At 27.5% G+C, this 144,179-nt stretch overlaps 5 protein-coding genes and 2 long non-coding RNA genes across 16 annotated transcripts; 3 read left to right on the top strand and 4 right to left on the bottom strand.

Annotated features, from left to right (window-relative positions):
* Nucleotides 1-5,293: 5,293 nt before the first annotated feature.
* On the bottom strand, nt 5,294-5,803 carry LOC136085235 (piggyBac transposable element-derived protein 4-like). The gene has a single exon (XM_065806524.1). The coding sequence runs from the start codon at nt 5,801-5,803 to the stop codon at nt 5,294-5,296; it is 510 nt and encodes a 169-aa protein (XP_065662596.1).
* A 12,987-nt stretch (nt 5,804-18,790) lies between these two features.
* On the top strand, nt 18,791-30,580 carry LOC100214389 (aromatic-L-amino-acid decarboxylase). 2 transcript variants are annotated; one of them, XM_065804628.1, is made up of 2 exons: nt 18,791-19,013; nt 29,023-30,580. In XM_065804628.1, the coding sequence occupies exon 2, from the start codon at nt 29,028-29,030 to the stop codon at nt 30,432-30,434; it is 1,407 nt and encodes a 468-aa protein (XP_065660700.1). In that variant the 5' UTR covers nt 18,791-19,013; nt 29,023-29,027; the 3' UTR covers nt 30,435-30,580. The 2 variants fall into 2 exon arrangements, with proteins under 2 accessions (XP_065660700.1, XP_065660701.1); XM_065804629.1 differs by lacking the exon at nt 18,791-19,013 and adding an exon at nt 19,195-19,340.
* Nucleotides 30,581-35,014: 4,434 nt separating this feature from the next.
* On the bottom strand, nt 35,015-38,056 carry LOC136084997 (uncharacterized). 3 transcript variants are annotated; one of them, XR_010640986.1, is made up of 4 exons: nt 37,820-38,056; nt 36,691-36,787; nt 35,816-35,969; nt 35,015-35,206 (listed from the first exon to the last, which is right to left on the bottom strand). It is a non-coding gene; the product is annotated as an uncharacterized LOC136084997 (long non-coding RNA). The 3 variants fall into 3 exon arrangements; XR_010640984.1 differs by having other exon boundaries at nt 36,703-36,787; XR_010640985.1 differs by having other exon boundaries at nt 36,703-36,787; nt 37,833-38,056.
* A 6,809-nt stretch (nt 38,057-44,865) lies between these two features.
* Nucleotides 44,866-47,534, bottom strand: LOC136084528 (uncharacterized). 2 transcript variants are annotated; one of them, XR_010640606.1, is made up of 3 exons: nt 46,851-47,534; nt 46,249-46,649; nt 44,866-45,061 (listed from the first exon to the last, which is right to left on the bottom strand). It is a non-coding gene; the product is annotated as an uncharacterized LOC136084528 (long non-coding RNA). The 2 variants fall into 2 exon arrangements; XR_010640605.1 differs by having other exon boundaries at nt 46,553-46,649; nt 46,851-47,517.
* Nucleotides 47,535-60,796: 13,262 nt separating this feature from the next.
* On the top strand, nt 60,797-109,000 carry LOC105847408 (Fanconi anemia group M protein). Of its 4 annotated transcripts, none has more exons than XM_065804626.1 (21): nt 60,797-62,028; nt 62,187-62,651; nt 71,727-71,899; nt 72,090-72,167; nt 73,041-73,199; nt 77,427-77,558; nt 77,670-78,248; nt 80,504-80,710; nt 81,364-81,524; nt 86,443-88,472; nt 88,569-88,612; nt 92,604-92,754; nt 97,610-97,748; nt 97,833-98,241; nt 98,693-98,794; nt 98,918-99,029; nt 99,490-99,610; nt 99,955-100,034; nt 105,912-105,967; nt 108,472-108,566; nt 108,788-109,000. In XM_065804626.1, exons 1-21 carry the CDS (start codon nt 61,833-61,835, stop codon nt 108,906-108,908), a joined length of 5,610 nt encoding a protein of 1,869 aa, XP_065660698.1. In that variant the 5' UTR covers nt 60,797-61,832; the 3' UTR covers nt 108,909-109,000. The 4 variants fall into 4 exon arrangements, 3 of the variants coding, with proteins under 3 accessions (XP_065660698.1, XP_065660697.1, XP_065660699.1); XM_065804625.1 differs by having other exon boundaries at nt 105,882-105,967; XM_065804627.1 differs by lacking the exon at nt 77,670-78,248 and having other exon boundaries at nt 61,796-62,028; nt 105,882-105,967.
* A 726-nt stretch (nt 109,001-109,726) lies between these two features.
* Nucleotides 109,727-127,944, top strand: LOC100202861 (protein arginine methyltransferase NDUFAF7, mitochondrial). 3 transcript variants are annotated; one of them, XM_065804623.1, is made up of 13 exons: nt 109,727-109,832; nt 109,959-110,038; nt 117,031-117,086; nt 117,184-117,264; nt 117,337-117,447; nt 117,914-118,027; nt 118,654-118,720; nt 118,912-118,970; nt 120,413-120,456; nt 123,207-123,417; nt 123,545-123,653; nt 127,528-127,595; nt 127,684-127,944. In XM_065804623.1, exons 3-13 carry the CDS (start codon nt 117,039-117,041, stop codon nt 127,828-127,830), a joined length of 1,059 nt encoding a protein of 352 aa, XP_065660695.1. In that variant the 5' UTR covers nt 109,727-109,832; nt 109,959-110,038; nt 117,031-117,038; the 3' UTR covers nt 127,831-127,944. The 3 variants fall into 3 exon arrangements, with proteins under 3 accessions (XP_065660695.1, XP_065660694.1, XP_065660696.1); XM_065804622.1 differs by having other exon boundaries at nt 117,027-117,086; XM_065804624.1 differs by lacking the exons at nt 109,727-109,832; nt 109,959-110,038 and adding an exon at nt 112,722-112,816 and having other exon boundaries at nt 117,027-117,086.
* Nucleotides 127,945-130,520: 2,576 nt separating this feature from the next.
* Nucleotides 130,521-131,660, bottom strand: LOC136084527 (uncharacterized). The gene is made up of 2 exons (XM_065804621.1): nt 131,603-131,660; nt 130,521-131,427 (listed from the first exon to the last, which is right to left on the bottom strand). The coding sequence occupies exon 2, from the start codon at nt 131,422-131,424 to the stop codon at nt 130,711-130,713; it is 714 nt and encodes a 237-aa protein (XP_065660693.1). The 5' UTR covers nt 131,425-131,427; nt 131,603-131,660; the 3' UTR covers nt 130,521-130,710.
* Nucleotides 131,661-144,179: the final 12,519 nt, after the last annotated feature.

Here is a 144,179-nt window from a genome sequence, read left to right as displayed (position 1 = left end):
GTTATTAAAAGAGAATCAAATGTAAACTTCCTGGGAATAATATTAGATGAAAATATATCATGGAAATCTCATATTAAATCTATTGAAAATAAAATTTCCAAAAATATTTCTGTTCTATATAGAGTTAAACCATTTCTTAATATCAAGTCTTTAAAAATTATATATTTTTCATTTATCCATAGTTATCTATCCTATTGCAATATTGCATGGGGAAGTAGCAACTATGGAAAGCTTAAAAAAATTTATAGTAAACAAAAAATTGCATGCAAAATTATTTTTGGCGTTAAGAGAACTGCTCATGGAGAGCCTTTCTTAATGGAACTTAATGCACTCAATGTTTATAAACTTAATATATATCAAGTTATGCTGTTCATGTTTAAATCTAAACATGGTTTGTCGCCTAATATATTTCACTCTTACTTTACTAAAATTTCTCATAAGTACCCCACAAATTTTTCAAATGATAATTTTGTAGTTCCAAGATTCTATTTCAAACTCAGTTCATTCCAAATTCAATATCGTGGAGCATTTCTATGGAATGAATTTTTTCAAAAAAATAATAAAAATAACATTCTTCAAAACATATCTTTTGAACAATTCAAAATAGTATGTAAACGTTTTTTTCAAAAAAAATAGTATGTAAACGTTTCTTATTAGGAAAAAATTTCGATCTAAAATATTTATTTTAAAATTTGATTATAAAATGATAAAAAATATGTAAACTGAATAGGGGTTCATCTACTTTATTTTTTTTTGTGTGAAAAAGTCATAACTTATTTTTTTTTGATCTTCTGACTTTTATTTTTCATTTAAATATTTTGTTATTGAAAACTTATGCTATTTTAATATCTTATTATAAGTTTTATAATATCTTTGTAGAAATGTGTATTTATATATATATATATATATGTGTGTGTATGTATGTGTATATATATATATGTGTATGTATATATATATGTGTGTGTATATATATATATATATATATATATATATATATATATATATATATATATATATATATATATATATATATATATATATATATATATATATATATATATATATATATATATGTGTGTGTGTGCGTATATGTGTATATAACGTCTGTTCACAAAAAATCCGGACTGATTTCAAATGTACACAAATTGTTCTAAATTTCGAATTTTCGATTCGAAATTTTTAAATTTAATCGGTCAACAACACAGTTTCATTTTGTGGCAAAATTGAGTTTAAATAATTAATTCAATTAAACATGGAGCATCTAAAAGAGAACGATGTTAGAAATGTGATTGGAAATTTTTATAAACAAAACATAAACAGTGGGAAGAAATTTACAGTGGATCATTTTAAGAAAATGGGAATCGCTAAATCTACAATTTATGACATAATTAAAAGGTCTGAAAATAATTTTCCAATGAATAGAAAAATCGGTTGCGGCAGGAAACCTTTTAAAATTACACCAGAAAAGAGAGAGTCCATGATTGCAAGAGCAGAAGAGAGAATCGGGATTTCGCAAAGAAAATTGGCACTAAAATATAAGATAAGCGTTTCATACGTAAATAGATTATTAAGTATGCATGGACTAAAGTATTCCAAAAGAAAAAATGCACCAAAAACAACAGAAAAGCAAGAAATTAAACAAAAGAAAAACTTATTAAAACTTTCAAAAACTTTTTTCAAGCCATCAAATGAGTTTGAAATCATCATGGAGGATGAATCTTATTTCTGTGTAAATGGTGCAAATTGTTCACAAAACTCTGGCTACTATACAAAGGATAGTTCTCAAACTGATCCTAACATTAAATTCAACTTCAAAAAAAAGTTTGACGAGAAAGTTCTCGTTTGGATTGCAATCATTCGTTTTGCTCATTCGTCGCCTTATTTTGCTGTAAAAAACTGTGCACTGGATGCAAAAACTTATTCTAAAGAATGTAAATGGAAAAAGACTTTTTCCATTTATAAATTCCAAGCATCAAAACATGAAAATTTTATTTTGGCCTGACGGAGCGAGATGTCATTATGCAAAACACACATTAGAAACTTACAACACTTTAGGTATTAACTTTGTCGACGCTAAAGATAACCCCCCCAAATGTACCGCAGTTAAGGCCAATTGAAAATTTTTGGGCACATTTAAAAGCAAAAGTTTATGAAATGGATTTACTGCGAATAATCTTGACCACCTTAAGAATAGAATTCGATTAAAGTTGAAAGAGTTTGATCCAGACTACTTTTTCAACCTAATGGATTCAGTCAAAACTAAAGTTCGAAAAGCCGCTGATTTAGGACCACTTTCGGTTATAAAATAGTTAACAATGTCCAGTCACTCATTTTAGTTAAAAATTTTGTCAAAAATTGATTAATTTTGTATTCAATTAAGAACAATTTTTCATTCCGGATTTTTTGTGAACAGACGTTATATATATATACTTTTATGTTTAAAGTTTTTAAATTGTAATATTAGCTGACGGCTTCTATGTTAACAGGGCTCGGTGATAAGACATTTATTATATATGTAAACGATTTTTCTCATTGTAAATAGTATTATACGGCAAAATAAAATTAAAAAAAACAAAAAAACAAAAAAAAAAACAATAATTTGAAAAAAGGCATACTATTAAAATCTATTATCAGCAAAGTATCAAAATAAATGACCAAATTTAATCTTAGTATTATTAAGAATCACCAAATTAATTATATTTAAAAAAAATAATTAATTTTCAAATATTAACTACTTTTAAAACTTAACTTTTTAAAATTAGTGAATTTTAAAATACAGTCACAATACAGCCTTCATTCATTCAGGGGTAAACAACGAAGGAGACAAATAGCAGGAATATTGCAAAATGTTGATATCTGAAAAATGTGACTTTGTGAATATGAACTAGTGTTGCAAACGTAAAATTTTTAGGTCTCTTTATCTTTAAGTTTACCAGTAAATTTTGACATTTTTATAATGAATATAATGGATGGTATTTTGTTTGAATAAAGATTTTGTTTATAATTTCAAAATTAACCTGTTTTAAAATAAAATTTACTGGTCAATTATCAGGTAAACTTTGATTTCAAAATTTACTTGTAAATTTACATTGCTGATGTGAACTAATTACAAAACAATTATATATATTGCAAAGCACTGAAATAATTCTTTTGCAAATTAACTATAGCATCTGTGGGTTTACGCGAGGAAGCACGGAAGGCTCGTGGTTTAAAGGCTGTGTGCGAAGGTATAACTTATAACATTTGGCTTCAAAAGATCAACCTTCATAGACGGAAGTAGCGGCAAGCATACTAAAAAAAACGGCAAACCAACTAAGTTGAGCAATGACATCGAGGATCATAGTAATGATCATATGATCATAGTAAAAATTTTAATATTTATAAGTGATAATTAGCTTTAGTTTGACTTGACTTAAATTATTTCAAGTCAAGTCCCAGCAAGCACACAACGTTGAAACACCGTTGAAATAACGTTGATCAACGTCGATCAACGTTATTTCAACGTTGTTTCAACGTTGTGTGCTTGCTGGGGTTAAATTAACCAAGTAGTTATTAACAACATACAGTATTAATACTGTATATTGTTAATAGCTACTTAGTTAATTCAAATCTGTTTTGATGGTGGCAAGGTTACAATTGCCTGGTATTACTCATTCGTCAGACGTAATTGTGATAAGCTATCGCCCAGGCACTATTGATCAAAAGTATTTATTAAAATTATGTTTACTCATAAATATATTTTATAATAAATAGTTTTTAATTAAAAAAAAGCGCATTTTTTAAAATGTAAAATTCAATTTGTTTGAAATGTTTACAAAATGTCCCATTTTTGTAAACTGCTTAAACTATGGCATTTCAATGATTTACTTTATTTTTTAATTCATTTAATCAAGTTTTGCAAAGGTTTCTGATTTGTACAGTACGCATGGGTTCGCAAATAAGCCATTCCATACTTTTAATTACGATGAATCTAAAAAATAACTAATGAAGACTTGGCTGTCGGATCAATCTTTGAGCCAAGTACCCAAGCCTTACCAATGTCTATACCAGTCATCACAATTCCAGAAATTTCTTCAGTTAAAAAAATCATAGAACTTCCAGAACACAAACTTCCTTGAGCACATTAAAACAAAGACTTTCTTAACATGCAGCACAACTTATTTTTGAGCATTTGGAGACATACTTTTTAAATGCTTTACATGCCGGCACGCCCAAAGCATCTGTATCAGAGTCGAAGCTAAATGTTTCTAATAATTACATGCATTTAATGAAAAGTTACATTATGAATTCTGAAGAAGCTTTGATAGAACTTACAAACAAGCAAATAAAAGCACAAAAAAAGAAGAACGAAATACAAGATTTCGCGTGAAAATATAAAACTGGAGTCTAATTCAGTTAAGGTGGGTCACTACTAATTTTATCAAAACTCGATTAGATTTAGATTTCTTTTATTTTATATCAATTCAACGTAGCTGTAAATGTTTTTGAAATCTACTTTGACATAACTTAACTCTATTGTTAGTTAATCTACTTTATTTAGACTTAATCAAAACATTTTACATAGACTAACTTAGGCTTATAATTGCTCTCTCTCTCTCTCTTAGCGCTAATTTAAATTTTTCATCAGGTTTTATCAGTTTAATAGGCCAGCAGGGCTATTAAACTAATGCATTTGAGATGCGTCTTTAGGATTTATACAGCGACCGAACTTATGAGGTGGTATTTGAAAGTTCGGTCACAGTATAAATCAGTAGATGTTCTCATGGTCACAGTAGATGTTCTCATTTGAAATTAAGGTGGTAGTAATTTTTTTTATCGATAACGTTTTATTCGATAATTTTCGAAAATTGGGTTTTCGAAAATAAACCCTAGTAATTTCCTAAAAAGTACCTTAACACGTTCGCTACCAACTACGAGTATACTTGTAGTAAGTTGGCGTCATTTATTTGCCAACTACGAGTATACTCTTTGTTAGCGGGACTTCGATATTTGCCAACTACGAAAATACTCGTAGTAAGCCGTGAGTTTATCATGAGTTTGCCAACTACGAGTAAACTCGTAGTTATACTAAATTATTTCAAATAATATTTGTGCATGACTGGCTTTGTCTATTCACTTTTTTTTTTCTTCTTAGCTTCACATTTGATTTTCGAAAATATTACATTCAAGTTTTTATTTTAAAAATCCAAAGAATCTAATTTAAATGCGGATAAAGACAGAAATAGCTTAAAACAGATAAAAGTAAAATATTGATAACGCTTTAATTTTATTTCATGAAAATTAAAGTGTAAACCTATTCTTTTGAGTGATACATTCTGAAACATTCGCCAATACATAACGGAGGTCTATTTTCACAAACCACATCTTCATATCGTGTTTCTTTACGTTTTATTTTAGAGCAGACTCGACATGTCTTTCTTAGGCAATCATAATATGATACCATTTGTTCCGCCCTATCTACTCCTGACATACATTGATTGTAATCTTTAATAATATTGGGTTTCATTTTCTTCTCTCCTCTCCTGTTTGTCACTTCAATCATGTGCAACGAATGCAAATTGCTAATCATTAGCACGTCTCTTTTGTCTTTCCATTTAGCAACCACTACACCCTCTCTGCTTCTGCTTATAACGTCTCCCTGTTTCAGTTTTGCTTTTGTACATTCTTTTAGATTTGACTTTCGGTCAGTTCTTAAAGTATCACAAATGTATGTTTTTTGATTTATCATGTGCTTTATTAACTCAAAGGAATTGTGAAAGTTATCGGTGTACAGGTGATAACCTTTTCGCAGAAATTTTTCCATTAAGTCTAAAAGTCTGCAACAATAGGCCCTGTTTGACCCAACAAATGTTTACCCAGAGTTGTCTCGCCAGAGTAGATTTTTACTTTTAGTACAATACCATCTGATTCTGAAAGCTCATAGAACTTGATACCATACTTATATCTTTTATTTTTCACATACTGCCTGAATACAAGACGTCCCTTCCAAAGCATCATTGACACATTGATTGATATATTTTAATTAGGACAGTAGATGTTATTCATTGTATTATTTAACTGATCGAGAAGTCCAATAATTTTACACAAGCGTCCACTATTTGAATCTTCATTGTTAATAAAATGCCAAAACCGTAACATTAGTTGGAATTTGTTTCGGAAAAGCTTATAAATACCATAGTATTTATAAGCTCTTCTGTAACAAAAATTCTAAAGAAATCTAATGGTTTCTTGCTCTCCATGTTTATCTTCAAATCAGGATTGGCAGTAAATTGAATTTGTTTTACAATACTCGGCTCATCTTTCCATTGGTTTGAATTTCTAGATGAATTTGTTTCAGAAGTTGTTTTGTCAACCAAAATATTACTTAAAGATCTACCGTTGAGCTTTGTTTTGATTTTGTCTATAAGCAAGACCACCCGTTATTCTAGCTTGTTTTGGCGGCATTAAAAAATCTTCTGGAGTGGCTGCTAGATGAACGTCTGTAAACTGATTACCGTCACTTTCTTTAGAGTTGTTATTTTCAGAACCTGATTCTGATACAGTCAAGCTCGAAGACGTAGTAGTATAAGCGAAAAATGAATCCGAATCTTCAATATCATCATCTTCACTATTCTCACAATCTTCCATAACCATATGTGATGATCCAATTGTGGAATATCTGTGTTGAGCTAATACGAGATAGATAAATTTATAAATTATCTATTTATAAAGAAGAAATTACTTATCTATAAAATACATTAATTAATATACTGTGTATAAAAATTCGAAGTGCACACTAAAATGTTTTTTAATATATTAAAAAACATTTTAATATGTTAAAAAACATTTTGTAAACGTTGTGAAAACGTTGTTTTCACATTTTTAATAACACACAGTATAATGTAGTTATTAAATATATTTTAGCTTCTAGTTTAAAAAACACAACAATTTAGAATTAAGAAAACAAAATATAAACTATCTTTTTTACTCATGATAACTCCCAATGTGCATGTACATGTGCAAAAAAATTGAAACACTATTTATAATAATATTGCATCAAATAAGCTGCATTTCTTTTCACGATGTAATTGAGAACTTGAAAGTTGTAATTAAGAAAAGAAAGATGCAATTGAGAAATACAACATGTAATTTAAAAGTCACAATATGTAATTAAGAAATTTTAAAATGTAATTGAGAAACCCAACATAAGAAATCGCAATATGTAATTGGAAAAACAAAAGTTCTAAATAAGAAATTGTAATATGGAAATGAGAATACATTATTTGTAATTGCAAATTCACAATGTGAGTTTAAAGGTCATTATAAAAAATCTTCTTGTACGTGCATTTTAATAAGTTAATAATATCAAATTTAGCATTTGTATGCACCAGCAATAGAGTAATACAGTAATGGAATTGAAAGGTCATTGTGTTATTTGTCAATACACTATAAACAGAAATTCTGTTATTAAATTGAATCCGTGCATTTATTTCACTAAATTTGTTTACATTCACTTTTGGAACAATCAGAACCACCTTGTCCAATTTGTAGACATGAAATACATACAACCAAATAAGTTGAAAGAAAACATTATGTTTTATCTTCATCGAATGAGTTATTGAATGTGCTGAGCGAAATGATAACTCAATCATCATTTTGCAACTCTGGCGCAAACTTTAGGTGTCAAATATAAGACATACAATTGGGTCTTTAGCGGAAATTTAAATTTTCTTGGAAGATATGGAGTTATCGCCAACCACAAATCCCTTTTTCATCACTTTTTTATTTTATTGATAATATATTATTATTTGTTGAAAACCAACCCATATGGCCACCTTGGCCAAATTAGGGTCAAACCTAACATTACAAGGTAAACTAAAGCAACAGAATTAAAAATGCAAATAACTTCTTTCTGATAATCTATATTATAAGCATTTCTCAATTACAACTTTTATCTTCTCAATTACATCTTACGATTTCTTATTTACAACTTTCATGTTCTAAATTACATCTTACGTTTCTCAATTACAACTTTCATCTTCTAAATTACATCTAACGTTTTTTAATTACATCTTCCATGTTCTAAATTACATTTTACGTTTCTTAATTACAACTTTCAAGTTCTCAATTACATCTTGATAAGGTGTAGCCACCGCAATGAGTTATACTCACTACGGTGTTACAAGTAAACTCGTACTTCGGCACTGGAGAAAAAAATTTCTTCTCCATTGCCAAAGTACGAGTATACTCGTAGTGCTTATTTTTTGTCAGTTATATTCAGAATAAAAAAATACTATAGAATTATTTTAGATTAAAAATATTTTATTTATTGAAATGTTGATATCTAGCCTTGGCAATGAGAATGAAACCGCGAAAAAATGCCTCGGCAAAAATTAATCATTGCAGACATTATGGCTCGGCAAAGAAACATAGCATAGTTTAAAATAGCTCGGGAGCGAACGTGTTAAACTACATTGAGTGTGACCAAAAGCAAATCTTTTTTCGCACTTTTTTGAGCAATTATTTTTGTAGAGAGCATTTGCTTTTAGCGTTTACTTTTACTCAGACCAATTGTTTTATAGTAATTGCTTTTTTTATTCACCCGGTCTAATTTTAAAAAATTTAACAATGAAAATAAAATTTAACAATAAAAATAAAAACAATAAAAAGTTTCAATACAAAAATAAATGTATTGAAACTTTTTAATATGTAATAACACTACATATTTTAACCATTACCTGCTATAACTATTTAACGCAATCTTTATTAATACAAGATAATTTAGTAGAATTACTTTTTTTCAAAATACATATTCTAGCTGCTTTGCTTGTTTTGAGCCGTGACACAAGCCGTGACACAATAAGACTACTAAAAAGTTTAAAAAAAAAATGTTAGCTAAGTTAGTGCCATTTTTAACTTTCATTTTTGAATAATTTATTAGGAGAATATAATATATTAAACTAAATATTATATATATTTAGTATTATTTAATATTTTATACTGAATATTGATATTATTATATCAAATATTATCATAGGAAACCGGTACTACTAGAGTTAAAACTCACAAAGCTAAGATTTAATTTTTGTAATATACATACACCACGTGATCAATAGACCTTTTCGCGGTTGCGAAATGCATCTTGGCAAACAAACAACAAAGTTCGTTTTTTTAAATCAAAGCTACTTCCTATTATTTTTATTGTCTAGCGCTTAGATTTATGGTTTGATTTTTTATATTGTGAATTTTTTATTATTATAGATAAATAAAATATAATTATAAAATGCCAAACTACCGTTGCTGTGTTGCTGGTTGTAATAGCGATTCTAGGTATCCGGATAGGTTACTCAAAAGAAGTCAAGTAACAGAGCTAAATTTTCCTAAAATAAAATAAAAAGACATCAGTGGGTAAATCAAGTTGGAAAAGGTTTATTAAATTTTACAGTTTCTGATAATAAAGTGGTTTGCTCTAATCATTTTGAGTTTGGAAAACCTACTTTTGCTTCACCTATTCCAACTTTGTGTTTGAATATTCGTAATGCATATAAGGAATCTCCTACAAAAAGAAAACTTAAAAAATTGGATCTTATTGTGGAATCAAACAGTTTCTCTACAAACAGTTTCTCTACAGTTTCTCTACAGTTTCTCTACAAACATTCAAACAGTTTCTCTGCAAGTTTAGCTATAGAAAGTGAAATTTGTGATAAATCTATTCAGTGTAATGAACCAATACGAGGATCAATGATATATATATATATATATATATATATATATATATATATATATATATATATTATATATATATATATATATATATATATATATATATATATATATATATATATATATATATATATATATATATATATATATATATATGTTCGCATATACATATACTTCTGTAAAAATTTTCATTTAGAAGAAAAAGTTAATGTTTTGTTTTTAATTATTTAAATCAACTTATGCTTTGTTTTCATCAAAACAAATTCTAACATTTGCAATTTTTGAGGTTTCCTGTCCATCAAATATGTCATCTGAAAATTTGTATGTTTTGATGGGGGAATAGCTATGTTACCCTGGTAAAATGCTAGAAGATCTTTAATTTTGAAACCTCTATCTGCAATAACTTGATCACTAGGTTGTAAATATTTCAAAAATCCGCAATCTTCAACTATAAAAATATCACTTGCTCTGCCACCATAACAATTAGACAAAAAAGAAACTGCACCATTGGGTGTTATTCCAACTAAATATTTTACAGTATAATGGTGTTTATAATTTGACCAACAAGCTGCAGCTATCTCCAAACTAGACGGTGTTTCAATAAAGAGTTCAGAACAATCAATTATTACAGAGCATTTTGGATAGTACTTTCTGAACATGGTTGGTAAATTTATTTTTATAATATTTCTGTTTGGAAAATGTATAATCCATTTTAACTCAAGAGAAAATAGTTTTATCCATGTTATAAATACTGAACTGACTACAGAAGTAGAAATCATAAAACGATGAGCAAGATCTTCAGTTAAAAGAGCTAAGCGTAAACGCATCATTACAAGAAGAAATTCTTGCTGCAATATTAGAGATTTTAATGATATTGTTTTAAAATCTCTTCTTGCGGCGAAAAAACCACGTGATCGTTGCGTAATTAAAAAATAAAAGTATCTACCATTATGATATGGGGACAAACAAACGCGTTGATTTCAGTACATCACTACTTAAACGCTTTGAAAATGTCTTATGATTATCAAGAAAAACTATCAAAAGAGGCTACTGAACGTTATCAAAATAAGTTAGATTTAATAGATAAGCTTTTTATACAACTAATAAAGTTTATTACAGGAAATTTTATATTAGGTTACATATTAAACACGCTAATACTATTAGTGTGTTTACTTAATTAAGTAAACACACTAATACAGTAATGATGTGTTTACTTAAACACATTAATAGTTTTTTTAAACACTTTAATAGCGTGTTTAATATGTAGCCTTTTTTTAACCTTTAAGTCGTCTGTTTAACTGCGATCCCTTTGAAAGATGTTAATTACTTTCATAGTACTTAAAAGAAAATTTTTTTTGCGTAGTCATAAATGTGTACTTAAAGCACTTGCTGCAATTGCCCTAGTGTCCACGCAACCGGTCTGAGGGAATAGATCAAATTACTTGTCTTACGTACTTTTGATCAAGTTACTATATTATAAATACTCATTATAAATAATATAAAATACCTATGTCAATAAGTAATACATAAATTACACGGGGATTGAAAACTTAAAAGTCCGAAAAAAGAACATCAAGGAGCAGGCGATGACTGTTTATTTGCTTTTAAAGATTTTTAAAGACCAGAGTTTGTTTTTGCAAGATGAATCAATTCTATATATAGCATTAAGCCACAATCTTATTCTCTTTGGATCATCAGGAAAAATACAAAAACTCAAGTTCTAATGACTTTAGACATTGGTTGAACAATAAAAAACACAGCATTCTTTCACCATTTTCGCAATGTTTGCCCCATTTCATAATGGTAGCCGGTTAGTTAGTTAATAAGACGTCACGTTCGCCGCAAGGCTTGGCGAAGATAAGTCTTTAGTTGTATTTTTCTTACCCTTCCAGTAGTGCTTTATATTTTCTTTCCTCTGCAAATAAGAAAATAACATTTCAAAGATATTTGAATTTGCTAGGCCAGTAAAAAATTGAACATCAGAATATCTAGTTAAACTAGCGAAAAGGTCTATTTATTTATATAATTGCATTAGGAACTGTCCATAAATTACGCAAAGTTAAAATGCTTCGAAACTAAGCTCGTAACCAGTTATTTTAAAAACAAACAAACACTACAGCCTCTCGCAAAAGTTTAGAATCGGTTTAGTATTTTTAGGTAAATCGATAGTTTATTAAAAATGACATACACAAAGCTAAGATTTAATTTATGTTATATACACCCATGTGTATGTATATAACATAAATTAATACTTAGCTTTATGTATGTCATTTTCAATAAATTATGGATTTACCTAAAGAATACCTATCTGATTCTAAACTTTTGCAAGAGACTATAGTATTTCTTTGTTTTTGAAATAAATGATTATGAGCTTAGCTTCGAAGCATTTTATTGTTGCATAATTTACGGACAATCCTTAACGTAATTAGATGAATAAACTGATCACGTGATTACTTGCGTCAATGTATAGCAGGTCAAACGACTAAGTTTAGTTTTGATGTAATGTTTTTTTTTGTTGTTGAAATAACTGGTTACGAGCTTAGTTTTAAAGCATTTAATGTTGCGTAATTTATGGACAATCTCTAATGTAATTATATAATTAACATAATCTCTTGGTTACTTGCGTCAATGCATAGCAGGTCAAACGACTAAGCTAAGTTTTGATGTAGCATTTGTTTATTTTTAAAATGACTGGTTACAAGCTTTGTTTCGAAGCATTTCAATGAGGTTAAACTTCCATCTTGACTATACTTGCTGATTATATGGATTAGTTCAAGATATCTTGATTCAATACGTACATATTTATAATTAAATACTCTTGAATTAAAATATATTCAGTGGGAAATTCCTTAGCGACTAGCTAGCTAAATAGCGATTGTTTTGATCTTAATCTATCATTTCATTTTTTCTTTTACGTTATAAAAAATCAACTTTTAGTATTGGATCTATTATATTAATAAAAATAATTGAAATTATAAAATTGCACTTTTATTACAAAATGTCGGTATCTGAATGTCGTAGCTTTGTAGCTATCGATATTTCTACGATGTATCGCTAGCTACTATCGTTACTATCAATATCGCTAGCTACGTATTGTAGCATTGTAGCTAGCTATAACATAACGAGAAATTTGTTACTAATAGATGGCTTAATACTGCTGCGTTATAGCTAGCGATATTATTACGATATACCGATAACTTTTTTTTTTATTTGATATTTCGTCATCTTTATAATAAATTATTTACAATATTTTTTTGAGTTAAGATGTGACGGGAGCAAGATGTGACGGGAGTAAGATGTGACGTGAGCAAGATGTGACGTAAGCAAGATGTGACGGGAGCAAGATGTGACGGGAGCAAGATCTGACGGGAGCAGGCTGGAGACAAAAGTCTTTTTATCCAGACCCGTTGTTTAATTTACAAATTAATTAAAAAATAATCAATCATATAAACAAAAATAATACAATCTTAGTAAACAATATTAAATACTTTTAAATAAAAATTGTTACCTTTTTTTTTTTTTCCGAATGCGATACAACTTAAGATAAAATAAATAAATAAAGTTTAAAGATAAGTAATGATGTAAAGGGTATTGTCGCTTTTAAATAAAAGGAAAAGTTAAAAAATAAAAGAGAATGAAATAAAAATGAAAATAAAATACTATTTGAGATACGTCATAATCAAGTAACTGTTTTTTTAAGATACTTTTAAAAGTTTGAATTGAAGTTTTTGCTATTATTTGGGAGGAATAAGTTCCACAAATGTGGCCCTCGGTAAGTTATTGAGAATTCGGATTGTTTTAAAAAAGTTTTGGGTACCTGATAATTAAGCAACAAATGCTTTGTTTGATATTTATGATCTATAATAAAAAATAGGTCTTCAAAAATATTAAGCAACATATGGTATGTTAATCTAAACATGAATAAAAGAATATTATAAATATTTAATTAATATTTCAGCACTCCAGTTACATTCAGCACTCCAGGTACATTCAGCACTCTAAGCTTTCTAAGCAGTGGATTGGTACTGGTGTATTTATTAGAATTTAATATAAGGCGTCTGGCTTGTTTTTGTTTTTTTAAATTACACGTTAGTCTTGACGGATGTGTTTGCTCATGCAATGTTATGTTAATAGCAATACGTTTGAAACTGTACAATCCACCTTCTGAAGCCAAAAATATTCAAATGCACCAAAAAAGAAAGCCAGGTCGTTAAAAAAAAAGCTCAAAAAGCCTTGCTGATTCAATAATTCCTGATGGTTATCTGTAACCCTGATCTAAATCTATTGGATGAAGTATAAAGTTTATGTGAAGTTTAGTTCGGAAAAAGTTTATGTGATTATGTGAATTATCATATATCAATCTTAAAGTCAAATAAAACTAAGTTTGGTGAAAATATTCGTTTAATGCAAAATAGATTATAGTTTCTTATGGAATTATATTCCAAAATCTATTTAACACTTGAAGTATTTTTCAAAATTTTTTTTACTGAAAAACAAAAATTTTCTACTTAGAATTTTGAATAAAAAATTATTTTTTACTGGAATTAAGTTACTAGAAAAAAATTATGTTAAAATTCTAAAATAAGAATTATGTTAATTGGGAACAATTTGTAAATTTTAATATTATTTCAATTAATTAATTCTTTTTATTAAATATATATGTTATATATTTTATAGTATAAATGTATATATTTTATTTCTTAGTAATTAAAAAGAGTATATATAATTAATAAAAAGCAACTCATTGCATATGGCTGCATTTTATATTCGTAGTAATACTGAGAGCTTAACATTTGGGCAAGGTTCTAAATTTCCACTGGCAATGATGCCTACAAAATGAGATGTTGTAAAATATTACTGTTCACAGAAATGAAGATGGTAAAAGCAAAAGTTTAAGTTTTGCTCATGAATGCTATCAATTAGTTACTAAAGAAGTTCTGCTTATGAATGTTATCGATTAGTTATCATTCATAAGCAGAATTTTAATTGTGTGAAAAACTAAATTTACGCCATATATTTTTCATATACACAGGAGTAGAAAAAGAGAAATGCAGATGTACTTATAAAACGTCAATGAAAAAATTAAATGCGTTTGTTGGACAAAAGCAACGCAAAAATCAACTTGGACCACTTGATCATACTTATACATCTACTTTAAAAAAACAAAAGCACAAAAAAAAATTTGTAATCAGTGTCAGTTTAATTATTGTGTCAGTTGCTGAGCAACTGTTGCTATTGTTAATGCTGCTCCAAAAGACATGGAAATACTAAATGAATCAAATATATATTTGATTCATTAAGTGAATCAAGTTTTAGTAATCTCCTGTCAAGCACATATTTGACAGGAAAAAAGTAGAGCGAGAAAGACTTTGTATTGAACAAAAAAATGTAAATAAGAGAAAGTGTGAAACTTAAAACATATTGAATTTGATGTAAGTTAAAGATAAACATAATAGAATAGTTAGAGAACCAAGCAGTAGCTATACAGATCATCTAACACCTAATAATGGAACTTCTCGCAGTATTGCTGATGAAATTCTCCATTTAATATTTGAAATTGGCAGCTGTGGTTTTTTAAAAGCCATCTTATGTGATGCAACTACAGTAAACACTGATAAGCTTGGAGGAGTGATAAAACTAATAGGAACAGAACTTGATAGACCAATCTAATGGCTCTATTTTCAACTACATTTAATTGAATTTCCGTTTAAACATGTGTTCAAGTTGATTGATAGAAAAACATTTGGTCTAGGGTCATTTAAAGGAGATATTCGTAAAAAAATAACAGAAGACTAATTTAGCTGTTGTTCCTATCAAAAAAATTAAAAGGCGTTTTTCATTCACTTGTTGATCCTCATTACATTAAGCTCAGATTATAAATATCTTTACTGTACTTGTTTATCTATCAGGAGACGTTTCTAATAAAATATTTAAAATTTCTTCTAGAAACATTTATCATGCTCGGTGGCTCACAAGAGAAAACCATGTTCTGCGTTTATATATTACTACAGTAAAGCCAATAAATAACTTGTTGACTTGGTTACCAGGATGGTTTCATATTAAATCACATTATTTGGCAATAGATGGTGCTCAAAATTTATGGTATCTGGCTCAATTAATAAGAAATGCAGTTATTGATGTAAATTACAAAGTTTATCACCTTGTATTTTACATCAATAACTGCAAATTTGCAAAATAAAGCAATTAAAAAAAAAACTCGTATTTTGCAAACATTGAGAATATATTATTGTCAATTGTAAATGATGAAAGAAAATAAGTTAGAGCTGCGTCGATACAAAGTACACCTAAGTCCAGAAATACTAACGAACGCAATAAATATTTAAAATTTCCTGCAACATAAAAACCTTATTGCCAAAGATTATAGTAAATTAGTAAATTGAGACATTCAGGAAGTTAATTCACCACCTTTACTGGATGCCTTTTTTAAATAAAAATATTTTGAAAGCCAATGACAGTCCATTGAGTATTTTAAATTATCCTTGTCATTGTTAAAATATGGAAAATATTGTTGGAACTGTCATATAGGCATCATAAATTCGGTATGACTATAAATAGCATCATAAAGTTTTAATAAACATATTGGAATCCAAATAAAAAAGTGTTTGACTGGTAAGCACAAATGGAAATAAAACACTTGAATAAATATATAAACAAACAAAAATTTTAAAAATCGAACCATTTTGATTATTTTCTTAAAGAAAGCGTTTTTAAAAGTATATTCCTTTTTTAAACCAATATTTTATTAGTGAATTTGTGTTGAATACATAAAACACCACAATTAAATGGTATAAAACGCAATTAAGATGAAAATTGCTAACCTTAATCCCATTTTTCTCTAAAATGCTATAAAATCTGATTTTGTGTGCGATCTCTATGGTAGTTAGCACAGTCCTTAAAATTGCTGTACATCCTTTATATATATAGGAACCCTACACAATATGCTGCTTCTTGAAAAAAAAATTGCACTACCCTACTAGATATATACATATATGTTGTTATTAATGATGTTTGTTGTTGTTATCAATGAAGTTTGTTGTTGTTATCCATGAAGTTTGTTGCTGTAATAATGTGAATATGTTGTTATCAATGAAAAAAAAATTTTAAACTTATTTTGAAGAAAAAAACCATAAGTATTTTACAAGATTTTTCAAAAACAACTTTGATGTACAAAAATCTTATTCAAAACTGAGTTCTTATTCAATTCAAAATCGCGGGCTATATTTGTGGAAAAGTTTTTCAATCATTGTTGCCGAGAAGAATATTTCGCTTAATCAGTTTAAAATTAAATTGAAGCGGTGTTTATTACACATAGATGTTGACTTATCTTGTTTCTTTTAAAATAGATCAATAAAATAAAATCATCTAAAACACTAGATCAACTAAAAAACAATGTAACTAATTTAAGTTAATTTTAAATTTAATGGCCCTGTAAGTTCAAGAGCTAAATAAAATAATTACTGACATGAAACATTAATCGCATGACATGAATCATTAATCGCATGACATGAATCATAATCCCAATGTTTTTGTTTTAACTTTTTAAGTCTTTCTTTTTCTTGTTTTTTGTTTGTTTGTTTGTTCATATTATCTGATTTATTTATGGTATTACCGATTAATTAAGATAATCTTATTTTAATGGTAATATTTTTGTAAACATTTATCAATTTCTTAATTTATACTTTATACTCGATAAAAAAATGTTGTAAAAAATATGTATTGTAACACGGTGTTCGGCAATAAGACAAGATTAATGTCTTCTTCTTGCTCCGGTCATTAATTTTATTTGTAAGTTATGTAGGTTATAACATTTCTTCAAGGGTAAAATATTAAAAAAAAAAATGTTAAAAAAAAAAAGTGTATTATTATAACAATATTTCTTTAACTTTTTTTTTAATTTTGTTATTTAGGTGCACCAAGAAGACCTCACGGTCATGTCACAGAGCACCACAGAAGTGCATTTAAATGGGAAGTTCACGCCTCCTTTTTACCGTGACTTGAAAATATGCCCAGAGTTCGTTTCGAACCTAGATCTCCTGCTTATCAAGAAAGCGCTATAACCACTGTGTAACTAATTTTGTTTAAAAATTTTCACGATCAAACTAAATATTCCAGTACTCGTTGAAAATGCATCAAAAAATTGGAAAGGATCAACCCACAAATGTTTTTGTGGGTTGATCCTTTCCAATTTTTCCAAGTTAAAATAGAATTTCGACAATTGGATTTATTCAAAAAAAGTTCTACTTCATCGGACATATTTATTATCTTTTTAAACGCTTCTGACAAACAAATCCACATCCACAGAACGTGTGTTTGCTGTCGCTGGATCGATTCAGAAAAAAAAAGAACATGTTTCAATTTTAACACATTTAGTTTTATACTTTTCCTAAAATACAACTTTTTAAACTTAAACTAAGCGGATAATTTATAATATAATACGTAACTAATTATTTAAAAAGTCATTTATTTTTTTTATTATTTTGTTTATTTGCTTTTATCTTTTGATCATTTTGAATGTATGTTATCATTTCTCCTCAACTTTTGCATTCTTTTCTTTCAATAGAAATTAGCCTATAATTAGAGATTAGAAAGTTTGAATTAGCGTCAGAATAATAAATTTGTGCCAGAGTAATAATTTTACAAGTCATACTAAAAATATTTTTTCATTTTATAAAGAAACTTTTTTATTTAGCAATAATTTTGTTCAACTTTCTTACCTTTATGAGTATTACCAAAATATTTTTATAATATATTTATAATTTTTGTAATTAATTTAATTGTAAAACGTCATCAAAATTGATAATAATATATAATATTGTTTTCAGCATGTGATTATATAAAAAACGTTTTTGATCTTTTTAAAGTTTTGGTCCAACTTAAAGTTGTATTTTCAAATTTTACAATACATTTTTTAAGTTCATTTATAATAAGACCAGTTAGGTCATAATATAATATTTGATAGACAATGAATTTAACCATATTTTTAGTAAAGCCATAATCACTCTGTTGTCTTTGGCTACCGTTATTTATAGTAAAACTGTTACTTGCTTCATCACGTGACTCGTTTTACAACGGATTCAGTATAAATTATAAATTGTTTTATATATTTCCGAAAACAGTTTTTCATTTTTTTCAGTATAAAACTGAATAACAATTATATTGTTAAGTAAAACCATAAAAGATAACAAAATTAATCGAGTTAAGGGAATTAAAATACTTAATTAAATTGCATAAATTTAATACTTCAATTAAAAAGTTTTAATCATTTCTTCGTATATTCGCAAGTCGCAGTGGTAAGTTACTGTTATCTAATTTTTATTTTCTAACTATTTATAACTTGGCGTATATAAATTAATAGACTTTTATGCTATAGCTCTAAAGTGGTAAATACGTCAACTAATGTTGTAAATAAATGTTCATGCTTTGAACTGTCATTAATATTTATTATTTTAAATTTTTTTCTATAAACGTTTCATTAGAAAACAAAGAAAATAATAACTACAATGATTTACATTATTAGACAAATTGTAAATAGATAGATAAAAAAATCCTTTAATAAATTAATTTGTGATTATTGAAGTCTCTAGACTCTTATCACAAAGCACAAGCAGCAAAAAAAGGTATGAATTTTTCATTCAGTTAGTCGACAAATTTGACTCTTTTAGACAAGTCGGTCGGCAAATGTAGAATTTTTAGACCAGTCAGCCGGCAAATTTCACAAAAACGAGGGTTTTAATTCATTTACTCAGCGAAAAATTTTAAGAACACATCACCCCCAACCCCTCATGTGACACCTACTCGCGCCGGCCCGGTGTAAATTAATCGATGTCTATATTGTAACTTGTATAAACAAATATAATATAACTTACAAATACAAGCTACTTTATAAGTTATAGCCACTTCAAATATAAGCTTTTAAGAAAATTATTACAATTTCACGACATTCCTGCTAATTGTTTTACTGTTTAGTGACGCGTTGCGCAAAATCCTTAAGTGACCGATGTTATAGTATTATTATAATATAATAGTTTTATATTATAATATAATTATAGTATAGTTTTAAAATAATACAAGTGGTAAATTTACCACTTGTATTATTAAAAGTCACAAATTGTATTTGTATGATCATATTATCATATTTAATTTAAAGATTTTTATGAAAGAATTCTTATTTTATATAAATGTATATATATATATATATATATATATATATAAATTAGTAAAAAACACTTATCTAACTTTTATCTTCTTTTATCTTTTATCTTCTTTTATCTTATATATATATATATATATATATATATATATATATATATATATATATATATATATATATATATATATATATATATATATATATATATATATATATATATATATATATATATATATATATATATATATACATATATATATATATATATATAAATATATACAGTTGAATTCCGTCAACTCGGATCCTGGATAAGTCGGACTTTTGCTAAGTCGGACGGAATTTCAATTCCCCTTGAACATTCTCTATCAACTTACCGTAAAATCATACTGTTAATTCCTTGCTAAATCGTACTGTTTTTTAAGGAAACTATGGCAAAAAACTTTGTTTAACTAGGACTTTTATCTTGAGTTGCATATAAGTGCATATAATAACAAAACTTCCAATACTTCAATAAAAATTCCAAGCTTCAAAGGCTCGAAAATAAAATACTTTAGCGTCAAATATATATACATAGTTAAACATTTTCACGGAGATCTTTCAATTTAGTTAAGCATCTAGTTATATAATATATCATTGATTCATCTAAGTGATAAAAGAGTCACCAATACAGTCCGCAAAATTACTTGTTCGAATTGCATGTCTCTAACAGCTATAAAAGCTTTTTTTTTTTAAACAATTTTATCGCTTTTGTCTTGACATAATGAATATGTTTCCACGTGCCGCTTTTTTTAAAGAGAAATGGCTAAGAATTATAAGTTTAAATAGCAATATATATATAAAACTAATTTAAAGTTGGAGTTTGAGAGAGTACGGTTTTGCTGGGTATCTCAGTTGTTAGAGCGTCAAATAAATTTTTAACACCCGGGCTGTTGTGCGATACGAGTTCAAGTCCAGTCACCACCAACTAAGCAAAATATAGCATGAAATTAAAATAATAAATAAACTAAAAAAGTTGGCTGGAACAAATAAATGTTCAAATAAAAATTTAGTAACGAAACTTTTTTAATTTCCTGTTGTCTATACATATATAACGAGAATTCGCGGATTGAACACATTTTTAAAAGCAAACGAAGAAATCTTTTTTGTTAACCTTTCGGATATTAGTTTAAGATTTTAAGAGCAGCCGTGGCGTAGTGGTAGCGCACTTGCTTCAGACACAAAGGGTCCCCGGATCAAACCCAACCTCTAGGCAAGTTTTGTGACATCAGTTAAGAAGGAGGCGTGAACTTCCTGTTAAACGCTCATCCCCGGTGCTCTGTGATAAGACTTCTTGGGGCATCTAAATAAAATTTAAAAAATTGAAAAAAATTAAATAAAAAAGTTTTATTCACATTATAATATAATTGATATAAATAACTTTTTTTTCTATTGAAAAAAAAACTTATATTTATAATTGGATAGAGTTAACATTGTATTTGCACCAATCATAATACTTAGAAGATATGAAGCATTACGTCATTAAATGAGAAAAGAAGAAATTATATATGAATCAGTTTTTTTTAAAAAGGCGAATTTGCTCAAAACTTCTTAAGGAAATTCGCCCTTTTAAAAAACACTGATTCATATGTAATATATCTTCATTGTAAATATATAAAATGGCATAAAAAAAAAATTATCGAAGTAATAATTATTTTTTTGAAGTATATTACTTATTTTAAAGTTTTTCCATAGTATATTTATAATTAATAATAAGTAAATATGAATAAGAAATGACTTAATTCTATAAAAATAGAATTTATTTTTGAATTTTTTTTCTGCGAAGTTTATATGAAGTTTCCACAATTAATATTCATCAAAATTGACGTCGATAAAATTACCAAATGATTTGCAAAGTATTTCAAAGCAAATTTCAAAGTAAAACTAGTAAATAAAAACAAAGAAAAAATTATTCAAAGTATTTTATATTTGTATTTTTAAAAAGGAGAAGACTAATTGCAGAAAACTTAATTTATTGCATGCATAAGTTTTTTTATCCTAACTACCGAAACTAATTTAAAATTATTAATTTATTGTAACTATTGTAAATAAAGTTTGGCATGTTGGTCTTTTTCGTAAGCTCTCTTCTTAAGGTGTATCCCAGTGAAAAAGCGCAGATGGGATACGCGTGGATTTTTTCCATATGTAACCCATGTGGGGATTATTATTTTGTCCCATGTGGGTTTCATATGGTAAATCCCACATGGATTCCATATGGTAAATCCCATATGGGATACGCGTGGGTTTTTACCATATGTAACCCATATGGGGATTATGATTTTGTCCCATGTGGGTTTCGTATCTTAAATCCCACATGGGTTTTAGGTGGAAAATTCTACATGGGATATAGGTGGAAAATACTACATGTTATAGATCTTAAATGCCACATCTTTTAATCCAAATGGTATAAAAGTAGTCAATACTAGACAAATGAAAGTCCGAATGCTTCTATGATTTAAAAATTACTTAAATAGTTATTTAAAATTAATCATCGAAGCTTTCAGAGAGGCTTAACTTAATCTGGTATTTGCTACTTTATCCCATTTGGTATTCAAAATGTGTAGCATTTTTGATCTTTTACATGTGATGTTTTCCACCTATAACCAATGTGGGATTTACCTTAAACTATTATAACGAAATTTTATAAAATTAAAAAACGTGTTGCAAAATGAATTTATTTTAAAATAAATGCTATTAATTAATACATCTAAAATGAATATTAAAAATATTATTTTTTCTTTTGCGATTTACACGCCGTTTTTTGTCGATTGAATTAATTAAATCGCTTCGGCTTGCATAATACCAAGGTTTTTAGTATCTTCTAACTTTCTTCAAACATTTAAAAAAATATATATATATAAATACAAATATATATAAATATAAATATATATATATATATATATATATATATATATATATATATATATATATATATATATATATATATATATATATATATATATATATAGAGAGAGAGAGAGAGAGAGAGAGAGAGAGAGAGAGAGAGAGAGACAGAGAGACAGAGAGAGAGACAGAGAGAGAGAGAGACAGAGAGAGAGACAGAGAGAGAGACAGAGAGAGACAGAGAGAGAGAGAGACAGAGACAGAGAGAGAGACAGAGAGAGAGAAAGAGAGCAATTTTAATAAGGAACCTTATTAGTCGAGCAATTTCAATTATTAGCCAGGTTGAAATCATTAATGACTACAATATTTCACAAATAATTATTTCCTAATTTATTACTTACAATGACTAACGTATTATGGGTAATTGAACACATATTATGCGTAATGAGCTTGAACCCATGAGGTTCAAGCTCATTACGCATGAGGTTCAAGCTGAAAAAAAGTGATCAATTAGGATAAGTAGTTAAACAAAAAAACAAAAACAAAAATGTAAAAACCTACTTTTTCAATGATGTAGACGTTGGGTGCAATAGCCACTGGATGCAAAAGTATCTTTACTTTTTCGTCATACACACGGCCTTCTATAATAACAGGCCTTGACATCGCGCAAAATGCCGTAAAAACTGAAGGCCAATTAAACTTTCACTTTTACTTCTATTTATATATTTTTATATTAGATAGGGTGTAATGGCAGTCTATGTTTTCTAATAATAATCTCTAGTAAAGACGGAAATATAAAAAGAAAACCAAAAAATTGTTAAAAGATAATCATATTTCAATTTTCATAATCGTATTTCAAATTTCATTGAGAATATTTATGTAATATTAAATAGTATCAATAACAAGCAGAACCATAACAAAGTATATATCTATATATTAAAAAGATAACTGTATTTTTAATTTTTTTTGCTAAAAATGGTAACAATAAAAATCACCAACAATAAAAAACACCAACAAAAGTTGATTCAAGCAAAGAAAAAGTTTTATCAATATATCTCAACAGGGTAAATATTTACAAATCCAAACATATTGAGAGACATATAGGCTAATGAGAAAATAAAAACATAACAAGTAAATAGCATAATAAATTACAAAACTAATTTTCACATAAATTATGATAGCTTTAGTATTTTGGGAGTGGTAATTAGTGAGTAATTCTTTAGCAGAATATTAGAATATACTCTGCATTGTTTTTTTGTGATTTTAAATTTATATTTAGCAGCTATGAACTGAAACTGAGTAACACAAAATGTTCTGCATAAAGGGTCAGTAGCACCTTAAAAAAAAAAAGCAAAATAATGACCATTAGACAAGAGTATCAGAAGGAATTTCAAGTCCGCCTCTGTTTAGGCTATACAGATAACTTCCATATTTATAATAATAATTGGTTGAATCATTATAAATTTTTATTTCGTTTTTTTGCACATAGCCAGCTATGTAAACTATAGCCACTAATGTAGATTTATTAACTAAGCTTTCAAGATCATGTATATTATCCAGAAGTTCTTTTTCATCAGTAGAAATATCTCTAAAACATATGTCACAAGTATGACCATCGACACCACCAACAGGAATGTCAAGTTGTAATACCAATTTAGTATGTTGAATATTATTTTTTTCAATTACAGATTTAGCCTTTATAAAGTAAGTACCTCCATATCCCTGTCGAAGCTTAGAAAAAGCTTTTTCAAGTGGATCTGTTGAAAACCAACCTAATAAGACATACTTTGCTCCATTACTCAACAAAGTTTCTACGAGATCAATAAAGCCATAACATGAATGCGCTATTGCATTGCTAGTATCTTGCGTAAGCTGTTTTACACGCTTACCAGTAGGTTTCATAAAATTTGACAGTTCAGCAATATCTCGTAGCAGTTATAACTGTTGATCACTAACTGAGTGGATTTCTCCGCATAATTCATTTCTAAACCGAATGCCAGCACCAGGTGCTTTGACATTAACAACATTCGAAAAAATTTATTTTTTCAATAAATACAGCAGTACCTTCAAATGCTTTATTTTCAATCTCTGGATGCGTTCTTAATGCAGCTACTGTTTCTTCGCAAAAAATAGACAAACAAAACTTTACAGATTGTCTCTCTACTGGTTTTGGATAAACTGATTTAGCTGTAAGTTTAGAGAGTTTAAAAAGAATATTGCACTCAATTTTATATAAAGTTTCTAAATCACTCCACTTAGCCAAAGCCAGTTCTTTATTGTTCAAAAATTGAAGTTCGTCAGTCTTTTCTGTCAACCAATTGTTTCGTGTAGATTTTAAGAGATGCACATAATCATACAAAAAAGTTATACCTGATGTTGTTAACCATGGTTTACTATCAACTGTTTTAAACATTCCAAAAAATCTTTGATTTACACGGTTACCATCAGTAATTATTACCAGTGTCTTACTATTTTCAATATTATTTATCATATCAACAATTTGTTGACATTGAGCAAACTGAAATTCAGAGGAAAGATTTGCAACAGGTTGAACTCTACATATAAATTCTGGACCTCCAAAAAGACATTTAATCATAAATGATAAAATTGTTTTAGCTAACTTTTTAGGGTAGTTTACTGCTTGACCAAACAAAGCACCTCTTTGGTAAAGTAATGAAGCTTTGACATAGACCTCATCAATTAGTAGTATGAAAGTTCTTTTCAATGGATTTAAATTCATAAAAATACTATTTATGAAACTTAGGTCCTCCATTGAGCTTATTTTTGAAGTCAATCGTTTTAAAGTCCTTATACTTGGCAACTTGTAGTCAATACACAAACAATCATATAAACTTCGTCGCATAGCAAAATACTCATATGCTCTACATATAATATCTGAAGTATATAAAACTTCACCAACATTAGCTTTTCTCATAGCATTAAGGTGTTCGAATAGAATATTTGACTGAAGCGAACTTTCTTTATTTTTTAAAAATCTAACTGCTTCAAATAAAGCTGATTTTGTTTTTATTAACTTTAATTTGTTTACAGCTAAAGATGAAATATTACAAGTTGTGCCATTATGGTTAGCTACAAATGAATAATCATTGAAAATTACTAAAATAAATAATTGAACACCAAGTTTGTACATATTTGATTGTATGTGTAAACTTTTTTTATTAAGCTGGAAAACAATAACATCGTTATTATCACTTAACAAAGATTGAATATCGTCAAATATAAGTTCATCCTCTTTTAGAAAATCATTTAACTCATCTGGTAAAATGCTTCGAAAACCGCTTGAAGTTACAGTTTTTCTAACTTTACTTGCGGTGTGGCTAAACAACTAGGCGGAATATTTTTAAAAACAGATGGTGGGTTTAAAGGTCGTTGCTTCCCATATTTGCTTTCAAAAGGTGCTTCATTTGGCCAATGAAGTTAACATACTGCTGTATAGTCTGTAACACTATATCACCATATCACCTCGTATTTACACGTAAATCCCATCAATCCCACACGGAACCCACGCGGAACCCATGTGGGACGCGGTTTTATTTTTCACTGGGATCAGGTAACATATCTAAGATTATTAAGTCATTCCTTATCATTTTTGTATAAAAGTTATCCTTGATGAACATCACTCAACATCATTTCCTGTAACTTCAGGGGTTCCTCAAGGTTCTATCCTTAGCCCTATACTTTTTTAAATTTACATTAACGATGTTCCAGAAATTCTCACATCGAAGGTGGCATTGTTTGCTGATAATTTTTCCTCGAACATCACTCCTTCGGAATTCGCTTCCTTTATCTCTTTTTCCTGATTAATAAAATTTGCAATCTTTTAAGTCGTCTTTTAATCGTTGTTTTGCTCCATAAATTTCTCTTTCAGTAATTTCCAACTCTAATAGCGGTTGCTTTCAGCCTTGTTGGATGTGAAGATGTTGAAATATGTATATATATATATATATATATATATATATATATATATATATATATATATATATATATATTTATATATATATTTATATATATATATATATATATATATATATATATATATATATATATATATATATATATATATATATATATATATATATATATATATATATATATATGCAACCAACTTTCAACCATTATCACATCCTTGTAATGTTGCTTCTCTTTCTCTTTTCTATAAATACTATAATAGAAATTGCTCTAAAGATGTAGCGTTTCTTGTGCAATCTACTAAAATTCATTCTCGTGTTAATCAATTAAATTTGGTCCTTTTACTGTGACTGTTGCTAAGTGCTCCGAACATTTTTTTTTACTAGTTTTTTTTTCCCTGAACATCAGTCCTTTGGTATTTGCTCCCTTCCTGATTCATATAATTTGAAATCTTTTAAGTTATCTTTTAATTGTTATCTTACTTTATAAACTTCATCTTTTCTTTTTCAGTGACACCCAACTCTAATAGTGGTTGCATGCAGCCTTGTTTCAAGTAAAGCTGTTAAAAAAAATCTTTTATTAAAATAGAATATTGGTACATTAAAAATGCACCTTAAATGAACTATAATTAAAATTTTTTAATGATATGAAGAAACTTGTCGAAAAAAAAGTAATACTAGAACTTAAATCTTTTCAATAGCACCTTAATAATCAAAAAGGAACAAAAATAAATCGAAAAAACACAATGTTTTTAAATTAGTCGATGAAAATTCGATGTTCAGACATTATGTAACATATATAATCTATATATATTACGTAATCTCCTTGTTAATGGTGACATTTGTAAGGAATATTTTTGTGTATTGGCCACAAGTACAGATGGCATGTTGTTCCATCCTTTTTTTCAAATATACTTAGATGTTTATACTTAAATTTGTTTGGCTATTCTAGATCAATCCTTTCATATTAGCATTACATAATTGTAAGCGTGGTAATTGGCTCACATCAGTTTTTACGGGTACTTTATCATCCATTAAAATGCATTCTTTAAATTTGTTTAAATACAGTCAATACTTTATAAGGATTCGCCCCCCCCCCTTCTCAACTTATCCCTTAAAACGCCCCTGAGTATACGGTGGCGTGCAAAAGTATTCGACTCGTGATATTTTTTGCTCTAACTAATTTTAAAAATGTTTTTTAATCAATATAAGATATTAGGATGAGATATAGGAAACAAAATAATATAGAAAAAAAACATTACTTAAGTTTAATTTTATATTATAATTAACCTAATTTAATTTAACTTATAATTATGAATTTATTTATTACTATAATAGTTATATTTACACGTGCAAAAAACTCCGCCCAACTTGTGTTATTAGAAAAATGATTGGTTTACATGTTCTATAATATAATTCAATTATACTTTTATATTGATATTTTGCAGCCACACCCTTTCCAGTAATACCAGCTGCACAACATTGTGGCGTACCAGCTGCACATCATTAGTCAACTAAAACAAACAGGGGGAATTTTATCTTATTCTTCCTTCAATAATTTGAATAATGCGGCTTTATTTGAATATGAATGCTTTTCAACTTGACGATCTAGCGTTTCCCATTAGTGTCCGTTGGGTTCGAGTCCGGTACAAAAAATTACAAAACTCGCTTCAAGCCTAACCACTAACAATAATTTTTTTTAAATTTTATACATCTCTAAGCTTACTAACAAGTTATTCGCATATACAGCTCAAGTAATATGTTATATTACTCATATTTTATATTTTTATAATTTTTTTTTTCATATATAAATAACGCAAGTAGATTATTATATTACTTGGATTTTTTAAACAAACATTAAAATACACAACTATTTCACAACTATTAACAAAAACTAGATAAAAAACGCATTGTTTTTTATTAACCATTAACCCATTGTTTTTTATTAAACATTAACCCTAATTACTAAACAACTTCCGCCTAAAACAATCTAAAACAAATGCATAATTTGTAACTTCTATCAAAAGTAAGGTTTTATTACATGGTTGTGGAATTATATGAAACTTTGAGTAGAAATATTATAATAATAGTTTTAGCATATATATATATATATATATATATATATATATATATATATATATATATATATATATATATATATATATATATATATATATATATATATATATATATATATATAATAGTTATTATAATAATCATAATATAATAATAATAATACTACTACTAATAAATTTGAGTATACAGATACTAATTTGTTCTCTGGCCGGAGCCTCATAGTTAAATATTAAATAAATTCTTATCAAAAATCTTTTTTTTTAGTAAAAATGTCAGATATTGAGGAGTTCAAAAAGTTTTCAAAACAAATGATTGATTATGTAGCAAATTATTTCGTTACAATTGAAAACAGAAACGTTCTTCCGAAAGTTCAACCAGGTTATTTAACATCTCTTATACCGCCAAAAGCTCCCATTGAGCCAGAGAAATGGGAAACTATTATGGAAGACATTGAAAAAGTTATTATGCCTGGTGTTACTCATTGGAGGCATCCTCATTTTCATGCATTTTATCCAACTGCAAACAGTTTTCCTTCATTAGTAGCTGACATTTTAGTTAACGCCTTATCGGCTCCAGGGTTTTCGTGGATGTCTATGCCTGTCAGTACTGAGTTAGAGATGATAATGATGAATTGGATTGCGGATCTTATAGGGTTGCCTGAACAATTTAAATTTTCAGCAAACAGCTCAGGAGGTGGTGTTATTCAAGGATTTGCCAGTGATGCTACTTATTTCACACTGTTACTTGCTCGCGCCAGAGTAACAGAAAATAATTTATGTCAAAACATTTTATCAAAGCTGGTCATGTATACTTCAGATCAGGCTAATTCTTCAGTAATAAAAGCTGCTTTGTTAGCTGGAGTGAAACTTCATTACGTAGATACAGATGAAATGTTTGCGCTAAATGGAGAAAGTTTAGAAAAAATTATTAAACAAGACAGAGAAAATGGACTAATTCCGTTTTATCTTTGCGCAACTCTTGGCACAACAGCGTCATGTGCTTTTGATAACCTTCAAAAATTAGGACCAATATGCAATAAAGAAAAAATTTGGTTGCACGTAGATGCAGCTTATGCTGGTAGTTCGTTTGTATGCGAGGAGAACCGTCATTTTATGGCTGGTGTCGAACTTGCGGACTCATTTAATTTTAACTTACATAAATGGATGCTTGTAAACATGGATTGCTCTGCATTATGGATGAAAGACAAAAATGAAGTGAATAATGCTTTCAATGTCGATCCTATTTATTTAAAAGTATCTAGCGGAACTGAAATGCCCCAATATCGACAATGGCAGATTCCATTAGGTCGTCGTTTTCGGTCTCTCAAAATATGGTTTACACTTCGTCTTTATGGCCAAAATGGAATACAAAATCATATTCGAAACCACCAGTACCTTGCGCGAGAATTTGAAAAAATGGTTCTAGCAGATGATAGATTTGAGATTTGCTATCCTGTAACAATGGGTTTGGTGTGCTTTCGTATGAAAGGAAGCAACGAAATAAACGAAAAATTGAATATTTCAATCAGTGCTGAAGGTTCAATTTATATTATTCCAGCTAAACTTGGAGACAAATATATTTTAAGATTTGTCATAACCTACGAAAACACAAATATAGAGCATTTAACATTTGCATGGGATAATATTAAAAAGCACGCCCAACTGATACAAACTTGAGTACATGTAAAAATAAACCTTTTGTAGCGTTTTTTTTTATTATTTTAAAGAATTGACTCCAAGTACTTTATATTAAACTGTAACTTCTGTAAAGTACACGTTCGTTTATAAAGTGTTTATTATTGAAAAAAAAAAAATATAAACTCTTTTGAGATTTTTTCTTTAAATGTTTTAAATTTTGTTTTAAATGATTTTTAGACTTTAATTTGTTTTTTAAATTGCCGCAACTGCTTTATTGCAAGATTTTTAAACTGCAAACAACCGTTGAATGAAGTAAAAGTATATATAGAATCCTGTTTTAACACGATGAGTGTTAAACGTGCGAATTAGACAAACTGCATTATATTCTTATAACATAAAGAATAATCATTTCACATTTACAGAATAAATCATACCACTGTTAATATTAACACTTAATATTAACAGTGGTATGATTTATTCTGTGGGGCAACATCGACAGTATCTTTTCCCGTTTTAATTACTCTGTTTTTAAAAAAATTATTTCTTGAAGCAGATGTGAAATGGGAATTTGACGCCACCCCCAAGATGTCCTCTCTATGGTCTCCCTTATGCAGACAAAAAAATTTTTTAGCACCGCTTAAAAACTTTTTTGGCACCCACAAATTTATAACAAGTTTTGCATCACCTTTAAAGATGTCTCTCCAAGAGCCTCTTTTAAAACCTTTTATGAAAACATTTTGGTACCCACCGGAAAAACTTTTCCCTCCATGATTAAATACTATCAATGGGTCAGGGCAATAACATCCGTTTTTGCCATGTATAATAACATCCGTGAAACAACATCCGAAATTTCATCGATGTATAATAACATCCGAGAAATAATATCCCAAATTTCATTGATGTATAATAACATCCGAGAAATAACATCCCAAATTTCATTGATGTATAATAACATCCGTGCAACTACATCTGTAGATTTTTCGGATGTAACTACATCCGAATTTTTTTTTTAATAATGCATTATTTTAACCAGATGTAGTTATACATATGATTTTTTTCGGATGTAACTACATCCGGAAAATTATTTATTTAATAATACATTATTTTAACTGAATGCGGTTACACATCTGATTTTTTTTTGAGTAACTACATCCGGCCAGGGTTAGTTACGATCCCTAAGCTATATGTGGGAGAAAAAATAATTAAATAATGCAATATTTTAAATAGATGTAATTACACATTACAGATTTTTTCAGATGTAACTACACCCGGATTTTTTTAAATCATGCATTATTTTAACTAGATGTAGTTACACATCTGATTTTTTTCGGATGTAACTACATCCGGGAAAAAAGTAATTTAAAAATGCATTATTTTACCCAGATGTAATTACACATCTGATTTTTTTCGGATGTTACTACGTCCGGAAACTTATTTTATTTTATTTTTTATTTTATTTTTAATAATGGATTATTTTAGGCGGATATAGTTACACATCGTGAAAAAATCCCGGATGTAATTACATCTTTTTAAAGATGTTATTATGCATCGATGAAATTTGGCATGTTATTTCTCGGATGTTAATTCAGTAAAGAAAAAAAGCGGATGTTCTTACTCAAAAATGCGCGGATGTTATTTCACTACTCCCCGGATGTTGTTGGACAGATGTAGTAATCTTTTCCCCTATCAATGGCCATTCCACGCCCATTAATTATAACATCAACTCTGGTAACTCATCATCAACATCAATTCATTGAGTTTGATTTTTCTGGTTGTCTATTAAAAGAGGTAAATTGGGAAGCATACATTAAAATGTACTTTAATGAGTTGCATGCAATGAAAAGCCATGAAGTTTAGGTTGAATTTTGTTGCACACGTCTAAGACAAACAATCCGCTAAAAAAAATGATCAAAACGTGGAAAGCTTCCGTAAACAATTTTTTTTGCAAGCAGCTTGTTTTCAACAACCTCATACTGCAGAGCATTTTTTTGCAAAGTAAATTATTTAATGCATAATTGGAAGTAGCTGAAGTATTAGTACTAGTTATTACCATTGACCGATCAGTTTCACATTTGAGTTGATCTAAAAACGATGAAGTGAGAAACGGTCCACTTCTATTAAACATTTCAAAATAAAGAGGCGTGCAATACTTTGAACCAGCAGGGGCTAGAACTTTTCCAAATGCAAGCCATATTGCTGTACTACCGGTGCTACTTTCCGAGCGCAACAGAGTTACATTACCTAGATCAGCCTGATCATCAATACCTTGCATTAATTGGTCTAGAAGAGGTTGTACTGATGAGGTTAAGAACAAATCTTTAACACTCCAATAATCCCATGGTCAAAAGAAATTTGAATTTTCTGAACTTGCATTCTTATAGTGAGTTTATTAAGAACACTTGACCCTAGATTTGCTACAAACCTTGCTGTAATGTCTGTACCTCTAGTGAGAAAACATCGTAAAGCAAACGAACTGACCCCGGCACAACTATCATGGATCGTGACAAAGTTAGAAAACGAATTAAAAACGGATTTGCCAGTGTTGCTTGATTTAAACTAACGGTAATGATTTGTCTTTCACCTCGGACTACATGCACTGTAGTAAGGTTGCGTCAAGGGTCTAATAAAGTTCCATAACTAGGTTAAAGACTAGATTAAAGTTATTTTTATTTTATTTAGAGGTGAGATCACTATTTAACATATTGATGTCTAAAAGATGGCAGAAGCAATAATACCAGAGGATATACCATTGGTGGATCTTATTGATCCGGATGAAACAATTCCAGATGTTGATACACCCAAATTAAGCTTGATGGTTTATTACCAGAAGAAAGATTTATTTACGTAAAGAAGTTGACAAATTGTATCCAAATAGAATTTGGGCGAAAAAGACTGTGAATGGATTGCGTGAGATAGATCAGTATTTAGTAATCAATACAACAACTCGTTTATATGAAAAACTTAAAGCTCTTAGAAAGACACAAAATTTTACAGTTGATAAAACTAAAAGTGGGTCACTTTACGTAAATAAAAGTTTTTTTTTTATATTAACAAAAATTGATTTATTAGAAACAGTGCAACATAGTGCAATTCGATTCATGCCATCACTTAAAAAAATCATCTATGAGAATCGTTTAAAAGCCCTCGATTTGACTACCTTGACAAAAAGGAGAAAAAGAGGAGACATGATTCAACTTTTTAAATTCTTCAACAGTTTTAACGATTTGGAAACAATCAAAAAAATTAGTATTCAACAAACTCAAACGAGAGGTTACAGCTTTAAATATGTCAAAAAAATAATTAAGCAAGCGTGTCGTGAAATTTTTTTTATTTAATAGATTTTAATTAATAGCTCGCCAAATGAGTTGGTTAATGCGCAATCAGTTAACAGTTTTAAAGCAGGTCTTGATTGCTGGATGAGCAGCAATCAAGCGAATTGGCTGTCATAGTCAGGGGCGGGTTTTGTTACTTGCCAATGGAGAAAGAAAAAAAGGTCTGCATATTTTCATTTATAAGTGACTTTCTTTTTTAATTTTTTGTACTTTACTGTAATAATCAAGTTCATATACATATAATTACGTATATTAGTCAATTTCACTCGTTCGTATAATAGTCCGATTCTGTATAATATTTACAAAAGCATATTCCTGAAAAAAAGTCCCAAGGTTAGGGGGGGGAGGGGGCTACTACCCCATGGCACCCCCCTAAAACCCGCCACTCGTCATAGTGTAATACTACACTCACTGGCTCAGACCAGTTACAACAATTACTAATACTAATATATATTTCGCTGCTTATATAAACAAAAAATAAAAATACTGTGAAACGTTCTTAAATGCAAAGAAAGATTTTCATAAAATTAAAAAAAAACGATTTATATAAACAGACAGGGACTCAAAGAAGTTATGGATGATCAAAGTCATCACAATTATTTCATAGAACCCCTATTAGGGCTTTTAACAAGTATAATGTAAAATAAAATTGTTAAAAAAATTATTTAATACTCCGTTAAAATATGAAAAATACTCAGTAAACATTGAACAGTTGGTAAGTAGTTGGCCCGATCCTAATAACCAACTATTAGCTACAGTTAGGCCAGCAGTCGGCTATTTAGTTGACACCGTGACAAAATAGGAAACGCTTTCACCAACACTTAGCCAACTGTTTTATAAACTGTTGGTACCATTAACGGCCCAACAGTAATAAAACAATTGGCTAACTGTTGGTACCATTACCGGTCCAACTATATGAGTTTTTTTCGCGATTTTTTAAATTCGCTTTTGCACTTTAATTAAAAGTGCAATTTTTATAAATGTTTACAACTATCTTTTCAACTTGACGTGATGTTGAAAAATGAGTTGCATATTTGAAATGAAAATGAGAAATGCTATACAAAAAACAAATTGTTTGCTTGAAACCAGAAAATTTGTTGTTGTTGTTGTTGACTTGTATAATAATACAGTAATAATCATTGTAATAATAACAGTAGTAATAACAATAACAACTACAATTATAGTAATAACAGTAGAAATTTACAACAGTAACAATAATCAAAAACTAGCAGTAAGCAACCCCTAATACGGGTTAGGAGTAATTAAATCATTAATAACAAAAACACATTAATAACTCGATATATTATCTAAAAAATTAAATACAAACTTATCTATGAATAATATTTTAACTTTGACTCCCTATCAGCATTGCTTATAGTTATACGACATAAAAACCGCATTAACATCAGTTAAGTTTTTTTTAAAATCTGTCAAAACACAGGTACCAGAAAAAAAAAGTCAAGTAAAGCCTGCAAATACCTAAAAAAAGAAATGAAAAAAAAAATTACAATTTTTAATTAAAAAAGTATTATTTGCATTTTATTGTTAGTAGAATTAGGACAATAATATTAAAGAAAATATAAAGAATAAAAAAATAGCTATAACAGCCTCAACACAAAACACAGTAACAATAGCGCATAGCATAAAATATTTGTAAGCACACATTACTGTGTCTCCAGAGTAATTAAAAAAGAAAAGATTATAAAAAGGCTAGACAACACAATGTAGTAACAATGTAGTAATATAACACCACGACTTAATAAGATATTTTTGGGCTAAAAAGATTTTATTTATTACAATATTTGAACAATCGAGGACAATTATAATTAAATAATTTGAACATTTATACCATAAAATAGCAAGCAACTCATAAATATTTCTTATAAATGGTCATTATGAATTGTAGTATTAAGATATAGGTAAGAGCTCACCAATTACATAAGTTTTATTAATTCTCCCTCTCATCTAAGAGGGAGAGGGAGAGAAAGAAAGTGTTTCCAAAACAGCATGTTAAAAAAAGTAAAAAAACATGCAATAAATAGTAGTAACTGGTTTTATTATGTTACCAGTAAACAAAATTATTTTTACCTTGATTTAATTTCCAGCATTTCTTAATTAAGCTCCAGCTTCTCTCTAACTGTTGACTAATGATTGATAGAGTAAATTTCACATCATATTAAATTTACAAAATTAAAACCATGTTTCAACAGTAGGCTAACTAATCAAGTGATGATAAAGGCAACTGAAAAAAAAAAGAACATAATTATGTTTGAAATTATAAAAAAATTTAAAACTCTTATTAATTGTTACTACAAATAGTAAAACTCATACTTTGCTTTGTTCAAATTTGTCTAAAGTAAAATCAAATTAACAGACATTAACACTGCTTGGCACTGAATTCTGGCAAGTAAGTTTTCTGCTAACTGAGCAGCATTTCTTAGATTTCAACAACAATTAATTTCATCTTGCCTAGATCTATCTCTTTCACTTGACAACAACTATTTTCAAGTTGCCTATTAGCATTTACATTATTAACTTCTTTGAGCCTAATACTATCCATTTCAATTTCACTATTATCATTAAACATATTACCAGTAATATTACTATTATTACAACTGAATAATAAAAAAATGTAAAAGAATCTTACAAAGTATGATCTTTTCTAATCAAAGACTATATTGAAACTTTATTGAAATCCATATCTTTTTTATGTTTATATACATAACTCGTTTATCAAAAATATTAAACAACATTTATTTATATCAATTATTTTTAATTTAACAAAAAATCTAGATAACAATGCACAAAATTATTTAAGTAAATGATCAACAAATTACTGACTGTAATTTGTTGATTACTTTCGTGTCAACAAATTACAGTCAGTTTTCCATGTTAAATACATAAAATATATATCTAATATAAAATAAATCCAATATAAAATTTAAAAAAATTAGAAAATTTACTCAGATTTGTACCAGTTATACTGTGTGAAGTGACTAAAAGACACTTCTGTTCTTTCCAATTGCACTCAAAAATAGCTTTCAGCTCTTTCCAATTGCACTAAATAATAAAACAAAACTTGATTAGCTTAGTTGCCTAGTTTTTATATATTGTTATGTGCATCATGTAGATAGGTTAAATTTGAAATTTCAGATTTCCAAGTACAACGGTTCGGAAATTATAGCCTTACAAACATGACACAGTGGCCCCCCTCAATTTACACATGGTCAAAACAGACTACTTTAGAGCTGTATAACCTTTTTCTCACTTTCAACAAGTGTCTCATTTTTTCTAGAACTATTTTCTGGATAGCTCTCTCTTTAAAATAGTGGTTTTTATTAACTTGTGTTAACTTAGAAAAAAATTATGACCTCCTCGACTTTGGAAAAAATCCTAAAATTGCTAAAATATGTTAAAATGAAACTAACTGTAGCATTATTCTATTCATCTACAAGTCTTTACAGATAGGTTTTCTGATTAGCTACTACTGTCTGCAATAAACGGGCAAAATATAGGCAGCTTGTTGCAGTTTAGAACTTAAATGTATCTAAGAGCAAAATGTCCACTCGCCTTAAAAGTCCAATTTTCAGCCATTTTGAGATGCTTGTAAATTTTTCTAACACTTTGTTTTGATCTAAGATTAACAGCATATAAGACCATTAGACCCAACTATCTGAAAATGCAAACATTATAAACTTGTCAAATCCACACAAAAAATGCCAGCATTTTTAAATAACCCTATTTTTCAATCATCAACAGTTGTTGATGATTGAAAAATAGGGTTATTTAAAAATGCTGAAAATTTAACCACACGATGCACACTAAAAATGCTTGAAATTTAACCTATCTACATGATGCACATAATAATATGTAAAAATCAGGAAAATAGGAGATGGTGCCCCATAAAGTTTTCTTTAAATTGGTTGAAATATAATGATTTGACCCATTTATGGAATAAATGGGTCAAATCATTATATAATGATTTGACCCCATTATTATTAATTTAATGTTGCATATTAACCCATATGCAACATTTAAAGTTTAGACATTGACTGGACTAATTATTAGTAGATTTTTTAAAAAAATTCATACAAATTTACAATACTTTGTTCTTCTATATCGCATAAATCCACCATATGACAAATCTGAAATAAAAAAATGTAACAAATAATACAAAGAAAAATATATATGAATTGAAAATCAATGTATCGATAGATTATTGTCAATAACAATAAGGGCATTGAAGTAGTCATTTAGGGAAGTGCTAAAAATAATATCATATAAGCTATACCTACATATATATATATTATGTCACTCTCAAACACAAAATGCATACATATAAATTATTACATTATAACATATAATATATATATATATATATATATATATATATATATATATATATAATATATAGGGTGTATATATATATATATATATATATATATATATATATATATATAATATATAGGGTGTATATATATATATATATATATATATATATATATATATATATATATATAATATATATATATATATATATATATATATATATATATATATATAGGGTGTATATATATATATATATATATATATATATATATATATATATATATATATATATATATATATATATATACCCTATATATATATATATATATATATATATACCCTATATATATATATATATATATATATATATATATATATATATATATATATATATATATAGGGTAAAACGGGGCATTAAGCCCCATGTTTTCAAAAACTTTCATTTCTTCTATTTTAAATAAGTAAATAAATATTAAATTCAAACTGAAAATGTTTTTAAGTAATAGACAGCACTTATTTCTTCAAGTACAAAAGCTTTAATCAGAAAAATTTAGTCTTACAGTGAAAAAGCTAAAAAGTTAAACTAACAATGACTCAAAATTTAAAAAATGGGGGTGATAAGCTCCAGATGTTAAACAAATATTTTCACATTGTTTGTAGGCTAATCTCACAGATCCATTCCATTACTTCAATATCAGCCCCATCTGGAATTTCTGTGCATTTAATATGGTACCAACCATTATATAAGTCACAGAAGACCCATTGTTCTGGGTCTTCTGTGACTTATAAAGTTTCTACTTTTTAAATTGTATATTATTTATAAAAAGAGCTGATAATTTAAGTGGCAGGTTTTTTTCTTGTGTTCTTTATAAAATAATTTATATTGAGTTTTATCTGTGTTTATTGAGAGCTTGTTAGTTCTAAACCATTTATCTACTTTCATCAATTCAATATTCATATCTCCGTATAGCCGATTAATATCATTATTGGACATAAATAAATTAGTCTCATCCACAAACATAACTGAACATAATTTTACAGATACATTACAGAAGTCGTTCATATAAATTAGAAATAGGAGAGGGCCGAGGATTGAACCTTGTGGAACTCCACGCAAAATGTTTACTGTACCAGAATCCGGATTGACTACATATTGTTTTTGGTTAGTAAAACAACTTTTAATTCAACTAAATGTTTTGTTGTTAATTTAACTTTTCTAAAAGTATGAAATGATCTACTGTGTCAAATGCTTTGAAAACAGATCTATAAGTATCCCAAGTGTGAACTGACTTTTTACAAACCCATTGGTTATTTCGTCAACTAAATCAATAATTGCATGCTCAGTTGAAGTATTTTTCTGGAAACCAAGCTGTTTGTGGTGAAAGAATTTATTTTCTGCAAAATGGCCATAAATTCTATTATACATAACGCGTTCAAGTATTTTTGAGAAAACGATATCGGCCTATAATTTGAGATCTGAACTATTATTGCCTTTATAAATAGGGTAAAATTTAGCTACTTTTAATATATCAGAAAAATGCCTTCATTTATTAAAAGATTTTAAATGAATTTTTTTTTTTTGTTATTCACCTCCTCAAGGCCGAGAAGGCCACTACAGATGAGGAGGCTACTTAATAGTGGTTATAACCCTCTCTCAACTCTATAACTCCGAAACACGAACCTTAAAGAACAAAGCCGCTGCGCGGAGAAACAAGTTGATTGAAATTAATCGGAGGTACGATTTTACAAGCTAAATTTAGACCAACGTTAGTAAAGTAATTGTTAAATTATTTTAAGATTTGCACAGAGCAGTAAATATTAACATCATTAATAGTAATATTGAATGGAAGTGATGAACTACTTTTAATACGACCCATTATATTCTTAATTACATTCCATCATAGTTTTTTTTATATTAAACTTACATTCAGTAATTTTTTTACTATAAAATTATTTTTTTGCATTTTTGAGTAAGCATTGATGAAAGTATTTATAGTTTTTGTATATGCTTTCGTTTTCAATACTCTATTTGAGAAATTTTTCTCAGAGTTTTTGATTTCTTTTCGAACATTTTGCCAGAGTTTTGTTCATCCGAGGGTAAGCAATTGTTTTTGTTTCATTTTAACTATTTCATATGGAAATATTTCATTACATATATTAAAAAACTTTTTGAAAAAAGTATTACATACTTCATTAGTATTATGACATTCTTAGACTTTTTCCCATTTCTTTTCATGTAGTTTTACAAGAAGTTATTAGTATTTAATCGTTAAATACTAATAACCTTTTTCTATAAGTTTTAAAAAAACGCAATCTACGAACGTTAAATTAACGTTGATAGATTGGGTAATTTTATCTTATATCATCTTCGGAGGAGTAGTCGAAGTTATTTTAAGGTTATTAATTTTAATGTAGATAAGAAAGAGGTCACTAACGTCTGTCTTAAAAATCCCCGTTTCAAATGACGCTTCTTAAAAGTAGTTTAAAAAAATCTTGCCTATCGCAGTTGCTGAACCTTTAGTTACCCGACATATATTATATTTAAATAGAATATCATAAAAAGAATTCGTTTTTGAAATTTTTTTATGAGTTAAGGAATTTAAATCTATATCGCAGATTAAGCCAAATTTTTAACTGTTACTGTTAACTATTATGTTACTAATAAAATGTTGGAAAATTTTTACAATACCATTCGAAGCCATGTCATTGAAACCGGCTTTCATGATAAAAATTATTACTGAAAAATTTTTATTGTTAAAAAGTCATAATCATTTTTGTTTATGCATAGTTGGTTTTTAATCTCGAATAAATAATTATCTAAAATGTAAAACAAAGTCCTCAGCTTTTTTTTACCACTTTCTCGTGGTTGACTAATTATGCGGTTATTTGGTAGGTTGGAATTTGAATTGGGTTCAATAAAATTTTCTGAGTCGTGTCATGTCTCTGTAAAAGCTATAACATCAAAACTGTAATTTAGAATATTTAAAAATTCTTTAAATTTTTGAAATTATTTTGCATGCTTTGTATATTGATGTGCAATATTGGAATTGAGTTAAATTGATTTATCATTTTGAAATCATATGGGTCAGTATAAGGTGCATTCAGTAAATTCATTTGAGTTTCATAAAAAGTATTTTAATTTTTCTCAGAAAAATTATTTAAGTGAAAAAGATCAAACAACAGTTTTTCAAAGTCTTAGTTGTTTGAAGCATCAATGAAAAAATAAATAAATATTGGAAAAAAATACATATTAAGAAAAACAGTTTCTAACATTAAAATAATCAAACATAAAATGACCTCAAATTTTTACTTATCTCGATGATCTGTTTTTTTTTTTTGTTTAATTTTTTTTTTTTGCCGTTTAATAATATAAGTATATTATTACCTAAACAGTTTCGAAGCATAGAAATAAAAATAAACATTGGCGGGACAAGAAGAAGACTTATTCTGTCGATTGTTTATCACCGAGCCCCATTCTCACGTATTTACAAAAACCGTAATATTTGAATATCTATAGTTAACAAACTATTTATTAAAAATAATATAAAAGTAAAATAGATAACAATTCGTTGTCATTTAAAGAAAAATTTAAAGAATCAAAATTTAAGGAAAGAGTAAGATCAAGTAAATAAAAAAAATAATAATAATTTTAACTCCTCCAACATAGTTTTCCTCTTTGTTTTTTTGTGCGATTAATTAGTTTATCATAGGAGATAAATTTAAAATGAATCTTTTTAAGTTTTACTATAGTCCGCAAGGATATTGGCGTGGTCTTGCTGCTATTAAAAAAGCTCGCAGCGGCTGGTGAATGACTTAAAAAGCGAGCAATATAGCAAATTTGTTGCCTGCCCCTACCTATATATTAAGAGTAATGGTTAACAAAACCTATCCTAATAAAGTTTACAAAGCTGATTTGCTTTACCTACTTCATGTCAAAGTCGGTCAACATACTTAAAAATATGCATTAACGGTTGTTGACGTGGCTAGCCGCTATAAAGACGCTGAATCTATCACCAACAAAACGGCTGCTACTGTTTCAGAGATTCTCGCTTAAATATACAAGCGTGACCCTCTCACCTGGCTCAATCTTATCCAAGTCAACTGCGTAAGTCAATTGCGTAAGTCAATTGCGTAAGTCAATTGCGTAAGTGAATATAAAGGAGCTACTACAAAAATTCTTGAAAAAAATAAAGTTCAGATTAGGAGAGCTGCAGCTGAGAATCATCGAGAAGAGTCACACGTTGAACGTTGTAATTGTATTGCTCAGGAGTTGCTAATGACTGAAAGATCAGTTGCATGGATAAAAGGTTTATTTGATGTTGTAAAATCGGTTAATAGCCAAACTAAATTTATGGATTGCCGCTGAAGCCATAACAACCTTTATTTTCTTTCATATCTTTGTAAATATCTTTTTATAAGAAGAAAATAAGAAACAAACCGAAACAAAAATAAGCGAATAATGATGACTCGCGCATGTGTGAATCATGAAAATACTATAGTGAATGATGAAACGGTCAATTAGGAAGGTTCTGTGTAATTTTTGTCACTTTCTGATGAAGGACTCTGAAGATGAACGCAGTGCGTCAACTTACCCCTGCGGTCAACTAGCCCCGGTTTATGTTAAGTTTATAAACATTGAGTGCATTAAGTTCCATTAAAAGAGATTCGTCATTAACAGTTCTGTTAACACCAAAAATAATACTACTTGCATGTTTTTGTTGGCTATAGATTCTTTTAAGCTTCCTATAATTGGTACTTCCCCATGCATTATTGCAATAGAAAAGATAACTATGAATAAATGAAAAATATATAAATTTAAGGACTCAAATTAAGAAATGGTTTAACTTTATATAACATTGAGATGTTTTTGGAGATTTTGTTTTCAATAGATTTAATATGATATTTCCATGATATATTTTTATCTATAATCACTCCATGAAAATTAACCGTTGACTCACTTTTAATAACTGTTTATTCATGAAGAAATTAGGTAAATTTAAAGAAAGGTTATCTCTCCTACTATGTTTGTAGAATAAAATAAATTTAGTTTTCCCTACATTTACTGAAAGTTTATTATTTGTAATCCAGTCATTTATTTTTGATAATTCTTCGTTAGATATAACAGGTCTTTTATATTACTGTTTGAATAAAAAAAATTCGAATCATCAGCAAATAAAATAACATTAAAAATTTTGGATTCTAAATATAAATCATTTATATAGAGTAGAAAAATAGCGGGCCTAAGATTGATCCTTGGGAAACACCACAAGTTATAATTTGTTTTTCTGTTTCATTTGCTGCATATATTATGCAATGTTTTCTGTTTGACAGGTAACTTTTAAACCATAGAAAATTATTGTTTAGTATTCCATACAGTTCTAGTTTTATAAGAACGTCATGGTTAACAGTTTCAAATGCTTTTGACAAACCAATAAAAATCAATAAATACATGAGATTTTTGCTAAGATCAAAGCTGTCTTTGACCTTAGCAAAAATCTTTGTCCAACATAAATCAGTCAATTTTTGTAATGTGAATAGCGGCAAGGTTGCCATCAAATATTTTATGTGATAGGTAAGCTGGGTCATCAACAAACTTCCTTAATCGATCTTCTTCGCTTCCGCGGACAAGGTCAATGCGCATGCGTTTTCTCATATTTTTCATCGTTTTGCAAAAGACTACATTGTTAATAAGCTTAAAGATAACCTTTTTAAAGCCTGATTTAGCTTTAACTCATAAATCAGTTCTCATCTAAATTTAGGGAGCCATTCATCGTTCTTGTCTAAATTTGATAGCTCTTTGGTTTTTAGTAGCTCGCATCCAATCCAAGTTGGGCAAGAGCTTTTTACATTCGGTAAATTTTACTTCAAATTTTTCCACCATTTTTTGCTAATATTTGCAAAGCTATTCTTCCCTGACCATCATTGTTTCTGGAGCAAGAGAATAGTTGTTATGGGTGTCCTTTATGATACTTAATGTTAGCCTCCAAAACAAAACCTTTAAGAGTATTATAAAGAGTTCCGAGGACTTCTTCACTTAATGGGTAACACCATTTGAAACCCTGGCCTGGTAGTGGCTGCATCATTGCCTAAACTTACAAACTGTTTGCGTCTTTGTATGATATATAACTTTTTTGTTTGCTTTCGTTATAATCTGGACAGCCCAGATTGTTAGTTTATGCAAAACCTTTACTCACCATTGAGATACCACCGCGGAGTAGTATCTTAATGGTATTCATTTTCAATAAAGTTATGCATGTTGATATCAATTAGTAACTGCCCAGTCGGCAAATTTAGTTGTAAATGCGCATTAGAAACTCGTTTAAATACGTATCGATGTGGTATGCATGTTAGCCATTTTATCGTGTCGAATACGCATTAGAAATACGCATTAGATGCGTATAAAGACAGGTATACAATACGACGCCTTCTGAGTATCAAACACGCATTTGAAACTCTTGTAAACACGTATAAAACACGATAACCAGAGAATATTCAATACGATATTTTCCTAGTATTACATGCGCATTTAAAACTTTCCAGAATACGCATTATTTACGAATATTTGTTAGCCATTTTATCGTGTCAAACGCGCATTAAAAATAGACATCAGATGCGTATAAAGACAGGTATACAATACGACGCCTACTAAGTATCAAACTCGCATTTAAACACGTATAAAACACGATAACCAGAGAATATTCAATACAATTTTATTAACTAATATGAATTCATAACATAATGGTAATGACTAGCAGTAAGCAACCCGTAATACGGGTTATGAGTTATTAAATCATTAATAACAATAAAAACACATTAACAACTTGATATATTATCTAAAAAATTAAATACAAATTTATCTATAAATATTTTAATTTTGCCTCCCTATCAGCAACGTCATTGCTTATAGTGAACGACGAAGACCGCATTAACATCAGTTGAGTTCTTTTTAAAATCTGTCACAACACAGGTACCAGAAACGCTAAGTCAAGTAAAGCCTGCAAATACCTAAAAAAAATTACAATTTTTAATTACAAAAGTACAATTTGCATTTTATTGTTAGTAGAATTAGGATAATAATAACAGAAAATATATATTCCGTGACTACAGAATAATTAAAAAAGATTATAAAAAGGCTAGGCAACACAATGTAGTAACACTGGCAAATAACACCACAACTTAATAAAATATTTTATCAACTTAAATACTTGGACTGAAAAGATTTTATTAATTACAATATTTGAACAATCGTGAGACAATTATAGTTAAACAAATTAAACAATTATACCATAAAATAGCAAGCAAATCGTAAAATATTTCTTAGAAATTATCTATTTTTTTCATTTGACTACTATTTTCAAATTGCCTATAAGCATTTACATTAATAACTTCGTTGAGCCTAATACTATCTATTTCAATTTAACTATTATCATTAAACATATTACCAGTAATCTTACTATTGCTGCAACTGAATAAATGAACGTAAAAGAATCTTACAAATTGTGATCTTTTCTAATTAAAGACTTTATTTAAACTTAAGATTTATTGAAATCCATATCTTTTTATATGTTTACATACATTAGTCGTTTATCAAAAATATTAAACAACATTTATTTACATCAATTATTTTTAATTAAAAAAGAATCTAGACTACAATGCACAAAATTATTTTTACCTTAATGCACAAAAATAATAAATGCACAACCTTGTATAAAAAAATGAAGCAATGTCAATCAGTATATTTTACTCTAAATTAATTATTTAAATATATATATATATATATATATATATATATATATATATATATATATATATATATATATATATATATATATATATATATATATAGGGGAACATGGGGTAAAATGACAAATGGGGCAAGATGACGACCTACAGTTATCTCTTTAACAAAACTAAATATAACAGTTGACTTTAGCTGAAAGAGAAGTAGATTAATTTTACTAGATTTATCAATGGTTTCTTTTTAAATATTATTTTTGTGAAGAAAGCTAAGTATTAAAAAAGTTTTTCTGACATTGAGAAAAAAACTTTTTATCCTCGTTTGACTTGATTTATTACATCGCTACATCACCAGCTAAAGGTAAGTTTTAATTTTTGGGACAGACTAAGATACAGGCGTTTTTCGAAACAGTTGTCATCTTGCCCCATGTTCCCCTATATATCTATTCACATACCTTTAAAAAGTGGTATTACACTTTACACAATGAAATATGGAAAAACATCATCATTTTTTCAACTACTTTCAAAAGGAATTTATTTATTTTTTCTAGTCTGTTATTTTTTCTAAGAAAGAATATTTATATAGATACAGAGAAATATAAAATATACTGAAAGATTGGCAGATTTATGTTTATAAACTTTTGTGTCAACAAATTACAGTCAGTTTTCCATGTTAAATACATAAAATATATATCTAATATAACATAAACCAAATCTCAAATAAATCCAATATAAAATAAAACAAAATAGTAAACTTACTCAAATCAGGATCAGTTATACCGTGTGAAGTAACTAAACAACACTTCAGTTCTTTTCAATTGCTCTAAAAAATAACTTTCAGCTCTTTCCAATTGCACTAAAAAGAAAAAAAAAACTTACTTAGATAAGTTGCCAAGTTCTTAAGAATCTGAAAACAAATAAGTAAAAAAACAAAGAACAAACAAACATTTATTTGTTAAAACTACTATATTTAAACAAATTAAATTTAAAAAAGTGTAACACCAATTCTCCTTAAAGGCTTAAAAAAAAAATTTTCAGCTCAAATTTGCTTGCATACCTTGCTTGTAAAACCATGTGAATAAGAAACACATTTAGAAAAACCTAGAAACTACTTAAAGATGACATATGCAAAATTGAAGTTTGAACGTTGACTGGACTAATTATTAGCAGATGTTTTTAAAAAATTCATAAAGATTTACATATATTTGTTCTCTTATATTGCATAAATCCATCATATGATAAATCTGAAATGAAAAAATGTAATGGATAAGTAAATATAAAAAAAAACATCATATATGAATCGCAAATCAAAATATCAGACAGAGATAAGATGTCATGATAAGAGAGTAGTAGTTGTTAAATATTGTTATTTCATGTTAGCTTTTAGAAAACAATTCATGTTGGTACGTCATGGTTCTAAAAATTCAAATTAAGATATAAACAAAATATATATATGGCAAAATGATTTTTCTTGAGTGGCTTTTAGTGAATGATTAAAAGCAGTGACTTTCAATAATAAAACCACTTATAATTTTTAACAATAGACACCAACATAAAGGTAAGCCAAATGTAACAACATTAGTAACATAAATAACAACTTTATGCAAAATCTTGCTCAACACATTTGCCAAGTCACACACTTTGAAAACATGATCCATAAATATTATAAGAAGTGTTTATATATGTTATATAAATTTAAATAAATATATTGTGTTTTATAGTTAGTATATATATTTATACTATGTTGTTTCCATGTCATGGAAACAACATAATATAAACATATATACTAACTATAAAACACAATATATTTATTTAAATTTATATAACATATATAAACACTTCTTATAATATTTATATACACAATAGATACATTTTACACTATTTTAAAAATACATTTAGAAAACAATTATATAACACATATTACCACATACATATATTTATCAAAAACATTTTAATTTTGAACATAATATAAACATATATGCAAACTACAAACATATATAAATTGAATTGAGTGAACAAAAAATTTAAAAATAACATGAAAAAATCTAAAAATTCATATTAAGAGATTAAAAGATTCATATTAATTTATATATAAAGACATATATCTCGTAATAAAATATCAAATTATAATCATATTTAATTTAAATCAAATACTTATTGAATAAAGAACAAAAAAACAGATAAAAGAACTGCAATCCTAATAACAAAATTTAACGTTTAGCAACAATTAAAATGTCAGTGTTGGCTCAAAATTTTAACTTATTTTTCTAACTTTTCTAAAACAGAACAAAAAAAGGTAATAGCATAACAGAAATAATAATAATAAAATAATAATCAACAGAATAAAATAAGCAAGGTATGAAATGATAGGATTTAACGTATATTTGAATTATATTAATTTAGGACTTCATTAAACTAAATTAACAAATTTAAAAGTAGTATTAAATATTTTTATGATAAAGTTTTAGTAACTCTTTTAGTGCAATAAAGTACTGTAACTGTACTGGAGATAAGTTACTAAATTTCTCAAGAGAAACCTTTTTAATTTAAATTTTGTTTTCGCAATTTCAGTTTAAGCATGCGCTTTAAAAACAAAGATTTTCGTTTTTCAATTTTTTGTTAATATTTGATCAAAATCAGGTTCGATATCGTATCCGATTTCGATCAAATATTATAAATACGTATTTTTGATAAATAAGTGGTATTGAACTCGAATTCGAAACTTAAAACTAAATGCGTATTTTTCTGGTATCAATGGCGGTATGTTATACGTGATCAATACTCCAAGTATTTACAATACTAGATATGCCGACTGGGTGGACTCTGGTCTTCTTTAGAAAAGCATCTCATGACATCCCAAGAGCGCTAAAGTAGTTGAATCAAGACCGTTATGAGTCATACTAGCATTTCTGAATTATTTCAAAAACGTCAGCTAATAGTTTCACATCAGTTTTTAAGTAAATATCATAATAATTGTCAAACTTTTTTCAATCAAAAGTATCTCATACGTTTTGTGCGTGTTGATAGTCTTCAACAGCAGTTTCACTCCTTATTAATTTACTGTGAAAAGCTTTTTGAGGTGGTAAGCGTTGCTAATTAAATCTGTCAAAGCTATCAACATATGGGTAAAAGCCCTTGAGTTTCAGCAATAATAGCTAATTTTCCATAAATCCAACTTGGGTTATCTTTAAGTCTACCAGTTCAAGGTTGTGGCAAACTGTTGCTTCCGCAAATAAGGTTTGTCAACATCAGTCATAACCATGTCTTCCTGATTTCTAAAAACCTCTCTAATTTTTTCTAAATCAGATTAAAGGCTTGTTAGAAAGTGCTCCACTGCGTTTTCACCACAATACAAAGTGAAAGCTTCAGTAAACCATCGCTTCAAACTTTTGCTTAGTAACAACTGCAAAGTAGTTGCTTTGCAATTAATTGAGTAGAGCTTTTAGTTGGATCATTAGTAGCACCTTCTACAGGTGTATTAATGCTTCAAAGTCAGCGTAGATACGGCACTCGCATCTGCTTGTGATAATTTGAAAGTTTTTTATATATAATCTTTGCCCTTCACCGGCTTCACTGTGAGCTGCGCCTTTTTTCTGATTACGAGGCGATCCTCACAATGAGTTTCCAACAAGTCAGCGGTACTAAATACATGAAGTCATTGACTGCATGAGTACTTATAGTCAAGTATTTCAGGCAAATTCTTAATCCATACATAACGTGTTTTTTCATCTTAGATAACTAAAAGGTCTATTTTATTCTTATCTTTTTCATTTCGAAAGAGGATGGAAACCTTTATCCCATGCAAAGATATTATCTGAGAGAGTTGGATTTTGTTGCTCAAGCTATTTAATATGAATTGAGCATTGGTGGCGCAGTTGTTAGAGTTTTGGCTCCAAATCCAGTGGTCCGAGGTCTCTCGCACAACAAGCGACATTGGTACGGAAGGAAGCGTGAACTTCCAGTTAAATACTCTCCGCGCTGCTATAATTTATGAAGTAGCACTGTACCACTACAACACTACCTTGTATCAATTTTTTTTTCCGACTACAGCACCCTCTCTATATATGTAGAGTCATTTGAGGAAAAGCTTAAACGCAGTTTTTACTTAAAAAGTCCAAAATTTTGATAACTTATATAGCTAAAGTGGAAAACCATGAAGTGGAAAACCCCTAAGTAACATTTTTCCAGCGGATACCAAAATGTATTTCATAAAGGGTTTTAAAAAAGGCTCCCGAGGGTTGTCTTTGAAGGTGGTGCAAAACTTATTATAGATTTGTGATTGCCAAAAAGTTTTTATATGGGAGAGGACATCTTGGGGTGTCTTAAGTGGTGCTAAAAAGTTTTTTTGAATGCATAAAGGAAACCTAAGAGAGTAGCGGTGGTAGCGTCAAACTCCCAATTTACATCTACTCTTGACGAGCATTTAAATTTTCTTAAAAGTATTTGCGCGTATTTAATGAAAGATCATCGTTTGTTTGTGAGGTAATAAGTTTAGAATTTTCAAATCAACTTGCCATTTGATACTCTATAGTGGTGCATTAAAAGCTCACTAGTTCTGCAATTTTCTAAAGTTGTTAAGTTTAATTTTTTAACCTATTTTCAGAGTGTTGATTTTTTAGATCAGGAATAAGTTATGCTGCTCAGCTAAGCACCATTTTAATTTCTATAACATTGATGTTTTGAGCTGATGGTCATGACATTAAGAACCCGTTATTAAATTAAAATTCTCATAAAATTTTACATCCAGACTATTAAATTAGTTTAATGCTTGATATAGTTGAAAGAAACGCACCGAAGTCCTAAACGTTAAAACATGATAAACAATGTATTTATGTGGTATTATTTATCCAGAATATATCAATAATCATAAAGCAAAAAAAAAATAACTTTATTTTAATTGTCTGTTGAAAAATAAAATAACAATTGAAACTGTTGAGTTATTGTTGAAAAACTTAATAGCTCCAAACCCTTTTTTAGATGGTATCAAGTTTTAAAATGAGCAACTGAGTGCTGGAAATCTAAGGAACAAAGAACAATCTATTTATTCTTGAAAAAAGAGGACATTTTTGAAAAAAAATTCCAATAAAATCATGTTTCCAATGAAATCTTATGGAAAAAAATTCAAAGATGATCTATGCTTATCCTTAATGTAGCTTTATTTACCTTACATTATATTTTTTTATGTTATTCGCCTCCCCAATGCCAAGATGACGTCTACATTTGAGGAGGCTACTTTATTGTGGTCACAATCCTCTCTCGAATCATAAACTACGAAACAAAAACTTTGACGAACAAGGTTGCAACGCGAGGAAACGATTTGAGCGTAGTATCCCAAGAAAGTGGTGAATATCAGGCTCTTAGTGAATATCAGACGCTTATGAAGTTGCACTCTACCACTACAATACTACCTTGTATTAAATAGTGGCTTTTAAAAAAAATATAATAATAGTAAAAATAAAGCAAAAAATTATGTTGTAATATCATAACATTTGATGTTGAATTATTACAAATGTTGGGAAATTAAAAAAAGCAAAATTAAAAAAGTTTTTATTACCATTTATCTTTGAATAGTAAAAAAAGGAGGAAATCCCAATTTTTTTAAATTTTGACACTACGGATTTTAAATAGTTTAACTCTTAAATAATAATTAGCAGGCATATTTTGCGCTATCAGCGGAATGAGGCGTGAATTCCTAGTTAAATGTTCTTCCGCGGTGCTCTGTGACAAGGCCCTTAGGCCTTCTTGGGGCACTTCAACAACAACAAAAAAAAAAATTAAATATATTTAAGTATATTAAATAAATTTAATATATTTAAAAAAAATTAAAAATATTTAAGATTTTAATGAAATTTTAACCTTTTAAACTTTTAAGGTGATGAAAAAAACAATTGATTTTTGAAATTTTTTCTGAAAGTTGTTTTTTTAATTCATACTTTTCATAGATAGGGGAGATGGGGGCGCATTGATCGCCGGGGCAGTATGATCTTTTGGCTTTTACTCGTTCATTTTTGCCTTACTAGAAGTGAGGTTGCAATTTAATTAACCATTATGCTTCCCTAATTGATTATTCGTAATATTTTTTCATAAGGTTATCAGCGTCAAAAAAAATAAAGATAATATTGTTTTTCGTCATAAAAAGTGATTTTTTTAAATCGTACTATAATTCAAATATATTTTTATTTAGATGTCTGTATGGGTTAACATTTTATTTTAAATTTGTAAGTGTTAGGTGTATAATATAATACATAATTTTTATTTGGCTGCAATTTATACAGTAGATATTGCTATCAATATGTTACCTATACCTATTGGGGTACATTGATCTTTGACTATGCGGGGCCCATTGATCGGAGGATCAAAGTGCCCCATAGAAGACGAAGTGCCCCATGTTTTTGTTTATAAGCAATACAGTTAAACGAATGGAATTGTATTTATAATTTAAAAAAAAACTATATATTAACAAACAATAGCTTTTAGCATTTCATTTTTTAAATCTACTTATGTTATAAGCTAGTAATAATAATACTATTATTTTATAATATCAAAAGAATTATATTTAACATAATAATTAAAAAATATTTAACATAATATTATTAGGTTAAATATTAGCATTTATTAAAAACATATGTTTTTATTGATATATTTTTTTACAGATCTTAAAATGGTTAGAAATAGAATTAAAAAAACAAATAAAGTTGCTATACCAAGTGAAACAATGAAAGTAGCTGTTAATAAAGTTTTAGAAGGAACACAACTGAATGTTGTAGCACGTCAGTTTAACATAGATAGAATGACTTTAAAAAGATATTGTCGTAAAAAGAGGCTTAATCCAAATGAAGCTTTCAAGCCTAACTACAACAATAGACAAGTTTTTACAGCAGAAGATGAAAAAAGTTTATCAAGTTATTTACTAATTGCATCAAAAATCGATCAACAGCTTTTAACAAACACACTGTAAGAGAGTTTTTTCAAAATCTTAAAACGGTAAGAAATCGATATAAATATAATCCTAACTGTATATATAATGTTGATGAAACTGGTTTAACAACCGTTCAAAAGCCGGTAAAGGTTTTAGCTGGTAGAGGAAGCAAACAAGTTAGAAGAATCACATCTGCAGAACGAGGAACATTGGTAACTGCATGTTGTGCCTCTAATGCTATTGGAAATTCCATTCCTCCATTATTTATTTTTCCTAGGGTAAAGGAATCTCCAGTTTTGTTACTTCTCGACAGTCATGAAAGTCATATTTCTGTTAAAGGCTTGGAGCTTGCAATTCAACACGGAATTACAACGATAAGTTTTCCTCCCCATTGCAGCCATAAATTGCAGCCATTAGATAAAACTGTTTTTGGACCATTGAAAAGGTTTTACAATTCTGCATGTGATAATTGGATGGTTTCAAACCCAAGACCAATGACCATTTATGATATTGTTTCAATAGTTCGAGAACCGTATACAAAAGCTTTCTCACCATCTAATATACAGACAGGATTTAGAGTAGCTGGCATTGAGCCATTCAATTCTGAAATTTTCAAAGATGACGAATATTTACCATCATCAGTTACAGATAGAGCTGCTCCAGATACAGTTACTATCACTCCTGTCAACAACATGGAATCTGAAATGATACCAGCACATGTTAATCACATAGAGTCTGAAATAACTATAGTAAATATTGAAACAAGTATTTTAAACAAAGTGTCAACAAGTGTTGCTTCTATAATCTCACCTGAGGTTTTAAAACCTTACCCAAAAGCATCTGCCAGAAAAAAAAATGTTAAAAGTAGGCAGTTAAAAACAAGGATCTTGACTGATACTCCTGTCAGAAATGAAATTCGTTTGTCAAAAGAAAAGAAAATTTTGAAGCAAACCAAAAATCAACAAAAAGTCTCCACAAAAGATAAGAAAGAAACTAAGAATTACTTGCTTAGGAATAAAAAACAATGTAAACCAAAAGCTGCTTCACAACTTGACTTTCACAAATGATGAAATATTCTTAATCAAAATATTGTACTTTTAACAAGTTTTGTAAACTTAAAAGTTGTATTCTTATTTCAGTCTTTATATTTCAGTTCTTATAAATTTCAAGTTGTTGTAAAGTTTAAACGTATATAAAGCGGGTAGCTTATAGCTGCTGTGATTTATACATTTTTTAATTAAAAATTAGACTAGTGGGTTTAACTGCTATATTTAAAAAATAATTAAAAAATTTAGATGTATTATATGTTATACAATATTACCCTTTGACTAAATTATTTACAAGATTTAGTTATAGAAGTGTTAAACGTTTAGATAATATTACGCATATAAGATCAATGTGCCCCAAGTCGGAGATCATAGTACCCCATAGTTTGGGGTACATTGATCTTTTGAGAGGGTTGTTTAAAAGTTAAAATTATTCATGTTTATCATTTTTTTAAAACAAAATATTTATATATTCCAAAAGCCAGATAGTTCTACATGTGTTTCGTAGTTAATAAGTTTTTACATCTCTTTCAGGTTCTGCGCAATTTTCAAAACACTGCTACGGCGATCAATGCGCCCCCATCTCCCCTACCTTTTGATTAGTCTCTGAAAACTTTTCTGGAAGAAAACCTCTAGAAAAATCTATGTAAACTGTTTCATATATGCACCTTAAAAAAGTTTCCTTAGAAACAAACAGCAACAAGAACATTTAACTTATTTTATAACTAGTATCTTTTTCATAACTTAAAATTATTGGTAATATAATCTCGTTTCAGCCATGAGAAGCTTTTTGTCATATATTGAACGAACACGCTTTAAAAGTTGGTTTTAATCTTTCTTTACAGATATTAGTCTTTTTCTTAAAATTTGCCAAAATTAAAAATGTTTAAAATATAAAAAGTTTAGACATCGTTGAGCTTATGATCTTATTTTTTAAGTTTCTATTCAACTAAAAAGGATCCGGATGGCTTTTATAATAAAATAATGAAAGTAATTATTATTCAAGACCAAATATTTAATTTTTGTGTCAAATATTGTAACTTCTGATTGTTTATGAATACAAAAATATGCTTATATCATCTGTTATAATATACCCTAAGGAATATGTACACCTTTTTTTAACTTGATATGATAACGGTATCAATTTTTAGCTTGTAACAAATACAGTGAAGGCTCTATATAAGCAACTCATTCGAACCAATTTCAATAAAAAAGTTTGTAAAAATACTCACCGTTATTTCTTTCACCAACTAAACTTTCAGTTTAGTTAGAAAAAGAAATAAGTAAAATATTTCCACTTATTTCTTTTACTAACTAAGCTATGTAGAATAAATAAATTCAGTTTTATTTTACAAAAGAAAATATTTTATTATTATCATATAAGCGCAGTTAATAATTTTATTTAAAAAAATTAAACAATCAAATTTTAATAAATCTTTGGTTTAGTACAGGACTAATTACCAAAACAGACAGAAACAATTACATATATTTGTTCATGATAGCTTTTTATCTTATTTTTAGTAACAAATGAACCTCATTGCAGGGTAAGTAATTTTATTTTGGGCATTCTATAACTAAATTAATAGAATTTATAACACCATTGATGTTTTTATTGGAGTCATCCAACGTTTTTTCATTTTCTTCAACAGGAGTAGCTTCACTTTTACTTCAGGATTTTCTTCAAGGTTAAATCGATGGTTTGCATCGCTTGTTCCACTTGCCCACTCCATAATTTCAGTATCTGCTAAATTACAATAATTAAATATTGAATTATACAATCTTACAAAGGAAATATCATCTTCTTCTGAAAAGTGATTGAAAGGAAGATAACCAAGTAGATATTTGCGATAGTGTTGTTTTATTGATTTTATCACATTTTGATCTAGTGGTTGCACTAATGATGTGTTATTAGGGGGAAAAAACATAACTCTGAAATTCGGGTTACAAGTAAAATTATTCTCAAACCCATGGCAAGTTGCACTATCTACTAAGGGAAGGGCTTTTACGAGAAGGTTTTTAGTTTCTATGTGTCGAGCTACTGAAGGTATGAATATATCATTTAACCAGTCATTAAAAAGTGTATAAGTTTGCCAAGCGTTTTTGGATGATTTGTATTATACTGGCAAATTAATATTTTTGAAGCAGCAGGGAGATTTTGATTTACCTCTCATTATCAAATCTAATTTATGCATACCTGTAGCGTTTACGCATGGCATAATTGTTACTATTTTATTCATTGCTTTTCTTCCACCATCGGATTTTTCAAAAAATGTGTTACATTAGTTTTATTGGGCAAGCTTTTTAAGACGAGACCAGTTTTGTCGCAATTATATACCTGTTTAGGCAAAAAGCCATTATCAGCAATGTAATTTTAAAATTTATTTTTAATTGAATTAGCTAGCTCCATATTGCATGACACTCTCTTCACAAGCAGACAAAATCTGTAAACCGTGGCATTTTTTAAATTTCGTTAACCATCCATTAATTGCACAAATTGTTTCAAGTCCATTATTCAATCTATTTACTTCGGAGTAATTCCATGTCAAAACAACCAGGGCATACAACCCTATGTCTTTGGATTTTTTTTATATTTTTACCATAGTTAGTAGTTAGCCTTTAAACGTGTGAATTCTAAAATTAAGTGACTTAGTTAATCTCAAGGTGAGGAATTTAAATATATAAATAAAAAACTCATTTTATAATTAAAAAGTACCTAAATATCAATTATAAATGTTAAAATAATGGACACCTGCCACTGTAAAATTTTTAGGTGTGCGGTAAATTTTTTAAGCCTTAAATTTCAAATTAGGTCATTGTATGTTTGAAGAACATTGTGTGAAAAAATCATTTATGCCAAATACATAGTTTTGAAAATATTTTACTTTTGTACTAAAAATGTATATACAATTACAGGGGCGGACCACGATATTTTGGTGTTTGAAATAAATAACTTCCAGCTAAGTTCTATACTCCAAACCTTTGAATGTTCATACTTATGTCATTTAAGGATGTTTTGCAAAAAATTGCGCTGCGAAGAGGCTGGTAACAAAATACCCTAAAAAATAGAATCATCCGCCCAAGCGTGAAGGGAATTGATTTTTTCAAACAGAAAAATTACTTACTTTAATAAGACTAAAAATTGTGCATATTTTTAAAATTTTGTCAAAAAATCATTTGGCATTCAGAAGGTATAACCATGTAAAGTTTACAACCCCCTCAAAACGAGGGGGGTTGTTTAATTAGGTATGATTTCTAAACAAATCATTATTTTTCAATGAAATTTTATTACCTTAAAGAAATTTCTACCTAGTTTAGGATATTAGAATTCATATTTCAAAAAATTAATTTCCCCCACGTTTTAGATTTCTAATTTTTAGGGTATTTTTGTTCGCAAGTTCTTTGCAGCGCAAATTTTTGCAAAACATCTGCCTAAAAAATGACATAAGTATGAACATTCAAAGGTTTGGAATATAGAACTTACCTGGAAGTTATTTAACTCAAACACCAAAAAATCGTGGATCCGCTCCTGAATTAAACGTGCAATTTTTATTTCTTTTCCTAAGAGTAATTCCATTTCAAAACAACCAGGCGATACAACCCTAAATTCACTGATTTTTTTTTTCAATTTTCGCCAAAGTACTTTAGGAAAAAATGATAATTCCTACCTAAATCTAAATCTAGGTGGTTCTCAAGTTATGAAAGTTTTTTTAATGTAATTTTTGTTTCCTTTTTGTTTCTTGGTTCCTTGTCTTTTCCAATTATCAAAGTTTAATTGCTGAATTCAGACATATTCATCTAATTTAAATGTTGCAATTAGTTCTACATAAATAATGTAATTAATACTTGTGCATTTTTAAATTTGCAAGTATAACATTTTTTAATTCATTATCAAAATGATTTGATGTGATATTGGTAATGTTTTGAAGTCAGAATGCCATAAAACCTCATACTCTAGAAATAAAGAGATTTTTTTACTACATGACCTAGACACTGATACTCGTCAAAACATTTTATGGAGATCTGAGTTGCGTGCTTGTGAAGAACTATTCAGCATTTGTAATCACCATTTTCACTACTTTGGAAAAAGATTTGAAAAGAAAAATGGCAATTGTTGTAATGTTTATAATGTGCATAAAAAAAAAAAAAAGGTAATTTGATTTCAAATATATTTTATGTAATTATATCAAAGAAACCCTTCTTCAATTTTCAAATTGTATTACTTTTCTGATGGATGTGGAGGACAGTATAAAAATTTTCAAAATCTATGCCATCACTCAGAAGATTTTTTATTGAATCCTGAATGGATATTTTTTGCAACCAGTCATGGCAAATCTTCTTGTGATGCAATAGGTGATATAGTAAAACGAACAACAGCAAGAAAACGTCCAAAGAAAAATCAAATACTAACAATCGATGCAATGTTTGAATTTCGCTTTAAAAAAACGCTCACAATAAAATTCTTTAAAATTGATAAAGGAACTATGGTTAATGTTAGAGCTACATAAAATAAACGATTTGAGAAGGGAAAAACAATACCAGGAGGTCGAGGATTTCACCATTGCATACCAGTTTTGAAAGCATTTATGTTATTTAAAAAAACTAGTAACAATATAAATCCAAAATCTATTAATATAACTAAAAAATCAAGTTACCAAAATTTAAGTTTGATAAATTTTGAGCTAATGCAGAAATACAAATATTACACATGTACATATGACTCGTTTTGGTGAATTGCAGTAGTTGAAGAAAAAGATGAAGAATATAATGATATAAAAATAAAGTTTATGCATCCACACGGTCCATCTGAACAGTTTTTCTGGCCGAAAAGGAATGATTATTGTTGGATACCAATCACCAATAACATTTTGGTGCACTTATTAATGTAATAACATTAATAAGTGCACCAAAAATAATATCAGACAAATATAAACTTTCAAAAAAAGATTTTAACAAAATTAATAAGTATATATTTGTAAATCAATAATTTTTAATGGATATATTATAAAAAATTGTATATCAATTCAAGTATGAATCATTTTTATTTATTTTGAATACTACGATAAGCGAAATATGCTATATTTTCTTTTTTTGTAATATTTTTCATTTAATTTTTAAACTATGTATTTGGCAGAAATGATTTTTTCACACAATGTTCTTCAAACATACAATGATCTAATTTGAAATTTTAGGCTTAAAAAATTTACCACTCATCTAAAAATTTTACTGGGGCAGGTGTCCATGATTTTAACATTTATAATTGATATTTAGGTACTTTTTAATTATAAAATGTGTTTTTTATTTATATATTCAAATTCCTCACCTAGAAATTAACTAAGTAACTTATTTTTAGAACTCAAATGTTTATAGACTTGGTTTTATAAGGAGAAATGTAAATTTAAAAATGGCGGAAAATGACCAAAACAATAATAGTAGCCAAAATTAAAACAACCATTACTCACGAACCGTTGGGAGTTAGACCTTGAAATTTTGGGATTTATCTTATTTTATAATGTACTAACTATGGTAAAAGTATAAAAAAAATCCAAGGACATAGGGTTGCATTTAAAAAAAAAATTGGTTGTTTTGACGTGGAATTACTCTTCGAGTGCTTTTAAATTTTGTCATTTCATTTGGAATTAAATTGTTTGACTGTCGTTGCTCCAAGAACCAAGAAAACACTGTATCGTCAATTTCATTATATTTTATTGTCTTCATTCGCTTAATCTTACTCTGATTCACATACGTTTCGGTTGCATATTCTTCTAAATTTTATTTATTTTTGTTTACTTTTTTTATTTTTGTTTCGTGTAATTATTGTAGATTTAGCAACTTTATTTTCGTTACAAATGTCCTTTGTTTTCTCACCATTTTTAATAAATAGTTTATCTTTTAACAATATTGAACGTCTTTTTTTCTACTGATTAAAGTTTTATGGTTGAATTTAAAGCACAAAAATATTAATTAATTTATTATCTAACAGAAACTAACAGAATTCAAATAACTATTCTATTTAACAGAAATTCACATTAATACTGGCAGCAAAAAACACAAACATATACAAATAACAGAATTTTTTATAATTTGAGGTGATATTGTTGTGAACAGCTGATTTTACTTCTGAATTAGCCTAAACTTAACTCAAATATTTAGCTTTAAAAAAATAAGTTGCTTATTCAGAACAGTTGAGCTAAAAAAAGTTGCTTGTATAGAGGTTGCTTATAAAGAATGTTGATTATAGAGAGGTTGCTCATATTGAGCGTTCAATGAACTAAAAGTTTATCATTAATTTTTTTTTTTTAATTGTGTAATTAAGACTTTTTTATCCAAAAAAGAGTAGATTTTTGTAAATGGTTCATAATAGCACACTTTTTGTAAAAAACTAAAATCAATCACCCTTTGAAATTAGAAATATTTTTTTTTTAATGGACCTCCTTAAACTAATATATTCGTTCCCGAGTTTTACCGAATATTCGAATATCAATTAGTGAGTTATTCTACATACAAATTGAAAGAGAAAATCTTTTATGGAAGAAAATAAAAATAAATGAAAATAGTAAAGCGAGAGCAATATTTGTCCTTGTGTTCCCTCATTATTTCTATAAGTTAAGAAATTCGACCACAATTATTGTATTCGGATTTCCTAATAGGGGCTTAAAGACCGTGAAATCGTTTTAAAAATATATTAGTAAATGAAATTATCGGAAGAATACCTAATCAAATACTAAACAAAGACTTCAGGTTTTAATGAATATTCGTTAACAAATAGTATAAACGAAAATTCGTCCCTCAAATTATTAGAAACATAACTGAAGGTTTGCCAGGTGGTGACCAATTTCGTATTACGTAAGGTGAGGGAATAGTACGCATAGTGAAGGAATAAAAATTAAACGAAAACTTTAAAAAAGGCGCTTAAGCGGCATTGTAAATAAAAATACGTTACTTATATATATAAAAAAAAACACGTTATTTCTATAGAAAACAAATTAAAATATCCAGTATATCATTCCAACAACTATTATTGTCATCGCTTTACCAAGATTTTTTTTTCTGTGAAGCTTTGAATTTAGATATCGACATTTGATTCTTTATATTTCATTTACGTTGGAGTTAAATCTTAAATTTCTATAATCGACTAATTAGATGCTATCAAACCTGAGAAAATTTAAACATCTCAGTTAAGCACATTTTGTTCTTTCTAGGTGATCACTAAGCCATTAAAAAGCAAAAAATATCTGTTTATTTTAAATACATTAAAAAATAACTGTTATATTAAAATGCTTAAAATTTGTAATCATTAAGATATACAGTTGTTTTTTTGCTTTTAAGTAAAGAAAGTTAATGTCTCAATCTTTAGTACAAAGATTTGGATTTTTTGTTACTGTAGCACCTTTTTTTTAAAACAAAAAAACACGTCACTTTGTTGTCTGTTGTTTAAAATTATATGCTTATTTAGTTAATTTACATTCTTCTACTGTAACTGTTACTTCATGAGTAAAACATTTTTTTTAATTTGGTTTTTTCCTTAAATATTGGTGCATTTTTATGTTTTCTTGATATAATTTACGGTTTTTTAAGTCTTCTGTCTTCTTTTTATCGTTAACTCTCTTCTTTACGTTCTGTTAACTTCTAGCTGGAATAACTGAATTTATATAAAGGTTGTAAATCTTTACAAATCAACAAATAGCTGTATTTTTTTTTACAGCAAACCACTTAATCCTAATTTAAAAATGTATTTTGTTGTTAAAAAAAGATTAAACACTTAAAATATTATTTTTATTTTTGAATTAAAAAAAGTAAGTGAAATTTTAGGCCTAATGCCTTAAGTACTTTTACACTATCATGCACTTCTACAGAGTCGAAAATGTATTTTTAGTTTTGATGTTGATTTTATAAGTTGATCAAACAAATGGTTTTTAGATTAGGATTGGATTTTTTTAAGCAGAACTTCAGGCAATTTCTGTGAAAAGTGCTGCTTTTTGTATAAAAATTTTTCTTTTTTCATTCCATTTATAACTAAATTTTGATGTTATTGAATTTTTAATTAAGCTTACTTCATTATTTCAAACAAATTTAAATGAAAAAGTTTAAGCTGCCTGCTACCAATCAAGTCAACCAATCACAATCAATCAAGTCAACTAATCAAGCCACAATTCTTGACACTTGGGGCTACTTTAAGAAACAGAGCTCTGAGATTAATGAAAAAAAGGATTGTAAAAAATATAACATCGAAACACATCAAGCACAAATACAATGTGAAAAAATTACTCAAGGTATATGCTTATTAACAACTATTAAACAAAAGTTTAATCATGGTTTTTGATTTTGTTCATCTAAAAATGATCTGTAAAATCTGCTATAGTTAATTATAGGGTAAACAGATAAATTTAATTATTAAAACTGATTTTTTTATTTACACAATTTATTATAGGCTCTAATTTCTTTCCACATGAAAATGAGAATGAGGGTGTTGATGGAGAGGAAATTTTTAATTTATTTACTGATGATAATGATCTGGTAAAAGCAGTTGAAAACACAGAAAGTGTTGAACAAGAAGTGTATTTAGATACAAGATTTAAACAGGGTAGTTGTTGTGAGGTTATTCCTGGATTTGATGAAGACATTGGATCAACTTATATATATCCAATAAATTACCCAATAAGAGACTATCAATTCAACATTGTGAGAAAAGCGTTACTTGAAAATACTCTTGTTGTTCTTCCAACTGGTTTAGGAAAAACTTTCCTTGCATCTGTAGTAATGTACAACTTTTATCGATGGTATCCTAAAGGAAAGTTGATATTTATGGCTCCTACAAAACCTTTAGTTGCCCAGCAAATTGAAGCATGCTACAAAATCACAGGAATTCCTCAAGTTGATACAGTAGAAATGACAGGTATTTAAAATAAAACTTTAAACTTATATAATATAAATAAAATTACAATATTTTCAGTCTTACTTACTCAAGCTTACTTACAGCTTACTCAAGTTTACTTACAACCATATTTACTCGAGCACAGTTTTCCTGATTTTTACATAATGTTATGTGCATTATGTAGATAGGTTAAGTTTGAAATTTCAGACTTCCAAGTACAACGGTTCAGAAATTATAGCCTAAGAAACATGACACAGTGCCCCCCCCCCCCCATTTGATTTACAAATGGTCAAAACAGACTACTTTAGAGCTGTATAACTTTTTTCTCACTTTCAACAAGTGTCTCATTTTTTCTAGAACTATTTTCTGGATAGTTCTCTCTTTAAAAAAGTGGTTTTTATTAACTTGTGCTAAATTAGAAAAAAATTATGACCTCCTCAACTTTGGAAAAAATCCTAAAATTGCTAAAATATGCCAAAATGAAACTAACTGCAGCATTACTCTATTCATCCACAAGACTTTACAGATAAGTTTTCTGATTAGCTACTACTGTCTGCAATAAATGGGCAAAATATAGGCAGCTTGTTGCAGTTTAGAACTTAAATATATCTAAAAGCAAAATGTCCACTCGCCTAAAAAGTCCAATTTTTAGGCATTTTGAGATGCTTGTAAATTTTTCTAACGCATTGTTTTGATCTAAGATTAACAGCATATAAGACCATTAGACCCAACAATCTGAAAATGCAATCATCGTAAACTTGTCTAATCCACACCAAAATGCCAGCATTTTTAAATAACCCTATTTTTCAATCATCAACGGTTGAATGTGTTACTAGAAACCAGTGCCCCTCTAATCTGCCAACTGGTCTATGTGAAGGGTGCAACTAATTATAAGTCATTTCTTAATAAAATAAAAGATATAGTTGATTGTCCTCTCCTTGATCTGGTTTTTATAGTAGATAGGGGCACAAATAAAGGGGGCAGTAACTTTTTAGAGACCTTCATTACGGTTCAAATAAAGGTCTCTAAATTAATTTAGATATTTAGATACTTAATATCTAAATAAATTTCAAAATGAAACCATTTTTTCTTCAAATTCTGTTTCATTATAGGTAATCAGTGGTCTGTATTTGGTCTGGACCCCCCCTCCCTCACTCACTAAGGAGAGGGGGAGGGGGTTTGGGGTGGCACCAATCAAAGGGGGAAGGGGTGCAACCAACTTTCAGTAATAAAATTAACTTTTGTTAATTCCCTTTTAAGACCATTACATTGTATATTTGCTGGAAAATCTAGCACACTTTTTTGATAGTCACTATCAAAGTTTGAATCTTATGGTAAAAGCATGAAAAAATGCCATAAAGATCTAATGGCCTTAACTGTATATTCATTAGAAAATGAATTACGTATGTTTCATGCTAGAAAATGAATTCTTGTATCTTTGTAAGTTGGTTGCCGCCCTTCCCCCTCGATTGGTGCCACCTTAAACCCCTTCTCCCTGCCCCTCACCATTTTTTTTTTGTGGCAAATATTGTTTTTTTGCTAAAAAATACCAATGTTGGGCAATATTTCTGCTAAAATTCTTCAAGACAGAGGGAGGGAGGTTACTGCTACCCAAATGTTTTTCCTAGAATAGTCCCTGATTGTAATTCTGCATATTGTGTAATATTTCAGTTAGAGACAGCTGAAATATGATTACCCTCGAAATTTGAGAGAATTAGGATGAAGAATTGGTTGTGAATTTAATTTTTAGATTTGTAGGATTATGCAAAAAAAAACCACCTTTAAAAGCATTATATGCGAAAATTGACATTTTTAATATCTTCATATTTAAATGTTTTTTAATATTATTTGCATTGTTGAATGATTTAAATATATGAAATTATATAACAATTAAGTTTTTTAAAAAATAAACAGTTAAATTTATAATGAGTCCACAGACAGTACAGCAGGGATGCATAGTCCTAAAAAGGACTCCAGATTTAAAAGTCACAAAAATATTATTTCTTCCTAGTTTTTGGTATCCAAGAGCTCTAAAAATATAAAAAAAGCTTATAAACTACCAATGGTAAAAAAAATTAATAACAATAACAATAAAAATAACAATAAGTAAAAAAAATATCAATAAGTACCGAAGCATTAAATCTCATAAGTTTTTTTCTTATAGCAGATCATAAGTCAACTAATATGTTTAGAGCTTTTAGACACCAGAGACCTAGAAAAAAGTCATTTCTGAGAAGATAAAATCATTTTACAAGTAATGTAGCTTGGTTTGAATAAAATGTGTTTATTAGTAACAGCACGATTGTCTGCTGTAGCACAATTGATCTGGTTGAGAAATAAGATGCTTTTCATGTTTATTTGCCTTTGTTTTAAACAGATCTCCAATCAACTTAAATTTCTTAACATTCCAAATCCAAAGGAGTTTTTTACTTCAAAACCTCAACAGCTATCAACAATGTGATGATTGAGCTCTTGAATTAACTTCATACAAATTTCTTGGTTTGAATTCTTCGGTATGGGTCATTCCATGTTAAATCAACCCCAAAAAAAAACTTTCGGGACCATGCCATTTCAGATTTTGATGATTTTTGGAATACAAGCTCATATTAATGAAAGAAAACTTCACTCTAAATTTTAGTGTCTGACTCCTTACAATTTCAGAGATATCGTTACTCAGTCCCAATCTCTTTTTTGATTATATTTTTCAGCGTCGTTTTCTTTTTAAGCTAATTACATAACACAATTAGCTTTAACTTATGAAGTACTTGCTCAATAGTGTTAAAAATTTGTACCTAACTATTTTTTAGAGAGAAGAGCTAAAAAATGATACCTAAAACACTAAAAAACTTAAGCTTCTTTATGAAAATTCAATTTCAAAATGGTGTAACACTTTTTATAAGTTTTTTGATGCCCCATACAAAAAAGAGTATATCTTGAGATGCCTAAAAGATATGATTCTGAAATTTTTTCCTATGGTTCTATATATAACAAACTCATTATTACAAAAAACTGCAGAGGTTTTCTTTTTTAAATCTGATTTATTTGCATTGAAAGTTTTATAAAAAAATTTAAAAAAATAGTTTTTTAATAATGAAAAAAAAATTATATACATTCATTTTTGCATTGTTTTAAAAAGATTTTAGAATCTCAGGTACAGTATAAACTTGTTTGCATTTCACATTAAAGATATTTATACACAATGCTTAATGATTAATACTTTATGCTTGATGAAGGATTTTCTATTTTCTATTTCATTATTTTAGGAGATAATAATAGGAAAAAATTAACAAAATAACTAACAGTTGTAGAAAGATAATCGGAGGTTTGTTAATTAAAAACTCAAAAACTCAAAAGACTTTGCTAATAATAAAGAGAAGACTGATAGATAAGAGTTAGAAGAGTTGAAGTATTCTCCAGAGTTTTCAAAAAATAGAAAGATGTTATTTTCCAGAAAGCAGAAAACAAGATTTGGTTGAGATTAAGTAGATTAGAGAGAATTAAAAAGAGTTTTGCACTTTTAGAGGAACTCAAAAATGAGTGCTAAACACTAAAAAATTAAAGCTTTTATCTGAAAATTTAGTTTCAAAATAATGTAAAGTTTTTTGATGTCCCGTACAAAATATGTTTATTTTGAGATGCCTGAAAGACATGATTATAAATTTTTTTTCTAATGTTCTAAATATATAACAAAGCCATAAAACAAAAAAAACTGCAATGGTAATTTTTTTTAAATCAGATTCATTTGCATTTAAAGTTTTATATTTCTAAACCTGTAAAAATATTGAAATTCCAAAATTAATCACGGAAATAATTAAATTGTAAAAATAAAATAATTAAAATAAGGCGATAAGAGTTAACAATCTTTAACAGTTTCATAAAAAATTAATTCTCTGGTATAAAGTTTACTCAGCTTTCTTTAATACTTTGATGATCAATTTCACTGATTTTGTATTGTCTTCCTGTGACAATTGTTGGAATATTAATCATTAAGAATAAGTTTGTTGATGGAACCCAGCACACACCATCTCTAGAAGGCTGGTAATATGACCTTGAAGGGTAAAATGGATGCATAAATCTAACTTGAAAGTCTTTAATTTCAACATCAATATCCTCCACTAGTCCAATCTATGGGTTGTTTTTATAAATCAAACATGCAAACATTTCAATGCTTATATTAGGCAAGCAATCTTTAATAATCTCATCAGTTTGAAAATAAAAACGAATGAATAATCTTTTTGTTCAGAAACAACTTTAGTTCCAATTTTTGTGTTACTTGTTAGAATGAAATTGTGATAGCTGCGGGTGCTTGATAATGATTTTAAAAACCTTTAAAAAAAGTTTATATTTGAGTTATGTTTGACTTCTTAGATACGTATCAGAAACTAATTCCTATGATTTCATTTTGGTTAAAAAAAAAACATTCTAGAGGCTGTAAATATGATTTGTTGTTGCTCAATGAAGGCTAGCAATTGAAGTTAGTCTTTTAACAATCCCACCAAAACCATTATTGGGTGGTTTACCATGACTTGTTGCCAAGAAAAACCATGTACATTTCATAGCAAAATCTTGCCCATAGTGGCATATATTTATTAAGTGTTCGCAATTTTGTACTGGCCAGCACATCCTTCTGAAAAGTAATGAACAGTTTCTATTTGATGAGAAATATTGCTTTTAATATGTTCCATTGATAACTTCATCTCATGATATACCATATCTACATCATGCAACATATCATCTGAGACAAAACATATTGAATTACATTTAAGGACATTATTTACTTTATAATAAACTACTGTAGGATGCAATGTTGCTCGAATTTTGTTCCAGTGAAAAATTTGTACTTCGTCTTGTACAACAAACTCATAATTTTCACAACCACAAAGGACAATGACCTCAATACTACTTAACTTATTTTTTAATTGTTATAAAAAATCAACAATGAATGAATGTTTTGCAATGTAAGAATGAACGGTAAGTTTTTGTAACTTATTTATTAAAGTATTAATTAAGTTACTTGATTTCTGTTAGACTTACTAGCACAAATCGGTTTGTTGTCTTCCATTGTTTGTAATCTATACAATAACCATGATCTTCATCAATATCTTCTTGAGAGTAGAATTCATTTTCAAGATAATGTCTTAATATAGAATCTTCTAGACACAAAAAGGGCAACAATGTAACATGCAATTCTTGTTAGCCCTACTAGAAATAAATCAATAAGTTCATGATAAACCTTGGATAATTCAACTGGACTAATCATTTACCAGATGCTCACACTGTAATGCACCATTTTGGACAATTTGAGAAACAGTGAGAAAAACAAGTTTTTATATTAGGATAACTGATTTTAAACTTAGCATACAGTAAATGCAAATAAGTACAAATGAGATATTTCCTTTCCTTTTTTTTTTCTTCAGGAAAAGATAAAACACCATTTTTCAGCAGCAGTTTGCGTGATATCTGCACTATATAATTAGTAACACTAAATTCTTTTTCTATACAATTGTTAGACCAAGGTATTTAAACCAATTGTAATTAAATTTTCTGATTCCATTTGTAAGTTAATATTTTTTCTTTAATTTTTCCTAAAAGTATATCCATATCATTTGCTTTTCATTTAACTTCCTTATATAACTTATTGAAGGAATCTTCTTGGCTTAACTTATCAGGATCTTTATTTAAAGTCCTTGCAATACCTAACTTTACTGTTTTTTGAACAAGTAACATTACTTTTTACCCAGAGCAACTCTTGAGTGACTATTAGCAGCATGCATTTTAAGAGAACTTATGTTCATAGCTGTCAAAAAGGAATTAAGATTTAAGATGTTCATTAACTTCATCTTCATAAATCTGGCTGCTAGTTGGTTCTCCTGGTCCATCATCCTTAAATGACATCAATTTAATTATACATTTTGGACATATTTTTTCTTTATTATGCAATTTTCTTTATTTATTAATCCAATTGAACATCTTTCTTTATCATTAATATTTTTATATTATTTTTTAGTTCTGTAGGAAATATTTTTTTTTATTCGTAAATAGAAAATCCTTCATTAAACATTAAGGTTGTGCAAAGTGAAGATCTTAAATGTGAAATGCAAACAAGTTTATATATTAGAACTGTACCTGAGATTCTAAAATCTTTTTAAAACTATGCAAAAATTAATGTATATAATTTTTTTTTCATTATTAAATATCAATTTTTTTTAATAAAACTTTTAATGCAAATAAATCAGATTCAAAAAAGAAAACCTCTGCAGTTTTTTTGTAATAAGGAGTTATGTTATATATAAAACCATAGGAAAAATTTCAGAACCATATCTTTTAGGCATCTCAAGATATACTTTTTTTTGTATGGGGCATCAAAAAACTTATAAAAAGTGTTACACCATTTTGAAATTGAATTTTCATAAAGAAGCTTTAATTTTTTAGTGTTTTAGGTATCATTTTTGAGTTCTTCTCTCTAAAAAATAGTTAGGTTCAAGCTAATTGTGTTATATAATTAGCATAAAAAGTAAATGACGCTAAAAAAAAAAAAATCAAAAAAGAGATTGGGACTGAGTATTGATATCTCTGAAACTGTAAGGAGTCAGACAATAAAATTTGGAGTAAAGTTTTCTTTCATTAATATGAGCTTGTATTGTGAAAATCATCAAAATCTGAGATGACATGGTGCCGAGCATAAATTAAATTGAGCTGGAATGACCCGTATTCTAAACAATGTGATGTTGTTTGTTCAAGATTCTTTTAAAGTTACTCCTGTAAGTGGTTTTTTGTCAAATGCTAAAAAGCTACTTTCTTCAGTTGATAAAGGTTCTCTTCAGTTGGAACTTGGCTTTATTATTAAGTTTATTGAAACTCTAAGTAAAAACTTTGTATGAATTTTGTCCACAACGCTTTATGAAATAGGTGCAATCCTCCTACTTATCAGAAACGAACATTAGATCAACACACGTCTTATTCTTATGGATTTTGCAGAGAACTATATTTCTATTGTGCAAGATCTTACAACCATTCAAGTTTATTACAAAGATAAAATGATTAACTTAAATGCGGATGTTATTTTTTAATTTCTGACCATCTTTGCCATGACCAAACAGCAGTTCATTGTTTTTTCACAAAGTTACTCCATACGATCAAAATTAAACTACCCACAATCAATAAAGTTAAACACTTCAGTGATGGTGCTGTCACAGTACAAAAATTACAAATGTCTATTAAAATTAATGTAACATCTTTAAGGTCACAATATAAATATTGAGCATTTCTTCTTTGCTACATCTCATAGCAAAATTCAATGCGATGGAATAAGAGGAACTATAAAAAGAGAAGCAGCAAATGTGAGTCTACGAGTAGCAATTTTGAATCAGGTTCTCACACTACAGTTTACATAGGCTGAAAAAAACATTAAAGCTGTTAACATAATGTACATTTCAAGTGATGATTTTAATAACAAAGAAACTTATTTTAACCTCCAGAAACAATATGAAAAGACGTCCCTCACACAAGAAGCTATCATGGTCACGTCCCTCACACAAGAAGCTATCATGGTGCTTTTAAGATGATGTATGGAACAAAAGTCTCGTTTATGAGATTTGTAATGAAAACCAAGATGATAATGTGAAGTTCATGGTTAGAAACAAAAGAAATTTAAAATTAACAAATGATGCACAATCAGTGTTGGGTTCTATTCAACAAAGTATTATGTAAAATAAGTGCTTCATCCATTTAGAGTAGAAGTGCTTGTGACTACAATCTTGCTAATAATGATCCTGACAGTATTACAAGTTATGCATTTCAGAGATTAAGAAATTAGTGTAACTGTTTTATGTGTATATAAACTTCTTCTTTCAGCATTGTTTTACTTGTATTTTCATTTTTTTGCAACATAATATAACTTGTGTTGTTGTTTAGATGGCACACTCAAGATGCTAAAATTATGTCATAAGATCAAGTTTAGGTCTTTAAATATTTTTTGGTGATTGTCTATGTATAGAACCTCCCCAGTGAAAAGTTTTATAATTTATTTTAACTGTTTCCACTGTTTTCTATGCCTGCAAAATGAATGTAATTTATCATAATAAAAAAAAAATTTTTTTAGCTGCTGCAAGTGTTAAACTAACTTTTTATCATAATTAGGATTTTTACTACAATTGGTTACTATAAGTACACTAAATTGAAAAAATTTTGTACTGCCTGTATGTAGGTATTGAACTGCAGCACAGTTAGGATTCCAAAATTTTTCCTAACATTGTCTTATTTCGCAACTTTAAGGTAAAATAACATAGCATATTGAATCAATCGTAACTTTTAAATCGTTCGATTAAGTTAAAATTTTGAAAATTGTGTTTTTTTCATAAAAACTGTAGGTGGTCACAATTTAAAGCAAATCTGAGGTGGTACTATGGGGTACTTTTGAAAAACTAATTGATTTCGTATGGATTAATACGTTTGGATTTAATGGATTTTCTGCAAATCATACTTATTTGTAATTGGTATGAGTAGTAAACACAAATTTATGGGTCTCATAAAATAGCAAAAAAAGGTCTCAAAAACCAAACAAGCTTAGCATGTTTAAAAAATCTAACTGTAGCAACATTTGTTAACTTTTGAGTATAGTATAAAAGCGCATTTTGAATATAGGTGTGAACTTTAGCAAAAAGCATTTCACCCAAAGTGAAATGCTTTTAGGTCTTAATAATTACATAAATTTTTTAAAAATTTATTTCTTGGCTAGTTAAAAAGCTTATTTACATCTTTTAGTTAGCTGACTATAAGTGCGGTTTTATTTTAGGTTCTAAAAAGTCTTATTTGTTTATTTAATTTCCTTGACCATCAGTTTGGAATCGTCACTTAGGAATTCGCTTCCTTTATCTTGTTTTCCTAATTCATATAATTTGTAATATTTTAAGTTGTCTGTCAATCGTTATCTTGCTCTATAAACTTCATCTTTTCTCTTCAGTATCTTTCAACTCTAATAGTGGTTGCTCGCAGCCTTGTTGGAAGTAAAGATGTTAAATACTCGCAGCCTTGTTGGAAGTGAAGATGTTGACAGAAAAAAAAAGCTTGAAAATTTAATAAAAGATTGTATTTTAGGTATCATGGCACCTGTCAAAAGAGAACTTCTCTGGAAAACAAAACGAGTATTTTTTTTAACTCCACAAGTTTTTCAAAATGATCTGGGACGAGGGAGTTGTTTTGCACCTGATGTGGTTTGTTTGGTATTTGACGAAGCTCACAGAGCTTTAGGAAATCATGCTTACTGTCAGGTTAAGTAATTATATATTATAATTTTTAATATTATAACTTTTTTTTCTTCTGAAAACTCAGATGATGATGGTAACTATGATTATGATAATGGAGATGATGATGATGATGATTATGATGATGATGATGATTATGATGATGATTATGATGATGATGATGTTAAGGTTATTAAATGCAGTAATTTTGTTTTAGGTTGTTAAAGAAGTTATGAGGTATAGATCAAATTTTCGTGTACTCGCTTTAAGTGCAACACCTGGTTCAGATATGAAGGTAAGTTGTTAATAAAGAACTTTAGCTGTTTTTTTTTCAATTTAACTAGCAGTTGTTAAATAGTTTGTACCATTCTTTAATTTTCTTAAGTCAAAACCTAATGTGGACATTAACCTAGGAGGTATTTTTCAAAACTTAAAAGTTTTGAAAAATAGGTCCAAAATAAATTTCTTCCTCTTAAAGTTTAATTTTTAAACAGAAAAACAAGTTACGTCATTATTTTAACAATTTTCAAAATATTAGCAAATTGAATACATAAAAACCCCCAAAAATGTAGCAACCGCTTAATTTAATTTATTTTTAAAAGTATTACTCCATTTTATTTATGAAATCCTACCATTATTTCACTAGAAAATTTTTGTTGTTGAAAATATTGGGTTTTAGTTGTCAAATTGACACACCCTAATATGGATATTGACTGCAGTGGGCTAAGGGAGCCCTCTACACTCAAGGGTGCTGCTTATTTTTTACATTGTTGTTACAAACTTCTATTAACCATTTAACTTTGAAAAATGTGCTTTGACAAACAAGGTCACTGTGCAGAGAAACAATTCCTGTCTGCTAATCAATTATTAAGTATAAGTAAATGCATGATTTATGTTATAAAAAGATGTATAGAATGACTATTGTTAGATAATCTTTTAAAAATAAAAGTATTAAAAAGTGTTTTTGAATTAAAAAAAGTGTTAAAAAGTGTTGAAATTTCTTGAATCTAAGAGTTTTAAGATTTTATTAAGTTGATTTTTTGGAGAATTTTAGAACAATTCCAAACTAATCCTTGATCTGCCCTTCATTTTTTGTGTTTTTTTTTTTTGTCTTTTACATTTAACTTTTGTTTTAGTAAGATATTATTTTTGATAATTTTAAATTTAGGCAGTGCAACAAGTGATAAGTAATCTTTTGATATCCCATGTTGAGGTTCGTACAGAAGAAAGCATAGATATATGTAAATATGTGCATCACCGTAACATTGAAAAGATTGTTGTTCCTATGTCTATGCAGTTGAATAAAACTAAAGTCTTATTGTTACAGGTAGAAAAGTATTTACAGGGATTATCTTTTTCCAGATATTTCCAGAATTCCGGATATTTCTTTTTTATGAATATCCTCATAGATTTCTGGAAATACAAGTTTTTAAAACACTTTTAAATTAAGTAACAAATTACTTCTAATGATTGTTTAATAAACTAACAAATTTTATCAAGTTTATTAAAAAGTGTTGTATATAATATTTTTAAATTGTATCAACATTTACTTTTTTTAAAAAAATTGCAAAAAAAAAAAATTGTTAAAAAAAATAACTTAGTCTTTTTAAAATAGTAATTTTTAATAACTTCATGCTCTGATTAGTAAGTCTAGTTAATCGTATGAACATTACAAAATGCTTTAAAACTTTTGCATTAATCAACAAAATACATACTTATATAAATAAATAAAGTTATTTTATACTCTTGTATAATTCACATAAAATGTGTAAAAGATAGTAGTCACAAAAGGTTTTGAACTTATTCATAAAATAAAGTAACTTAAAAAAAATTCTTTCAAAAAATAATGGTTTAAAAGATTTTTAGGAAGACACAGAAAAATAGTTTAAAATGTTTAAATTTATCATAAAAAATACATGCCTACATAAAAAAAATTTATATATAGCATTTTTTATTAATTTTCACATGCATTTATGTAAACAATCATTATAATTAATTTTATGGTTTTTTTTAAAGCCTTCAGGTGAAAAAACAACTTTAGAAAAGATCAGCAGTTAAAAGTTATTCATAATGTAACACCTTTTTTATCGCATGCCATTCCTGTCCAAGCCTGAATCTGGCATTTTTTTGCATTTAATCTGGTGTTTTAAAATTTATATCAATTTTATAATGCATGTTATGAATCGCTTAACTTATTTGTAATAAAAAATCTCATGTTCTATTTAAAATTAAAATTAGATGTTTAAAAATAGTATAATCCTTTAGCATTAAGTTATATATATAATATATATATATATATATATATATATATATATATATATATATATATATATATATATATATATATATATATATATATATATATATATATATATATATATATATAAGATAAATTTTTAACGATTACAACTTTTATTCTCTATTAATGTCATTGCCTAAAAAAAGATTTGCAATGTCTCGCGTAATTTGAAAGGTCGCGTTCATTAATATGCTCATAACCATTCCTCATTTGTTCTAATAAATCGTTCCAATGGCAGCTATTTGTCCTCTTGTTGTAGTCCTAATTTTCGAGAATGCTTCTTCACAAGAATTTAGAAAAGTAAGTAAAAAATGAACATCACAGGGATAAATGTCATAAAAATCTGATTATGAATGATGAAAGTTAACGATGTCCATCACAAAGATAAATTTTCTTCCTCCCCTAAATTACTTTTAAGTGTAGTAAAGAATCTTTTAAGATATCTGCCGTCACTCCTACAACAATTATTGCTTCACAGTGGACTATGTTTAAACAACTTAAAATTAATATCATGGTTATGTTACTGCCACTTGATGGCAAGACAGGTTGATTTGGGGTTGTTAATCGGAGACTGTATCCGTGGTTTCTTATTATATGAAGATTGAATGGATTTTCATCAATACAAATGATATTTCTGTAACGTTGTTGCAATGTCAAGTTTAAATACCATAAAATATATGTTTTTCTTTCTTTTATCTCTTTTATCCATCACCATAATATAGAAACATTGACATGAGTTCCTAATTCTCCTGTAGATTATAGTTTCTGTTATCTCTAATTAACTCATGCAGTTTATCTCTTATACCCTCAGTACAGTTTGACTGTCGAAAACCACCTCTAATACCAGAATTGATATTACCTGTTGATAAATATTGATGGACCAGATGTCGTAGCAAAGTCTTACTTCAATGCAAGAGTTCTGATACTTCTTTTACACTTTTCCTTTCCTTAACTACAAGATTATTGATCAAATTTCTTACTTCATCATTAATTTCTGTGCATTGTCATTCTGTGTTATTCATTTTAGAGTTTTAAAATATTTAAGAGAAAACGGGTTTAAATTGTATATAAATTAAATTAAGTTAAATTAAGTGTATATAAGGATGTTAAAGTTAAATTAAGTGTATATAAGGATGTTACATTAGGTAAAAGTTATGATTGTTATGATAAAGATAAACCTCCAAAATAAATGCAAAAAACCGCCAGATTTGTGCAAAAAACCACCATATTAAATGTAAAAACCGGTATTTTGGTTTTAGTATTTTATCAGTAAAACTTGTATCATAATCTTTAAATTTACATATCTTATATCTATAGCACTAATATTAACTTTGTTTTTAAAATAAATCAAATACAAGTTAGACTTTTAAAGCGTTTACCTATTGAGATTATTATTTTTATTCGGTTATTATATGTTTTATAAATGTTTATACATAAAGGTATTGATCTAAATAAAAATTAGTTGTAAAAGGGAAAACCCAAACATAATTTTTATGACTCGAGTTTAAGTTATTTGAATAAGCTTTTTTGTTTGACGTCATTTATTAACTACAAAAACTTTTATCAAAAAGCACTTAGAAATCACTTTAATTATTTTGGTTATAATTCTTTTTTTATTTTAAATTAATTTACTTTTAAGTAATAAAATATATATAGAAGCCAAAAATTTACTTTATAATTTACATTATAAGGAAATAATTTTCCGGATATTTATATATATATATATATATATATATATATATATATATATATATATATATATATATATATTAGCACATCTAATTTTGGCACTCAAGTGTTATAAAATGTTTCCAAGGTATTGTTTTCTAATAAAATTTTTTATTTTTTTATTTTGGATGACTTTTTATGCTCTTGCCATTCTTTTAAAGTTTAACTTTTTTACATTTTTTGAGTTTTTAGTTGCATTTTTAAACAATGTGCACGAATAGAAATTTATAAATCATTAACTAATTACTTACGTTGTTAAAAAGAATGGAAAGTTTTTATTCTATACTGATTGTGTACTTTTTTATTATCATATTTGTTAACTAGTAAGATTTTAAAAACAAATTTGTTATGAAATTAAAAAAATGTGATTTTCAAACACAATGGCATTGAGGCCGTATACACAGCAATTTTAAGTTTGTTAGATTCTTTTGATCTCAGAGAGTTTACCTACTTAAAACACTTGCAAACATGCTACAACAAAAGATCGAAAGTCTTTTACCCACACTTTTAAGGTAATCATTTGGGATTAGGATTTGTTTGACTCAAGACTTCAATAATAGTAATTTAAAAAAATAATAATAATAGTTTGATACCAAAATGAGATGAAAATAATAAAGTTTGTCGCATGACTGGAAATGACCTCATAGATCAACAAAAAATTAATTTATAATAACCTAAGTGTTAGTTTATTGTAATCAGTGAAAGATATGTACTATATATTTCTTAAATTGAAAAGCACAGTGTTTTTTTTGTACAGGAACTTATAGTTAAAATATCGTTGAAAAAGTTATCAGTTATAAGAAATCAGATTCTATTTGCGCCAATGCTTGGAAATTTGTCTAATTTTAGTCAAAAATCACAAAAAGCGTAACTTCGAACGATTGGCGCAAATACCTCTAACAAGACATAGTAAAAAATAAACAATTTTGTCATATAAATATGACTTCTATGCCACTTATTAGGCACTCGACATAAAAATTGGTTGTGAAAAAAAAAATAATGGGATTGGCTAATATATATATATATATATATATATATATATATATATATATATATATATATATATATATATATATATATATATATATATATATATATATATATATATATATATATATATATATATATATATCTGTGTGTGTGTGTGTGTGTGTGTATATATATTTATATATTATTATAATATATTATAAGACCTCAGTAAAAAGAAAAAAATTTTTGAACAAAAAAAGTTACAAACATTTTATTTTTGAAGTATACCCCACCTCTTTTGTGATGTGTTGTGTAAGTGTCCGAGCCAACTGAAAAGATAAGAGCAAACTTAATGTAGCAACTGATAAGATAAGAGCAGACTTAATTTAGAAAGCCAATCTTTAAACTTAATGTTAAAAAACTTTGTTGTGTCTTTTTTGTCCCTTTTCCAGGTTTTGCAGTAATTGAAAATTTTTATAAGATTAAGTTTACAAACCAACCAATTTATCAGTTTATATGAGAGTTAAATGAATTTTGATTATTAAAAATGTTTTTAAGGTTTTACAAGTTGCTGTTAAAAGACTTCACTCAAAAAAAGTTATATGGCATGAAGAACCAGAAAAGTTATCGAGATTTCAATTAATAAAAGCTCGGGAACAATGGCGAAAGAATAGTGCAATATCTGATCGGGTAAGTACTGATAAAAAATGCATATATAAACTTTGAGTATATATTTGTATATTTTACATATGTTATACAAAGTATTTAAATACAAGTTTTGCATTTCAAAATATTTTATAGCAAATAGCTGGTGTAATTGAAGGGGATTTTGGATTATGTATCTCCTTATACTATGCTTATGAGCTTTTGCTGCAGCACGGACTGCTATCTTTTTATAACTTTTTAAAAGGTGTCCTTAGTGGTGTAAAAGGTACGCCTTTATGTCGAAAAGAACTTTCTCAGAATATTGCTTTTATGGATATGATGGAGGAGTTACATTCTGAAATTGAACCTGAAGATGGGGAAAGTTTAAATGAGAGTATAATGTTGGGGAAGAATATTTCAGCAAAGCAAAGACTTTTAAAGTCTATCCCAAAACCATTAAGCAGCTTTAACAGTCACCCAAAACTTTTGAAATTAGAAGAAATAGTTTTGGAACATTTTAGGCGTATTTGTCCAAACAGTTCAAAAAGTGTACAAACACCTCTAAACACTCGTGTTATGATATTTTCTCAATATCGTGATAGTGTACAAGAAATAACTGCGTTGTTAAGCAAACATGAGCCTTTAATTAAAGTCATGTCATTTATTGGGCAAGGTAATAAAGAGACAGCTGGAGGGAAAAACACGAAAGGGTTATCACAAAAAGAGCAATTCGAGGTATTTACATTTAACTTTATGTTACGCATTAATTTTAAATTTTATTATCATTTAATTATGTTTAAAAATTTTTTTATTTTATTTTAACTTTTTAAACATACTATTTGAAACTTTTTTGAAACTTTTTTGATACATCAGTTAATTTTAAATTATTTTATAAAAGTCGGGCAATAAGCAGTTAGTTGTAAATTATTTAATACTAGTGACATCCAGTAGTTAATTTGGGACACCAGGTAAAAAAAAAAGATTTATTTTAAGCAGAATTAAGTTTTTTTTATTGCAATGATGATTTTAGACATGAGTTTTAAAGAAAATAGTTTTATAGAAATTTAATGAATATGAAAAAATAAAAATAAAGTTTAAGTAAAAACTTTAAATTTTTAATTTGTTTAAATAACAATATCAGCAATTTAAATACTTAAAATTCATTTAATTCACTCATTCGATTTATAGATTAAAGATATAATTTTAAATAATTTTTTTCTCTCCTGCCTCCAGTTTTCCAATATGACTTTTTAAAAGTTTTTTTTTATTGAAAATATTTTTTTCGCAAAGGAGTTATTAAAATTGGTAATCATACATAGAAACCATTTTTTGTTACTATCTTATTTCTTGGTCATAACGATAAACTGATCCTATTTCCTAAGTCAAACTTGCATATAAAAAGAAATTAAGTCCTAACTTACTTATAAGAATAAAAACTCTGAAATAAAAACCCTCAATTGAGTAAGGGTATAAGGAGCTTTTTCAACCTTGAATGGTTTCTTGAATTCTTCCTAGTTGTAGTATCACAATAAAAATTACTCAGCCAGCTAGTTAATACCAAGAAGGGCATTAGTTTATAAATAATTGCTCCTACAATTTTATAATATTGTATTTAAATGAGAAAATGGCGTTATAAAAACCAGTTCAAACAACACAAGTGGAAAACCATGGGCATTAGGTATTAGGCAAATATAAAAGTATATCAACTGCAAAGATTGGAAACAAAGGTTGGTCAGTTTGTGGTCTTTTGAGCTTAAGGTGTCAATGTAATGAAAAAAAAACTAATCAATTGAATAAATGACATACAAACACATGCGTATGCCATTTTTTTTCTAAATTTTTTCACTGAAAATAAAATACTTTGGTTAGTTAAAAAAACTCTCATCAAAATAGTGCAAAGAAAAAAAAATGTTTACTATCTGTGTCTATAAAATGTTCTTTCAATCATTTGTCAATGTTTTTTATACTTTTATTTGCGTATGTTTTAAAATAATTTGGTTATATGTGTTTCTAAGTTTCAATGTCAGTATTGTAGAATTTATTAAGCCAAAAATTTTTTAGAGCTATGTCAGGAAAGTAGAACAGGTGGTTTTGAAACGAAACGTTTTGAATAAAATGTAGAGTTTAAATTTTAACCTTTTATAACTTATTACTTTCATCTTCAGCAGCCCAGGACTTCACCTTTGCAGGACTTCCACCTTGCTACTCTACTACAGGACTTTCACTTTCCGCTACCCAGGTAGACTTGCTAATTTCATTGGTTGTTAATTGATAAATTAATCTCAGTGCTTCAAATATATTGTATGCTGCATAAGTATTTTTTTCAATTATCTCTATTTCTTTGATATTCTCAGTTGTATACATGGCACTAAATAGAATAGCCCATCTCATAACTATACTATATTTTGTACTTGGTTGCCATAGACTAACAATGCTAATTCATTGTTATGGTTTGTGCTGAAATAGAGAGCACAGATGTTAGCATATGCTTGTGTTACAAGGGTAACAAACTATTCAGGCATAAAACAATAAATACTAAACTAATCAAGTGAAATGTTGAGATTAAATGAAGCATAAACCACCTAACATAAATGCTAGACAAACTTGTTTAAACTATTATTTAAAGACACATCTATCAACCTCCAAAAAGTATATAAAAAGGAATAAAGAAGTAGTTCAGAGGGGTGAAATAGAACAAGGGGTGAAGATGATATATAGATATTTAATTATTTGCTGTCTAATTGCATCTTTAAAGATGAAGTTCTATGAACTTTTCAACTGACCTAAGTTATTAAAATACTATACATAAAATAATATGAGCATGACATAAAGAAATATGACTTTTTCTGGATATATTTTTTATAATAGCTTTTTCGCTATGCTAAGTTTTTTTAAAAGTCTTTCTTTTATCAATTTTATAATGTTAATTTATTTCAAATGTTTTTCAAGTAATTTGTTTAAGTTAATAAAGAGTTTGTGTTCTTTTAAAGGTTCTTCAAAAATTTCGAAATGGTGGTTATAATACAATTGTTTCAACATCTGTTGGAGAAGAAGGTCTTGATATAGGTGATGTTGATTTGATAGTTTGTTTTGATGCTTCAAACTCGCCCATTCGTCTTGTACAACGTATGGGAAGAACAGGGAGAGTTAGAGATGGGAGAATTGTTATTTTAATTGGAGAAGGTAAAGAAGAAGCTGTGAGTTATAGATATTTTTTATGTTTAAATGTTTTCTATGTTACAAAAAAATATTTTGTAAAAGTATATTTTCTGTTATCAAAGTTTATGTCAAGCATTACATGTATATTTCATATTAACTTAGATGTTTAATGGATTTATAAAATTAACTTTGGAATGTTTATAAATACTTACACTAAATAAATAAAAATAAAATACAAATGTAACCATTACAACCAAAACTTTTAATGTGTTTTTATTTTTAATTTACAAATTATTTGTTTGTTATTTTTATTTACTGTTTGTTTTTTTTATTTACTATTTGTTATTTTTATTTACTGTTTGTTATTTTTATTTACTATTTGTTTTACTATTTTATTTACTATTTTTATTTACTATTTTTATTTATTGTTTGTTATTTTGTTTTACTGTTTCTTATTTTTATTTACTGTTTGTTATTTTTATTTCCTTTTTGTTATTTTTATTTGTTGTTATTTTTATTTACTGTTTGTTATTTTTATTTATTGTTATTTTTATTTACTGTTTCTCATTTTTACTTACCATTTGCAATGCTGTGATTGACAAAAAAGTTTGATAACTTAAACTTAAGTATTATTAACATTGTTTTTCAAGTTCTTTGAATTTTTTTTGTTAATTTTCAAAATTGAATTTAGACATATAAAAAATGTTTAAGTAACAAAAAGGGAATTCACAAAAATCTTTTAACTGCTGCTAAAGCACTCAACCTTTATGAAGAAAATCATCGAATGATTCCTAGACACTTAAATCCCAAATGCTGTAAAATGAATGTACATATTGAACAGTTTAAAGAGAAGTAAGTTCATTTTTTAGTTATTAAAATGAGAATAACATAGTTTTAACTACAAAATAATAACAAAAATATGGCCTACTTTAGTCATACAGCTGGATATTTAGCATTTAGGTTAGTTTTTTAAATAAACAGCTATGAAATTTTAAAGAATATAGTTAACAAATTTTGAATTATTGTTTAAATTAATTTGGTGAAGTTATATACAGTAGTGTTTTTGTTTCGGAAATATGATTAATTAAAAAAAGCTGAATTTTGTAAATGGACACAAGCGGACAAAATGAAAACAAGCTGAAACTTGTAAATGGAAAAGGATAAATATCCTTTAATTCTTCTGTTAAATGCATCAATTATTTTGAAAAAAGTATATAAAAGATATTGTTTTTTTTATATTTTTTTTGAAAAAAATGCATAAAAAAATACCCTTTAGTTCTTCTGTTATTTGCGTCAAACATTTTGAAAAAAATATATAAGAAAGATATTATCTTTCTTATATATTTTAAAATGTTTGATGGATATAACAGAAGAATTAGATTTTACTTTTAATAAGTTATTGTTTTCATTATTATCTACAAAGTTATTAAACAAATCATTCAGCAAAAAATGTCTAAATTGATCTAAAATTGGTAACTTTCTTAAAGATGAGATTTTACAAGATGTGATAAATCTTCTGTCAAATTTATGTGATTAAAAATTATTTTTTTTAATAATAGAAAAATTTAATTCGTATTATCATAGTATGAATCAAAGTTTTCAATAATATGCTCTCTAAGTTAAAATAAGCTAAAAGTTAAAACGGTTCGCTTTATTTTTGTATTTTGAATTATGTTGAGTTATGTTGCAACTATGTCATCAATCTTTGAATAATTTTTTAAGCGTTTTTTCAATGCTAATTTTAAGTGGTTTAAAATAACAAAGTTTTTAAATTCAATTAAATTTGTAGTTCTTGCATTTTTGCAATTCTTTTTTTTTTAATTATATTTTTGCTATGTTGTTGCATTTATCTCACCCTTAGTATTAACTTTTATATCAATTTTTGCATGAAGAGATGCTTTTACCAATAATATTGTTTCAAAAAAAGAAAAAAAATATAGATATTGATCTCTGAGTTGTGTAATACATTTAAAATTAGAAGGAAGATAATGTAAGACATTTGTTTGATTTTTGATTTAATGTACTTACAAAAACGTCCCATATGTGAATAAATTATGAATGCTTTAATTTAGTGAATAATGGTTTAAAGAAGAACTTTTTATGTCTTAGTATTTTAACTGAATATGATTTTATTGTTAGAGTTGTTGTTTGTGAAAAACATTACTCAAGTGTTTCTTGTTATCAAAAAATACTTTGTGTATCAAACCAACAATGATTCGTATATTTACATTTATTTACAACAGTTTGTATATTTACACTTATTTACAACTTCATTTTGATAAAAGTGCGTTTAATTGTTTATTATTGTTTATAATTGTGCGTTTAATTTAACTGTTATTACTTTTCAAGTGGTGGGTTTTTTGTATTAGGGTATTTGTATCGCAAATCTTTCTAGAGATAAAACACCTGAATTTCTTAGGGCAATACAAAATGCAGTTAAGTATCACAAAAATATCCAACTGAAAAAAATTTACTTTAATTGATTAAACAGCTGCAGCATTAATAAGAGCAATATAGACAAATGAGTGGTGAGAGATTTTATGTTGGGAGATTGCTATTTTAAAAATCATAAGTTTATTTGTAAAAATCTACTTTGATGAAATTTAAAAGTGCCACTGGAGTCAGAAAATAATTTAACAGAATTGAAAAAACTTTCTATCCAATAACAATCACTTAAAAGTAGGAAATTTAAAAAAAAAAATTTAAATAGTAGGAAATTAGGTATTTTTTATTAGAAATTACATATTTTCGGATATATAACAAAGATGCTAAAAAACACTTTAGTACAAAAGAATTTTTATTTTGTGCAAGATTGATGAAAGTAATCCTAACCATTTAACAATTCTTCTTATGGTTGGTCTTAATATTTACGGTTAATCCTTATGTGTTGGGTTATTCCTAATATTTAGGGTTAGTCTTAATATTTAGGGTTGGTCTTAGTATTTTTTTGCTATCACTTTTGGATTTGCACATCCTTTACTACAATTGAGTACTAGATCTTTTCTTGCTCCATGCAAAAGAAAACTGTTTAAAACTTTTTTTAGATTAATCATTTAGATCCTTACTTGTTCCATGCATAAGAAAACTCGGAAAAAACTTGCTGGAAGAATTATTATCAATATTTTAATAATAAAAGAATTACTATTTTAATTATAAAAGAATTATTGTTTTAATAATGAAAGAATTATTATTTTAATAAAAAAATAGTTATTATTATAATAATAAAAGAATTATTATTTTAATAATAAAAGAATTATTATTTTAATAATAAAAAAATTTCTACAGACAAAGTTTAGTAGTTGTAGTTGAGCATGTAAAACTCTTAAAAAGAGAAAACTTGGGTAAACCTATAAATATTAATAATAATAATAATAATCTAAATTAATATCTAATAAACTTTCTAAATTAATTATAGTAATATAATTATTTTTATTTTAATGGTAAAATACTTTATATGATGTTAATGTTTTTAAAAATATGTTTGTTTACTTAAGTTCTAAATTTCAAAATAAAGGTTTTGTTATTCTTTTAATTCAAAGCAAAAAATTTAATCAAGTACATCATTGCTGCTTCTTTTTTCTTTTAAAATGTTCCTTACAGAGTTAAATTTATGAATAGATACAGCTTTTGTAAACTTTTTAAATTTTTGAAAAAAATTAGTTCTGCAAATATTTGAAATGACTTAATTTTTCTAAACGTTACAATTTTGAAAACTGCACTCCTATTTTTTTTTAAAATACAAAACTGTTAAATAAAATATGCCATGTAATCTGCTAAATAAAATATGCCATGTAATATTAATAATTTAAATCTGTTTATAGAAGCAACTTTTATTAGTATTTACTATTGAGTATATATTTTATTACTATTAAATTTGTATGTATTAAGTATTGAGTTATTAGAGAGTATAAATAGGTAATGAGTGTTAAGTAAAATTTAAATAAATACAAGTTATATAGATGTATGTTATATGTATAAGTTTGGGCATTATATTCATTTTCATCACATATTCATACATCACTAGACAAAAAGCTTTTATTTTATCAAAGAATGAAATTCCATTTGCTCTTTTTTACGGTTTCATGGAACCTAGTATTGTGAAATTGTAGTTTCTTTTCTTATTATTTAGAATATTTCATCGCAGATTTTTTTTTTAATAGAATAGTCCCAGCCTTGTTATAAATAATTTTTTTTTTAGAAGGAATGTTTTTTTCAAGAATTGTTTTGCTTATTCTTTAGTTTTTTCAATTTTTTACCTAGTTTAAGTTTAGCCTTACGTTTCTTTTTTTAGCGCATTTCTGAAACGTTTAAATCATCAAAACATCTTAACAGTCGTGGTCAAGTTGTATTTATTTATAAGTATTTCTTTTGTAGAATTCAATTCCTGTCGATCAAAATGTCCTATTATTTTGTAAATTGATCAGACAATCTGAGGTTTTAGCTGGACAATATCCGATGTCTGACTGTTAAATTGAGCCCTGTATATATAGCATCATATAAAAAAGCATATATATATACTATACTATGCTAAACCCTCGGAATTAAAAAAAATGAGGTCGGAGATAATTTGCCGACCTCAATCTTTTAGAGGTCAGCAAAAAAAATTTGATATGAATGCCGACCCTAATTCCTAGGGTTGTATACTGTACTATATATACTATATATACTATACTATATATTCTATATCTACATTTTTTTATATAATGCAAGTTGTTTATATTTTTAAAAACAATTTGTTAAAATGTAAGGGTTTGTTAAAAGGTAAAATATTTATTAAATAATTAAATGGTAAAATATATTATTCAATTTATATATTTTGTTCTGTGTATTAGTATGAGGCTTTTTATATTAAAATTTTTTAGTTTTTAAAAGATGCAACATTATATTAAATTTCTTTTCCCTGGCTTAATTTATCTTTCTGTTTCTACCTTGTCAATATGATATATTTGATAACCTAACTTTACTTCAACCTTTTCTCTTTGAGATCTGAGCCATATTAAATCAAGTTGTGGCACATTAATATCTCCAGAGCAAATGCATAAAATGTGAACTCAAGCAGGGCAATTCTTAACCACCTTACACGAAGCATTTTCACTTGCACAAAGTAATGTTGCACCTACATTTTTAATATCTAACAATTTGTCCAAGTAACAACGTAACAACTGTAACAACTTTTCCAGCTTTATCACAATTTTTTATCTTTTGTTTTTATAAAATTTATTCACAAAGAATAACCACAGCACATAAAAAATAAGTTATGATTTATATATATACAAGTATATTTATATATATATATATATATATATATATATATATATATATATATATATAAATACATATATATATACATGTATATATATATATATATACATGTATATATATATACATGTATATATATATATACATATATATATATATATATATATATATATATATATATATATATATATATATATATACACACACACAGGGGCTCTTTTAGACTGAGGAAATATAGGGACTATTTTAGACTGTGACAAGTATAGGCATTTTATTTTTAAACGCCTATATTTGGCAATATTTCCGCTAAGTTTCATGGGACAGGGGGTACCCCCGCCCAAATTATTTTCCTAGAATAGCCCCTGATATATATGTATGTATATATATATATATATATATATATATATATATATATATATATATATATATATATATATATATATATATATATATATATATATATATATATTATTTTTCATACTTATCTAGAGGTCTTTATTAATTTTTTTAGGAATAATAACAAGAAATCTGTTTCAAAAAAAACTTCAGCCTCTGTCTCATGCAAAAAAGGATTGAATTTTAAATATCTTAATACCAATGAGGCTAAATATCTAACAGAGAAATTTTATGGTGATGCTGCAAGCTGTAGTAAATGCAAAAATTTGCAGTCAGTCTACTGCCATCATCTTTCTTACAAAAAGCTATCAACTTCTTCTTGGTTGCCATGGCTGTCTACTCCTCAAACAGTTTCGAATATTCTTCATTCAAAAAGTACAAATGCATTGTGCTCCATAATGCAATTTGCAAATGAATGTAGAGACAGTGATTTTTTATTGAATTACAATGCAAAAAATTTAAAATTATTGAACAATAGTAATGATGTAGTTAAAGATATAGCAAATATAAGTGTTAATAACAATTTACATAAAAAAGTTAACTTCAGTACTAATGCTCAAATGGTTGAAGTGTTTAGCATTGATGACAGTGATTTTGAAATGAGTGATATCAAGCCGATTTTATTATCAAATAAAAAAAAGAAAAAAAGTCTTAGTGACAGTGTGAACAGAAATGGAAATCCGAGCAACACTGATGTAAAAGTTATAAACAATGAGGATAGCTTTAAGCCTTGCCCTATGGAAGAGCTTCTAAAAAGTAGCGAAAAAGTTCTATCTAAAAAGAAGAAGATTAATCTGCTTAAGTTACCGAAAGTTCAAGTAAACAAAATTGATTTTGATATTAAGGACAATCAAGTTGGTTTCTGTAGTCAAGAGACAATGCCAACTCTTTATGATAGATGCAAACAAAAAAGGAATGGTACATCATTACTAAAAAATGAAAATATTGTAACTAAGTCTGTTAGTGTTAATGAGACAAATCTATGTTCAAAAACACTTAATACAGTAAACAATAAGTTTCAAGATTTCACTAATCTTAGTTCTTCTATACTCTCTACTATTCCATTAAGTCCAACATGGATCGATCATCTGAAGAGTTTTGAAACAACTAACTCTAGTGAAAGGATGGTTGTGAAAGATTTAATACCTGATGCACCCAATGATATGAATTTCGATAACTTTGATTCAGAAAAAACTAGTGATAGGATTGTTGAAAAAGACCTAATACCTGATGCACCCAATGATATGAATTTTGATAGCTTTGATTCAGAAAAAACTAGTGGCAAGATGGTTGTGAATGACTTAGTACCTGATGCACCCAATGATATAAATTTTGATAGTTTTGATTCAGGAAAAACTACTAACAGGATGGTTGTAAAAGACTTAATACCTGATGCACCCAATCATATGAATTTCGATTGCTTTTATTCTGAAAAAACTAGTGGCAGGATGGTTGCAAAAGACTTAATACCTGATGCACCCAACGATATGAATTTTGATAGTTTTGATTCTGAAAAAATGGACTTTAATGATAAGGTTATTGTGAATAATTTAGTACCTTGTGCACCTAATGATTTAAATTATGATAATACAGAATCGAAAAAACTGAATGATCAAGAAAATATCCCTCCTACTTTAATGAAAAAACTGAATGATCAAGAAAATATCCCTCCTACTTTAATGAAAAAACTGAATGATCAAGAAAATATCCCTCCTACTTTAATGAACTACACTAATGTAAAAAAAAAGACAGAAAAACGTTCATTAGTTATTACAGACAGCCTTATAGACTATATTGATGATTTTGAAGAAGATATCTGTTTTTCTCCTCCAGTTGTATCAAATATAAAGATAAAAGCAAAGGAAAATATCTCTAGTGATTCTCTATTAAACAACAATCCAGTTAATAAAAACAATGAAAAGAAATCTTTGCAATTTAGTTCCATAAATAATGAAAAAATTTTTAATGAAGATATCGATGAGTCAATTATATTTAAAAAAACACACAGAAAAAAAAAACTTCTTGAAATATCAAATTGTTATGACGAACAAAAAAATAATGGTAAACAGAAAATTTTTGCTCACAGCCAAAACAAAGAGGACGATCCTTTAAATTTGATGTCTAATAAAAAAGTCAAACAGCCAGGTGGTTTTTTTTTTTTTAATTTAGTTTAGATTTTTACATATTTTTTAAATATTTAGTTATTTTATTTTAACTTTATGTTGTGATAATTTAATTTAGTAAGAAAAAAATCCAAGTTGAATAACATGAAGTCAAAAGAAAAGGTTTTTAACTATAACTATTGATTTTCTAATTTTTTGGTTTTGTTTTGTGTTTAGTTGCTTTTTTTATACTTAATTGTATCAATTAAAAAGTTTTGGTTATCAAAACTATTACTGATTATGTCTTAAAGAAGTTTTATTTTAAAATTTTTTAAAGATTTTTTTTTGAAGCAAAAATAAGTTTACATACAATGACTGATGAGTTTGTCTATATATATATATATATATATATATATATATATATATATATAATATATATATATATATATATATATATATATATATAATATACATATATATATATATATATGTATATTTATATATATATATATATATATATGTGTATATATATATACATATATATATTTATATATATATATATACATATATATATATATGTATGTATATATATATATATATATATATATATACATATATATATATATATTTTTATATATATATTTATATATATATATGCGTATATATATACATGTATATGGGTAGAATTCAATAAATACGGCTGCGTATAAACTTTTTTTTAAAAAATATATATTTTTTAATAATAAATATATATTTAAAAAAAAAGTTTATACGCAGCCGTATTTATTGAATTCTACCCATATTTTAACATATAACAAGAAATGACTTTCAAAGATTATACATGTATATATATATATATATATATATACATATATGTATGAATATATATATGTATATATATATACATATATGTATATATATATATATATATATATATATATATATATATATATATATATATATATATGTATATATATATATATATATATATATACATACATATACAGTGCTGGACAATGAATTAGAAATTTGTAAAATTTCTGTCTATTTCAGCAAGTATATACCAAGAAGTCCCCTTAAATATACAAAATATGTTAAAGATGATTAAACCAATTGTATAGGTTTTGAAATTCAAATAAATATCTATGCAACTCGCAGTTTTGTTTGTTTACATGACGTTTTGTTTACTTAGTGACAGTTTGAATATTATATATAATTTCATGAATTTTGTAAATATAAGTATTGTACGAAATGTGTTTGATGAGTGAACATATGATGTTAGTGGTATGCAATCTTTATTTGTGTAAATGTATGATACAGTTTTATTGTTTATTTAGATTATTGTAATTAGATTAGTTTTATTGTAATAATTGTAAGTAATTGATACAATGGGAAAAGTTTCCGATCTCAGCCCTGGTAAAAAACGTGAAATTGAAGCTAATCTTTAGTGTTCTTCAATCAATAGTAAAAATGTTGCAACAAAACTTGGCATTTCACCAGCTTCTGTCAGTAGAATTAAATAAAGACTTGAATTTGATGATGATATTCTGAGTTCAAATAGGAAAAACTGTAAATGAATGAGAAAGACGACGGCTGGTGATGATCATCAACTCATATCTTTATGTAAAATGAGTCACAAATCATCCTCTGCTGAGCTGACAAGGCAATGGCAACTCTATGATGTTAATGTCAGTAGTAGAACAACAAGAAGGAGGCTTGTGGAGCAAGGATACTTGGCCTACAAACCAATTGTGAAGCCTTTTCTGAACAATGCCATGAAGAAGAAACGCATTGAATGGGCTTTGAAGTATCGTGATTGGACAGCTGAAGATTGGTCTAGGGTAAGTATTACGTTTTTACATTTCCTGATGTATTTTATTACTCTTACTGTACTTTTTACTAATTTATCGACATGTACATGTATTAAGTATGAATATTTATTGGTAAGGGTTAAATAAAAACTGAATAGCAAAATGGTTAAATAAATTTTTTGTTTTGTTTGTTAAGGTCTGCTTTTCGGACGAGTCATTGATCGAAGCCATGCTGGTAAGAGTGCTCTTTGTTCATAGATGTTTCACTGAACGTGATTTACCGGCCTGTACAGTTTCAAAAGTGAAACATGCTGTCAAAGTTATGGTGTGGAGTTGCATATCCCTGTTCGGTACAAAATGGCTTCATTTTGTCAAAGGGACTATGAGACAAGGTGAATACCAACATCATCCAAGATCGACTTTATCCACAAATGAGGAAATGGTTGGACAAGGGAGAGGAATATTTTTGCAGGATGGCGCTCCATGCCATACTGCAAAATCAGTGATGTCGCGTTTCTTTATGCTCTTGGCATAGTTGTTTTGGACTGACCTGGGAACAGTCTCGACCTCAACCCAATAGAGGGATTGTGGAACAAACTAAAGCGTGAAATTTCAAAGATGCCCTCCACTAACAAACGTGATCCGATAGAATGTTTGATACAAGCATGGCACCATGACGAACGTCTCAAACAACTTGCTGCCGAATTTATTTAGGGTATACCTAGTCGCGTTGCTCAGGTCATCAAGAACAAAGGGGGATCAACTCAATATTAAAGACTGTTTGATGATAAACACTTATCATATACTAATTATCATATATGTACATGTAGTTATATACCCTACATACTTTTGTGCAAGTATTGCTGTTATTTTGCAACAAATTTGTCCAGCGCTGTATGTATGTGTGTATATATTTATATATATATATATATATATATATATATATATATATATATATATATATATATTAGAGTGTTGACTTTTTGGTATCTCCAGTTTCCAATATAAAAAACAGATGAACTTTGGTTTGAAAGAAACTGAAAAGTCATTGGTTTTATTTAATTTTTGAAAAAGGTCACCCACCATGACCCTTGATTATACACTGGCTCTCATATATCAGTGAGTTTTTTTTTCTTCAAAAGTATATCAACCTGGGTCTCAAAAGAACCTGAATTTCACAGAGTTTTTAGAATTGATATTGGTTTTAAATGAATTAAATTTTATTTACAAAAAACAACAATTTTTAACTAAAAATTAAAAAAAGGTTGTTTTTTATGATATTTTGATTGCAATATTTTTTAAAAAAATGTTTCAGTAGAAAAAATTATGAATTTTGAAATCACTATAAAAATCTGGTTCTTTTGAGACCCAGGTTGGTATACTTTTGAAGAAAAAAAATTCACTGATATATGGGAGCAAGTGTGTAATCAAGGGTCATGCTGGGTGACCTTCTTCAAAAATTAAATAAAACTTTTCAGTTACTTTCTAACCAAAGTTCATCAAGAGATACTAAAAATTTACCAAAAAGTTAACACCCTAAAATATATATATATATATATATATATATATATATATATATATATATATATATATATATATATATATATATATATATATATATATATATATATAATATATATATAATTAAATGTAAGTAAAACAATTGAGAAATAAGACTAGCTTTTTTCCACTTATTAATAAAAACCTTTTTTTTTTTAACAAATAAAATTACAATACATGTTTCGACTATTTTATAGTCATCTACAGTTGGCAAAAGCAAAAAAATACAATAAAAAGTTATTAAATTATTTAACGAAAGGTTAATGACTAATAAAATGGTAACTTTAATGTGAAAAGTGATATTTTATAATAGAACTGTTTGTTCATATCTCAATTTTTCCATTCAATGAACAAACTTTCCTTAATCTTAAGCTCAAATTTATTGAAAGCAGAATCCGATATTGAAAAACAGTCATTATTACAATTATTAAAACAGTTATTGTTAGCATGGAGATGTTATAATATGTATTTGTATATATTTGTGTTTAATAATGTTTTAGAAATAGGGCCTAATCCTTTTTAAAAAGTAGGTGGTGTTTGATAAATGTTAAACACTGTTATAATGTTGCTTTTGTTTTCAATATTACTGTTTAAAACTTTATTACTTTCATGTAAATATTTAACAAGTTATTATGTTAAGTAAAAATATAACTAACTTTCTTTATTTATTGTTTTTCCAAATTGCCATGGCAATTTATTGCAATTTCAGTAATTGCAACAAACTAGTTTTCAAAAACCTTAAAATTTGCATCTAATTTTATGTTTGTATATAAATATATGTTTGTGTATGTGTAACTCTTTAGCGCTACAAAAATGAATACATTGCTTATGAAGCTGAAGATGACGAAGGAAGAATTATGGATCGTGAAAGTTTTATAGACGATTATATACAAGATAGCTTCATTGATGATGCAACACAATTTTCACCAGACAATATAAACAAGCAAAACAAAGGTGTTTTTTTATGATGGGTATAATCATCTCTTAAAACTTGTGTTATTTAAATAGTTGTTTTGTAAAACTGTAAAGCATCAACTTTTGTTTTATAAATAGTATTTTATGCATATAAACCATAGCAATTCATTTTTTTTATTATTATCTTTAGATTATTTTTATCTATATATAAATTTTTTTTATTTAAGTATATATATATATATATATATATATATATATATATATATATATATATATATATATATATATATATATATATATATATATATATATATATATATATATATTAGGGCGTTCTATAATTCAATGGAGAAAATTTTTTTTCGATTTTTTCTGCTCCCTGGCAATTTTCCCATTCCTATTGTTTATATAAACATATTTTTAAATTTTTTTTAAAACCTGAATTAATGTTAAGGTTGCCACCTTGGCTAGAATTAATTGAATTTATGTATTTTTATGGTTTTTTACCATATAAATGCCTATATTTAATGTAATTTTTTATACCATACATTTTAAGTTGGTAAACACTAAACAAACATACATATCAACAGAATTAATGGTAAGTTGAATATAAATATATTATATTGTTAGTGAATTGTATAGTAATTAACAGGATTGTATGTGGCAAAATCGTGTTATAACATGAATTGACATCTCAACTCAATTCCCTCGTGCTACACTATTGACAAGTTGACTGTTGTTAAGTGTGGGTGTTTTATTACATTGTTCAGGTTTTTGATGTATCCTTTTAAATTATAGTTGGCAGCCTTTTGTTAGCAAATACTTACATGTTGATGAATCCAAAATTGGGTTTAATGTTATGTTTGTTTCCTTTGGATGTGTTTAGTTTTATCTTAATATAGTTTAAACAACTACCTAATATGAATACAATTTATATGTATAGTATAAATATTATAATATAAATGAATAAAACATATATATATATATATATACCTTAACTATATTGTTAGTATATGATTGGTGATTGCTTTAGACATGGCTGAATCAACAACATCGAAAAGAAGACAACAGTCACAAAATATTTGGTTGATAGGAATTTCTATTGATGCTCTGAGTCAAACAATTATTCCTACTAATGGGGATATTGTGAAATTATTTTTTCACCTAAAGAACTGTGAATTTAAAACTGAGAAATCAATAAAATCAAATTCAATTGTTGCTGATGCAGTATGTGAAGCAGTTCTAGAAGTCTGGCATAAGACCGGTATTGAAACCCAAAGGAAAGATAAAATCAAAGAAAAAATAACTAAATTGCACGATGAATACAGGAACGTTTAAAAAAGAAAAGGCCAAAAATCAAATGAAACTAAACAAAATAATTTTGTAGCAATGCTTGAAAACTATTTTTTCATTACCCACACTAACGCTGAAGAAACCATTTGGAAAGACAGACTACAGAACGATAAACAAAAAAGTAAAGACATTAAGTTTTTAATCGCGATCAAAGATAACAAAAGAGTAAAACTGGGAACATCTGATAATCAATACGCAAAGAAACTAAAAATGAAAGATGAACGAACCAAAACAGAGCAAGAGAGGGCAACATTGATAAAAAAAGGCCTAAAGAATTCAAATATTAAACATTTAAGTTCATCAGAAAGTGAAGCAAATCAAGATTGTGATTCATCCTCAAGTGAAGCAAGCATCAGTGAATTACTTGTGAAAAAAATGCAGTGATCAAAGAAAAACCTTGAAAAATATTCAAAAAACCGATACTGAAAATAAGGTTCAGCTACTATTGCCAAAAAATCCATTCTTGAACTCAAACATTTGCCAATCCGCTGATAGGCTGAACTTGTCCTTGGGACAAAGAACAGCATTTTTGGGAGCTATTGCGAAGGAAGGAGGTGCTTCCTGTAGTAGTGTTACACTATCAAAGACAAATTCCTATAATGCCAGTAAATATAATCGCCAAGACATTGCGAAAAACATCAAACCTTACTTTAACAAGCCGGACTTTCTAGCAATTTATTGGGATGGAAAAATTATTGAAAAGGATGGGGAACGATTGGCAGTTTTAGTTGCAGGTGCACCAAATTATGTAGAAGGAAAGTTTCTGAGCATTCCAAAAATCATGAATGGGACAGGATTAGTCCAAGTAGAGACAAGCTTTGATCTCATTAAAGACTGGGAGTTGAACAAATCTATCATCGGTATGGTATTTGATACCACAGCTTCCAAATCAGGATGGACAAATGGAGCTTCTGTCATTCTAGAAAAAAAAGTTGAATTCTAAGCTGTTTTATTTACCATGTCACTACTATATTTTTGAGATTATTTTGTCGTCCGTATGGAAACACCTGTTTGGCCCAATGACAGGCCCAACCAATATAGAATTTCTAAAATTAAAGAACTCTTGGGACACAATCCCTCAAAAGAATGACAATTTTAAATTGCTGGGTGTAAATGAACGTTCGTTGAAATCCACAAAAGAAGATATGATTGATTTTCTTAAACTGTCCCTCCAAGAACATACATTTATAAGAGATGATTATAGGGAATGGATTTATGTCACGTTGTTACTCCTTGGTGAGAAAAATGTGAAAAAGGGAGAACAATGGCTTAAGCCAGGAGCTTTCCACCACACTAGATGGATGGCAAACATTCTATATGCAGCTAAAATCTATGCGTTCAGTGAGTACTTAGGTTATGATAAAAATATGATTCAGAAACTGCATTGCTTTTGCCTATTTACAAGTTTATTCTATGTAAAAGTTTGGTTGACATCTTCAAACGCCATAGATGCTCCTATCAACAAACTACAATTTTGGAAGAACATGCAAATGTTTAAAAAAATTGACCCAGGAGTAGCAGATGCAGCTTTGATAGCTCAAACAAGACACCTATTGTACCTAAGTGAAGATGTTGCACCCTTTGCCCTCTTTTCAGGATCTGTGTCTACCCACGAAAAAAAGAAAATTGCTTCAACAATTCTGAAAAAAATAAACAATGAAAATATGGAAACTGGAATGCCAGTAATGGCACAGATGAATCAAAGCATGAGCTCCCTAATTGGAAAAAATTCCAGGCTTCTTTTTGATCTTTTGAAAGTAAATACTAAGTGGCTTTCACTATACCCTGATGAATGGTCAAAAAACTATGAATTCAACTACATATCTGGGATATTGAAGGACCTAAAAGTTGTCAACAATTTAGCAGAAAGGTCAGTTAAACTAGTTACTGACTTTAATCAAAGTCTAACACGGGATGAAAATCAAAAGCAGTGCCTTTTCCATGTAGTGGAACAACATAGAAGAAACTAGTGCTGAGCACAAAACCTGGATCAATCCATATCCGAATTACCAATCCGGATTGATCCGGATTGAAACAAAAGTAACAATCCGTTTAATCCGGATTAAAATACCAAATCCGGATTATGATATAAATCCGGTTTATTCAAAAAAAAAAAATACTTGGAAAAATTAAATATAAAATTTAAAAAACTCAACACTAATATAAACATTTGGTGAAAATTTAAAGTATTTACATTGAGTTACAACCATATAAAAAAATCAAAATCAATTTTGTCGAAAACTGTTTTTGCGTAAAAATTCCCATTTTCCCTGATTTTTTTGAAAATTACTGAAATATGATATTAGATGTAGGTAAGTACTCTGCTTAGAAGTAAGTATCAGACCTTTTATTCAGTTCCTGACATCCGTAAGAGACTAGACTACTAGAAATAAATAGCTGATTATCTCAAAAACAATGAAGCCGGATTGGATTCGAAATCCGAATCAACGGATTAAATCCGAAATCCAAATCGACGGATTGGATCCGTGAATCCGGATAAAACGGATTGATCTGAAATTCGGATTAAATAATTGTAATCCGTAATCCGGATTGGTCAAAATAATGCTCAGCACTAGAAGGAACATAGCAAATTTTGATAAAGCATCAATGTTGATGAAAAAGTAGAACTCTTTTTAATAAATATGTATGTAAATGCATGAGTATAACTCTGTTGGACTTATTGGAACATCAGTTACCAACATTTTCTTTTATAATGGAAAGACAAATTTTTACAATTTATACAGTTTTTACTTTATTATAATTTTTCTTTTGTAAATTTTATCTTTTCCAAGTCGAAATAAGTTTTAGTGAGTTTGAATCTAATATAGAAACATTTTAATTTAATATCTGTAACATTGTTTTCAATTGATTAGTTATATACAAATAATAAGGACATTAAAGTTTTTTATAACTTTGTTTTGTTACTCATTTCATAAACTAGTAATTACTTGAATCTCAAACATTTATTTTTTATTTTGCATAAAGGTCTAAATCAATTAATTATATCAGTGTGTTCTAGTAGCAATTTTTATGTTTAGATTCATAGTTGTAATCAATTAAAAATATTAATTAATGTTCTGCATTATTATCCCAAATTCATGAATAAGATTAAACTTTAATAATTCATGATAACTTTCAAAGGCAATGTCAAATCAGCAGGTATTGGCCTGAAATTTGAATAATGGTTATATCTTATCAAGTCAAATAGGAAAATTACCAGGGAGCTCATATTTTCAAAAAAAAATTTTTCGGAACACCCTAATATATATATATATATATATATATATGTATATATATATATATGTATATATATATATATATATATATATATATATATATATATGTATATATATGTATATATGTTTTTTTCTTTTACATTGAAATAGTCACATTTAATTTTTTTTTTAAATTAAATTTTTCATACAGCAATGATAGCTTTTGAATTTTGTTTTTATTGACTAAATAAATTGTAAATTTATATAGTCAATAAATCAAACCTTCTTAATCCTTCTCTTCTAAACATTCTTGATTTTTTTAATAGATCATATCGATATGGACACTATTTATAAAAGATCTTTACTTAGCCCTTCGCATGCTGTTGCTAATTCTTTACGATTCACCACTCCTGCTTTTAAAGCAGGAGCTAATCGATTTCGATTGGCTGATTTAAAAGAGCTTAAGTAAATACATAATTGTTTATTTCCACAATTATTATGTGCATTCAGCATTGACCTTTTTTAAGTAAAAAAAAAATTCTTATCTAGAGATTCTGATCAAAGCTCAGAAGCAGAGGAAGTTCTAGGACTTGTTGAGTCGGATGAATACCATAGTAATAATGAACTCCAAGATGAACTAGCTGAGCAAACTTCTAGTTTTCATTTGCCTATTTTAAAACGAAAGAAGAGATGCTTCAGCTTCTTAGATTCTGATGATGAATTCAATAGTGATGCTGATACAGAAAAAAGTATTTATAATGATAATACAGAAGTTAAACCACCAGTTAGAGTACAACCAATAAATGAATCACTAATTGCCAAGCAAATTTTAAATAAAATTGATAGTCAAGTTTGTAATAGCAATATTAGATTTATCAATGAGTGTGATCTACCAACCATTACATTTAGTTTTGGAATTGACTGGCATGGTAGCAACATTGATCAGGAATTCAATAAGGTAGATATAAATCTATTTTGATATGTGTTTTTTTTCTTTCTTTTATGTTGTTTTGTTTTCAAGAAAATAGTGCTGTTACATTTATTTTCTAGTTTATCATGTTTTGTTTTGCATCTATGTTATATTAGTTTTCTAATTTTTTATGCTTTATGTTGCATCCATGTTGCATTAATTTTTATGCTTTATATTGTATCTATGTTGCATTAATTTGTTATGCTTTATATTGTATCTATGTTGCATTAATTTGTTATGCTTTATGTTGCATCTATGTTGCATTAATTTGTTATACTTTATGCTGCATCAATGTTGCATAAATTTGTTATGCTTTATGTTGCATCTATGTTGATTAATTTTTTATGATTTATATTGTATCTATATTACATTATTTTTTTATTAAAATTTTAAATTAAAAACTAAAACTCATTTTTTATTTTATTATTTTGATTTAAAGGATGTGCAAAAAATTGCAAACAAACCACAAGATAAAGATCTAACTTTAGAAAATGTATCACCATATATTCTTGTTAGTTCAAGGTGTATTGCTAATTCACAAGTATACTTTTGTTTCTTTTCATTCAACACCTCAATTATAAATTTTCATGATCAGAACTCTTTTAGTTAATAATTTTCACTGAAATACCTTTTTTATTAGATATTATCCTATTATCTTTATTAGATACCATCTTTACTAAGAAGTCGAGAAAAATGCTGTGTTGTAGTAAAGTCTCAACTTCATGCTGATTTTATTGTGAGTAGACGCATGTCGGTTAACAAAAAGTCATTATCAGGTGAAATTAAATTTTATTGTGAGTAGACGCATATCTGTTAACAAAAAGTCATTATCAGGTGAAATCAAAACTCTTAAGCAATCATTTCCAAATATTTATTGTAAATAAATCTAGAATTTGTATATTTTTTTAATTGTTTAAAACATAATATAGAAAATTTATATAAAATAAAAGAGGCAAAAATATTATTATAAACTTCTGAAATATTAGTTTTTCAATATATATCTATATAAATTCAATTCAATATATTTTTTTTGAAACATGATTACTACTCAACTATACTTAAAAAAATTTTTTTCTTTTGACATAAGTGATTTTTAGTTATATAAAATGGGTTTTGTTTAAAAAATCTCAATATTTATTAATTTAAGAGGTTGTTTATCCCCAATCCCCATAAAACCATCCTCAATGAAAGTTTTAATAATCATGTTTTTCATGGCAATGTTTTTTTCTTGTTTAGAATTGTCATGTTCAGGAAATATATCGCAGCTCTATGAAAGTGTTCAATGTGAATTATTTGAAAAACAGTATCTAATAGTGGAGAAAGATGTTGCTAAAATAAATAACAAAAATAAAATTCCGTAATATATTTTTTTAAAACTTAGTCCAAAATTTATATAGCTTTTATGTTGAGTTTTGCGATAAATGTTTTTTAAAATGTTTGTTCTATAGTTGAATGAAATATGTTTAATAAAAGTTGTTATAAAAATAAAACCTAATTGTCACCTAATAAATAACTAACAAATTCATCAGCTGGTTATTATTATTTTTTAATAATTAGGTCTTTAAAATATCATTGAGTTTTAATATTCCTTTTTTCTGGGAAATTAACCTTATTGACGAAAAAACTTCTGGGGGGTAAATTGATTTTTTTAAACCATTTTGTTTTCTGGTTTTTCAGTTGACTTTTTTAAATTTCATTTAGGGGTTACACAAAAACCTGCGCCAACTTATTGTCTAAGTTTATTGGCTGCAACATAAAGGTGTTATTTAGCTCTTCGCAAGGTTTTTTATTATTACTTTTTTAATTATAAATCATGTGTTTTATGAATTTTATTTTTCAAAAAGTCATCTTTTATAAGAATCAAGCAGGCAGTAGAAGTGATCTTCAAATATCTTGATTTTTGAAAATATTGATTAGAACACAGAAAAAACTGGTTCAGGAAAAAAAAATTTAAACTGTTTTCAATTGCTATCTGGAAATATTTTTAAAATTTTATGATTTTTTTTTCGAAAAGCAAGTAGTTGCACACAACATTTATAGTTAATACCAGATGGAATCCATCAAACCCGAGTTTCTGGTTTGATGGATTCCATCTGGTGTTAACTATAAATGTTGTGTGCATGATTAAATATCAGAGCTTAAAAGTACAAATATGGTTTTTTTTTTTTTTACTATTTGTATTATTATTAATATTTGTAAATATTCTTGGTATAGAGTCTAAAAATCTAAAAGAGTCATGTAGGACCAATGACTTTGTTCAATAGTGATTATTTAATAATCTTTAAATTAAAAAAAAAATGCTACAGTTTTCTTACATATAGCCCCATAATTGTAAAAGCTCTGCCTCAAAATATAAATACTGTTAGACATTCAAATTACTCCTGCTTTATTCTCCTGCTTTAAAATCTCTCTTTATTACTTTCTAAGCTATTCAGCAAGTGGGAATCTGAATCTAATTTTACTGCATGTTCTTCTGTTGATTTGTTAACTGTTAAAAAAAAAGGTTCTATTGTGTGTTAGATGGAAGTGGTAGAGTGGGAGGCAATGGTGAAGTGGGAGGCAAGGACTGTAGCAAGTGGTGGATGTAAGTGGGAGACAAAGGCTGTGGCAAGTGGTTGATGAAGTGGTAAAGGTAGGTCTGTTGTTCTTGACATACCAAAGGCTTTCAATAATGTCAGACATGCTGGTCATTCTTCTAAGCTTGCTTCATGTAGTGTATCTGGCAAAGTTTAAATTATTGAATCATTTCTTACTAACTACAGTATTAACTAAATATTAAGTAAACAGTATTAAGTAATAAAGTTCAGGACAACAGTATCTCCTTCATTTCCATTAACTTATGGGTTATCACTACGTTTTATCCTTGGTTTGTATTATTCCCCATCTATATTAATTACATTTTTGATAATCTTACTCCTAGAGTGGCACTTTTTGTTAATTAAGCAACTATATACTCCAGTCTTGACAAATAGTCATCACTTTCTGTTTACTTATTATTCCCCATCTATATTAATTACATTTTTGATAATCTTACTCCTAGAGTGGCACTTTTTGTTAATTAAGCAACTATATACTCCAGTCTTGACAAATAGTCATCACTTTCTGTTTACTTATTATTCCCCATCTATATTAATTACATTTTTGATAATCTTACTCCTAGAGTGGCACTTTTTGTTAATTAAGCAACTATATACTCCAGTCTTGACAAATAGTCATCACTTTCTGTTTACTTAGAACAGGTAGCCGATCTTAAATTTAATCTTTTTTCTGTGACAGCATGGAACTCGCAGTGGTGGTGAATTTTAAGTCTCAGTTATTCAAAATCAGTTATTTGCTACTAAAAATTATCACAATATTGTTGATATCCCTATATTGATGAATTTTATTTGATAAATGGCAAAATTAAAATTGATAAATGGCAACTTTCTTACTGAGTTTTCTACTGCATCTTTCTAGATTATTATTCAATGTTGACCTCTCATCCAAAGTTAACATCTGCTCCATTCAGGGATGTGAAGTCATATTCTGGAGTCCAGGAGTCCCTGCTTTTAATTGGAGTCCGAAGTCCCGCCTGACATAAAAGTTGTTGGCAGGAATTTTTTTTTTAATTTATATCTTCATATAAATGTATCCTGTGAACTTTTTTTAACTTTTATAAGTTTGTTAATTTGAATTTGTTTAGCCAGTAGTTACATAACTTTAAACCAGTAAAAGTGAAAATGCATTGAATTACACTGCTTTTTCAAGCCCTCTGACATATAAATTATTCACACACACACACACACACACACACACACACACACACACACACACACACACACACACACACACACACACACACACACACATATATATATATATATATACACATATATATATATATATATATATATATATATGCATATATGTATGTATGTATGTATGTATGTATGTATGTATGTATGTATGTATGTATGTATGTATGTATGTATGTATGTATGTATGTATGTATGTATGTATGTATGTATGTATCTATATACACGGAGAGAGAATGGACACTTAGAAATCTCCTACCCTGTTAACATTAGAGCAATGATGTCTATGGTTGATATGTTGCTAGACATACAGTCTTAGCTTTAAAATAGTTAGGTGGCTATTTCCCGATAAAAAACAGGTTTTAGGGTGAAAAAACATTTTTTTGGTTCTTTGATATAAAATTTTCTATTCCAAGTGAATCACTTAGATCCTAGTTATGAACTCTGCCAGAGTTAATGCAATTTTTTTTGAACAAACGATTACTTGCGAACAACTAATTTCAAGAAAATTCAAGTTTTTAACGATAATACATATAACCTTGATGATGATTGATTTAATGACAGCAATGCTGATAATTTTGATGCATTATGATGTATTATTTTAAGGACATGATATATTTTAAATGCAATTTGGATGAATACCAATTGCAATAGTTTATAAATGAAAAATAAGCTATCGTTGTTAAAATCGCCTATTTGTTTATTCGATGTCCATAATTTCCTTTATGCATGTCCGAAACATGAGACACTTGACTAGTTTTTAAACATTAAAAATCAAGAAATATAAATAAAGTTAAAATGATAAAATATACCTTAATTATTGTAGTTAAACAAAAAAATGTTTCTTAGAAAAGATGCAATAGTTATTGAATAAGCTCAATTAAAGTAAAAAACTGAGGTGTCTCCCCAGTATTCTCTTATATATGTGTGTGTGTGTGTATATATATATATATATATATATATATATATATATATATATATATATACGCACACTTAGGACGTCAGGAAAGTTTGTGCAACTTATTAAAAAACTCGTGTATTTAAACAAATTCTATGTCATTGTTATATATCATTTTAAAGAGCATTCTTTCCTCTATATTTTAGCTACATTTTTATTATATACTAAAAAATTATTTCAATTTTAGTAAAAGCACTTTAAAAAAAACTTTATTAAATGAATAAATTTGAATATAAAGTATTTATTAAAACTTGTGCTCTACATGGAAATCCATCAACTGAGATATCCAACAAACTCGAAAAAGTTTATGGGGACCAAGCACCAAAATATTGAACTGTTACCAAATGAGCCGCATTATTAAATGATGGAAGAGAGAGTTTAGAAGATGACCCATGCTCTGGATGCTTAATTACCGTGTTTATCTGCAAATATTGAGTTAGTTTGGCGAATAATTGAATATAATCCTCATTCAACTTTTGACGATATTATGGAGCAATCATCTATTAACCGATATACATTAGGAGAAATCATACAAGAGTCACATAGGGCTGAGAAAATTATCATCACGTTGAATACCCCATTAACTAACAGAAAAAAATCAAAAGGAGAGGGTTGAAGCTTGTTGTGAAAATTTAGCAAAATTCGAAGAAGGTAAATGGCGATTGTGTGATGTTTTTACTGGTGATGAATCGTGGTTTACTTGAGACAGATTGACACAACCTTGTTGTGGTTTACCTTGAGACAGACAACAGGGTTTACCTTGAGACAGATTGGACACAAGTCATCTAATGCCAGCTGGGTAGCCCAAGGTGAATCTCCTAGAACAGTAGTACGACAGGCCTGTTTTAAAGCAAAAAACATGTATTCTATCTTCTTCAAGACAACAGGCATTGTTCATATTGATTATTTGGAAAAAGGTAAGACTATAACATCTAATTATTACATTGAAAATTGCTTGAAGCCAATTATAGAAGAAATAAACAAGCAAAGACCTACCTCAGGTACATAAAAGCATGAAATTTCTTTGTGACAATGCTAGACCTCATGTCACAAATGCAGTGAAAACTTTCTTAGATCGAATCACATTCAATATAGTTCGCCACCCACATTACTTGCCAGACTTAGAAGCTCCATCAGAATTTTGGCTACTTGACTGCATCAAAACACTCATCTTGACAATCATACAGATGTTGAAAGTCAAAATAGACAAATTATGAAGATACTTTTAGGTATACCTATTGAAGACTATAGAAAAACGTTTGAGAGGTGGTTGGAAAAGATGCAACTATGCATAAATAGTAATAGTCAATATTTTGAACATTTACTAAAATAAAATAAAAAATACATTTATTTTTTAATATTTTTTTGGGGGGGCTGCACGAACTTTCCTGATGCCCTAAGTATATATATATATATATATATATATATAAACTTATGCCAGAAAATTATAGACCTACTTCGCTGACGTCAATTATCCGTAGATTATTTGAATCAATAATAGGCAAAGAAATTTTGAACCACTTAATAACGAATTATCTGACTAATATGCAACAACATGGATTCTTACCTATAAAAATAAGATATAAAAAATTGTTGTTTTTTAAAAATATTTTAAAGTCATATTTTCAAGTCATATAAAGGGTCTTCCATAAATTATTTAATACAATATAATATATTTGAAGATAATACATTATATAATATATTATATAATATACAATTTGCTCTAGGGAGGAGGGGGAGAGGGTTCAATGGTTTTGTGATGATTTGTGCGGATTTGTTACTAAAGAGTTATGATGTTATAATGGACCACCCCTAAGTCGTTTTCTTAGCTATTAAACTCAGTTAGAAATTAGAATTAGAAATCATTTTACAAGTGTAGCAATTGGCGTCTATTATTATGTCTTTAAGCACGCCATTAAAATAAAACTCATAATATTTTTTGAGTTGGTTTAATTTATCATTTAAATAAAATAAAATTGCACAACAACTTTGGTTTAAATACGCGTTTAGTTTACAAGCTATTTTAATACCAATTTTAATAACTATTTTTTGTTGGTTATTTAACTAATTATGTTAATTATGTAATTTGGGAATGGTTATAAAATAAGAGACAGTCAATGCGCAGAGAAACAAGTTGAGCGCGGTGATCAAACTCCAAACTTTTTACTTACAAGGCAAGCGCTCTACCACTACACCACTACCTCATGTAAACTTGAAGTTAAAAAGTTCTTCATATAAATTGTGTTAGTAGAAATACCTTCAACCTAAAAGAAAAAGTTATTTTTTTAGCAAAGAAATGAAGTCAAAAATTAATTAATTTTTAAAAGAATAATTGAACTTATATTGATACATCAATTGAACTATACTTTGTATAGCCTACTCTAGCATTAAAAGAGTATATCTAATACATCTAATCTATCTCTATAAAAGATATATAATACATCTCTAAAAGCTCTGGTATCTAATACACCTCTAAAAGTTATTGGCTTAAAAAAGTTATATAAATTAAAAAAAAAAATTTTATAACTTTTTTAACCTAATAGCTTTTAGAGATGTATTAGATGTATTATGCATATATGCATATATGCATTATGCATATGTGTATATATGCATATATGCATATATGTATATATGCATATATGTATATATGCATATATGTATATATGCATATATGTATATATGCATGTATGTATATATGCATATCTGTATATATGTATAAATGCATATATGTATATATGCATATATGTATATATGCATATATGTATATATGCATATCTGTATATATGTATAAATGCATATATGTATATATGCATATATGTATATATGCATATATGTATATATGCATATATGTATATATAATAGAAATTTAATTATAGAAGAAACATCATCATTGCTTTGTGCTTTAGCCAAGTTAGAAGTTCAAAATGGTTATGCTATTTGTGTACCACAAACACGTGATAAGGTTGTTTTTTTTATTTAAATTTTGCAGTATCAAATTTTTTGCACATGATTCCAATCAAATGACATGTATATGCTTTTATAATTCATAAAATGATTGATATAACATTGATAGAAACATGCACTATATTAATGATTGATGAAGAAATGAAACCAATTCAAGAAACATAGGTTGCAAATTGTCTGCTTTAGACTAAGATGTTTGTCTTTAAGGTTGGTTCAATATGAAATCTAGAAATTATGGTCATCTTTTCATCATCATCATCATCATCATCATCATCATCATCATCATCATCATCATCATCATCATCATCATCATCATCATCATCATCATCATTGTTTTAACATACTTGTTTCTGTGTTTGGTGGATGTTTCTTATGAATGCACAACCTTGAGCGCCTGCTTTTTTCTTAATTGGTTTTTCATACCATCTGTTACTCTCTCCAGGTTTTACAACGTGCTGTAGTATATCTTTACATACTGATACCCATTTATTTGCATTTTTAGGCTGTACATGGTTAAACCATCATCAATTTTTCTAGCACATCTTATCAGGTACATCCACCATTCCCAATATTTGTCTGACATCATTACTTTTTTCATATCATTTAGAGTCACACTATGCATCCATCAATTATGTTCTTTCAAGACACTGTAGTTGATTAACTTTGGTTGTGCATTTTTTACTGCCATGCATTCTGTTTGTCAATCTTTAATGATGCTGTTAAGAATGATAAAGTTTTTTATATGAAGGTAATTTTCTGAAAATTACCTTCAAAGTTTACTTTAATACCTTTTCTACACACTCCTACATACACTTTCTGACACAATAATTATATAATTACATGATCACTTGACCACATGATCACTTCTCAGTTCTTCATTCTTGACCTTATTTTGTTAATTTAATTTTTTAATCATGTTATTCCTTAGCTCTTTTGCTTCTATTCCATTTATTCAACACTGATATCTAAGCATTAATTCTTCTTCTGTCTTTGCAATTAAGCATAAATCATCTGCATAGAATTGCTCCCATAATAAATTGACACTAAATTTTTTAGAGAGCATCTAATACAATATTAATAAACAAGAATTTATCACTCTCTCCACCTTTTGTTTTAATTGCTCTCCACCTTTTGTTTTAATTGCTCTCCACCTTTTGTTTTAATTGCTCTCCACCTTTTGTTTTAATTGCTCTCCACCTTTTGTTTTAATTGCTGTTGGAAAATTTTTATACATAACCATGTTAACTGCTACCAGCCATTCTTCAGCCATTCTTTTCTCTGTCTTCTTTGTCCTCCAACTTTTCTCCCGATTATTTTTTGGGTTTTACTTTTGTGTACCATTGCATTGAAAAGAACTGATTCCACTGAACACCCTAATCTGTTAAAGTCTTTGATACCTCATCCTATGTAAGCGACCAGAAGCCTTGCTTAACTGAGCTTTCTGAATATCTGATTTCAAACTTTTTCCACATTTTATGTTTCCTTATTTCTTTAAAAATTTTAATCACTTTTTCATACTCATGGAAATTTGCATAGTTCATCAGGTACTTCTAGAAAACTTTTCTTTATATTTTTCATATTATTTCTAAATCAATTTTTTTTTAAACTGCTATTTCTCTATTTTTCTTCCCAACACTTTTATATACTTTAAATATTAAAATTCTGCACTTTCCGATAATGATCTTCTTTCTTTCCTTCAGATTTACTGCTAATTTCATATCACAAATAACTAATTTGAGCTGCGTAAGAAAAGCTTTGTATTACTCTTGTTTTCAATCTTGCTCCTTTGATTAAGTCATATAGTCTACTTGGGTCTTTAAGCCACCTGAATCATAAGTTACTTTTTGTTAATCTTTGTTTTTAAACCATGTATTACAATAAAGATGATGTATTACTAAAATGATGTATTACTATTGATTGTCAATTATCTGAAAGTTCTAAAAAAAAATCTGGTTTGATATTTGTCAGGCTAAACCTCTTTCAAACATGTATTTCCTCAAAACTATCTGTGGTTGATCCTGCATGCTCATTTATGTGTATATATCAGAGTTTTTTTTTCTCAAAATTATTTTTCAAAACATTTCTGAAAACAATATAGAATTTATTTTTGTGTTGTTTTACTTGCTTGAGGTTATTATACTAAAACTATATTAAGCTATAAGACTTATGACACTATTAGTTAATCTTAATGCCATTACTCTCTCATTCACTTTTCACTTTTTCACACACATTTTTCTGTTAATAAAATACCAACACTTGACTTTCCTTTGCATCTAGAAGAATTGTATCAATAATCATTGTATCCAATATTTTTAGTACTACCACCTTTCAGTATGTCTGTTGCGTATAGATTATGCTTAGCTATATGTTTAGCAGTTAAGCAGGTGATTTACATAATCATAGGTGTGAAGACTGGTAAAAGTCTATTTTTTCTTGTAAATTGAGATATAAACCATTTTTTGGTAATAATAAATAACTAGTATCTACAATTGATACATTTAGATGCTAAAGTCGTTAATGTGTATTCCTAAAATGACTTACCCATTATCTACTGAAGTGGCAAATCAATTTCGTTGCATTGCAGATCTCTCTAAATGGTTTGTCTTTTGATTAATATTAGTGATAACAATTGTTATATTATTATTATGAAATTTTAACAAATTATATGTTTAATAGTTTATTACTTAATTTGTTTTATATTTTGTTTTATAAATATTTATTTTATAATTGTATTGAATGTGTGTTGTTGATTTCTAATGTAATATCTATATTATTTAGTGAGATCTTTTCATTTAACATTGTTATTATTTTCATTTAGTAGCCTGGAATCTCTAAAGAAAATACTTTGTAACCTTCCTGGTGAACTCATCAAAGATATTTATTTTTTCTTTAAAAAGCAATTTGATATTGGAATGCTGGGGTCAAAAAAACTTTTATAAAATGTTGAACATAAATTTATAATGTGCAATTTTTGTATAAAACTTGTATATTTATTACATATTTATAAAATTAAATTTAAATGAATCTTGAATCTACTGTTTCTTTAATAAATTTTGTTAAATGCTATTGGTTCAAGGAGGGGTCTGCAAAATTAGGGAAATTAATTATTTTTTTTTGCTTACTATAGCAACTAATAGTTAACTAGTAAAATAGGTAACTTATTCAAACCAATATTTTTTTTAAACATTTAATTATGAACTGGGAGAGTTGTATGTTTTAAAGTAGTTTTATAGTAGTTTTATAGTAGTGTCAATCAAGAACATCCAACAAAAAGTTGAATATTATGCAAAAAATTATATCTGGTGTTGAATATGATTCCTAATAAGCTTTTACACTGGTGAAAAATTTAGGAAAAATTTATATAAAGAATTAGTAGTCCTTAAGTAATAATGAACTTTATATTATTTACACATTAGTCCAAGATTAAACAGTTTTTAACATATATCTCAAAGGCTACCTTTTTGCATTTAGGGCGTTCTTGTTTGGCCTAATTCAGCGCTATTCTAAACTTACATAAAAATTTTTATTCATGTATTTATAATAAAATATAATATTTGTTTATAAATTTATACACTAAAATTAAAATATTCATTTTTTTATAGATTATTTAATTATTCATAAATCTAAATATATGCATTTATATATTTATACATAAAATATTAATATATTTTGTTATTTATATTTATTTATAATATCAAATAATTGAATTTTTAAATTAAAAATATTTTATAATTATCAATAATCACTTTTATTTCTAATGAATTTTATTATTTGTTACACATGCCATAAAAAGTTTTTTAATAATTATAGAATAAATCTTTTTATGAATTTGCTTAGAGGAAGAAACTTAAATTTCTTGGCAGGTTACAAATATTTATAGTGTTTTAAGATTTTATCATTTCTAATTATTTTTTAATAAACTGACTTTATATGAGAGAAAAATAATCTCTTTTTTTTTTCTTTTATTTGAAATTTTTATATTTTTATAGATAAGATTTTGCTACAGATAAGATTACAATGTAAATCTGTGCATACTTGTTTATTTGATCATTTGAAGTCACAAATCAAGGTTAATGAGTAAATCTTTGTTTGAATTTAAATTTTTTCAAAGTGTTTGAGTTTTTAGAAAAAAATAAAATGAAAAAATGGAACAAAGTTTTGATTTGTGTATATATACACACACACACACACACACACACACACACACACACACACACACACACACACACGCACACACACATAGATGGATAGATAGATAGGTTTAGATTTCAAACCATAAAAATATATATATATACTTATATAAATATATATAGTTCTATAAATTGTTACATTTGGGAGTATGGAAGGTAAAAAATGATTATTTTGTCAACAAATACGTCACTTTTAATTACTTTTGACTTTTGTCCAACATTTTCCTGTTGTCAGAAAGTTAAAACCATTAATTTAATTACAAATAATCGTTTTTTTTAAAAAACGCAAGTTTAATTGACTGAATGTTTTTAAAAACATTCTGAATGTTTTTAATAATATAAACAATGTTTTTATTTTAATTTTTTTTAATAAAATGTTTTTATTTTTATTTTTTTTAATAAAATGTTTTTTTTTATTTTTTTTACTGTAAATTTTTTTTTTTTTTTTACTGTAAATCATGCACGGAGTGTTGCTACATCGACTATCTTATAGCCTGACTTGCAACAGAGTGCTGCTACATCGACTGACAAATAACCTGACTTGTAATGGAGTGTTGCTACATCGACTATCTTATAGCCTGACTCGCAAGGGAGTGCTGCTACTTCGACTGAGGGTTTGTTTGGGGCAGGCAGTCTATCAAGTAATAAAAAAAAATTCCGATCTTGCATTTTAATTTTTACTTTTTGTCAACAAAATGCAGAAAAACTTTCTGACAACCAGTTAGGGGGTTTTATATATATATATATTTATATATATATATATATATATATATATATATATATATATATATATATATATAACTCCTAACTGGTTGTCAGAAAGTTTTATTGACAAAAAGTAAAAATTAAAATGCAAGACTGGAATTTTTTTTTTGTTACTTGATAGACTGCCTGCCCCAACCAAACCCTCAGTCAATGTAGCAGCACTCCCTTGCAAGTCAGGCTATAAGATAGTCGATGTAGCAACACTCTATTGCGAGTCAGACTATTTGTCAGTCGATGTAGCAGTACTCCATTACGAGTCAGGCTATTTGTCAGTCGATGTAGCAGCACTTTGTTGCGTGTCAGGCTATAAGATAGTCGATGTAGCAACACTCCGTGCATGATTTACAGTAAATAAAATAAAAACAAAAACATTTTATTAAAAAAAAATTAAAATAAAAACATTCAGAATGTTTTTAAAAACATTCTGGTCAATTAAATTTGCGTTTTTGCGGTTTTTAAAAAAAATGATTAGTTTGTAAATAAATTAATGGTTTTAACTTTCTGACAACACACAAATGTTTGACGAAAGTCAAAAGTAATTAAAAGTGACATATTTGTTGGCATAAGAATCATTTTTTACCTTCCGTACTCCCAAATGCAACAACCTATTGAACTTTATATATATGTGTGTGTGTGAAGAGTTTATTTTCAAAACGCGGTAAGCGTCATATTCAAAAAAACATAGAAATATATACTAATCAAAGTATAACGTTATATTTTTCTACTTCTAAAAAACTTTTATTTTCAAAACACGATATGGCATTTTAAATTTATTTTCAAAGTGCGGTATTTAATTGTGACCAATTCGTGGCAAATGTATATTACTTCCTTACAAATCTTATAGAGTTGTGATAATGAAATGGTGGATTGTGATGGACAAAATTAATGCGTTATTTAGTCTCGTATTTCATTTAAAAAAAAAGATAAAATGCTTGAAACAAGAAAAAAGAAATTTTCATTATAGTGTTTATACTTTCATACTTTTTTTGTTTAACTGAACTGATGGAATGATGATGGAAAATATATTAAAAAAATAACTTATATTAATGAGTTTAAGTATATTTGTTATCTGTTTCTTTTTATGGAAAGCATTCATTAATAATACTTGTTTTTTATTTGTTTGTTAAACCGACAATTCCTTTATTGCAAAGAAAATGAGGCTAATTCAGTGTTTCATTTTTAAAATTTTATTTCATTAAAAAATATAACAATGATGTTTATGTTATATTAATTGTCCATTAATTTTAAACAGACTTAAAAATAGAGGCGGAAATAAAAAATTAATTGTCTATGAAGGTAAGGGAGATGTTTTAAAAAATTTGATGCATTTTCCAATGCATTAATTCTTCGTCTATTTTTATATGCCTGCTATGGATAAAGCAAGAAATAAGCATAGTGTTGATGCTCCTTTCCTTGAAAAAGTAATATTTTAAAAATCTGATCATCATTATTATGACTACACTATCACTATTTTTCAAACTTTAAAATTAAATATAAAATAAAGAAATATTATGGTTTATTGTCTCATATTTAACTCTCCTAAATAAATTTAAATACACAATTGTGAATTTTGAAACATAATAGTTTACATTACTTTAACACAACACTGTTTACATTCACATTATCATTAAAATATAATTAGTAATTATATTTTAGTTATAAGTATTTATATTTATTTAATTTAATTAATTACATTTGGTAATTATTACCAAACATTAAATGCACATAGTTTACAATATGTTAAATAAAATTAATTATTAAAAGTTATTTAGGTCTTTAAAGTTTATAAACTTAACATATAAACTTAACATATATCTTAATAAAATGGATATACCGCTACAAAATGATCGCTAATAAGCTGTAATTGGATATACAGTATTTTGAAAGTAAATGTAAGTTTATTGACAAAAAATATTTATTTTTTTATTTACTAATATTTCAATTATTAACATTATCTAATTTATTATATGTATATATACATTAGGCAATAATAATTTTTCCAAATATACGAGATATGAGTTTGTGGCAAAAAAACTCAATTATCTCAATACCACAAAAATGGATATATTACATTCTGAAAATACACTCTTTATATAAACATATATGTATATATGTTTTTTTTTTTGTTTTTTTTTCCGTTGATTTACCTCCCCAAGACCCAGAAAGCCACTACAGATGAGGAGGCTACTTTATTGTGGTTATAACCCTCTCTCAACTCTATAACTCCGAAACACGAACCTTGACAAACAAGACTGCTGCACGGAGAAACAAGTTGAGCGTGGTACTACCAGGGACAAGGTGGGGATCGAACTCGGAACCTCTTGCTTATGAAGCAAACGCTCTACCACTACACCACTACTGCATTGTATATCGTATATATATTGCATATATATATATATATATTGCATATATATATATATATATTGCATATATATATATATATATTGCATATATATATATATATTGCATATATATATATATAGATATATGTATATATATAGATATATGTATATATATAGATATATGTATATATATAGATATATGTATATATATAGATATATGTATATATATAGATATATGTATATATATAGATATATGTATATATATATATATATATATATATATATATATATATATATATATATATATATATATATATATATATATATATATATATTTAAACAACTTTAAAAAGTATTCTACACAATAGAGTGCTCAATGTTCTTAAAAGAGCAGAGCAATTATATATTAGTAGAAAATCACTTAACAAAAATTTTTTCCATTCCAAAATGGAAAAAATTTTTGTTAAGTGATTTTCTACTAATATATATATATATATATATATATATATATATATATATATATATATATATATATATATATATATATATATATATATATATATATATATATATATATATATATATATATATATATATCAACCCTCGGAATTAGGGTCGGCATTCGGCAATGCCGACCTAACTGCCGGCCTAAAAGTATTTGAGGGTCGGCAAAAAATTGCCGACCTCGTTTTTATATTTTATGGTCAGACCTTTGTATCAAATAATTTTTGCCGACCTGATGCCGACCTCTAAAAGATTGAGGTCGGCAAATTATTGCCGACCTCAATTTTTCTAATTCCGAGGGTTGATATATGTATACATATATATATATATATATATATATATATATATATATATATATATATATATATATATATATATATATATATATATATATTCCTATGGTTTGGTATCTACCGTTTATTGCAAAAAAAACTGCACTTAACGACTCTTTGTGTTTAAGTAAAGCAAAATTAAGTACAGTTTATATCAAAATCATTAAATTTAATTGAGAAAACTGATTAAATTTATTGTTTTTTAAAAACCACAAAAGCGCAAATTAAAAGACTGGAATGTTTTTAAAAACATTCACAATGTTTTTATTTTTTTCAATAAAAAGAAACACATTTAGAAATTTTTTTTTTTTTACTTTCAACATACATTGGCTGACAAATAGGTAAACATGTGAGAAGTGCTGCTAAATCAACTGAAAAATAGGTAAAACATGCAAGGAGTGTTGCTACATTGACTGACAAGTAGGTAGAATATGCGAGGAGTGCTGCTGCATTAACTGGCAAATAGGTAAGATTGCAAGGAGTGCTTCTACAACAACTGACAAATAGGTAGAACATGTGAGGAGTGTTGTTACATTGACCGAGGGTTTGGTTTTGGCAGGCAGTCTATCAATTAAAAAAAAATTTATTGCTCATTTTGTGGTTTGTGAATTGTTGAGTTTTATTGTTATTATTTAAATAGTCATATTTCTTATATATAAAATATATTTAAAATTGACTTAAATAGGGAATTACGCAGTAAAGTGTGTACATAGGCTGACTATATATATTAAAATACGCTTAGTATGTGTTAAATATATATATGCTATTTATTGCCTAAAATATATATTTAAAAAAAAACAATAAAAATTCAACACTTCACAGTATGCACTTTTCATGAAATATTCAATTTCATAATTTGTGTGTAACAAATCATGACATTAAACAAATTTTTTGAAATTTTTTACCTCTTTACCTCCTAGTTCTATTTTATATAATACCTCCTAGTTCTATATAATAAAATGAGACTGGATTTCAAAAGTTAGGTTTCGAAAAGTAATTTTATATTTAGGGGTAACTCAAAACCCTTAAACATTATAACATAATATAAAAAAATTAAATTAAAGTGGTTTCTTTTGAGACCCAGGTTGACATACTTTTAAAGAAATTTTATTTTGTAAAATGCCATAATAGGGTGCAAGTAAATATTTTCTAAAAAAGTTTTAATAACTGATATCCTTTTCATAAATTTGTGTTGCAATGATATCAAATGTCAGTTTTCACGCCAAACAGGAATTTAATTTAACTAGTGTTGAAACTCGATTGCAAAAGCTTTTTTTTGTGCCTACATTTCACCCTTTCACTTTTTTTATTTTCTTTATTGTATCTCAAAGTATGATATTTCTCATTTATGCAAAGATTACATCTTTTTGAGGATGAGTTATAGGGTTGACATTTTTTAATTATATTCCACTTGGTTATCTGTTTAATGCCTGCTTCCTTTAGTTTCCAAATTTTCTTAGAAAGTTTAGTGTCATTTTTTTACCTGACTGAAGTCAAAAGATTTTATGTGGCTTGCAATCCCAAGATTGAAGGACTTTTCTCTTATAATAATATAAGGTTTCTTAGCATGATTGAGATTAGCTGGTATTATAGCAGTCTCAATAACAATATTTTAGTCAGGCATTGATTTCTAAAGGACACGTAGCTTTATTTATACAGTTTCTAACATTATCAGTATTTTCATTACGCAAATTGTGTTGGTTGTGTGACTTGATAACAGTACTGGTATTTAACATGCAGCTGTAACTTATTTTGACAGTGCTTCTGTTAAAAATCTTGTGAAGCTTGTGGTGCACTGGAAAATGTAAGTTGATTAAATTCAAGAAAAGGTTTCCTATTTTGGTGACGTTTTTTGGTGACATTTTTTGGTGACAATGAAAGCTAAATAACTAGTAATAACATAAGTTAAAGTTTCACATCAGATTCACATCAGCGATCATCAGATTCACATCAGCGATCATCAGATTCACATCAGCGATCATCAAATTCACATCAACGATCATCAGATTCACATCAGCAATCATCAAATTCACATCAGCGATCATCAAATTCACATCAGCGATCATCAGATATTATAACAATAACAAAAAGGTAAAAGGACAAAAAATTAAATGCTATGGAGTAAAATATTAAAAATGCTATGAAGTGTTTGCTTTGATGATATAAAAGTTTTTAATTAATTTATATAAATTAATTAAAAGCTTTTTATAGTATATTTTTATGTTTATTTTTATGGTAGCATTTTCATACTCATTTTGTATATTCAGCAAGTTTAATGCTAATGTAATAATGTGGTGTTTTCTTGTTAAGTATATAAACACCACATTAATTGCAAAATTTACCACCAAGTTTAAATGGTTCTGCTTAGTCTAGAATATTCCATGTTATGATAAATTATGAAAATATAAACCCTTATTTTTATGCCATACAAATTTATTTTAGTGACATACAAATTTAGAAAGTTTAGTAGAGTTGGGTTTACTTTCATAAAGAAAAGAGTTTTTATGCTTATGCCACTTATATATAAAAGTTTTCTCTGTAAGTCCTATATTTTATATCATTCTTGGTGATTATTTCCATTGCAAATATAAATATGGTTTTTTCTAAGGCATTTTATATTGAGTGGACATAAAGTGATTTGTTGCCAATTGTGTAATTGATCGATATATTCAGTAGTATTAACATAATTAACATAACTAACATAAAAACTGTTCTCTTTAATAAAAAGGTAATATTATATTCTAGAACTTCTAAATATTTTAAATTCTTTAGTTATAACATCTAATGATTTTCTTTGTTCATAACATTTGATCATTACTGTGTAAAACTTATAGATATTAAATCTATTTAACTAAGTATTAAGATTATTTCTACAATACGTGTGTGTGTACAATATATTATACAATGTTTTTGCTTTTTTAAAGATAGTTGGACCAATGACAGTAGCAAACTACATGAAAGAGGCTCTTACTAATCCAAAATGGGTTTGGCTCTTGTATTTTGGTTCACTTATTAGTTTTTATGTATTTTTGTACTGTATATAGAATTTTGTTTGTTTTTAACTGTTATTTAATTTTGTAGGGTTATTACATGACAAATGATGTATTCGGTGCTAAAGGAGACTTTACTACATCTCCTGAGATATCCCAGATGTTTGGAGAAGTGAGCATTTTTGCATGTTTTAAAATCTATTTAAAAATGAACAAATTAGAAAAGTTAATAAATGCTTTGTAGTTGATAGGAATATGGTTTGTTGCCCAATGGATACAAATTGGTAAACCATGTGGTGTTCAGTTAGTTGAACTTGGACCTGGTAGAGGGACACTAATGGCAGATATTTTACGGGTAAACTATAGATGCACTAATTGTATTAAACTAAATATTTTTATTATTTAAATATTCTTATCAGGGATGCGGAGTCCCAAAAAGGACTCCGGATTTGAAAGTCACAAAAAGATTACTTTATACTAGTTTTTGGTATCCAGGAGCTCTAAAAATATAAATAAGTTTATGAACTACTGATAGGAAAAAAATTAAGACTTTTAGGTTAGAGGAACAATAATTTTTTGAGCCCGGAGTCCGTAGGTATAATGGCGGCAAGGACTCCGGGCTTAAAAACAAAAGTTTCAAGTCATTAAATCTCATGAATTTTTTTCTTATAGCAGATCATAAGTCAACAAGCATGTTTAGAGCTTCTGGACACTACAGACTTGGAAAAAGTAGAGATATAAAGCCAGAGTCCTTTTGGGACTCCACATCCCTGATTCTTATAATTTGAAATACTTAAGAACAGAAAACATGTAATACCTAGGTAATGAAACAATTTCCAGAGACTCTTTCCAATTTTGAAGTGAATTTTGTAGAGGTCAGTGAAAAAATGATTTCGTTACAAAAGAAAAATCTTGGCATACCTCATGGAAAAAAGGTCAGTTTGCTTTAAGTTTAACGTACTTTTTCCACAAATGTATGTCTTTTTATTTACCAGAAATTTTCAATCTTATCAGTAAATTTGATAATAAAACTCAATTAGTTTTGATTAAAAACATAATTTTTTTTTACCTAACTAAAAGAGCCACCATTTTACCGAACTAAAAGAACTGCCATTGTGCAGTGATTAGAGCTCGTTGGTTTTGAAATTTAAAAAATTTAAAGGTTTAAAGTTCAATGAGCGCTCTGTCCGCAAATTTAAAGAAGACGGGGCAGAAGATTTCTTATTAAATACTGTTCCACAGTGCTCTGAGACAACCTTATCAGATCTTTTTGTAGCACCTTAAAACATTGTACTATCAAAAGTTTGTATTTTTTAAAAGTCTTGTTACTTAACGAAGATTTAATTTAGTTACAATATTACCAGTTTATAGTTACATAAAGTTATACTGAAATAAAATGTCATAGTTGTAATCAACTCACCGTTATAATTAAAAGTATTTTGTCATAATTACTAACAACACACTTAAATCCTAAAGTATGTTTCAATTTAAAAAAATGTGTTACAATGTTAATATAAAATGCTTAATTAACAAAACTAATTTATCCATTATTTCTTTTTAGGATTTTTGCATAACACCTAGTGGAACAAAAGTGAGTTGGTTTACACATGTACAAGATGTTCCAAAAGGTAAGGTAATGTTTCAAAAAGTATTGATTTAGAAGTGAATACAGCTTACATTAAATATACATTAAGCTTAATACATCGAATAATAAAATATTTTAATATTTTGTTTTACTTTCAATATATTTTTAATATTTCATTTTATCAACTATCATTATATTTCATGCATCCTTTTACTGAAGTCATTTTATTTTTAGGATTGACATTTTATTTGGCGCATGAATTTTTTGATGCTTTACCTGTCCATTTATTCAAGGTGTTAACAATTTTTTTTTTTTTTTAATAAATGTGCTGTTTTGAGTGCTGATCTTTTAAATTTGAGTAATAATGTTTAAGAAAACAATCAGTGAATATAGTTAATAAACCCAGAAAATGTAGTTAATAAACCCTTTTTTTAATAGCTGACTTAATTGCTTCATATATGTGTGTATATGCATATATCAGACGTGGACAGGAAAGGTGTGCGATCGCTCTCTATTCCTGACCACGCTCGCTATTATTTTTTTGAAAGGTTGACCACAGGTTTTTAGTTATTTGAAAACGCACTGAAAAATCCCGACAAAAGAAAGAAAATTATAAACAAGCTAAACTATAAAAAATGAAAGAAATCTTAAAAAGTAATTTAAAAAAATAAAAATACTCAACTAATCTAACCCGAAAAAAACTAAAACTCTATTAGAAAGTTATTTTTAGTTATGTTTATATTTAAGTTAAGGTTGAATAACTTTAAAACTTTAATCTTTTCTAATGTTTTTTACATCTGTTAATTAAAAGCAAACTTTAGTACAAATTATAGGCAAAAACTAAACAAATTGTAAAGCGATAAAATTTTAAGTATTTTAACTTACACAATTAAGACTTATCAAAGATAATATTTAATGCGCTCGCATTAAATATCTTTTAGTTAATACGAGCGCATTAAACATTTTAAAAAAAATAGTTGTCATCATTGTTTATAAAATTAAGAATACAAATTGTTTTAGAAAAATCACATTCACCGTTGAAACAAAAATTTTGAAATAAATAAAAGTTTTGTTTGATATTCTTTTTCAAAAATCTAAAAAGCCGTGGTTAAGTTGTCGCAAAAAAGAAATAAATACGTGGTCAAGAATAGAGTGCGATCACAGGCCTTTCCTGTCGTCTGGCATATATGTATGTGCAGCCTTTGGAATTAGGGTCAGCATTCGGCAATGCCAACCTGAAAGTGTTTGAGGTCTGCAAAAAATTGCCGACCTAGTTTCTATGTTTTATGATAACCCCTTCGTGTCAAATATTTTTCGCCGACTTGATGCTGACCTCTAGCACTATGAGATCGACTTCCTAATTAGATTCCTAATTCTGAGGCTTGATAAATGTATATTTATACATACACACACACACACACACACACAAATCTCTATTGCATATTTAGCTTTGCATAAAACATATTTAAGTGAGCAAAATACTAATATTTTGATAATAATATTTTACTAAAGTTTTGAAATGTTAATCAAGTTTTTTTTAATTGTCTGTCAGCTAAACTTAAACTCTCAGTTGATTTTTTTAATTAAATTCTGAAATAGCCTATGACTATTTCAATACAACATCAACAATACTGTATCATGCTCAGCTATGTACAGATTTATTTATATATGTGAACCAGGCTATTTAACTGTTCTGTTAAAATCTATTTTAATGATTATGTGAATTGTTATTTAGAAAGTGGGTGGAAAGTATCATGAACTATTAGTTGGATTAAATAGGTTTTACTTATATATTTTTAACATTTTACTTATTTTTTAACATTTTTTCTGACCTAATTTTTTAATTTTTATCCTAATGTTTTAGTACCCAGGGATTTTTTGCAGAGAGATAAGTTACTTGTACTCTTAATAAAAGACCATCAATCAATTATATACCATCATTAATTGTATAAATGATAGTATATAATCATAATTAAGGACCATCATTCAATTAAGGCCCATCATTTAATTAAGGCTCATAATTCAATTAAGAACCATCATTCAATTAAGGATCATCATTCATTTAAGGACTATCTTTCAAAATCAAGTTGAAAAAGTTTTTCTATTAGTTACATTATTATTTTTTTCTTGTTACATAAACATTTTTGTTTCTATTTGCAAAGAGATACAGACATTAATATTAATACACAAATTAACTTTTTTTATATTTAATAAATAAACATAAAATTAAATAAGTTTATTGAACTTAAGTCATACTAAGTCATGGAAGTTTAGTGAGGATCTGATAAATTTGATTATTAAGGAATAGATTTTTTGAGCAATAAGTAAAAGGATGAATTTTTGTTAAATGACAAGTTTTGTTAAATGACAAGATGAGATTGAATTTTGTTAGGTGGAACATGAGAGAATAACTTAGCTGAGCAGTGATCATTAAAGTATTTATAAAAATTAAAAAGAAGTTCAACATTATAATGATGTTCCAGAGGCTCAGGTGTGGCTTCTAGAGCAGTTCCAAACACATTAACAATGTGTTTTTGCACCCTCTCTAAAAAAAACTGAGATCAAGCGCCAGAAGTGCTTGCTTATCTCGTAATTTTATCTTTCAACAGGATGGAGATCCTAAACACACATCAAAGTTAGCTACTGAGTGGTTAAAGAAAAGCAGTATTAAGATGTTAGATTGGGTTCCTCAGTCACCAGACCGAAATCCGATTGAAAATTTATGGAATCTTTTTAAAATTAAAGTAGCTGATCAAAAACCATCCAGTTTGTCACAATTAAAGGCAATTCTCATTGAGGAGTGGGAAAAATTTGACACACAATGGCTTAAAAACTTAGTTAATTCAATGCCTAAAAGATGTCTTGCAGTCATCAAGGCAAAAGGCGCACAAATAGGCTATTAATTTTATATTAGCAAAATAATTATTTAAGGGTTGATACACTTTTTTGACTTACACATTTTCTAATTTAGTGGATAATTTTTGTTTTAAGTATAAGAATATTAATTTCTTGTTATAAAAATGTTTTTTGATATAAATTCAATATTAAAAAAAAAATGTGCATAAAAAATCTAAATTTCAGCATATAATAATTTGTTTTTATTGAAAAATCATCAGGGGTGACTTTTTTGACATACTGTATGTAGAGGAAATAATTTTTATTGAGTAAAAAATGGAAAAGTAAAATTTCTGAACTTAGTGTGAGAAAAGTCACTGATAACCAAGCCATTTAATACAATGGAGTCTTAAAAAATCAGAGGATGAAGTGCTCAGTGCACAACACTAAGATGCAAATATATACCAGCTAATTTAATTTGTCTTAAAAAGAGATGAACAGGTCAGTCGAGTTTTACTAAAAGTTAGATGTGACAGATAAATAACTTTGAAGTTTAACAATATTTGTAGAAGATAGCGACAGTTTGATGGTAACAATTTTTATGCCTAATATTTTTTACCACTTTATTTATGATTTAAGTTATTCTAAAAAACGGGGCTCAAGCATTGTACTTGGCACCCACTGCACCCACCCACTTTATGAGGCACCCTAAACAATAAGCTATGCAATTACCTCATAAACCTGAAATTAAAATTAAGACCACTTCAAATGACTTTGACAAATCACAACAAAATTACATAACAAACATGGATGTCATATATGCGTAAAGTAGCACTTTTAATACTCTGATATTTTATAGCTTTTGATAAAATCAGCCTTTGTGTGCTACCAGAGATACTAGTTATCAGCCTCTTTGAGAGCTACCACAGAAGTTGGACAAGCTTACTATCATCTGGCCTCAAAATTATTTAAACTGAGTTTTAGAGCTGTACCCTTAGGAGATATTAGGATTCAACAGAATGAGTTGCAATGTTCTTAATAAAGAAGAACAAGCAAAAAAACATAATGTTCATTATTCTAGGCAAGAAACAATAAAATTTCTTGCCTATTTGGCAAGATAATTTATATTAGGTTTTCTGCAAGACATTAGAGGGATGAAATTTATGTCTGTCAAAAATCAGTATTCTTATTGAGATGCCATCTCTTGCTTTTACTTAACCAAAAACCCCATGTTATAGTAGTATTTTTATTCTTGGCCTTAGCTATGACTTAAAATGCAAATTCTACAAGGCAGCAGGGCACCTGTCAGATTGGATAATATATTAGAGTAGCAGGTTGACCTACAATTGTTAAAATCTTCCAAATGTTATTGAAATTTTTTCATTTTTAAATTTTAAGTTAAGATAAGTCGTAATGTTATCTTTTTTTTTAGCTTGTTATTTTTTAGCTATAATACTTGAGTATTTTTTAGCTATAATACAAAAAGTTTTGTATTATAGACTGTAGTATTAAAACATACAATTAAATACAATAACAGAAATTAAAAAAAAGATTTTTTTTTGTCATGTCAAAAATTTTTTTTCATATACTTTATATACTGTTGATAGAATCTATTATTCTACTGTTGATAGAATAATATATAAAATTTTGATTTTTAAAAGTTTTTTTTAGTCAATCTAAAAATCGTTTTTTAGGTCAGAAAATGAACTTCAGTTAGTTACAGCACCTGGTCCTAGCCCTGTTGCTAGAACATTCCTTAATTCAGAAACAAATGCAGATGAATGTGAAGTTTGCCCAGAAGCAGCAGTTGTTATGTCATACATAAGTGAAAATATTTCTACGTACGGGGGTTGTGCTATGATTATTGATTATGGAGAATCAGACAGTCAGAGATTCTCTTTGAGGGTCTTTTATTTTTGTTTTCTGTTTTTTTTATTATTATCCTTTAATATTATGTTTTAAATTTATCCTGTATTATGTTAAACCCAGAAACACGCTATCATTGCTGGAAAAACATTTTCCATTTTTATAGGGGTATAAAAACCATGTGTTAGTTGACAATATATTTAAAAATCCTGGATCTTGTGATATAACTGCTAATGTTGATTTTGGTTTCTTGAAGCGTTGCATTCGTGGTGAAGGTATGTTTTTTTTTTTCATTTTAGTTTAAAAGAACTGCACTCAAAAGCACACAAAGCATTATGAAAAAGGTTAAATTTTTCACAATGTTCTGTTTATATTATTTTTTGTGCTTATTTGTTGGAACAATATGTATTCAAGGTTTTTTTATGTTCAATTTGACATAAAAATGATATTTTTGTTATGTTCAATTTGACATAGTTATGTTAAATTTAATATAAAAATGGTATTTTTGTTATGTTAAGTTTGACATAGTTATGTTAAATTAAACATAAAAATGGTATTTTTGTTATGTTAAATTTGACATAGTTATGTTAAATTAAACATAAAAATGGTATTTTTGTTATGTTAAGTTTGACATACTTATGTTAAATTAAACATAAAAATGGTATTTTTGTTATGTTCAATTTGACATAGTTATGTTAAATTTAATATAAAAATGGTATTTTTGTTATGTTCAATTTTTTTTGTTGAAAGTTTATATAATTATGATAAAAGTTAACTCGTTAATGTTGAAAACGGTAATGAAAGGAATGAAAATTTCACGGAAATTTTCAAATCGGGAAAATTTGGAAATTTTTAAAAAAAGATATGCTATTATATAAATAATGGGTAAAATTTCATGTCTTATTTAGGCAGTTGTTCTGGACAATTATATTGTGAAACAGATTACAATAATTTAAGAAAGCCCCTTAGTAAAACACTTTTTTAAATATTTTGTTGAGTTTTTTTATCGTAACGATAGATAGCAACTGAAAATTTGTTTTTAAATTTTCCAAAATTGTTCTATTGTTATTTGCTGAGCATATTGACGTATTTCATTGCCGTAGCAAGCTTTGTTTAAGGCTGAACATAATTTGCACCCCCATCCCTAAAGAGGAAGGGGGATTTTTCAATGTCTATTAAATTGGCCTACAAGACTGAAAACTGTAAAATTGTATATAAAAAGACTCGATTGAATATTTACAGTATTTCACAATTTTTTTTCCATTTCTACAACGTTATTGATTAACTAAAGACAAAAAGTAAAGAAACATTTTTGCAAAATTTAAACTATTTAAAAATATAGTAAGCAATAAAAATAAAGAACTAATGATTTTGTGGTCATAAATTTCGGCGCTATGTTTAAATGAGTGCTTTTAAGACTTGACTCTCACTCGCCACAACCTTGCTCGGGCACTTTTGACGTTATAAATCAATATATTAAAAAATTATGCTATACTTTAAAATGGTTTAAATTGTTTATACCGTATTTTTCAACCAATACTGCCAAGTGGACAATTTGTGTGTGTATTTTATAAGTATCATACCTAGCCATTATTATTTTTATACCAAGCCATTATTATCAATACCATACCATTATTATTTTACTTAACATTCAGATCAAATGTGTTTCCCAATGTCATTTTTAGAAAAATTATTATGATCTAACACAGCTTGTGCAATTATAACATGTACCTTTTATGTTTTAAATGCAATCTTTATGCATAAAAGTTCTCAGATCTTTTTTAAAATTTTATATACAATCTTTACACATAAAAAATCTTTGTTTCCTTAAAACACTACAAAAATAATACACAATAAAATTTTTTAATCTAAAAAAAAATTTATTCTTTATATTTTGTGAATATTTTACATCATAGTTGAGAGAAGTAAAAGCTAGAAATATTTTATACACAAGCTCAAAAGACAAGCTAACTAAAAAAACGTCTACTTTTTGTTGTTTCACAAAAGGAATATACGTAAAAATAATATAAATCTTGAACGTTTTATTGCTTTTTTAATAAAAAGCACTATTCTTAAATTGATTATAAAAATTTGACCAAAAAGATGTCTATTTTTCGCTTGTGGGTCTATATTATTATATATTTTCGGTTGAAATGACTAAAGAATACCCAAATACAACAATGATAAGAAGCATATTTTTGAAGAATAGAAATAAATTTTATAAAACTATATAAGTTTATTGCAATAAAAAATTTTAAAGATATACGGAAACTTTGAGCAAAATCTCTCGGATAATTATCAGAAATGATCAACCCTAGAAAACAGCGAAAGAACAAATATTAATCGAATTTGAAATAAAGCATTGATTGTATTATTTAATGACAAAACCATTTATGATTGTAAAATTATTTATTGCATTCACTAAAGCATAACTACATTTTTTTTGATTAAGTTTTTTTGATTGTCAACATTGTTTTGTTCAAGTGTTTTAGATAAATTACTAACCAATTATAAACATAAATATATAACAAACTACAAGGGTGGATGCTCGAAATCCGGACTTTTTTGACACAAAATAAAAATCACAATAAAAGTATTAGTTTCAAAGCTATATTTCTGAAATTTTAAACAGTAATGTACACATATAAGAGCTTTCATTTCACTCAATCCAGCTGCCTTTAGCTTCAATGACTTGCTCGATACGCTTCCTGAACCTGGAGCAGACGTGCTCCACCTCATCGGCCAACATGTTGGCAGCTGCAGTAGTAATTGCTCGCTTTAGAGATTCAACAGTGTTGTGACTTGATTTATTGGTCTCACGTTCCAAAGTGCCCCAGACATAATAGTCCAATGGATTGAGATCTGGTGAGTTTGGAGGCCAAAAGTCCTTCGACCAGAACATAGGGAGATTCTCTTCAAGCCAACCCTGTACCAAATTGGAGGTATGAGCAGGAGCTGAATCTTGCTGAAACACATATGGCCTACCATTGGAACACTTGTCCATCCAAGGTTTCACCACCTTAATCAGAAGGTCCAAGTAGACTTCTTTATTGACATTTTGGCCCTTCAGGAAGAAGTGTGGTGGCAGACATAAAGAGATGGACAGAGGCTGGAAATTTTGTCTGACCAATCACTGGGACATCTTCTGGGTCTTGAGCCAACCATCTGTCATTTCTTCTGTTCACTTTGGCATCTACAGTAAAAATTTTCTCATTGCTGAAAAAACGAAATTAACCGGCAGCTTCATGTTTTATTGATGCAAAAAAAAAGGAACACTTAGTCACTCTCTTCTCCTTCATTGAAGCAGACAGCATCTGCCTGACTTTTAGGACATAGGAATTGTACCTAAGGTCATCATAGATCACTCTTCTCATGGTGTAATGAGACACATTCATATCTTTGCTCAGTTTCCTGATGGAGGTGCTGGGGTTTTTGTTAATCGACTTCTGTACTCTGCTTATTCCTGATTGGTTTGTGAGCAGTCTTTTCTTTTCGTTCTACAGACTCTGCACCATCATTAAACCTCTTTGCAATATCATAAACTGTGCTTTTTGGGAAGCCAAACCATTTTATAATCTCTGGGACAGAGTGCCCGGCGCGGAGGGACTCAACCACTGCTACTCTACGGTCATATTCCTTTGACATGATGTGCTAAATTTGCATTTTTATTTTTTTACCCGAGAGTACAATGTTTGTTTTGATTAATGTTTGAATTTCGCAACATAGAATTTAAAAACAAAAAAATGTCGGCAAATTTAATATTGTCCGGATTTCGAGCATCCACCCTGTATAAACATAAAAACGATTTGACAGATACAAAAATATTTATATTAAAAAGGATATATATATATATATTGTTTTTTTTAATTTAAAATTCAATATTTTGGGAACCAATGCGAAATAATTGTCTGAGCTTTAAACAAAGATAAGAAATAAGGGGTCGTACATAAATTACGTCACGCAATTTTTGACCTTTTTTGACCCTATCCCCCCCTCGTCACTACATCGTAACATTTTAGTAACAAGTCCCGTATGAGCCGTCACAAAAACACTAACCTCCCTCTCCCCTCCCTCCTTAGAGTGTGATGTAATTTATGGGTGACCCCTAAATGTATTCCAACAATCTCTATGCTTTAAACATTGTTTTAGTGCATCATTATGGACCCATAACCCAACGTTCATTTCTTTTACAAATGGGAATACAACAAAGATTGAAGGTTTCAAATTTTCTTTTTGTGTTTTATTTTTTTGTTTTGAGCATTTTTAAATTGAAATATTTGAAAAATCACCTCCTTTTGTTTTAAGGTTTTGCTGAACACCGCTACTAGTGAACAAGCTCGAAACTTAATTTCTTCCCTAGACTATCTTATTAGTCCAGAGAAAATGGGTGAAAAATTTAAATGCTTTGCGTTGACAAACTTGTCATCTCCAGTACCACCTTGTTTTACCTAAAATAGATTTTTTTCTATCATAGATAACTAACATATACTACTTTTTTAACAAGAGTGGAATGCTATTGTTTATTTTATCATTATTTTTTTATACATACATACATACATATATATATATATATATATATATATATATATATATATATATATATATATATATATATATATATATATATATATATATATATATATATTAAATCCATTTGCCCACTCTTGTATTATTAAAATGTTTTAATGATTAAAACGTAAAAAAACCTAACTAAAAAAGGAAATGAACCACTTCTAATATGTTTCTTCAAAATAGATAATCAATACAGAAATATATAGTTTTATGTAAAAAAAAATTTTTTTTTTTGTGTGTAATAATTGCTCTTTTAGAAGTGATCAGTGATCGCCTTTTTAGGAGTGATCACATTAGCAGTTGGTCACTGCTGTGATCAACTAAAGCTGAAAAACCGTTGAAAACTAGTTATAAACCGCATCAATTTTTATTTTTTACACTTTTGAAAAACATTTTAAAATGGATAGTTCTAAACTTTATACGATCGTATCTTTGAGTCTATATACCCGACAAGAAAATTTGATGCGCGCTACATCAAATAGCTACACTCTATTAATAGTAGATGTAGGCTACGTGTGATTACGATATTTATTACACTTGAGTCGTATAAGTGTTATAGCCGCATGTAACTACCACCAAAGTGGTATAAACAGACAACATAGTCAGTTTCATCCCATTCTTTATTTAATTGAGTTTCGACTCATCGCTTGTTCTACAGGAACATGAAAGGAAAGTAAAAAATAATCTCTCGAGCATGCGCAGTTTTGCTTCAGTCAAATTAAAATTTATAATACGCGTGTTTACGTGATTATTTTTCCCTTTCGCGCAGAAAAATAATGACCTTTAAGTCATATAAATCAAGTGGGGCAATCATTTAATAGCACATATGACCCGCTTCAAATTTTATTGTCGGGTATGTGTGATAGAACTTAAAATCTATTTATGAATAATGATCCTAATTTGAGCAGTTCTCTATCTCAACTAATTTGTTACTGTGGACCTATTTTGAAGGTAGTTTTGATCCATTGCTCCAAACGCCGTAATTTTTGCAAAATATTATTAATTTAATCAGCTTCAAAAAAGTTTTTTTTTTTTTCTGTTTGATAGAAACATAACCTCTTCGAAATGCAAAATGATGTTCTGCTTTCTTTGTCATACTTGCAAAAATCTTATATTAAAAAAGAAAATGCCACAAGTAGGCTTTTTAAATAATATAGTTTCAAAAGTTTTCTTTAGGTGTTTATGTACAGATGTTTATTCTGATGTAGATCTTTTTTGCAATTACATCTATTAACATGGTTTCAAGTAAAGCTTCACAAACATATATTTTCTCTATAGAAAATATTCAGTTTCATCTCAAAGCAGCATTCAGTAACTAAATTAAACAAAACTTATATAATATTAGTTTGCTCGAAATGATAGTAGTAACATATTTTTCTTAACATTATGTAGGCCCGGGTTTCGGCTAAACGCCCCCCTCCCCTCCTATCTGTACGAATTGAATTATTTTAATTTTTAATGCTTAAAACTAAGACCAATTAAAATAGCTTTGAAATTGGTGAGCTATCTGTTAATCTTAAAATATTCAAATTTTATTGTCTAGGCCACCAAATTTTTTACGGTGTAACTGATATTTTCCGTTCTTTGTGTGTGTGTGTGTGTGTGTGTGTGTGTGTGTGTGTGTGTGTGTGTGTGTGTGTGTGTGTGTGTGTGTGTGTGTGTGTGTGTGTGTGTGTGTGGAAAATCAAGAAAACAATCATTCCTTAGAGAAAAAAAAAGTAAGAAAACTTTCCACTGCACTATCGACGGTGCGACGCCAGTTTTTACTTTAGAGTACGACTAGTTATTGACGCCTGTTTTTACATTAAAGTACAACTAGTTATGGCAGCCATGGCGCAGTGTTAGCGCACTTGCCTCAGAAACACAGGATCCGCTGTTCAAAACCCATCTCTGTGCAAGTTTTGCGACATCGGTGAGGAAGAAGGCATGAAATTCCTATTAAATGCTTATCCACGGTGCTCTGTGATAAGATCGTAAGGACTTCTTGGGGCACCTAAATAAAATAAAATAAAAAGTTATTTAAGTTTGTGTTACTAGTAAGCAAATTAGCTTGTTACAAAGATCTCACAAAAAGGCAAAGGACGCTTCTTAAAATCTAATTGTATTATAAACAACCATGTAAGTTAAATATGCTGATTGACTAAAAATGTTTTTTTTTAAAGGTCTCGGCTCTTTTAAGATTTTTTAAAAAATTTTAAATTTAATTTTCAAAATTATTAAAAGAATTTTAACAATAAAATTCTTTTTTAAAAGTTGGATTTAGGCGTTTGCTTAGTTATGGGTATTCACTTGAATCCAGCCCCACTTCAAAATTATTCCGCTTTAAAAATTTTTGAACACTTAATAAATTTGAGAAAGTCTTATATAAAAATAATTAAAATCTGTTTTAAATGTTTTTAATTTATTTAAAAAAGAGTCAGTTTTTTATATATTTTGACATCTATGTTTCTTCATACAAAAAAATTCCATTTACTATTACTTCTCAGTATTCATAAATACTTATCATAATTACGCGCTGGGATTGTTTATGCTAATGATGTGAACATAACAAACTAAGAAATGCAAAAGAGTGAATAGAAAATAGGTTTAATAAAAAAAGCTAAAACTAAACAAAAAAAGATATGTTAAATATTATTTTACTAAAAAAAAAAAAAGTTGTTATGACTTTGGTAAGGTTGGTTATGTAAAATTAAACATATATATATAGAGAGAGAGAAGCTTCGTGTTTGTTCCATTATAGTAACAAGCATTGCGTTCGTTTTATACAAGAGACAAGCTTCGTGTTCGTGAAGAGACTGTTGAAACGGTTGATGAATCGTCTATCGATTGAATTGTAATTGAAGGAATTGAATTTATTTGTAGTCCTAAATAAAAACGTTGCTGTAACTCATGGACTTCATCAAGTGTCGTGTTACTCTCTTCAAAAAGATTAATTCCGTTGGCAACTAACTCATTTCGCATTTTTTCAGAGTTCGCGTCAAAATCGTTTTTACGTTTACTGTTTTTCAAAAGAGGTATATACTCAAATGATCTGCTTCTAGTTCGTTTTAAGTACTCTGGTGTATCAACTTTTTCTTCATACAGCTTTTCTGAATTACAAGAAACTTTTCTATAGCTTTTTTTGCGTTCTCTACGAACTTCTAACTGAACACCATCAAAATAACCGCATTCTAAAGCGTTTTCAAAATGTCTGTTTTCGATTGCATCTAAAGCATCAATAGTACAATCGTTGCTATAACAAGAGGAATCACTTGAACTTAACGAATCTTCACAAAAAAATTGTCGATCATTCTCAATTGACGATTTGCGCGAACTACCCACTGAAATACAGTGGTAGTGAATTGGTGATAAGCTTCCAAACACGTCATAGGAGCTGTCGTAATCTTTAGTATACTCCTCAAATTTATCAATTGCTCTATCAGGGCGCGGAAAGTTGGGCAACGAACTTTTTCTGCTTTGTTCGCTGATCAACATTTTCTAAAAAGAAAAAGTTAAATTTAGTTTTGTGTGTTGCCTTGAGATAATAAAAAAAAAAAACAGGTCTAGTAATAAGTTTTTTTAATCTAGACAGCGAGTGTTTTTGATAAAAAAAAGTTTTAGGTAACTGTAGTTTAAAATTCAAGGATGCGTAGTCCCAAAAAGACTTTTATACCTCAACTTTTTCCAAATCTGTAGTGTCCAGAAGCTCTAAACATATTTGTTGACTTATGATCTGCTATAAGTAAAAAATTCATAAGATTTTGATGATGACTTGAAACTTATTGTTTTTAAGCCCGGAGTTCTTAACGCCATTATATTTAAGGACTCCGGGTTTAAAAAATGATTGTTCCTCTAACCTAAAAGTCCTAATTTCTTTGCTAATAGTAGTCCATAAACTTATTTATATTTTTAGAGCTCCTGGATACCAAAAGCTAGGACAAAGTAATCTTTTTGTGACTTTCAAATCCGGAGTCCTTTTTGGGATTCCGCATCCCTGATAGGACTACATAAAAACGTTTTCCCAGCAATCATTTAAATTTTTTAAAACTGATTTTAAATGAGGTGCCGTTCAAAATGAATTTCAAAACACAAACAAAATGGCGACAACACGAGTGTTTGGGTTGTAAAAATCTATACCACTCCTTACCGCACAAATTTTTAACCTTCAATATACTAGATTAAAAAATTACAAAATTTTTGTATTACTAAATAATATTTATGACTATACTTTACGATTTCTTGTCAAAAAAAAATTATTGCATCGTATATATATGTAATATTATATGTGTGTGTATCTAATATAAGTTAAAATTTTAAAATAATTAAAAAAAAAAAAAATAATCAAACAAAATGTTTGTTATGATAATTTCGTCAAAATAAATCGCACGTAGAGACTGGGGCTAGTTGCAACACATTTTATAAAACTAATTTTATTTCCTATTATTTCGATTTAAAATAAAATAAAAAGTTAAAGGGTAATAAAATATATTTTAGTGACGTATTAATCTAACATTGATAGATATAATATAAAACTATAATATAAACCCGCAATGTTGAAAATAAAATTTTAAAAAATGTTGCAACTTACCCCGCTCTGGCGCAAGTTGCCACAGTGAATGGGGTAAGTTGCAATACTTTTATATGTAGTGAAACTTCATATAGACCTGATATGTTTGTTGAGGCTATGATTATATTACATAATAAACAATTTTTATAAACAACTTTATCTATTATTGTATTAAAAACATCTACTATTTTAGAAAAGTGCTTAAACAGAAGTTTATATTGTGATTTAACTCTTATAAACTTGATGCAATTATTACCGGAAATACAAACATAGAATTAAAGAGCGCAAAACCGGAGAAATACGCAAGTATTGTTGGAAAAATTACAAGCACAGGTTGAAAAAAAACACAAACACACACAAACGTATACTTGCGTGCACACTTTGCAACAAATATTAAAAACACACTCATACATTAATTGAAACACAAATAAAAGTTAATAAAGAAGCTTTACAAAATGGTTTTTAAAACTGTTTCTTTGTTAAATGACAGCAAATTAGATTTGAACTTTTACTTAAACAACTCAAAAACCATAAGGTTACAAACTTACCAACACTTTTTTCTTTTATTAGTCTCCTTTACTTATTTACTCCACTACCTCCACTTTTTCAAACAAAATGCATACCCTATTTTTCTTTTTTGTGCAAAAAACTGCCGGTAAACAATTTTATATCCACTTTGCTTAAGATGTAAAACGCAACTCTTTTTTAAAGTTAACATTTAATGTAAGAAAAAACACAAAAACAATATGAATAATTTAATACATCTCAAAAAGACAAAAAATCTGTTACTAGAAGATTGGATAACGTTAAAAAACGGGAAAAGTCGAGAAATATGGGATGCTAGTAAATAAAGGTAAAGAGGAAATAATTGAAAAAGCTAACCAGCTGCATTAAAAAGCACTTAATTGAAAAAAATTCTTTTGTCGGATAATTTTTCTTTACAATCTTTTCAAATCAGTTATTTATATAAAAATTATGAATAGATTTAAAACATATTACAACACAAAAAGTATTTTTAAACAATAAAAGCACAAATGTATACAAGTAGAGAGTCACAAACAAATAAAAACGTGAACATTTGCATTTTGAATGCCCCCTTACTCCCTTTATAATGTTTAGCCTTGATAAAATAATTTTGCTAATGTTAGTTCTGTGATGTTTTTTTTTTTGAATTAAAAAAATTTTAAACCGTAGCAATGGTATAAAAATGAGAAGACTGCATCCGGCGCTTGTCTGAAAGAGCGCTGTTAGGGTGAACATAAAATTTCGAAAACCTATAGTAAAGACGATTGTGTATAAATTAATTTTGTTGTTACTCTAGAAAAATAGTTTTTTTTTTAATTTTGTATTTGAGACATGATTTTCAGACATGAAGCAAACTATAAACTTAATTATGTTGATAAACAAATAAATAAGCTTTTCAAAAATAGCAATGATTAGAGCCTGAAAACATGAAATTTCCTACAGTCTGCCCTACCCTTCCCCCACCTCAACCCTAAATATGATGGTCAGGTGCAATTTTAGGAATAAAATGAGGTTGGTGAATCCTTGAAAAAAGCTGATTGTCTTCTAAAATAAAAAAATACTTAAAATCAGTTGACTAAAATGTGTCAAAGGCCAACTATATTCCTAAAAAATCTCGGCTATAAGTGGAAAATCGCCTTCATTGGTAATGGGGGGTGGGTGGTAGTACACACTTCACACACCCTTTAAAACTGCCCATGGTGAAGGCAATAAGTTACTAAGTTTGATAATATTTTAAACTAAATGCTTTATTTTTCAAATGATTTCAAAATTTATCTCATAATATTGTAATAATAATGATAGTGTGCCAAAGCTATGACCATGTAAAGTTTTAAATCTACTCATTGTAGGGGGTTTCGTGGTTTTCGGTTTTTTGTTGTTTTTAGATTCCAGTCATTACAATTAGTAATTACAATAGTTTGTGTTGTAAAAAAAAAATAGTGTCTTTTATACAGTTTTCAACATAAAAAGTATAAAACGTGTTTAAAATAACGTGCTTTATTTTTAGTATTAGCAGGTATAAGTAGTGTTTAAAGGGCGGATCTGTAGGGTGGGTGATGGAGGCAATTGCCCCCACCTTCCCTTATATTTAATAAAAAAAGTTTTTTGTATTTATATAAATTTAATAGAGCATTTTGTTTGAAAAAGTAGAAATTAAATTAAATTGGGTATTTAAAAAGGAAATGAAATTTTAATAAAATTGGAAAATGCATATTTTCGCCCCTTAAAATTGTCTTCCCTCCCCCACACCCCTTACCAGATGGTCTGGATTCACTAAAACAAAAAAACAAAAAAAAATCGCCCTCTTACTAGATGTTCTGGATCCGCTTCTGTTACAACGTTAAAAGAAAAAAAATTGATAATAGTTTACAACTTTTTTTCTGCGTCAAAGAAAAAGGTATAAAAACTTTTCTTTTTAAATTGCTTCTATGTTTTTATCTTGTCTTGCTTCTATGTTTTTATCATATTTTTTTTCATGCAGAAGAAAACAAGAAGTTTCCAAACAAGATGTATAAAAGCTACTTGTTTGGCACCCTAGTAAGTCTTGGGCACAATAAACCGTCAATCAATAGCTAACTATTGGCTCAAGCTAAAAGTTGAAGCCCGATTTGATGCTTAAGCGTCCATTATTAAAAATATTACTTAAAACGCATCGCTTAAATAGTATTGCCTTTAGTAAAAGAAGCAACTTTTATTAAAATAAAGTATATACAAAGTAGTACAAAATACAAAAACATTAAACGGTATTTTACTAACTTAACAATTTAACTTTAACTTAGCAAAAAAATAACATCTCTTATAATTAAAAGTTTTATGAATTTTGTAGATTCATAAATAATCAATTTTATTTAATTTAATAAAAATGCGATTTTCAATGGTTTAGTTTTTGAGATAAAAATGTAACTGAAAAAAATCTGGGGCTATAATAGCCCCAGATTTTTGTTGACACAGAGCCTCCTTAATTTTCAATTCAGCCAATCAAGTAATCTAATCTTACAGTGGCTCATAAATATGGGTTTAGCAATACATAAATAAAATTCATTTCCATTCCAATTTTTCATATTTCCAGATGACATCTTATTTTCGTTTTCCAGGTTTTTTAAAAGTAAAACTCAAAATTGGAAATAAATCAAACAATACACAACAATAATAAACACAAGGAAAACAGACTATAATTGCTAAAGCATAAAGATTCTCAGTTGTTTACGTCACAAGTTTCTTTTTTATTAAGTACAACAATAGTCCTAAGAGACAACTGTACGATAATATAGATATTATCTTTTTGGCGCTCTTCAGTTTTAAAGCTATCTTTTCATCACAAATTATAATTGTATTTTAAAATCAAGCTAATTTCGTCTTCTTTTATTATGAATAATTTTGTTTTCTTTTATAACGAAAACACTGAGCTCTTATATGATAATGTGTCAATATGATTTTCTTTGATAACGGTATTTGATATGGCAGACATTCAGTTCTAAATTTATTTCTAAATTAAAGCTTCACCAATGCAACATAAATAAAAGCTATATATATATATATATATATATATATATATATATATATATATATATATATATATATATATATATATATATATATATATATATAGTTGTTTTTATTCTAGTTAACAACGATTTTTATTGAAGATTCTAAAAAAAAAAGTGTTTTTTGATGCAAAACGAAAATCTTAAGCCATTAAGCAAGCTTTACGTTATAAGAAAATAATTGGAAAGAGAAAAACTAACTTAAATAGTTTAATCTGCTAAAATTGTTATATGCAATAAATTAATAAATTATAAATTGTTATAATTGTTATAATACTAGTGTTCATAGTACTAGTGTTTAGTGACAAAAATATAATAGCTAAAAAATTGAACAAAATTTTGTCAACATTGACCCTAGTATTGCCTCTAAAATGTGTCAAATACAAAATTTCTAAAATTAATAAAAATTTAAATAAAAATAAAATTCCAGGAAAATAGGTTATCTCTAAGTAATGTAGTGACGAATTTCTTTTCAATGATAAATAAGCCAATAAATTCATGTTTTCAGTTAAAACAGGAATTGTATCGTCCAAATTAAAAGCAACTAAAAATGTACCAATATTTTCATCCGGTAAATTTAATGAATAACTAAAGACTCGGTACTTCCAACCTTCTCAAAACTTTTTAAACAAGTAATTGATATCAGATTGTACGAATATTTAAGTCAAGAATTTTTTTTTAATATAATCCTAGTATATGTTGCAAAGGGTGAACTATTGTGTACCCATTTAGGGACAAGAACGCCTTTTGGATCTCATAATGATATCAGTTTAAAAATGAATTAATCAAGTCAAAATATGTTATTTTATCATACGATGATAAATAACATATTTTGTTGGTAAAAAACCAAATGAAAATGTTTTGAATAGACAGTTTTCTCTTTTTTTTAATTTCCAAAGAATATGCCTCATGTTTAATTCCACTCAGTTTACGTTGTATTTGTGTTGTATAAGTCGTATATTTTCAAGAAAATGAAAATAATACCATAAAATGATTATAACACAAAAATAAATAAAAAAATCATTTTAAAAGCGCATGCAATCATAAATATGCATGACTGCATTTTTTTTTAAATCACGCATACTTAAAGTGGCGCCTACTTGACGCTATTCCCATGGCGTCATGAAAACTTTCGGCAGCCCTAGCGGGGCTCATACCTATATAACAAAATAATATCAGAAAAAAAATAGAACTCAAAGCATTGAATAATTCTGTCGCCTTATAAAAAACCCACTAAAATACCTTATATTTAATATTAATAATTTTACAGACGTCTATTAAAAATAAAAACAAAATAAAAACAAAATAACAAGATTTATACCACTTTAGATTTAACTATAGAAAGCCATCTACTAAAGTATTTGTTTATCACTGATTGTATCAATGATTTAACCATTGATGTAAATATATTATTAAAAGCTATATTTTGTTAATTTAATAAGGTAATCGATGATAAAACTCCAAAATCTACGGGTTTTCTTTACAACAACGCTATTAAATTTTGAAAAACATAACTATTTTTTAAAAGAAACAAATTTGTTAATTTTTATGATAAGAAAAGTTGTTATTTTTATTCATTATATTATTTATTATGCTATACAATGTTATACTGTGATGCTATATATTTTATTGCATTATTTATTATACGAACATGTAAAAACATTATTTCTTTGTTGCTAACCATTTCTTGGCAGAAAAGGAATCAGTTGAATACCTTTCACTAGTTAAATACCACTCCAAAGAAGAGGGTTTGAACTTTAATCAGTTGAATACCACTCCAAAGAAGGTTTAACTTTAAAAAGATACAATCACAAAGTGAAAAGTTTGCTCAGAAAAGGCGAAAAAAAGTGTTGTTACAATACTGTTAGTTGGATATTGAGGAATATGAAGAAGTTTATTTAATGGAATATGAAGAAGTCTGTTACTTAGAATAATATAATTTAAATTACAGGACTCAGGCACTTGATGATGTCAAGCATGACGAAAAAGCAAAATATGAGTTGATATTGACGAAAAAGCAAAATATGTATAAATATTCATTTTACAGTTGATATTCATCTTACTTAGTGAAATATTTCACTAAAATTAATAGAATATTTAAATAAATATTTTTTTAAATTAAGTTATATTAAAAAAAACCAGGTGTGTCAATTTTTATTTCACAAAATTTAATATACATATATTTTTTTAACGTTTTTCATAAGCTTATTTTCAATAATATAATTTTTTTTAATGTTTAGCAAAATGAAATCCGAAAAGCCAGTTTGCTCTTTGTTTCGCGCTTATGTAACTACTTATACCGAAGTTTTATTTACAACATATTCACGTTGCTGGTGCAAAATTACTCAATATAAGTGTTCATAGTTTATTTGAAATAAAAATAATTTTATTTAATTTTTAATTTAAGATAAAGTATGAGTATAATTATAATTCTTATGTTTTCTGAAAAAATTTCTTAAGTTGATACGACTTTAAAAAAAGAGACAAAAAAACAAAATATAGATGTATCTGCAACGATTGCATGAACTTTCGCACAAACATCACCAGATATCAGACTTATTAACTTAGGTACTTATTGTTTTTAAAAATTCTATTAGAACGTCACCTTTTGTACAGTCTAGCCACCTTTGTTATCAACATCAATAGATTTCAAGGTAAAAAAAAATTACTTATTCTTTTTAAACTTTTTGTTTGAAATTCGATTTCACAGATGGAAATTGTTATTGATCATCAAAAATATTTTTAAAGCTCCTAATATTTATGCTTGTTTTTATTTATTGTCATGTTTTCTGTCTTTTTCAAGATCATCCAGGTCATAGAGATCCTCCAGGTTAATGAACTATGCAGGTTATTTTAATGCAGGACGGACATGTGTAACTTCATCATAAGGTTTTAATTTTTGTCAAAATATAAAATGTGTGCTCTACTTATGTCAACTTTTTGGTGAATGTTTATAAATTTAGTTTCCGAATAACAATAACCAGATCGTATTTTCAGACACTACTTTAGATTTCCAGACTTGTATTTAAAATTTAAGCTATATATGACTTTTTTTTAGAAACATCTTTTGTGATCTCAGAAGTCACAAAACACCGTAGTTATGATTTTTTTCTGAAGGAACAAGATTTTCAGGGGCGGATTCAGCGATTTTTAGTATTTGAGATAAATAACTTCGAGACATGCAACAAATTCCAAACATTTTTATGTTTATAATTATGTCAAATAAGGGTGCTTTGCAAAAAATTGCAAAGAGTTAAAAAAATATTTTATCAACTTGTTACTCTCACGTTTGGGGCAATTGAGGCCAAAATTTTAGGGCTTTTTTGTTGCCAGACTCTAATTATCGCAATTTTTTGCAAAGCATCTTTATTTGACCTAAGTTTAAACATATAAATGTTTGGTGTTTGGTCCATGTCAGAAAGTTAGCTCAAACACCAAAAAATGGTGGATTCGCCCCTGATTTTCAAGTGCATTCAATCTAAAAACAATACCAACATTATTACCATCACATATGAAAGCCATATTCATCACACAATATCAACATTATAACAAACATCAGGATTATCCCCAAAAATATTGCCTTACTAAACCAACACCATTAAGGGCATTAGGACCATTGCAAACACCGAAACCAAAAACTACTTTTATCACTGAAACTAACGCTATCCCCATTACCATCACTATTATAACTCTAACTCCGTCATCTTCACCATTGTGAACACCATACCTCTTTTAACATAATTTTAGTACGTAATGTTACCAACAAAAGAAAACATGAGAGAACACAGCAACATCTATCCAGAAGAGATAAATTGAAAAAAAAGTAAACTTTTTTTTAAACATGCACCATAAATCATCAATTCAGTTTTTCTTTTTTTTCAAATACTAGTTACTAGATACTAGGTACTAGGTACAGTTTTTTTAATATCACATTAGTATTATTTAACTTTTTATGTTAATCACTTTTTAATTTGATGACTTGATAATTTTTAATTTTCCTGGATATCTAGGCTATTTTATAGAGACATTTGAGCAATTACACATCAACTATGACTGTCATATCAGAGTCATTATAAAAACCATCTTTACTGTACATCAGAGCTGTTACAAAAACTAGTATTGTTTACAGAATTTATGCAGTGTGCAATTATTTACTCAGTATTAATTATGTTACTGAGTATTAATTACTCAGTAACATTTGTAAAAATGTTTAAGAGACAACTTTTTAACACTGTCTTCTTGCATTTTCATTCCTTATGAAGATTTTTTTTTGTTAAATTCCAAATTTTTTGGCAAGTTTAAACACTGTTGCTTCAGAAAACTTGGTGTCTTAAACTTCTTTCATTTATTTGCCCTTTATAAGTAAAGTCTAAAAACACAGTGAAATGATTTATAATAAATATTCACTTATTCATTATTAATCATTTGATATTTTATCATTTCTAATGAGTGAATGTGTAAATATGTGATTAAAAAAAACCAGGTTTTGTCTAAATAATCTAAATTTATTATTATCATTATGATTATTTTATAAATATAGATAAATTAGCCAATTTATCTATATTTCGTTATTTTAGTTTTTTGGGCTTTTACTTTATTTTTTGATGATTTTTAAATTTCTGATAACATAAATAAACCTTGTATCTAGATTTTTTAATTGTGATTGAAAAATCTAGATACAAGGTATTGAGTAATTGTGACTTTTCCCTCATATATAACAGTCAGCTTATCTCAATTCAATTTATCTCTTCTGGATAAATGATGCTGTGTTCTCTCGTCTTTTCTTTTGTTGGTTACATCACGTACCAAAGACATTTTACTTAATTTGCAGTTATTATTTTATTAATCGAGCTTATTAATCGTTATTATTTTATTAATCGAGCTATTTGGGTTGCAGAGGAATTAGTTTTTCATTGGAATTTGGTTATTTGGCAACAGTGTTTTTTAAACATAAGGTTTTGAATTATTGCTATAATTTTCTCTATTCTCTTCATTTCCTACAGTAAACACTTCTTGTGAGATCTTTAGTATAGTAGTATATATAATTCTCTTAAGTCTTCAAAGTTTATCTAAAAAGAATATTTAATAAAATTTTTTCAAAAAGTTTCATTTTTTAAAACAATTTAGCTGTATTTGTACCATTTGAAGTAAAAATAAGTCTCTAACTCTAGATAAACAGATTATTGTCTCAATAAATAGGCTATTGTCTAGTTAGATAGACTATTGACTAGGTAGATAGACTATGTTCTTGGTGGATAGACAGTTGTCTAGGTATATTGACTATTGTTTAAATAGATAGATAACAGTCTAACTCTATCTATTGTGAATATAAAATAGTCATTGTATAAAAGTAATGTTAACCATTAGTGTGACACAAATTTAGCAAGCAAACAAAGATGAAAAAATGTTAAAAAGTAATCAAAAGTGACACAGAGTTAGCAAAAAAAAAAAAAAAAAGCATTTGAGTTTGCTCTTGAACTTACAACAGAAGATTCAAAACAAAGAATGAACAATAAAACAAATTCAAAACAAAAGAAAAAAATTTAAATCAAACTTTTTATGATCTTGAGCATGGGAGAATGTGATCTGCCAAGAAAAAAAAGTTTGTAAATTAAATACAGAAAAATACTGCTTACTCCAACAAAGTCTTTCGATAGTCAGCAGTTTTTAGTAATTGTTTAATCTTTGAGAAAAAACCAAATGTTTGAATATCTGAATTACAAATATAAAGGTTTGTACAACATTAATCTTAGATGCTTAATACATGGGAGGGGACGTTTATTAATTTTGGATTTTTCCCCTACCCAACCCAAGCCAAGATCCCTTTCCCCCCCCCTTTGTTTCCCCCTTTGTTTAATAATTTTTAATTGTTATAAACAAAAAAAAATTTCAAAACTGAAAAAAAAATAAATCAGAATATATATATATGTATACATACATATATATTCACAGAATATATATTTATAGATATAAATATATGTATATACTCCCCTTTTCCCGAGAGTGCCTTCAAATCAAATAAAAAATGTTTTGACTGCCACAAAATGACTTTTACAATATGTTAGAGCAGTTGCTCAACATCAACGTAAGAATTTTGAGAACAAGATGAGGTACGACGATTCAATGCATCAATCTCCAAGACAACTAAACGTTGTAGTTTCTTAATATATTTTCAAGGATTAATTACACAGTAGTTTTGTATTATATTTTTAAGAATAACCAACTAAAAACTACATATCTAAATATTATTTTTACACAAATAATATTATTATTATTTTTACACAAATGTAAACAATTAATTTCTTTTTTAACAACTTTTGTTTTTGATTTATTTGTACATATTGTTTTTAAAAGCTCGTCATAAACCTTTGGTCCAGAATTTGGTCCAGAACTTTTATTTTAGAATTTTGGTTCAAAACTTTCGGTCCCAATTTTTTTGGCTAAGAACTTTTAGTCAATAACATTTAGTCCAGAATTTTTGTTCTAGAGCTAACAAAAAAATGATCGTAGTTAAAAAAATTTGCATAACCAGAGAGAGAATCTCATTGCAGCAATAACTTCATTTGAAATCAACTAGTTGAAGGGAAGGTTCCCGCATTTGAAATCAAACTAAATCAAATATCTTGAAAGAAAAGGTTAGCTAAAGTTAAGCAGGGAGTCTGTCAGAAGAGTGGGGGGGGGGGGGGGGGGTTCATTAACAAAATTAGCGTGAATGTAGTTAAATAAGTCTTTGATGTTATTAAACTGTCATTATTACATATTTTTAGCTTTATATTTTAAAACTAGTTATCGTGCCAGAAAAATCATTTTTATCAAAATCAATTCATATCCTCAGTCTAATAACAAAATTAATTTTTAAAACTAAAAAACATTTTTAAAATTAAAAAATTTTCCTATCATATAGCTTCTCATAATTAGTGAAATTTATTATGCGCAACAGGGTTTATACTTATTTAATAGTAAACAAAATACTGTACAATAAAAAAATTTAAAAAATAACGATGCAGTAAACGAACTGACTAACCAAATATAAGATATTTTATTGATCTATAAAAACCCCTGACACTGTTAAAAATAAGATGATTTTAAAAAGCTAGGACTCTAGTGAGTATAAAACAAAAAGTACTTTGTATTTAAGATTTGCTGTCAAACAGAAAACAATACATAATTTATAAATATAATTGAAATAGATAAAACATGTTATAACTTATAATTTTTCCAAGGATCATTCTTAGGACCAGTATTACTTTTATCGTAAATTAATAGTTTATACTGAAGTAATACTAATTATGGTACACTGAAAAAACTTAACAATAAGCAAAAATATGGTTGTTTAATTTGCACACAAAAAACTGTTTGCAAACAAAAAAGTTTAATTTGCGCACGAAAAAATGTTTATTGCAAAAAAAAAATTAATGGAACTGAATTAATGAAACTGCTTTAATTCTATATAAACTTAATATACACCATATTTTACTGTTCATCTTTTAACAAAGCGTAGATCATCTTGTAATATATTTCAGACATACTTTAATGAAATTTCTCATAAATACTCAATTTTGAATTAACAACTTTGATATTTAAATAATGACCAAAGAGTTTCTTAATACAAAAAAGCTAGCAGTATTCATATATAATGATTTAAAATATTCCTTTGGAAATAAACGCATAAATAGTATAAATAAATTAAAAACTGTTGATACCGCATGTCTCATTTCACGTGACACGTGATACGTCGTTGACACATTTTGTTAACAAAATGTCTAACGTATATTTATATACGTTATATATATATATATATATATATATATATATATATATATATATATATATATATATATATATATATATATATATGTTCATAATTTTTAAACGTAAAGATGTTTTTCTATGAATTTTAAAATTTGTAGATAAATATAAATTTAGAGAATAGTAAAATAAGTTTAGTGCAAAGCACCCTTATTTGAAGTAAGTATAAATATATAAATGTTTGACGTTCCTCCATGTCTTTTCCTCCATATCTTGAAGTTAGCTATATTTAGGGCTAGAGGCGTCCCGAGGGGGCTAGACTTGTCTAACTCACTTACTACATTTATACAAGTCGACAAATTAGA

This window comes from Hydra vulgaris, chromosome 09 (genome assembly GCF_038396675.1).
Source record: "Hydra vulgaris chromosome 09, alternate assembly HydraT2T_AEP".
In the NCBI taxonomy this organism is placed as follows: domain Eukaryota; kingdom Metazoa; phylum Cnidaria; class Hydrozoa; order Anthoathecata; family Hydridae; genus Hydra; species Hydra vulgaris.
The sequence above is the reverse complement of the archived record's forward strand: the minus strand, read 5'-3'. Positions and strand labels throughout refer to the sequence as shown.

Coding starts and splice junctions, on each gene's coding strand:
- LOC136085235 (XM_065806524.1), bottom strand. CDS start 5,803: ATGGAAAAATTTCTGCGAAAAGGTTATCACCTGTACACCGATAACTTT.
- LOC100214389 (XM_065804628.1), top strand. CDS start 29,028: ATGTCAGATATTGAGGAGTTCAAAAAGTTTTCAAAACAAATGATTGAT.
- LOC105847408 (XM_065804625.1), top strand. CDS start 61,833: ATGAAAAAGTTTAAGCTGCCTGCTACCAATCAAGTCAACCAATCACAA. Junction 72,168..73,040: donor CACCTGGTTCAGATATGAAG/GTAAGTTGTTAA, acceptor TTTTAAATTTAG/GCAGTGCAACAAGTGATAAG. Junction 88,613..92,603: donor ACATGAAGTCAAAAGAAAAG/GTTTTTAACTAT, acceptor GTAACTCTTTAG/CGCTACAAAAATGAATACAT.
- LOC100202861 (XM_065804622.1), top strand. CDS start 109,727: ATGAATTTTATTATTTGTTACACATGCCATAAAAAGTTTTTTAATAAT. Junction 117,087..117,183: donor CTCTTACTAATCCAAAATGG/GTTTGGCTCTTG, acceptor TTAATTTTGTAG/GGTTATTACATGACAAATGA. Junction 118,028..118,653: donor GCATACCTCATGGAAAAAAG/GTCAGTTTGCTT, acceptor ATTTCTTTTTAG/GATTTTTGCATAACACCTAG.
- LOC136084527 (XM_065804621.1), bottom strand. CDS start 131,424: ATGTTGATCAGCGAACAAAGCAGAAAAAGTTCGTTGCCCAACTTTCCG.